This window comes from Pezoporus flaviventris, unplaced genomic scaffold (assembly GCF_033815535.1).
Source record: "Pezoporus flaviventris isolate CSIRO_AGI_PZ_B2104156 unplaced genomic scaffold, CSIRO_AGI_Pfla_v1 ptg000107l, whole genome shotgun sequence".
NCBI lineage: Eukaryota > Metazoa > Chordata > Aves > Psittaciformes > Psittacidae > Pezoporus > Pezoporus flaviventris.
Window position 1 is genome coordinate 323,857 of NW_026892655.1, and position 129,702 is coordinate 453,558.

At 55.3% G+C, this 129,702-nt stretch overlaps 27 protein-coding genes and 1 pseudogene across 30 annotated transcripts; 15 read left to right on the top strand and 13 right to left on the bottom strand.

Moving 5' to 3' along the window:
• The first annotated feature begins 11,713 nt into the window (after window positions 1-11,713).
• On the top strand, window positions 11,714-13,248 carry EIF1 (eukaryotic translation initiation factor 1). Its single transcript, XM_061477479.1, has 4 exons — window positions 11,714-11,875; window positions 12,111-12,274; window positions 12,362-12,463; window positions 13,027-13,248. Exons 1-4 carry the CDS (start codon window positions 11,845-11,847, stop codon window positions 13,069-13,071), a joined length of 342 nt encoding a protein of 113 aa, XP_061333463.1. The 5' UTR covers window positions 11,714-11,844; the 3' UTR covers window positions 13,072-13,248.
• Window positions 13,249-15,760: 2,512 nt separating this feature from the next.
• Window positions 15,761-17,899, top strand: LOC133281792 (gastrin/cholecystokinin-like peptide). Of its 3 annotated transcripts, none has more exons than XM_061477624.1 (3): window positions 15,761-16,138; window positions 16,821-17,058; window positions 17,177-17,899. In XM_061477624.1, the coding sequence occupies exons 2-3, from the start codon at window positions 16,860-16,862 to the stop codon at window positions 17,287-17,289; spliced, it is 312 nt and encodes a 103-aa protein (XP_061333608.1). In that variant the 5' UTR covers window positions 15,761-16,138; window positions 16,821-16,859; the 3' UTR covers window positions 17,290-17,899. The 3 variants fall into 3 exon arrangements, with proteins under 3 accessions (XP_061333608.1, XP_061333607.1, XP_061333606.1); XM_061477623.1 differs by having other exon boundaries at window positions 15,762-16,138; window positions 16,847-17,058; XM_061477622.1 differs by lacking the exon at window positions 15,761-16,138 and having other exon boundaries at window positions 16,481-17,058.
• An 867-nt stretch (window positions 17,900-18,766) lies between these two features.
• On the bottom strand, window positions 18,767-23,983 carry PDK2 (pyruvate dehydrogenase kinase 2). The gene is made up of 11 exons (XM_061477690.1): window positions 23,791-23,983; window positions 22,430-22,571; window positions 21,483-21,554; window positions 21,130-21,314; window positions 20,809-20,898; window positions 20,445-20,522; window positions 20,276-20,352; window positions 20,093-20,191; window positions 19,852-19,971; window positions 19,377-19,490; window positions 18,767-19,288 (listed from the first exon to the last, which is right to left on the bottom strand). Exons 1-11 carry the CDS (start codon window positions 23,906-23,908, stop codon window positions 19,148-19,150), a joined length of 1,236 nt encoding a protein of 411 aa, XP_061333674.1. The 5' UTR covers window positions 23,909-23,983; the 3' UTR covers window positions 18,767-19,147.
• Window positions 23,984-24,608: 625 nt separating this feature from the next.
• On the bottom strand, window positions 24,609-39,040 carry ITGA3 (integrin subunit alpha 3). 2 transcript variants are annotated; one of them, XM_061477688.1, is made up of 25 exons: window positions 38,809-39,040; window positions 33,437-33,558; window positions 33,269-33,351; window positions 32,646-32,895; window positions 32,273-32,356; window positions 31,799-32,006; window positions 30,802-30,995; window positions 30,485-30,573; window positions 30,209-30,345; window positions 29,983-30,069; window positions 29,838-29,905; window positions 29,545-29,681; window positions 28,981-29,127; window positions 28,788-28,885; window positions 28,448-28,613; window positions 28,295-28,363; window positions 28,120-28,199; window positions 27,779-27,856; window positions 27,555-27,657; window positions 27,313-27,483; window positions 27,111-27,224; window positions 26,875-26,988; window positions 26,561-26,659; window positions 26,338-26,463; window positions 24,609-25,471 (listed from the first exon to the last, which is right to left on the bottom strand). In XM_061477688.1, exons 1-25 carry the CDS (start codon window positions 39,000-39,002, stop codon window positions 25,313-25,315), a joined length of 3,177 nt encoding a protein of 1,058 aa, XP_061333672.1. In that variant the 5' UTR covers window positions 39,003-39,040; the 3' UTR covers window positions 24,609-25,312. The 2 variants fall into 2 exon arrangements, with proteins under 2 accessions (XP_061333672.1, XP_061333673.1); XM_061477689.1 differs by lacking the exon at window positions 24,609-25,471 and adding an exon at window positions 25,551-25,922.
• Window positions 39,041-41,606: 2,566 nt separating this feature from the next.
• Window positions 41,607-42,220, top strand: LOC133281690 (feather keratin Cos1-1/Cos1-3/Cos2-1-like). The gene has a single exon (XM_061477470.1). It carries the CDS (start codon window positions 41,784-41,786, stop codon window positions 42,087-42,089), a length of 306 nt encoding a protein of 101 aa, XP_061333454.1. The 5' UTR covers window positions 41,607-41,783; the 3' UTR covers window positions 42,090-42,220.
• A 2,574-nt stretch (window positions 42,221-44,794) lies between these two features.
• On the bottom strand, window positions 44,795-45,185 carry LOC133281731 (feather keratin Cos1-1/Cos1-3/Cos2-1-like). Its single transcript, XM_061477527.1, has one exon. It carries the CDS (start codon window positions 45,098-45,100, stop codon window positions 44,795-44,797), a length of 306 nt encoding a protein of 101 aa, XP_061333511.1. The 5' UTR covers window positions 45,101-45,185.
• A 2,469-nt stretch (window positions 45,186-47,654) lies between these two features.
• Window positions 47,655-48,829, bottom strand: LOC133281752 (feather keratin Cos1-2-like). Its single transcript, XM_061477550.1, has 2 exons — window positions 48,714-48,829; window positions 47,655-48,355 (listed from the first exon to the last, which is right to left on the bottom strand). The coding sequence occupies exon 2, from the start codon at window positions 48,332-48,334 to the stop codon at window positions 48,002-48,004; it is 333 nt and encodes a 110-aa protein (XP_061333534.1). The 5' UTR covers window positions 48,335-48,355; window positions 48,714-48,829; the 3' UTR covers window positions 47,655-48,001.
• Window positions 48,830-50,836: 2,007 nt separating this feature from the next.
• Window positions 50,837-51,226, top strand: LOC133281758 (feather keratin Cos1-2-like). The gene has a single exon (XM_061477559.1). It carries the CDS (start codon window positions 50,838-50,840, stop codon window positions 51,168-51,170), a length of 333 nt encoding a protein of 110 aa, XP_061333543.1. The 5' UTR covers window position 50,837; the 3' UTR covers window positions 51,171-51,226.
• Window positions 51,227-53,885: 2,659 nt separating this feature from the next.
• On the top strand, window positions 53,886-54,686 carry LOC133281708 (feather keratin Cos1-1/Cos1-3/Cos2-1-like). The gene has a single exon (XM_061477493.1). The coding sequence runs from the start codon at window positions 54,076-54,078 to the stop codon at window positions 54,379-54,381; it is 306 nt and encodes a 101-aa protein (XP_061333477.1). The 5' UTR covers window positions 53,886-54,075; the 3' UTR covers window positions 54,382-54,686.
• Window positions 54,687-56,615: 1,929 nt separating this feature from the next.
• On the bottom strand, window positions 56,616-57,787 carry LOC133281693 (feather keratin Cos1-1/Cos1-3/Cos2-1-like). Its single transcript, XM_061477473.1, has one exon. It carries the CDS (start codon window positions 57,216-57,218, stop codon window positions 56,913-56,915), a length of 306 nt encoding a protein of 101 aa, XP_061333457.1. The 5' UTR covers window positions 57,219-57,787; the 3' UTR covers window positions 56,616-56,912.
• A 1,775-nt stretch (window positions 57,788-59,562) lies between these two features.
• Window positions 59,563-60,409, bottom strand: LOC133281726 (feather keratin Cos1-2-like). The gene has a single exon (XM_061477514.1). It carries the CDS (start codon window positions 60,407-60,409, stop codon window positions 60,077-60,079), a length of 333 nt encoding a protein of 110 aa, XP_061333498.1. The 3' UTR covers window positions 59,563-60,076.
• Window positions 60,410-62,857: 2,448 nt separating this feature from the next.
• On the top strand, window positions 62,858-63,621 carry LOC133281764 (feather keratin Cos1-2-like). Its single transcript, XM_061477568.1, has one exon. The coding sequence runs from the start codon at window positions 62,942-62,944 to the stop codon at window positions 63,272-63,274; it is 333 nt and encodes a 110-aa protein (XP_061333552.1). The 5' UTR covers window positions 62,858-62,941; the 3' UTR covers window positions 63,275-63,621.
• A 2,379-nt stretch (window positions 63,622-66,000) lies between these two features.
• On the top strand, window positions 66,001-66,622 carry LOC133281732 (feather keratin Cos1-2-like). Its single transcript, XM_061477528.1, has one exon. The coding sequence runs from the start codon at window positions 66,189-66,191 to the stop codon at window positions 66,492-66,494; it is 306 nt and encodes a 101-aa protein (XP_061333512.1). The 5' UTR covers window positions 66,001-66,188; the 3' UTR covers window positions 66,495-66,622.
• A 2,507-nt stretch (window positions 66,623-69,129) lies between these two features.
• Window positions 69,130-69,628, bottom strand: LOC133281709 (feather keratin Cos1-1/Cos1-3/Cos2-1-like; annotated as a pseudogene).
• Window positions 69,629-71,123: 1,495 nt separating this feature from the next.
• On the top strand, window positions 71,124-71,787 carry LOC133281779 (feather keratin Cos1-1/Cos1-3/Cos2-1-like). Its single transcript, XM_061477598.1, has one exon. It carries the CDS (start codon window positions 71,190-71,192, stop codon window positions 71,484-71,486), a length of 297 nt encoding a protein of 98 aa, XP_061333582.1. The 5' UTR covers window positions 71,124-71,189; the 3' UTR covers window positions 71,487-71,787.
• A 2,484-nt stretch (window positions 71,788-74,271) lies between these two features.
• LOC133281788 (feather keratin Cos1-2-like) lies at window positions 74,272-75,034 on the bottom strand. Its single transcript, XM_061477618.1, has one exon. It carries the CDS (start codon window positions 74,876-74,878, stop codon window positions 74,573-74,575), a length of 306 nt encoding a protein of 101 aa, XP_061333602.1. The 5' UTR covers window positions 74,879-75,034; the 3' UTR covers window positions 74,272-74,572.
• A 1,176-nt stretch (window positions 75,035-76,210) lies between these two features.
• On the top strand, window positions 76,211-76,680 carry LOC133281789 (feather keratin Cos1-2). The gene has a single exon (XM_061477619.1). It carries the CDS (start codon window positions 76,375-76,377, stop codon window positions 76,678-76,680), a length of 306 nt encoding a protein of 101 aa, XP_061333603.1. The 5' UTR covers window positions 76,211-76,374.
• Window positions 76,681-80,986: 4,306 nt separating this feature from the next.
• Window positions 80,987-82,812, bottom strand: LOC133281795 (olfactory receptor 6F1-like). Its single transcript, XM_061477626.1, is given in 2 exon segments — window positions 80,987-81,858; window positions 81,861-82,812. Coding segments are annotated over 2 exon segments (1,059 nt in total). The 5' UTR covers window positions 82,327-82,812; the 3' UTR covers window positions 80,987-81,265.
• A 4,736-nt stretch (window positions 82,813-87,548) lies between these two features.
• On the bottom strand, window positions 87,549-88,618 carry LOC133281790 (olfactory receptor 10A4-like). Its single transcript, XM_061477620.1, has one exon. The coding sequence runs from the start codon at window positions 88,582-88,584 to the stop codon at window positions 87,616-87,618; it is 969 nt and encodes a 322-aa protein (XP_061333604.1). The 5' UTR covers window positions 88,585-88,618; the 3' UTR covers window positions 87,549-87,615.
• Window positions 88,619-96,056: 7,438 nt separating this feature from the next.
• LOC133281735 (olfactory receptor 6B1-like) lies at window positions 96,057-97,001 on the top strand. The gene has a single exon (XM_061477531.1). The coding sequence runs from the start codon at window positions 96,057-96,059 to the stop codon at window positions 96,999-97,001; it is 945 nt and encodes a 314-aa protein (XP_061333515.1).
• Window positions 97,002-99,214: 2,213 nt separating this feature from the next.
• Window positions 99,215-100,206, top strand: LOC133281736 (olfactory receptor 6A2-like). Its single transcript, XM_061477532.1, has one exon. The coding sequence runs from the start codon at window positions 99,250-99,252 to the stop codon at window positions 100,204-100,206; it is 957 nt and encodes a 318-aa protein (XP_061333516.1). The 5' UTR covers window positions 99,215-99,249.
• A 2,420-nt stretch (window positions 100,207-102,626) lies between these two features.
• Window positions 102,627-103,632, top strand: LOC133281737 (olfactory receptor 6Y1-like). The gene is given in 2 exon segments (XM_061477534.1): window positions 102,627-103,540; window positions 103,542-103,632. Coding segments are annotated over 2 exon segments (1,005 nt in total).
• Window positions 103,633-107,840: 4,208 nt separating this feature from the next.
• LOC133281851 (olfactory receptor 9S13-like) lies at window positions 107,841-108,873 on the top strand. The gene has a single exon (XM_061477697.1). It carries the CDS (start codon window positions 107,902-107,904, stop codon window positions 108,829-108,831), a length of 930 nt encoding a protein of 309 aa, XP_061333681.1. The 5' UTR covers window positions 107,841-107,901; the 3' UTR covers window positions 108,832-108,873.
• Window positions 108,874-110,688: 1,815 nt separating this feature from the next.
• On the top strand, window positions 110,689-114,605 carry SDR39U1 (short chain dehydrogenase/reductase family 39U member 1). Its single transcript, XM_061477464.1, has 6 exons — window positions 110,689-110,731; window positions 111,611-111,717; window positions 112,051-112,133; window positions 112,743-112,864; window positions 113,441-113,584; window positions 113,809-114,605. The coding sequence occupies exons 1-6, from the start codon at window positions 110,716-110,718 to the stop codon at window positions 114,222-114,224; spliced, it is 888 nt and encodes a 295-aa protein (XP_061333448.1). The 5' UTR covers window positions 110,689-110,715; the 3' UTR covers window positions 114,225-114,605.
• Window positions 114,606-117,197: 2,592 nt separating this feature from the next.
• LOC133281687 (olfactory receptor 4D1-like) lies at window positions 117,198-118,587 on the bottom strand. Its single transcript, XM_061477465.1, has one exon. It carries the CDS (start codon window positions 118,583-118,585, stop codon window positions 117,644-117,646), a length of 942 nt encoding a protein of 313 aa, XP_061333449.1. The 5' UTR covers window positions 118,586-118,587; the 3' UTR covers window positions 117,198-117,643.
• Window positions 118,588-122,407: 3,820 nt separating this feature from the next.
• On the bottom strand, window positions 122,408-123,048 carry LOC133281698 (feather keratin Cos1-1/Cos1-3/Cos2-1-like). The gene has a single exon (XM_061477480.1). The coding sequence runs from the start codon at window positions 123,011-123,013 to the stop codon at window positions 122,708-122,710; it is 306 nt and encodes a 101-aa protein (XP_061333464.1). The 5' UTR covers window positions 123,014-123,048; the 3' UTR covers window positions 122,408-122,707.
• A 3,027-nt stretch (window positions 123,049-126,075) lies between these two features.
• Window positions 126,076-126,573, bottom strand: LOC133281785 (feather keratin Cos1-2-like). Its single transcript, XM_061477615.1, has one exon. The coding sequence runs from the start codon at window positions 126,379-126,381 to the stop codon at window positions 126,076-126,078; it is 306 nt and encodes a 101-aa protein (XP_061333599.1). The 5' UTR covers window positions 126,382-126,573.
• A 1,150-nt stretch (window positions 126,574-127,723) lies between these two features.
• LOC133281786 (feather keratin Cos1-2-like) lies at window positions 127,724-128,316 on the top strand. The gene has a single exon (XM_061477616.1). It carries the CDS (start codon window positions 127,882-127,884, stop codon window positions 128,185-128,187), a length of 306 nt encoding a protein of 101 aa, XP_061333600.1. The 5' UTR covers window positions 127,724-127,881; the 3' UTR covers window positions 128,188-128,316.
• The last annotated feature ends 1,386 nt before the right edge of the window (window positions 128,317-129,702 follow it).

Genomic DNA, 129,702 nt, shown 5'->3' on the forward strand with positions numbered 1-129,702 from the left:
GCGGAGGGGTGCGGGAAGTGCGGGGGGGGGATGCGGTTTTCAGGGGGTACGGGGAGCTTCAGGGATGTGCGGGCGCAGTGGAGGATGCAGGGGAGTTCTGGGGAGCGTTGGGGTGTTCAGGTCTGTGTAGAGTGGGTGCTGGGGAGTGCAGGGAGGTGCTGAGCTGTGCAAGAGGGTGCTGGGCTGTACTGCATGGGCACCCATTCCCTGCCTTGCTCTGAGGTGCTGCTCCCCACATTGGACTCCTGCTGTGTGCGGGGCCAGAACCTCGCAGCGAGGCAGGGCACGGCCACCATCACACCGGGGCCAGACGCACCCTTCAGTGCTGGTCACAGCCAAGCCCTGGGGTCCTGCCCTCATGGTGCTCCCCAGCAGCCCCACACCATGCAGCCCCACACCATGCAGGCAGCGCTGCGCCCACTCCCGGCACAGGCAGAGCCACCAGATCACCGCGCTTGGCGCTGAGCCGGCACCTGCCTCCTGCCAGCAGAGCTGGGCCCTCGCCCTTCCTGGGTGGGGAGGGAAGGAGGCGAACGCGAAGGAGTGTGCAGGGGTGCGCACGCGAGGGTGCCCGCATGTCTGTAGGTAGTTCTGAGTTGTAGCCACAGATGGCACCACTCGCTGCTCCGGGCAGGGTCCCTTGGGCACCCTGGCTGTTACCGACCCCAACTGCTGCATGCCTGCAGCGTGAGCATGCAGAGACCCAGCTGTGGTGTGCGGGCGCAGCGCAGGGCTCCCTTCCCGAGTGAAGCCGCTCTGGGGATGCCCTCAGCATGCTCACCCTGAGCCCCCAGCCCCAGGCTGCTGTCAGGGGCATGAGGCAGCCTCTGTGTACTTGTTCTGGCTGTCGGCTGCACAGGCCTCCCCCGAGATGCACCAGACACTGTCAACCCCATGCAATGGCCCTTGTTTTTTCAACAGCCCCACAGACTGAGGCTCTTTGGCATCTGCTGGCTCACAGCTGCCAGAAATATGCCCACTGCCCCCCTGGCAACGTAACAGGATGGTGCCTGCAGAGCTGGTGAGGGTGAGGATGCTCAGGTCAAGGGCCAGGCTGCAGCCCAGCCTGTGTCCTTCATGGCCAGACCCATCCCACAGAGCCAGGGAGGCACCTTTGTCCTGGGTCTGCTGAGACTCCAGGGCCGGGACACTGCCTGCTCCGGCATGGAGAAGGCTCCGTGCCCCAGATAGGGCAGGGCAGTGTGGGGTCACCCTGTGGGACAGCCAAGCTGGAGGACACTGGGGGCCCCACACCTGCCTGAGCCCACTGCATGCTGTGAGTCAGTGGACAGGAAGGGATGTGTGCTGCAGGGACAGGAGGGATGTGTGCTGCAGGGACAGGAGGGGATGTGAGCTGCAGGGACAGGAGGGATGTGTGCTGCAGGGACAGGAGGGATGTGTGCTGCAGGGACAGGAGGGGATGTGAGCTGCAGGGACAGGAGGGGATGTGAGCTGCAGGGACAGGAGGGGATGTGTGCTGCAGGGACAGGGGGGATGTGTGCTGCAGGGACAGGAGGGGATGTGTGCTGCAGGGACAGGAGGGGATGTGAGCTGCAGGGACAGGAGGGGATGTGAGCTGCAGGGACAGGAGGGGATGTGTGCTGCAGGGACAGGGGGGATGTGTGCTGCAGGGACAGGAGGGGATGTGTGCTGCAGGGACAGGAGGGGATGTGTGCTGCAGGGACAGGAGGGATGTGTGCTGCAGGGACAGGAGGGGATGTGTGCTGCAGGGACAGGGGGGATGTGTGCTGCAGGGACAGGAGGGGATGTGTGCTGCAGGGACAGGGGGGATGTGTGCTGCAGGGACAGGAGGGGATGTGTGCTGCAGGGACAGGGGGGATGTGTGCTGCAGGGACAGGAGGGGATGTGTGCTGCAGGGACAGGAGGGGATGTGTGCTGCAGGGACAGGAGGGGATGTGTGCTGCAGGGACAGGAGGGGATGTGTGCTGCAGGGACAGGAGGGGATGTGTGCTGCAGGGACAGGGGGGATGTGTGCTGCAGGGACAGGAGGGGATGTGAGCTGCAGGGACAGGGGGGATGTGTGCTGCAGGGACAGGAGGGGATGTGAGCTACAGGGACAGGGGGGATGTGTGCTGCAGGGACAGGAGGGGATGTGAGCTGCAGGGACAGGAGGGGATGTGTGCTGCAGGGACAGGAGGGGATGTGTGCTGCAGGGACAGGAGGGGATGTGTGCTGCAGGGACAGGAGGGATGTGAGCTGCAGGGACAGGAGGGGATGTGTGTGCTGCAGGGACAGGAGGGGATGTGTGCGCTGCAGGAACGCGCCTGCGTCACCCCTGCACTCCCACGCCCGCAGCTTGGGCGGCCCAGCGCCAAGCTGAAACTTGTCTGTCAGCTAATTACAGGGAGAGGAGGACTCCAAAGGATTTACATTCCTCTTGGGACACACCTGGAAACAACTTTCACCATCAGCCAGGTCCTGAGAAATTATTTTCCGCCCGCGCTGCCAGCCCCAGCCCTGCGTGGGGACCCAGGGGGCTCAGGGCAAAGGGGCTCCTGCCTGCCCCATTTTGGGTGCTCCAGACAGCCCCATCCCCTCTCCTTGCTGCCCCGGGAGCTCTAAGGAGGTCTGGTTGGTGCCTTCGGTCCTGGCTGTGCTTCCCCTGGGGTCAGAGGCTGTGGGTTGTGGTGGCTGGAAGCTGGGGGGGTTGCAGCAGTGTCCTGAGAGATGGAGGCTCGTGGTGGCCAGCCAGCTCCTGCACCTTCGCCTTGGCTGGGGACAGCTCCCCAGTGACTGTCAGTACACAGGGCTTGGGTCTGGGGCTGTTGTGAGGGATGAGGGGTATCAGGGGACTCACTGGGCCAAAGTGAGTCTGCTCAGGGCAGTTCTGTCTGCACACAGTAGCAGGCAACCAGCGCTCCCCAAAGTAGACAGGGCTGGACCCGACGAGCCCCTCTGGTCACATCCCATCCTTCCTGGCTGCTAAATCAACAGGGAAGGAGCCAGATCCCTTCTGTCCCCTGTGCTCTCCCCTGTACCCAGTGAACATGGAGACACGCAGGCAGCCGGTTTCCCCAGCACAGCCCTTGCCTGAGCCGCCTGCTCCCACCACTGCCATGTTTCCTGTTCCAGTGCTCCAGCATCGAGCTCACCGTGGTGGGATCACTGGGAGGCCGGGACTGCTGTCCTGCTGCTGGCCTTGGCTGCTGTGGGTGGCAGCAACAGTAACGTGAGCGTCACTGCAGTGAGGCTCGTGCCGTGCGCGGGTCCACGGCCAATTGGCAAGACCAGGAACATGGTTCACACCAGTGAGGACAGCGTGGCACATGGTCACCGCAGCCAGAGCAGTGTGGCACAGGACACTGCCAACCAGAGCAGTGTGGCACATGGTCACACCAGCCAGAGCAGTGTGGCACAGGACACTGCCAACCAGAGCAGTGTGGCACATGGTCACACCAGCCAGAGCAGTGTGGCACATGACACTGCCAACCAGAGCAGTGTGGCACATGGTCACCGCAGCCAGAGCAGTGTGGCACATGACACTGCCAACCAGAGCAGTGTGGCACATTGGTCACACCAGCCAGACCAGTGTGGCACAGGACACTGCCAACCAGAGCAGTGTCGCACATGGTCACACCAGCCAGAGCAGTGTGGCACATGGTCACACAAGCCAGACCAGTGTGGCACGGGACACTGCCAACCAGAGCAGTGTGGCACATGGTCACACCAGCCAGACCAGTGTGGCACATGGCACTACCAACCAGGCAGCAAGCCCTTTGTGTCCTGCAGTGCAGGGCCTCGAGCTGGGGCTCCATGCACACCATGCGCGCTCTGTGAATCCCATGGCATGGGGCTGTCCCACGCTCGGCCTGTGGGTCCCTGCCTGCATCCCCTCCCCGCTGGGACCCCGATGACCAACCCTGCTGGGGTCTGGAGCATCGGCTTCGCCATGTCCTGAGCCTGGCAGTGGGGGAATGGCCCATTTCGGCCTCCCCTGCTCCGGGAGCTGCTGGGAGCGGGCGGCCCGAGCACGGTGCCAAGCGCGAGGTGTTTTGCAAGCAGGAGCAGGAGGTTTCCTCCCTTGGCTGCGGCGCACCCGGCCCGGGCGCGGCCGTGACTCTGGCGATGGGAACGCGCGGGCAGGACCCACCTCGCTAATCGCAGCGTGGCGCTGGGCGTGGGGACAAGCCGCGGCAGGACGCGGCTGCGTCAGCACCCAGCACCCAGCACCGGCTGACACAGCCACAGTGCACCCCATCGGCCCAGCCCCGAGGGGGCTCCTGCCCCTGGGCCCCGGTGTTGGGTTTGCTTCCAGCAAGGGCACGGGCTCAGAGAGAGACACCCCCCCCCCCGAGCAGGGGCTGCTGCGGTGGGTATTTATGTCTGCCCCTGTTCAAGGAGCAAAGGCAAAGGCTGAGATTGAGCTGTGTCGGAGCAGGAGGGCAATGGGCAGCACGGAGCGGGGCAGTGTCCCCACCTCTGATTTCAGCCCCATGGGGTTCACTCAAACCTGGCCTCAGCCTGGCAAGAACCACGCTGGGTGCTGCCTCCTCGGAGCCAGCACGAACCCGAGCATCCAGGCCCTGAGCTTCCCTGTGCCCCCAAAACCTGCTCCATCCACCAGCCCTTCCTGCCCCATGCCAGACCAGCCACCATGGCTCTGCCTCCTGGCCAACACAAGGCTAAGGCCATGGCACCAGCACAGCAACATCTGCGGTGCAGCCACTTGCAGAAAGGCCAGGGCTCCATCTTGACCTGGTTTTCCAGAGAAGCCTCATTCCATGGCGTGAGCACAGTGGCTGTTGGGAGGCCAAGGACACGGTGGCTCAGCAGCGCTCTTACAGCAGTGCTGCCTGCAGGTGCCTTGGTGGGGGAACTGGGGGGATTCAGGGTCCCCTGGGGAGGACTCATCCCTGGTGTCATCCCTGGGGTGCTGCTGCTGGGGGAGGCCTGACATCTCGTAACCAGAAGGGGATGAGGCTGAGATGTTTTCCAGCTGATTTCAGCTGGCTGCTGAAATAAGGGGCCAGAACAGCTCTGTGCTGCCTGGCACCATGGGGCGAGCGAAAGAGCTGCTCCTGCACCCTCAGGGTGCCCAGAGAGCCCCGGTCAGCACCAATGGGCACGGGAGGGCCAGGCAGAACATGGCAGGAAACTGGAGCTGTGTCTCCGGCAGCCACAGTGTCCAGAAGGACCTCAGGCACCCCCCACAAGAGCCCCTCCACCACTGCAACCTGTGGGCTGTGCCCGCAGAGCTCCCCCTTCCTGGTGGCCAGCCCGTCCCCAGGCGTGTCTGGGTTCTGGGTGCCAGGGCACCAGGACCCCAAGTCCTGCTCCTGGCTCCTGTCCCGCCCGGGTGCCCCAGCCAAGGGTTTTGCAAGAGGCAGCGCCGAGGGAGGAGGCAGCGCTGGGCGGGCGCCAGTGTTTGGCCCTGGGGGAGCTGATGTGCGCAGGCAGGGATGAGCACGCCCGGCCGTGGGGCAGGGACCTGCCCACACCCCGTCGGGTTTTGCCTTGTAAGTGAAACGCCAGCTCGGAGCGAGGCAGATGCTGACCCAGGTGTTTGGCCTGACCTGCCCCTACGCTCTGCTCAAGTCAGCAGAGTGGGGACTCTGGGCTCTGCCCTGTGCTCGCCATCGCTGCTGCTCTTACCCCAGAGATCTCCTGTGCCTCTACCCCTGGTCGGTGAGGGGTGGATTCAGCCCCGTGTCCTCTGTCACACAGGGCAGGGTCGGATGCCTGAGCAGGGCTGCTTGCAGGGTAGGGTGGGTTCCTCCCTTGGCTTGAGCAAGGGGTAACCCTCAGGGCTGAGATGTATGGGGCAGTGCCCTGCAGAGGGAAGGGGCTGCTGCTCTCATGGCCCTTGGAGCCTGCCAGATGGATGAGGAGAGCAGCACAGCAAAGCTCTTCCCCTCTTGTCCTTGCCATGCCATAACAGGGGACTCTGATCCCTATTGTGCCTGGCAGCATTGGCAACACAGGGCTATGCGTGCAAGCACCCAGGAGAGGGGGGTCTTGTGGCTTTTCCCAGTGCATTCAGGTGTCCCCATAGCCAGGCACCCAGCAGGGCAGAGAAGGGCCCAGACTGGGCTGCCTTGTGTCTCCGGGTGTCACCAGTGCTGGTGCTAGTGGTGAGCTCCCACATGGCTCAGCAGGGCCCTGCCTGGCCCACAAGGCTTCCAGCAAAGCCCCTTCCCAGGGTCTCTCCTGGCACAGAGCAGGTTGTTCCCTCCGGGGTGGGTGATGCTGCCCGGCTCAGCCGGGGGCTGCAGAGCAGGACGGCCACAGTGCCCCTGCCCCAGTGCACTAGGGCAGTGGGACGGAGCTGAGCAGGGCAGGAGCAGCGGGAGAGGAGTTACATCCCCTGTGGACCCCTCCTTGTGCTATGGACCCCTCCTCGTGCCAGCCAGCTCCAGGCAGTGGGAGCTGAGCCTGGCCCCTTCGCCCCTTCGCATGGGGGAAGGAAACGCAGGACGTGCCTGGCAAAAGCACGTTTGCTGGCGTGTGTGAACAGGAGGAGCTGGGGCGATCCCTGCCTCTGCCCGGTGCCGAGCCTCCGGGAGCACCGCGCTCCCATCCTGCATCCGGAGAGCCTGAACGCAGAACCCTGTCATGGCTTCCCCTGCACGGCTCCTCGAGCTGCCCTGGCTGCCTGCTCTGGGCCCTGCCACTGCAGGAAGGCCTTTGGACACGCTCCCAGGCACTGAACAGGGGGGGGAGCAGCCACAGGGCCCAGGGGTGTCTCTGGGGACAGCGTGGCCCATGCACAGGGGTCACCGTGTCTCTGCCCCCACCAGACACACACAGAGCTGCTGGAGCCTGCAGTGCCCAGAGTAGCCTGACCCCAAGCCTGGATCTGCCTTGGTACAAACGTCTGGCAGCCCCATGGGCAGAGCAAGGCCAGGTAGAGCTGAGCACGCTGCTGGTGTCCTGAGCTGGGCACAAGAGCTGGCTCCGGGGCTCCTCCCTGCCCTTCCCAGCCCCTGTGATCGCTGCTCCCGTGCCAGCTTTGCTCCATGCTGATGCCAGTTCCCCAGGTGAGGGCTGGGGCTGTCCGGGCCACGGTGACCCCAACAAGGTGGGTGTTTATTTGAGGTGAGCACTGACAATGTGTGTGTGCACGGAGACCTCAACCTCGGCCAAGGGCATCCCTGTGGGTGCAGGACAGCCCCATGGGAACAACACCGGCACTGGCGGGGTGGCAGAAGAAGGTACAGCCCCCCTTCTCTGCAGGACACCCATGGGATCCCCTACCCCTCTGACCCCCCCTCCCCAAGCCTGGGGGACAGAGCACTTGGGCTGCAGCCCCCAGCTCCCCAGCACCCACCCGGGCCACGGCACAAGGCGGCCACAGGCACGATCTCAGCCAGGGGAGGCTGCGTGAGCCGGGCCGGGAGCCGGGACCGTGCCTGTTCCCCAGCCCCAGGCTGGGCTGAGCCGCCGTGTTCAGAGCTCTCCTGGCACCTCGCGGAGAGGAGAGGAGTCACAGCCAGCCCTGGGAAAAGCAGAGGATGAGCAGGGGGAGGAAGGCTCCTGCCAGGGGAAGGGGGAGCTGAGCAGTGGCAGGGCTGGTGAAGAAGCACCGTAAGAAAGCAGTGAGTACAGCACACCGAGCGCCAGGAGTTAGGTGGGAACTGGGACGTGCTCGCAGATGGCCGTTGCAGGGGAAAGGGCTGCACTGGGACAATGCTGTAGCGTGAGGAGGATGCATCTGAAACCCTCCTTTGGATGTCTGTGTTACAGCACATCCAGTGCCTCCATCCCTGGAGCATCCGACATAGGCATCACGGAGAGCATCCTGCACCTCGGGTTGGGCAGAGGTTGGCTCAGTTCTTCCTTAAATACTTCCAGGTTTTGCAAACTTTGGGACGTGAGTTGCCAGGAGTGGCTGTATAAGGAAGGGGAGTCTGGTACTTGAGCAGCCAGCCTGGGATTCCCTGATCTGGCTTTGGGGCTCACCCTGGCCATGCCTCAGCTCCTTCCAGGAGCAGGTTAGTCACCAGGGCTGACGCCTCTCAGTGCTGCCTTCGCTGATTAATGGGATCAAATCCTGCACACCAGAACTCCAGCTCATCCTGAATCCGGGTCTCTGCAGTCACACGGAGGCTGCAGGAAGGACGTGTGAGGAGAAAAGCTGGTTTCTAGGAATGTCTCAGCCCGGAGGGCATGTGTGAGCTGCTGGGGAAGCAGTAAAGCAAAAGGCTGGGATGATTCCTGCCTCTCTGCTGCACTTCCCAGGTGTATCAGAGGGGCACCAAGACCCCACCTCAGAGCACAGGGTGAAATGGCCTTTGCGGGACCCTGCCACAGCCCAGGGCTGATCACCCACCCAAGGGCACCCATGAGCAGCTCAGCAGGGCTGAGCTGCACTGCCCGTTGTGACACATACAGGAATCCTGGGGTTGAGATGGAGCCCCAGTGCTGGGCAGCCCCTGCCCTCGCAGGGCTCTCTGCAGCCCCTGTGAACAACTCACCGCTGAGGGATAGGATGGTTTCTAGAAGCCACCTTGGCCCAAAGCATGACCACAGAGCCCTGGGGAGAGGAATGCCCTGCACAGACTGTTCTGGCCCCTCTTTGCTCCTCCTGCTGACCCTAAAGCCAGCCTGGCAGCTCACCAGACATCACCACGGCCCAACACAGGGGGTCTTCCTGTGCACGGAGCCAGTGTTCAGCCTAGAGGGGATGGAGATGGTCGTTTGCCAGGCACCGGGCACAGAAGAAGCTGCAGCAGCTCAGTGCCGCCTGCTGAGAGATGCAAAGATCAGCATTGCCACCTCGTGGGGAGCAGGGACAAGCGCATCCCTGGGAGGCGGCACCTCCTTGGGCAGGGAGGCAGGAGGGGGTCGGGACCGAGCACCCAAGGATGGACCGAAGTGAGGAGGGCGCGAGGGTCAAAGCCCCCGTGCCGAGCTGAAGCCACCCGGCATTAATCCTGCTCTGAAGGACGGAAAATGGATGTTAACATTTCCCTGCTAGCGATGGGCTTAGCTCTGGTGTTCAACACACGCTTGCCTCTTTTGGTTTCACCAAAGGCCATCGGGGACCAGGGGTGAGGCTACAACCCAGGATGTGCCCTATGGACAGAGTGAGGATGTAGCAACGCTGATAAATTGCCTGTGTGGGGCATCCTGGTTCAGTGTGAGACCAGTCTGCCCAGCAGCATCGTCGGGAGGTACCAGGGACTCTGGCACCGAATACCAAACCCAGCCCTTCTGCTGCAGTGAGGACTTTGAAGTGCCTCTAGCAGAAAGATGCAGTGTAAATCCCTGATTGCTTCCCTGCTGTCTGGATACACCAGGATGCACCTGCTAGAGATGGGTCCTTTTCTGGGAGAGAAGGAAAATGTGATCAGAGAAAGAGGAGAGGGAAGAGCCATCTGCCTGGTGGTGATGGAGCAAATGCACGTTTTAATGGAAACGCCAGCCAGTTCTGTCACAGACAGACAGACAAGAGTGACAGATGCTTGAGAGACACTGAAATACAGCAACACAAACATTCCTTCTGCCCAGTACAAGATAAACCATTGGCCTTTATCTTAAATACCCCCCCCAAGAAGGATGCGACATCTGAAGCATGTGAGGACTGCCGGGACTCGAGATGGCAGCACACCCAGATGCCAATAACCTATCAAAACCACACCGAGAGTCAGAGATGGCTCCAGAGCAGGGCAGGAAAACCTACAGAGAGTGAGCTGTGGCCACAGGAGACCCGAAAGGAGCCGATAACCGACCTACAACAGAGCTGTGTCTCCCTGGGGGGCAATATTCCTGCTCCATATGAAGCTCTAACAAGGAGTTTATGCTCCTACTGCATCATATATGGCTTTTGACCCCATTAATTGTGTAGGAGATTTACTGATCTTCCTATTGGGGCTCTCGGTGTATTTTTAGAACATCTTTGAGCTGGGCGTGATGATGCTCACCTGGCAGCAGCCCCTGCTCCTCATTGTGCTGAGCCAGTGCTAGGAGACACTCATCCCTTTGTGAGGGGTTTTTAACCTCGCAACAGTCACCAGGGAAATGATGAAGTGTCTTCCTTTAGCAGCTCATCCTGAACACCGAGCCCCAGGCTCCTGGCCCCCAAATTAGGACTCAGAAGGAGGGTTAAATGCTTTTAATGCCATTAAATGCCAAGGTCCGACTGTCAGGGTTGAAATGCAGTAAGTGCAAGGGAACTTGTTTCGCTTGTTTAAAAACGCTTCCTTTTCTGGCAGATTTGGGTGATAACTTTGAGCGTTTCCCTTTGGCATCAAGGAGCCCCCAGGCCCTCTCTCAAGAACATTGTGTTCTGCAGCACCCTCAGAGCTTCTCCCTGCCGAGCAGCCATGGAGAAGGAGCAGAGAAGCCCAATTTCTGTCTGCATATGGCTTCAAGCTTGGCTGCCAGCATGGTGACAGCAGAGTGACAAACACATCCACAGGGAAGCTCTCCAGGCTGAGCCTGACTCTTCTCAGGCAGGAGCATATAAAGAAGTGATCCCCAGGGTGCGGAGCCCAGGGCAGATAAGCCAGCCTGTGCTGGGCTCTGCAAGGCCAGACTGATTCGGAGCAAACTCCAGGAACAAACTCGCCAACAGAGTTTCAAGCTGACAAGCAGGTATTCCTTATCGCGGTGCCGGGAGCCACGGGAGATAGCTCCTCCTAATGTGTGCCCCCGTACTGCTATACAGGCCATCCTTATATATGAGGCTACCCATGAATTACATCATTTTCCAGAAAGTTTCCCACACGCATACAAAAAATGGGATGGCGGTCTTCAAGGGTCGTTTCCTTCTCCCAACAATCTTCATAACCAGCTTAACTGACATTACAGACGTAGCAATCGTCCTGTCTTTCTACTTATCAGTTAGTTTAACTGCTCCCATCCTGGACATCTGCTAGTCCCAGATACTCCCCAACCCCAGGCCCAGTTTTCCTATTCTGCTTTTCATACACTTTCTGTACTAAGGTCCTAAGGACCTGAAACTGTGTCACCCACCTTCAAGCACCACAGTTATTTTCCATTACAAAGCCATCAAACTTAACGTTTGACTACATTGTGCTTTTGTGCCTCCTTGTCTCAAGACCCAGGCTGTGAGCACCCACACCGGGTAAGAAGGAGTGGGCTCACTGAACCTCATAATGGTTTAGGTTGAAAAGGACCTTGAGCTCCTCCGGCTCCAAGCCGTGCCACGGGCAGGGACCCCTTCCACTGGAGCAGCTTGCTCCAAGCCCCTGTGTCCAGCCTGGCCTTGAGCCCTGCCAGGGCCATCAGTCTAAAGCCCTTCCCCTTGCGCTATCCCTACACATCCCTGTGGATGCGGCAGCGCCCCGGGGCCGGCTCGGGGGGGTCCCCGTGTGTGTGACCACGGTGAGGTGAACCCACCCACACCCGAGCTGCCTCCGCACGACCCAGGTCCCCACCGGGGATCCCGCACCGCGGATCCCGCTCCGTGTCCCACACGGGGGCTGCGCCCCGGCTCAGGGGTGTCCGGAGCGGGGGGCCCTGGTTGTGGCGCGGCCCCGGGGGCGCCCCAGGCGCGCTCCCGCCGCTGCCCGCGGTACTCCCGTCCGCTCTGCGCCTGCGCGCGGGCCCCTTCCCCTCCTCCCCGCGCGCGGGCCTCTGCTGCGCACGCGCAAGCGCCTCTCACGCCAGCCTGGGCGCGGCCACGTTCGGCAGTGCGGCGTGACGCTCCCGGCCAGCCGCCCAATCAGCGCCCTCGCTTCCCGTGCGTGCTGGCGTCAGACGGAGGCGGTATATAAGCGGGCCGCGCCAGTCCCGCCCCCCTGACAGCGTCTCGAGCCGCCGCCGTGAGAGCATCCTCCGCCGAGAGCCGCTCGCGTCGCCTCCTCCCCGCCGCCTCCGCCGCCGCCGCCCCGCGAAGGGAAGCGTACCGTATATCGTATGTCCGCTATCCAGAACCTCCAGCCCTTCGGTGAGCCTCTTGTGCGGCGGCCGGGCCGGGAGGGGAGGGGGAGCGGCCTGGGAGCCCCGCCCCGCGGCCCCGCCCGTGGCGCAGTTGCTATTCCTGGCGCCGGTTGCGTCAGGCGCGGGCGGGGCGGGGCGGGGAGGCGGAGCCGGCGGCGGAAGGGGCGGGGCCGGCGTGTGACGGGCGGGCGGGGCGGCCAATGGGAGCGCGGAGGGCGGGCTGTAACCGGCGCTCTCCGCAGACCCCTTTGCTGATGCAAGTAAGGGTGATGACCTGCTCCCTGCCGGCACTGAGGACTACATCCATATAAGGATCCAGCAGCGGAACGGCAGGAAGACCCTCACCACAGTCCAGGGCATCGCGGATGACTACGATAAAAAGAAACTGGTGAAAGCCTTCAAAAAGGTGGGTGCTGGGCTTGGGGCAGGCTGGGGGGGGTTGCAGCAGCGCTTTCTGTTTGCGTGGTCCTGAGGAGGCTTCTCTGTGTTGTAGAAATTTGCCTGCAATGGTACTGTAATTGAACACCCTGAGTATGGAGAAGTGATTCAGCTGCAAGGTGACCAGCGCAAGAACATATGCCAGTTCCTCGTGGAGGTAGGATGACACAGAATCGTCAAATCACAAAATAGTTTGGGTTTGAAGGAAGCTTAAACCTCATCCAGTCCCAGCCTCCTGCAGTAGGCAGGGACACCTTCCACTAGTAGAGCAGGTTGCTGCAGGCCCCTGTGTCCAACCTGGCCTTGAACACTGCCAGGTATGGGGCAGCCACAGCTTCTCTGGGCACCCTGTGCCAGCGCCTCAGCACCCTCACAGGGAAGAGCTTCTGCCTAAGAGCTCATCTCAGTCTCTCCTCAGGCAGGTTAAAGCCGTCCTCAGTTGGCTGCAAGTCCCAGCTAAATGCTTAACTAAATACAAGGTGCTGTGTTAATAACTAATAGCTCCTGTTCCCGTAGCACTAGATGAGCAGGCTGAGGGTGGATTCCCTTTCTCTTTACTTTCTTGCTGGAGGCACACACTCTCCAGCAAGGTTTCACAGTGTGGTCTGACCTTTCATGCAAACTTCAGTGGGGAAGCAGAGATTTGACAGTTCATGGTGCAGGGATGGGTGCAGTGGCCTCTGCTTTGGTGTGCTGAAAAGTGCATTTTCTTTCTTGCAGATTGGACTGGCTAAAGACGACCAGCTGAAAGTCCATGGGTTTTAAGTGCCTGTGGGTCACTGAAGCTTTATGCAAGAAGATTTCCTTACCATGAAATTCCCATCTGTCCCTTGTCATAAGTTTAAAACCAGCCGGTTTGTGTAATGTAACGATCTTGGGTCCACTGTTCAGTCTGGACTAGTGTATTTCAGTGATGTAATAAACTGACCACAGCCCATGCTATCTCGTCTTGCTGTCCCTCATTTCACAGAGGTAAATGGGGAGTTGGGCGTGCTCCATCCTGAAGCCAAATGTATCCAGATGTTTCAAGCTAAGCCAAGGGACTGGGCCTGTCAGTCTGGAGACTGCCCGAATCGCTCCTCTGTTTGGCTGCTCCTCCATTCCGATGGATGGGAATCCTTGCCATGCCTTCTGCGGTCCCACACAGAGCGAGGCGCCAAGCGTGAGCTGTGACATGGTGCGGGGAGATCGCGCCTTCCCTCTGGGCAGCGCTGGCTCCTGGTGGCAGAGGCATTTGGGGAAGCTTTAAGTCAGAACAAGAGGAGTCACAGAAGAGCGACTGGATGTCTGTGGTCCCAGCCAGGCAGGTGCTGGTACCCTGCAAGCACCAAGGTACCGGGGTAGTGCACCCAAAGGAGCTGTTGCTTGGGGTTAAACTTCTGACAAGGGATCAGATTTGGACTAATGTGATGAGTATCCCTGTAGGTAGAGCTGTAGAGCTTGTGTGTTACTAGCAACCACGGCCTAATGCCCTGTGAAGTAACAGAATCCTGGTTTCTCTTTTAATGTTTTATGTAATGTATTTAAAGCCTTATTTAAATAAAAATGGTTTTCAAAAGCAGTTGCTTGCTGGATTCCCTCACTCGCTGGAGCCAGGTGAGCAGCAATGCTGGCCGTGCTCTGGGAGCTCAGTGGACTTCCCTCTTGCTGCAGGAAGCAGTGCTGGGGTCCTGAGAGTGTTTCCTGTGGGAAGGGGAGCACCCTGGGTGCTGTGGCTCCTGTGTGGATTCATTCCCTCCCTGCAAGGGCACCTGGTCTGCTGCTTGTTGGGTTCCTGTGTGCTGGGCGCTTGTGCTTCCAGCACTGACAAACTACTGCCGTGAGGGCCACTTGCCCCTTGTATAGTGGCAGAAATGGGGACCTGCCTGGGAGCAGCTTTGTACCTCTGGTCAGCTTTCGAAGAACTGAGTTGTGTTTGCTCACTGCCTGCAGTGAGCCTGGTTTTCCAGCCCTGCTCCCTGTGCTGCAGTGGAGCACCAGGTTCACCTCATGCCATTTACTTCCCTAAGAGACTTTGCTCTTGGAAGCCGAACTGCCACAATTATGCAAAGCTCTGAATCCACTGAGGAAGGAGGTGACCTGGAGCCCTGCCTGCACCTCGCGCTGGGCTGTGTGTACGTGCCAGCAGCCTGATCTCTGGGCAGCTTCTGCTCCAGGAATTCCACTTCCCTGCCTGCACCTGCGTGCATCCAGCGGGGCTCTCCCAGCAGCTCTCCCAGGCTTCCAGATGCAAGAGGAAGGCATCAGCTCGGCCCAGTGTGGCCCAAGAGAGCCAGACCCGGCTGGGCAGCAGCAAGGGTGCTGCCACCACCCTGTTTCCCTGCGCCCGTCCTGTCAGGGTGCACCCAGGGCTGGGAGAAGGGAGCAGCACCCCAGGGTCAGGCTGCAAACCTGCGTCAAGGCGCTGCCGAGCCCACGGCACTGGAGGAAGCAGCCGCTGCGTCCCAGTGACCCTGATGGTTCATTTGGCCCAGATTGAGCCATTAAAAGCCAGAAATTGCAAACCAATTTGTTTGTTCCTTGTAAAAACCGCTCCTTGGAGCGAGGAATCGATCGAGCGGGGCTGGGGCGCTGCTGCCTTCCTGCCCATTCAAAGCCCATTTGTTTTGGGGTTGTTTGAGGAGCACCGATAGCGGCACGGCGAGCGCCGGCAGTGAAGAGCACCCGGTTCCTCGCTCCACGGGTGTTATTGAAGGAGGGAGACAAATGTTCTCCACAAATCGATGAGTTGAGGGTAAATGGGGGCCAGGGGAGCTGTCGATATTGAAAGACAGAGCTGGTGGCAGCAGATGGGCTGGATACGGGATGCAGGGTTGACGCGTTAGCGAGCCCTGGGGTGCACGGTGTGTCCCCACAGCAACAGGCCCAGCCGTCCCAGAGCACCCCAAAGCGTTTTGGGGTAACAGGAGAGATAGAGGCTGCAGAAAGGGGCCTCTTTGCAGCATGTGGCTGGGCACAGCAGTTCCCTGCAGCACATCTGGCCAGCTGCATCTACTCCTATAGATTGTAACTAGTTGTGTATCCATCTACATGCATAAATACCTGCATGTATGTGCATGTATGTATATATATAGCGCTCTGTGTATGTGTAAGTAGGACTCTAAGCATTTCTAAGTATATATATATAAATATACACATATGGGGTGTGCATGTTTAGCACTACCTATACTTTTCTGTACGCATACGTGCAATTCAAGCCAAGTACCCTGTAGCTTGCTCCACTGAGACTCTATTTCTGTATGTCCCTCTGTGGCTACATATGAAAATCCCTCTCTCTATACGTGTACACTATACTTACAGCTGTATATGTGCATGTATAGCTCTCTATGTGTATGGATGTGTGTGTGTCTGTATAGATGGCTATATCACTGCCAAGCTCTGCATTCACATGTATATATTTACATGTGTCTGCATGTTAGGCATGTGTGTTTGCATATACACGTCTACAGCTACAGCTGTACCTATATGTTTATATGTATCTGCACACATACATAGCTCTGGGTGTGTGTACATTGATCTGTTTCATACAGGTGTGTCTATGAAATACAAAGCTGGAGATAGAGGGGTAGGGATAAAGAGCTGGGCATTTACACACATACACATACAACCACTGCCAGCTGCCTCCTGTAGTCTCCATATGGAGACATATACACGCACACACATACATGTATGTGTATACACAGAGACAGCCTCCATGTGTGTCCAGCTGTCCGTGCATCCCAGCGCTCTGCGGGTGGGGTCGGAGCTGCCCCAGGGTGGGGCAGCGGTGGCGGTGCCTTTAAAAGCAGAGCTGAGCCCTGGGTTGAGGCACCGCTGAGCCCGGAGCCAGCAGGTGAGTCCTGGAGGGCTGGGAACAGGGATGGACGTGGGGACCAGAGGGAGGGATGGAGGGGATGTGGGGACCAGAGGGGAGGGATGGAGGGGATGTGGGGACCAGAGGGGAGGGATGGAGGGGATGTGGGGACCAGAGGGGAGGGATGGAGGGGATGTGGGGACCAGAGGGAGGGATGGAGGGGATGTGGGGACCAGAAGGGAGGGATGGAGAGGATGTGGGGACCAGAGGGGAGGGATAGAGGGGATGTGGGGACCAGAGGGGAGGGATGGAGGGGATGTGGGGACCAGAGGGGAGGGATGGAGGGGATGTGGGGACCAGAGGGGAGGGATGGAGGGAATGTGGAGACCGGCCAAGCTCCAGGGACGAGCACCTTCTCCCTGCCTGGCAGTGTTCAAGGAGCTCTGGGCAACACTCTTGGTCATACGGTTTAGTTTTAGGTAATCCTGTGAGGCACAAGGCATTGGGCTCAATCCTTATAGCTCCCTTCCAACTTGAGTCCATTCTAGGGGGGGACCAACTGGGAGATAGGGATGGAGAAGACTTGGGGACCAGCCAGGGGGGATGGAGGGGACTTGCTGGGATGGACAGAGGGGATTTGTGAACTGGCCATGTCCTGGGGATGAGCTTCCTGCATGGATCACCACAGACTGAGCATGTGTCCCCTGTCCCATGCCCTCAGCCCTTCTGCTCCCCTTCTCCGCTCAGTCTCTCCACAGCCATGAAGGTGAAGGTTTGCATCGGCCTCATCCTCACCATCACAGCCACTGCCTGCCTGTGCCGGCCTGCAGCAGAGGCCCCAGGTGCTGGGGGGGATCCCCCCCGGCCCCCAGGCAGCCTGGTCCGGCGGGACTGGCCGGAGGCGCTGTCCCAGGAGCAGAAGCACCTCATCTCCAGGTTCCTGCCCCACATCTTCACAGGTACCGGGAGGTGAGGGGGGGGCAGCTCCGGGGGGAGGCTCCGTAAGGCACAGCCCGGCACCGCCGTGCCAACCCCCGGCCCGGGGCAGCAATAACCCCGCTGCCCTTGCCTCGGCAGAGCTGCGTGACCACAAGGGCTACGAGGGGATGGAGGATCTGCACGACCTCTACTACCCCGACTGGATGGACTTTGGCCGCCGCAGTGCTGAGGACTCGACTGATGCCGTGTAGCGGCCGCGCCGTGCAGAGCACCGGCACGCTCGGTGCACGTCCCTTCCTGCAATAAAGCCTTGGCACTACGGGTGCTGCTGGTCACGTCTTTGCTGGGAGGAGCTGGCGGCGGGGGGGAGATGGACGGTGGGATTCAGCCCCAGCCCCAGCAGGACGCACAGGGCAGATCCAGCACAGCAGCAGACACAGCACACAGGAGCTGCTTCATGACTTCACGTTTATTTGACAGGGACAGGACTTAGGGTGAGGGATGCAGCTGCGGGAGCAGCAGCTACACCCCAAGAAACACCGACTGCAGGTGACCCCCGAGCCAGGGGTGCTGCTGATGCTACTCAGTGCACAGGAAAGAGTCTAAACCCAGCATCCCTTTGCGATGTCAGCCCAGCTGCTGGCCAGGGCCAGCCACGGGTGGGAGATCTCACCCTGGCCCCCAGGACCACCCCATCATCCCCTTCGCTGCAGCAGCCCCCAAGGGCCGAGCTGCTCCGGGGACAGGCTCAGCAGAAGCAGGAACAGTTTTTATTGCTAGAAACCGACTCCTGTGAAGGGTCTGTACCCCCAACAGCAGGGAACAGGGGCAGCGGAACCTCCCCGGAGCCCCACCACCACGCACAGGGACAGATGGAGTTTTAGGTGGCAAAGTGAGGGCAGATGGTGCTCAGCAAAACCCTTCTGTCCCGGCGCTACAGCTTTAAAAGCAGGGCTCGGATGTTCTCCCTTAAGGAGCTGCCCGTGGTGCCGCAGAGCGCGCTCTGCCCAGGCAGGACAGGGATGGAGGCTCAGGTGGCAGAGCAGAGGCGCGTTACGTGCGGGGCCGCTGTTCCGGAGGGCCCCGTAGGTGATGCCCGCACCCGGCCCCTCTTGCTCAGGGGATGGGGCCGCAGCGGAGCTCCCGTGGCTGCTCTGCCTCGGCCGGGGGCCGGCACCGCCCCCTCCCGCCCCGCCCCTCCTCGCTATTGGCTGCTCCTCCGCCCCCTCCCACCCCTTCGCGGGCGCCGACAGCCGCTGATTGGTCACTTGGGTCCGTGCCGAGCCCCCCTGCGGGTACAACGGCCCCGGGCCGCGGTACCGCTCGCAGCCGCGAGGGGGCGCGACGGTGGCAGCAGGCGCCGCTTGAGCCGCGGGGTCCCCGGTGGAAAGGGGGGGTCCGGGGGGTAGCGCCGGGGTAAGGGGGGGGCAAACACAGCAGCGAGGAACCAGGCTGCTGCTCCCGCAACCCCGGCACCAGCCCCGGGGGGGGGGGGGGGGTGTGCGACACCAGAGCCCCCTCCCCAGCCTGGGTGGGGAAACTGAGGCAGCGACAAAGGGGGTGTGCGGGGGGGGTCACCCCAAAACACCACACTGGGAGCTCAGTGAACATCCAATTTACTGACAGCGGGTGGGGGGGAGCCCACCCGGGGGTGCGGGGGTGCACACGTGGATGAGGGCAGCTCAGTAGTACAATACCAGGGCTGGGAGCTGGGGGGGGGGAGAAGTCAGGCCCAGTTCCCCCCCCCCCCCCCCCAGTCAGGGTTGGACGGGCAGGGAAGTAGTACTGGTCATACTGGGAAAGGACCAGTCCCCTGTTGGCCCTGGGGTGGGTGCCAAGGTGTGGGGGTGCGTGTGGGGCAGCAGGGGTTATAACCCCTCCATGCTGCTCCAGTACCATCCCCAGCTACGTACCTAGGAGTCACCAAGGCAGGAGGGGGGTGCTCGGACCCCTCCACCCCACATTTCAGAGTCTTCCCAGTGAGCCCCAACCACCGCAGGGGGAGGAAGCACTGGGATGCTACAACACCACCCCAGGGCTATGGGGGTCCCCGGCAGTTGGGTGAGGGGCTATCTACAGCCTGGGGGGGCAGCGAGCCTGCAGGGGGTCCTAGGGCACGCGGTAGGTGGAGGTGTTCTTGGGTTCGGTGCTGGGCACGGACCAGTCCCCTGCCTCCTGGCTGGGCTGGTAGTGCCGCCACGCCGACTTGTTATAGACCGGCAACCGCTCCACCGAGTCTGTGGACAGGGCCTGCAGGAGACACGGGGAGGGGGGGGATGAGGAGGGCCCCGTGCGCCCCCGGAGGACACGGACCCCCCGTCCCAGGGGAAAGACCCACCTTTAGGTAGATGACGGCGTCGGTGCCGAAGCCCTCCATGGAGAAGAGCTGCAGGTCCCCCTGGAAGTACTTGGCGTAGAGGCGGGAGATGGGCAAGCCATAGCCAAATCCAGCCTGGGGTGGAGGGAGGAGATGGGGTGGGGGGTCCCCAGAGCTAGGGAGGGCACCCCCAGGGGACACCAAGCCTCCCCCCCCCACCCTAATAGCAACACGAGCACCCTCAAGTGTCCATGTGGGACCTTCAATAGTCACCTCACCACTCTCAGGCGCAGCCAAAGGTCCCCATGCCACACCAAAGTATGTCCATGTCACCCCCAGGCACCCCAAAAGGCCCCCAAGCCACCTCCAAACATCTTCAAGCCACCCCCCAAGCATCCCCACACATGGCCAAGCCACCTCCAGAAGTCCCTGTGCCACCCCGCTCTGCAGACCTGCGCCCTGTGCCCCGTCCCTTTGGGGTCCCCATGGCACCTACCAGGGGGGTTCCCTCGGTGGGTGCCCCGGTGCCCAGCTGCGGGGTGGGAGCAGTGGAGTACATGTAGCTGAAGAGCCGCTCGATCTTCCGCAGCGGGACGCCCAAGCCCCGGTCACTCATCTGCAGGACAGGGTGGGGGGTGACAGCCCCGCTCCAGCCCCTCACCCATAGTGTCCCCAGACTGGGGTCAGGGACACCCCCCCCCCCCCCCCCGCGATGGAGCTGGTGGTCCCTGATGTACCTTGATGGAGAGGTCCTCCTGACCCAGGGCCACCATCACCTTGATGGCCGGCAGCCGCGGGCTGCTCTCGTGGCTCTCCACCGTGGCTCTCATGGCATTCTGCAGGCACAGAGCAGTTTATGGGACCCCTCCATAACCTCCCTGCTGCTCCCCCTCACCGCCACGCTATGGGGCCGGGGTTACCTTGAAGAGCTCAAAGAGCATGTGGTAGAGGTGCGAAGGGACGTAGACGATGCTGATGGGCTGCTGGGTGTTGCTGGCTGCGGGGAAGAGGAGAGCGCCGTCCTTCCCAACCCCAAATAAGCCACCCAAGAATCCCCTGCCACAGTGATGCTCCCCAGCCTGGCCTCACCGTTCACTTCCTCGATCTCCAGGTCGGGTGAGGACATGTAGTACTTGTCACACAGGAGCTTGGCCATGTTGTAAGCATCTGGGAGGCAGAGGCAGAAGGGTCAGCACCCCCAGCACGAAGGCTGGGGCCGCGTTTGGGGTCCCCTTCACTCCCCATCCCATTCCAGATCCAGGATGTTTTGGGGGTCTTCTGGAGTGACCCCAAAGCAGAGGGGACACCTTGGCTGAGGCCCACCCAAGCTCATGACACAAATGGCTCCCAAACAGGCAGAGCCCTGGGCAAGGGGAAGGCGAGGGGGACCTTCAACCCCCTCCCCTCAGTTCAGTCCCCCCATGCAGGGGAAGCCCCCCCAGTCCCCACAGACCTCTCACCACATTGACCACGTTGCAATGGGGGTCGATGCTCCCAATGTGCTTGGGGTGCGCGGGGTTGGTGCTACCATCGAAGAGCAATGCTGGGGGGGGACAGAGAGCAGTGGGTACCCCAGAGGGCACATTAGGGACAGGGGGATGCTCGGGGCAGATCCTGAGGGAGACATCAGGGAAAGGGAAATGCTCGGGACAGGATCCCCGGGGCTGGGAGGGAAGAGGGGGCATGCTCAGGGCTGGGGTGGGATGCCCAGGATTGATGGAGATGCTTGAGGCAGGGGACCCCCAGGGGCAGGTGGGGTCCCCACGGCGCTCACTGTGCTGGTTGATGAGCATGCGGATGGAGATGCGGCTCAGGTAGAAGCGGTCAAGGAAGTACTGGATGTTCTGGTTGGAGACGGGGTCGTCCCCATAGGCCTCCTTGTACTCGATGACCCCTTGCGCCATGGTGGGCACCACGTCGTTGTGCCGGTTCCGGATGGTGACCAGGGCATCTGTGAACCTGAGGAGGGCAAAGGGATGGAGCTGTAGGGCACCAGGTCCCCGCACAGCCCAGCTCCAGGAGCTGGTGGCTCCGGGATGCTCTGTGGGGTGTGGACAGTTTGGGGATGCTGCAGGGTGCCAGGTGACACCCCAAAATCAAGGACAAGGGGTATTACTCCCAACTTACTGCCCCAGGGTGGCCTGGTCCTCGGGGTCCCTGTCCAGGAACTCCATGATGTCCAGCAGGCTCTGGACGTACCTGGGGAAGGAGCCGGTTACCTCCCACCCTGATGCCCCCAAAGAGAGGGGACACCCTGGGGACCCCACGCCGGGGGGCACAGGGTGCTCTGGGGCACCTCCCATTCAGCCACAGGGGCTCAGGACCCCCTCAACCAGGAAACCCCCCCAAAACGCCGTTGCCCCATTAAACCACCCTGTGCTTGTTGGGGGTCCAAGCCTGCAGCCCTCACGTTCCCCCACCAGTGACCCTCAACCCCCCCCACCCCACTGGAGGGGCTGTGTCCCCAGGGGCCACCATTCCAGCACGGGGACATGAGAGTCACTGCAAGAGGGGAGCTGAGGACGCTGCACAAACAACTCGTCACGTGGCGGCACTGGGAGAAGGTTCATGGCGCTGGGGGGGGACACGGTGCTTAAAGGGACACGCGGAGCCCCCCCTGAGGACGTGCATCCCCTCGGCCCTTTTAGGGGGCAGGAGGTTGGGGCAGGACACGGAGGTGGCACCAGTGACCTGGAGCACCCCGCTGGCACCTTGTCAGCCAAGGATGCTGGGTGCTGCCCTGCCAGCCCTGCGTGCAGAGGAGAGCCGGTGGCAGCGGTGGGATGGGACACGCAGAGCTGGTGGGTGGTGGGACCCCCCCCGGCAACGGCGCTGGCAGGAGTTGGGGTGCCGATGGGGAGCCATAGAGGTGACAGCGCTGGGATCCACGGTGGGACCCCTCTGGGTGACAACAGCGGGACAGAAACGTCAGCGGTGGGACCCCCATGAGCTACAGCAGTGGCAGGAGGACCCATGGAGACGGTGGTGGTGGCACCTCCACAGCCGAGGCGGTGTGGGATGGGGGGGGTCCTGCTGGCGGTGGGACCCCACGGGCGGCAGCCCCCCCGTCTCACCAGCTCTGCACCAGCTGCACCGAGGGGGTGCGCAGGACGCGGTCCGGCAGCAGGTTGATCTCCTTCATGATGTTGGAGAGGCGGACGGGCAGCTCCTGCCGCAGGAAGGCGAAGGAGGTCTTCTCACAGGCATTGCTGGAGCCTGGAGGGGGCAAGGAGGGGAGGAAACCGGGCTGAGCCCTGGCTGGGGACCCCCATCCCCAGGGCTGGCTTTGCTCCTGCTGGGGAACACTGGAGGGGACTGGGGCAGAGCCAGCAGCAGGTCCTGCTCTTGGCTGGAGGGGGACACTGGAGGGGCTGGGGGGGGGCACAGCTCAGCTGGCTGGAGAAGACAGGCTGGGATACCAGTACAGCCCAGTATGTCCCAGACTGTGACTGGAACCCCCCCTGAGGGCAATGGGGAGGGGAGAAGGACCTGGGCCACCAACAGAGCTGGTCACAGACACCCGCTGTCACCGGGACACACCGAAGTGTCCAGCCAGGTTGCGGTGGCCAGCGAGGTGGGGGGGGGACAGGGGGCAAATCTGTCCCTGAGCCCCTGCAGGGGCATGTCCCCGGGGACAAGGGACATGGGGGGCTCGGTGTCGGTGAGATGGTGCAGACCCGGGGTGGGGGGGTGAGGACTCGCAGAGCGCAGACACCAGCCTCGGCCCAGGATGGTGCGGGGGGGGGGATGTGGGTAAATATAGCGCTGACATTAAACCCCGGTGGGAGGGGAATGGGGACAGGAGGGGCCCTCGATGGGTGACAGGGACGGTTGGGGTATTTCCCCCCTCCGCCGGGTATTTGGGGGGGCTGGCTTGAGGGGGGACCCCGTGTCACTGTGCTGGGGGGGGGAGCAGACGGGCTGCGGAGGGGGAAGCACCGGGTGGGGGTCCCACACAGGGGGTTATTTACCGGTGGGGATAGGAGACACCTCGGGGGGGGGGGGGGGGGGGTATTTATCGGGGGTGAGGGCAGTTACCCGGAGGATCACGGGCGGGGGGGGGCGTTGCTTGCCCGTGGGGGTAACACCCCACTGAGGGGGGGGGCAAAGGGGTGGTGATCCCAGCGCCGGTTATTTACCCATGAGCGCGGAGGGGAGGGGGAGGGAACAGGACGACACAAGGAGCGGAGGGGGGGAGCACCGGGGGGGGGAGCACCCGGTAAATAACAACCGGGAATCAGGGGGGTGCTCCCAGGCACCGACACCCCCAGCTCGGGTGTTTGTTTACCGGGAGGGGTGGTGCATCCCCAGGGGGTGGGGCGCGGAGATCCCACCCCCGACCGGGGATTCACGGCCCTTGGCCGGGTTCAGGAGCGGGTGCACCCCGGTACCGTGCCGGGGGGGGGGTGGGGTGGGGGGGTGCCCCGGTATTTACCGAAATCCAGGAACTGCTTCATGGAGAGCGGCGATGGCGAGAACTTGCTGAAGTGCTCGATGTAGGTGGGGACGCCGGAGAGCGCCGCGCGCCGCCCGAGGCACCGCAGCAGCCGCATCGCGCCCGGTGCGACCGCCGCCACCCGGCGGTACCGGTACCCCCGGCCCCGGCCCCGGCCCCGCCGCACCGCCAATCACCGCCCGCCCGCCGCCGGCCACGCCCCCAGCTTTGGCACCGCCCCCCCTGGCCGGGGTGACCACGCCTCCCTTGCCCATGACCACGCCCACCGCTGTAACCCCTTAAACCCCGCAGCGGAGCCGCCCCGGACCCGCCGCATCCCCCCCAGGCTGGGGGACAGAGGTGTCCAGGGAAGAGCTTCTGCCTAAGAGCTCATCTCATCTCCCCTCTGGCAGGTTAAAGCCATTCCCCTTGGCCTGTCCCTACATCCCTTGTCCCAAGCCCCTCTCCAGCTTTCCTGCAGCCCCTTCAGGCACTGGAGCTGCTCTCAGGTCTCCCCTTCAGGAGCCTTCTCTTCTCCAGGCTGCCCCAGCCCAGCTCTCTCAGCCTGGCTCCAGAGCAGAGCTGCTCCAGCCCTCGCAGCATCCCCATGGCCTCCTCTGGCCTCGCTCCGACAGCTCCACGTCCCTCCTGTGTGGCTGCCGCAGAGCTGGACACAGCCACACGCAGTTCTGCCCACCAGAGCAGAGGGGAAGAATCCCCTCCCTTGCCCTGCTCTGGGGACACAGACACCCCCCCTCCAAACAACCCTTTTCCCACCTCCATCACGCTGTTATCCATGACACAGAGGAGACAAGAGGTTACAAATCCCAGAGTGAGGCTTTATTGGGCCCTGGTGGGAAAAGGGGAAAGGGGAAGGGTCCAGGACCCCCCCCAGCTCCCAGTACCGACTGCACCAAAACCGACAAGACACAGAACAACTTAACCCCCGCGGCAGCATCCACGGGGCAGGACAGACCTGTGGGGGATAAGGCTGCAGGGTGGGGGGACACGGCCTTGTGCTCTGCACACCCCCTCTGCCAAGGCAGATGCAGGCTGGAGAGGGGGGGTAAACATGCAGAATCAGCCCCCTGCACTGCTCTGGAGGAGGGAAGGGAAGGAACGAGCTCCCACCATCCCCAACCGCACATGCAGCCTTAGCGGAGGCACCCAGCCAGGGGGAAGAGGGATGCACAGGGTGGGGGGCCGAGCGTGCCCCGGCGTGCGAGAACGTGTGCGGAGCACAGCGGGAGGAGTGTCTGCGCGGGGGGAAGGCACTCGGTGAGACCAGCAGCAGCCACGTCAGGGAACACAGGGGGCACGTTTGGGGCTCGTCCCCGTAAGCGTGCAAGGCACGAGTGTGCAAGAGCTGAGCTGCACACCGGCGAAGCAGACAGGAGCGTGCGGAAGCCTGCGCCGGGATGCAGCCGCGTCCGAGGCAGGAGGTGTGGGTTGGGGCAGGGAGAGATGCACTTGTGCAAAGTCAAACACCGGCCCTGGTGCTCCCCTCGCACGGGGCTGGGGGTCAGTAGTACTTCTCCGGCTCCTGCCACTTGGTCACCCAGTGTTTCTTGCGCCGGCGGGGCAGGAGGCCGCCGGGCTGGTAGCGCTGCTCCTGCCGGATCCTCACCGCGTGGTACTTGGGCATGATCCGGTAGTAGCGGGTCCGCTGGAAGAAGTCACACTGTGGGGACAGGGAGAAGAAAGGGGGGGGGGGACACACGGGGACAAATGGTCAGTGTGGAGCTGGAAGGGTCAGCGTGACACCGGAGCGTGAAGGAGAGAGCCCAGAGCTGGTGAAGAGCAGAGACAAAGGGAGCAGCAGTCCTGGAGGTGCTCGGAGAGACCCCACGGAGCCCCCTGCGCCCCACAGGGACCCCATGGGACCTGGCAGGAGAGAGGAGGCAATGAGGAAGAGGAGAAGAGGCTGAAGAGGAGGAGGATGCTGCTGTAGCCGGCCCCCATGGGGCATTACCAGGCGGGTGGCGCGGGCGCCCGGGGGGGGGCAGTGGGGCTGCCCCCCGTTAGTAGTCATCCGTCAGCCGCTCGGTTTCCGACGGCTGGATCCTCATCTCCGCCTTCTGCCCCTTGGCTTCGTACATGGCCCGCGTGTTGGCGCGCCGGAAGAAACCACACTGTGGGGAAGGAGGGGATGGGGGTCAGGGCGTGAGGGGAGAGGGGACGGGGGCTCCTGGCCAACCTGTAGGGTTGGGGGGGGCACCCACTGCACCCTCACCCCAATGTGATGCTCACTGCAGCATGGGTGGCCCTGCAGCCTCCCCCCCCCCCCAACCCTTCCTGGGCAGAGAGTGGGGTCCCCAGAGAGCTCCATAGGGCTGGAGACGCCCAGCAAGGAGGGCATCATCCAGCCCTGCTCTGGGTGGGTTTTTTGGCAGCTCCCAAAGCGTTTTGCACTGGGGGCTTCTCTGCTCCTCTTCCTCATGGCTCTGCAGCCCGGCACCTTCCACCCGCTGCTTGCCAGGTGGGGAGGATGGCACCAGCAGTGACGTGAGCCTGTCAGGCTGAGGCATGGCTCCCACACCCCCTCACCTTCCAGAGCAGGAGGATGATGAGCCCCAGCAGCAGCAGCCCGGCCGCCACTGCCACCAGCACCAGCCACAGCGCGATCTCAGCCGGCTGCTCCTCCATCAGCTCTGAGTCCACGTCCACCGAGAACTGGAAGGGCCAAGAAGAGCCTTGTTTTGGGGGAGGAGCTCCCGGTGGCCCCAGTCCCTCCCAGTGTGTCCCAGTAAGAGGTTCTGGCATTGCTCACCCGCACCGTATGGTTCCTCATGTTGATGGTGGGCACGTGGGTCCGCAGGAAGAGCGTCGCTGTGCCGTCCACCTTCACCCGGTCAAAGTCCCTGTACTCCTGGGGGACACGGATGAAGAGGGGGTGAAAATACGTAGATGATGGGGGTGAACCCCGATGATGGGGGGTGACATGCATGATGGACGGGTGACACAGACGATGGGAGAGCAAGGGCTGGGTGTTAGCATCTGAGCTGAGACCTGGCAAATGTGGTGCCCTGTTTGAGCACCATCCCCAAGGGAACAGCCCTGACTCCAGGGGGACCCCACACTGACCTCAATGAAGGTGCTGTTCCACACCCGGGCGCGGATGCTGAAGGTGGTAGGGTGCTGCGTGTGGAGCAGGGGGCACTCGAACCACACGCAGCGAGCTGTGCCCTTGGAGCAGCTCTGGGAGGTAAAGAGGAGGGTTGAGAGGGGTGACCAGGGTCCCCGATGCACCACACTGGTGCCAAGGATCAGTGTACACGGCGGTCCTGGCATGGGGCACATAGTGCTGGACCCCCACTCACCAGCAACACCTCTGACTTGGCTTTCTTGGCGGTGGCCAGGGTGATGGGGGGCTCCACTGCATCAAAGGCCTCCAGCTGCCGCCTCTGCCGGGATGGAGCCTGGTCCTGCAGGAGCTGTGGGGGGAGATGAGTGCCATCAGAATCTCAGCTCTGCGCATGCAGTGGGGCAGGGACACAACCCTGCACCGCAGCGAGCACTCACAGTGAGGTTGAGCGGGTTGATGACCCCCCCCGGGGGCTGGCAGCTCTCGTTGCTGTTGACGAGGATCTCAGTGGGGTACAGGAGCCATTTCCCATTGGGGATCTCATAGGGCCACTCGAAGCCCAGCAGGATGGTGCCCAGGGCACCCAGTGACTCGCCCTTGGTGCTCACCTGCGGAGCAGAGCTAAGGATGAGCCCAAGTCTGACAACCCCCCCCATGTGCTGGCCACCCCCCAACTCACCTGGAAGTCGAAGGCAAGGGGGCTGCCCACGTCCTGCTCCCCCCGCATGGCTGACTCGCCCAGCACCGACCCACTGAAGTGCGACTGCACGTGCGATGGGGATCTGGGGATGGAGCGTCTCTGGGCACCCGTCTGTGGGGCACCAGGGGCTGTGCCCGCCCCCCATATTCCGGTGGGTGATGGAGGGGATGCGGAGAGGGGGGACACGGCCTTGCTGCACTCACATGGTCAGTGAGGACTGGATGCTGTAGTCCACGAGCAGCCTGGCCAGCACAGGCTGCAGGTCCTCCTGGGTGCTCTGCCTGCCAAGGCACTGAGGTCAGCATCTCCCACCACCAAACAGCCCCCAGGCAGCATGGGGCAGCTCCCACCCTCCCAGCAGGAGCAGTGAGTGCCCGTCCTGCCCACCCCAGGAGCCCAGCCTGCCCTCCCATCCTTCCCAACCAGCAACACCGCTGGGGATGATCCCAGTCCACCACCACTGTGCTTGCACCAAGCAAGAGGAGCCAGCATCGCTCCAGGGACCCTCTTCCCAGTCCATTCCCACCCACCCAGGGTCACTCACGTAGACAGATCCAGCCAGACCAAGATCTCCCATGTGTCCAGCATGATCCCAATGGCCTCAAAGGTGATGATCAGCTCTGCCTGCAGCACAGAAGGACCGTGGAGCAGCTCAGCTGGGCCCCACCAGCCTGTAAGACCCCAAGAAGAGCCGGGGGTCGTTGAGGGGGGGCACTCACCCTCTGGTTCCTCTTGAAAGGGTTGCCCAGCTCGCACAACACCGTCTCTGCAAAGGTACAGGCTCCGCTCTGGGGAAGGGAAGAGGGTGAGGAACATCCCAGCAAAGCCCACCCTGGTCCTGCGCCTTCTCCAGCAGGGAGGGGGCCGCGTACCGGGCGCACGGAGGAGGGCAGCAGGCTGGAGGGCACCGTGACGTTGAGCAGCGCCTCGTGGGCGTCCTCGCCGTTGGCGGGGTTGGTGGGCACGTTGGTGATGTTGATGCTCAGGTGGAGCTTCCGCACGTCCCGGCTGTACTGCAGCACCTGGGTCCCATTCAGCCTGCGCAGAGACCGGCCCTGCTCAGCACACGGGTGGCCCATCCCAGTGGGATGGAGACACCTCTGTCCCGTTCCTTTGGCATGGCCCGGGGAGGGCTGAGGGGTAGCCTGTGCTCACGGGGACGGCACAGAGGGTGGTGGAGGTTGATGGGGTCCCAGAAAGAGCTGCTCTCACCTGGGCAGGGGCTGGTTCTGGTCAGTGACGAAGCTGCTCTGGAGCTGGAGGTTGCTGTAGCACTTGTTGTCAGAGCCACACTCCTTCTGGAACTCGATCTGGAGGGACGGGGATGTCCCCATGAGCCTCCATCCAGCCCCAGGCTGGGCTCACCGAGGCTCCCAGCCCAGCACCTCCAGTCCTCCCCCAGCACCTTGGTCTCATTCTCGTGGGACTGGTCCTGGTTGAGGACGGGGAAGGTGTCGAGGGAGAGGGGACCCAGCTGGAAGGTCCTGGGCTTCTCCACCAGAGAGTAGTTCATGGAGAGCATGATGGGGTGCAGCTTGTCTCGGATGTTGTCCTGCAGGGTGGCAGCAGTCACAGCAAAGCCCCAGCTCCCTGGCCACGTCTGGGGCACCAGCTCCTACTCACACCCCACTCCTGATACCAAACAAACTCATCATAGGAGGGATGATTTCTACCTCTTTTCCTGGCCCTGATGTTCCCAGGACCCTCCACACCCCACCGAGGCCAGGTTGGACAGAGCTTAGAGCAACCTGGGCAGTGGAAGGTGTCCCTGCCTGTGGCAGGCGGCTGGAACAGGCTGAGCTTTAGGGCCCCTTCCAACCCAAACCAGTCTGGGATTCCATGATCCCTCTCCCCATCTCCTGGAAGCCGGTTCCCCAGCTCCAGTGCCACGTGTAGAGCAACCTGCCATGCACACACACACACACACACACACACACACACAAGTGTGCACACACATGTGCATGCTCACCAGCAGCAGGAGCTCCTTGGATTCACAGCGGGTCTCGGGCATGGTGAAGAGGCCGTGGTAGGTGGCAGAGTGGGTCCCCAAAAACCTGACCCTGGGTGGGTGCCGGTCCTTGTCAGCCTCCAGGGTGTACTCCAGGGCTGTGGGGAGAGCAGGGTGCTGCGGGTGCTGCACGCACGTACGCCTCCAACACACACAACCCCATGTGCACGTGTGCTCATGTGTGCACGCTCCCTTGCACCAGTGCTGACCATCCCTCCATGCACAGCACTCAGGCCTGCACCCCGGGCACTCACTGATCTTCTCCTTGTAGTGGGGATCCCCAGCACTCTGGTTGTAGGAGAAGCAGACGGTTACCGTGATGCTGGTGGGGGCAGAGAGGGGCTGTGAGTGAAGCCGGGCCCCCAGCAGGACCCCACCGTGGTGAGGGATGGGGCTCACCAGGACTCCGGTGTGCACTGGGCAGGGTCCACCTTGCTGGGGGTCACCGTGAAGGTCTTGTTGAGGATGTTGATCACGGGCCGAGCTCTGGGCAGAGATGGGGTTCAGCTGAGCCCCCCCCTGCCCTGGCACATTGCTTCATGCCCACCTTGCTGCCCCAGAACCACCCCTGCGGGTGCTGGGGCAGGCAGGGGGCTGCAGGACACCCATGTCCCTGCTCCCTTACCTGAGCAGCACGATCCTCTCGGCCAAGCTGCCCACCAGCAGGTCAGGGTAGGAGTTCCCATCCACGTCCAGCCCCCCGCTCAGCGAGTACCCAAAGGTCTGCATGCTGGCGGGCCCCAGGTCTGACCCACTGATCACCTGCATTTGGGGCAGCGGGGTCACCCATTGCTCACCAACCCCATGGAGCCGGGGATCTACTCATTGCATCCCACCCCACAGCATGGGATCCTCGGATGGGATCCAGAGCCCCGGTGATGGGCTCCCCACGGGCTGTTACCTGCCGAGGTTTCTCCAGCAGCCCTTCTGCACTGCTGTGGTAAATGTAAACCTTGCCAGGCCCCTCGAATGGGGCCCCCACAGCGATATCTGTGGGGAGAAGAGCAGGGTCAGCCCCACACACCTCCTCACCTCCTCTCCAATCCCACCGCCCCAACCTCAACCCAGCCCCTCTCGTCCTTGAACACATCAAGATGCCCCTCATCTCCCTCTCTTCACCCCAAACCTCTCCAGAGGCACCACATCCCCTCCAGCAGGATCCCCTCTTACATGAAGACCCCCACCAGGCTCCTCCCCACCGCCCCCCAAACCCCTCACCCTGGAAGCCGTCCTGGTTGATGTCCCCGATGCTGGCCACGGCGAAGCCGAAACCGGAGTAGCTGGGGCCGGTGAGGACCAGGTTGGGGTGGGGCTGGAACCCCCCCACCTCGTTCATGTAGACGTACACGGCTCCCCCCACCTCCTGCTTCCGCTGGAAGTAGTAGGGAGCTCCCACCACCAGGTCCTGCCACCTGCGGGACCGAGGGGCCGGTCAGGGCTGGGGCTGCAGCACAACCCCACCAAGACACCAGAGAAGGTGGAGACCCCTCAGAGCCAGAAGAGGATTCCTCCCCTCATAACCCCCCATCACCACCACCAGAGCTGTGCATGTTTAGGTTGGCACGGAACACAAAGCTCCTCCAGCTCCAACCCCTGCCACAGGCAGGGACCCCTTCCACTGGAGCAGCTTGCTCCAAGCCCCTGTGTCCAACCTGGCCTTGAGCACTGCCAGGGATGGGGCAGCCGCAGCTTCTCTGGGCACTCTGTGCCAGCGCCTCAGCACCCTCACAGGGAAGAGCTTCTGCCTAAGAGCTCATCTCAGTCTCCCCTTGGGCAGGTTCAAGCCATTCCCCTTGGCCTGTCCCTACATCCCTTGTCCCAAGCCCCTCTCCAGGTTTCCTGCAGCCCCTTTAGGCACTGGAGCTGCTCTCAGGTCTCCCCTTCAGGAGCCTTCTCTTCCCCAGGCTGCCCCAGCCCAGCTCTCTCAGCCTGGCTCCAGAGCAGAGCTGCTCCAGCCCTCGCAGCATCCCCATGGCCTCCTCTGGCCTCGCTCCAACAGCTCCATGTCCCTCTTGTGCTGCTGCCCCAGAGCTGGATCTGGACCGCAGGGGGGTTCTCCCCAGAGCGCAGTGAGGGGCAGAATCCCCTTCCTTAACCTCCTCTAACCCACCCTAAGACCCACACAGACCCCACTGTGAGCTGCAGGCTGCCCCAGGCAAGATCCCCCCCCCCCCCCATCCCAAGGAGCTGGCGGGTCCTGGCCCCCTGTCCTCACCCGTCATTGTTGAGGTCTGCCAGGGCCACGGCGCTGCCGAAGTAGGAGCCGACCTGGTGCCCGGGGAGGAGGAGGCTCCTCTGCAGCGTCTGCTGGGGACTGCGGCTCAGCAGGTACACAGCGCCCATGTGCTTGTACCGGGGAGCGCCCGTCACCACCGTCACCGCGTCCTGCTGCAGCACCGCGCTGCCCACCTCTGCCGTGTACCCTGCCACCAAACCCTGCCCGTGAGATGGGGACCCCCCGACAGGCCCAGACCCCATGTCCCCCACCACAACACCCTCCACCCCCTTGACCACTGCAGCGTCCCCACTGCACCCCTGCTCCCATCCCCAGGGGGTCTCCAAGCCTCCCTGCACTCCACAGCCCTTGAACACCCACCCCTAATACTCCCCCTAAATCCACATCCCCTAAACCTCCCCCTCACCCCAAATCCCCCCGAGGGGGAAGCCCCCCTAACCTACTGCCCCCCACCTATGTAGGTGTTGCCGTTCTTCTTGTTGGGGTAGGAGAAGTCATGCAGGTCCCACATCTCCCGCTGCAGCATGTAGTCAGTACCTGCAACAGTGGAGGGGGGGTTAACCCCACAGCGGAGAGCTGCCCTTCACCCTAGCTCAGCATCTGCACCCCTTTCATGCCTGCAGCGCGTGTGAACGCACACGTGCCCACATACATGTGCACAGGGTTTGCGTGGGCGCATAGATAAGCACACTGCAAGGTGCACACAACATGCTTAGCACACCATGCACATGTGGGCACATGAACACACATGAACACGCGGAGCATGCCCTTGCATGCAGAGGGGATATAACCACGGTGGGAACAGGCTGCCCACCCCCTGTCGCACCTTGCCAGTTGTATGCACCGGGCGCTCCAAAATAGATGATGTTGGCGGTGAAGCCGGCGCTGGTGCCCATCTGGCACATGCCGGTCTCGTCGGTGTCCGTGTTGGAGTTGCACATCTCGTTGTGGTAGGTCTGCCACTCGTCGCTGATGTTGAGGCGCAGGTCATTGCCCCGCACGTAGCACTTGCCCACCATGCGCCGCTGGTCCTCGCTGCCCGACCACAGCACTTTGGTGTAGCGGTGAGCGCAGGCCTGCGGGGACAGCCAGCACCTCCTGCAGCACCCCAAAACCAAGGGGCTATGTCCCCCACCACCCCTTGTGTTGCCTCTGCCCAGCCCCTGCGCCATGGCCTTATCCTGCCACGATAGCCCATAGGGTACATCACCATCCTGTGCAGTGGCACCAGTGCACGTGACTGGGATTAGGGTCCAATCACCCCGTCACCCCACAGCCCTGACCCACGGGGACAGGGAGGTGGCAGTGGAGCCCTCACCTGCCATTACCATGCTGGACACACATGCAAGGCCCATGTGAAAGCAGCGGTAGCTCCCTGGGGATGTGCAAGGTGCCAGCTCGCACCAGCACACGCGCGTGTGTGAAGAACCAGGGCGCCCGTGCACTCACCAGCACCCTCCCTGCCGGCTGCCGCTGGCTGGCCACTGTCACCCCCAGCCACATGTCATCGATGATGGCCTTGTCCGGCTCATCTGGGCAAGGAAGAGGCAACGTAAGAGGGTCACCCACCATGCAGAGCCCCCAAGTGCCAGGGGATGTTTTGGGGCGCCCACATACTCTTCAGCTCAATGTCAAGGCGCTGGCAGTCACCGGTGGACGCGGTAAGGGGACAGGCGTAGACAGCGCCCGTCCGTGTGCCGTTCACTGGCTCCATGTCTCGGGGGGCCCCCACCAGCAGCCTGGGGGGGCAGAGAGAAGGGATTGGGTGGGTGATGGAGGAGCCACCCCGATGCCTCATACTGGGGGTGCCCCATGGAGAGGGCGATGGGGTATGAAGATGGCCTGGAGGTGCTCGAAGGGGATGAGAGCTGCTTCCCCAGAGCATGTCACACCTCAACACCCCCAAAGAACAGGGGGCAGACCCCCAGCCCCACCTCCAGACCAGGAAAGGGGGTTCCCATTGGATGGGCATGCACGGGGCTGGCAGCAACCAGCCTGTCACCCCCAGCGACAGTGAAAGGTCACACAGGACGAGGTGGGCGACAGACTGATGGACCCACTCATCGCCTTGTGATTGCTGAGCCCCCCATCCCAGCGCATGGTGTGGGGTGCAAGAACAGGGGTTCAGGCTGGTGCCTGCAAACCTAGTACCGGAGCCGCTCGGCACGACACGGCCGCGCCAGCGCCGGGGCCCCCGCGCCTGTGTAAACAGCCATGGCCCTTCCCAGCCAACCTTTGAGCAGCTGCTGCGTGTCCGGCAGACAAGCTCCTGCTGCCGCGCCAGGGAATGCTGTGGGAATGCCGCGGGGGTCCCAGCTTGGGGACCGGCTCCGGGCAGCGCAGCACATGCATCCCGCTTCCCAGGACGGGTCTGGGCTTGTCTCGACGCATCCAGGCAGCAGAGGGGGTCCCGGGGAGGGGGGACGACAGCGCCCTTCCGGGGGTGACTAAGGGCCCTGGAGTGGCACAGGCATCCCAGCTGAGTCATGGAAGGGCCACGCAGGGGTGGTACATCACCCTCCATGGAGGGATGCCCGGGCTGGAAACCAACACCCTCAGCCCAGCTCCGTATGAACTCCTCACTGGGGGCTTCAAGGTGATGCTGAAGGGACCCCCCCCCACACCCCAAGGGAAAAAGCTGGGGACCGCTGGTAGCACTAGGGCAGAAGATCCACAGCCCTGCCATGGGGCTGGGGGACCCGGCGTGCCCGGGGGGCTCCGGAAAGGCCAGCCTTTCCGCAGGGAATTCCTTTGGGATGGCGAGGACAATGGCGTGGAGGAGGCACAGCTGCGTGATGCCAGCAGAGGAAGCGTGTCCCTCCGCAGGCAGGGACAAGGCACCCAGGGAGCTGCCGCAGCCTCCCCGCAGGGCAGCAGGGTGATGAGCCGGCCGGTCCTCACCTCGCACACCGGCAAGGACAGGAGCGATCCCGGCTGTCACCGGGAGGCAGGGCCGGGCGATGGGAGCGCGGGCGCGTCCGGGCAGCGTCGAAGCGGCTGAGTCAAAGCCCAGGCGCAGGAGGAATGTGGGGCCCCAGGCAGCCCCCGCCCCGGCACGCCGGGACGCCACGGTGACAGGCACCGCAGGCAGCATCGCTCCGGCACCATTACACACTGCAGGTGGGATGCAGCCGCAGAAGAGCCCCCCCCAAGGGGTGCAATGGGGGATGTGAGGGGTGTCTGCTCCCCCTGGGAATGCTGGGCTGGGGATGCCAGCAGGATTCATATCCCACTGGGTGTGAAGGCAGGGGCATGGAGGGTCATGAGTCCTCCTCTTTTCAGCCTGGCACAAAGGAACTGCTCCCGTGATTCCTGATCCCCCTCCCAGACACCTGAGGGATGGGGGGGACGACACACAAAGGTCACTCTTGTCCCCATTTATCCAGGGGGAAGTGACTCAGGGCTGGAGGGAGAAGCTTAGGGGGGGTGGTGGTGGCGTTGTCCTGCCCCCTTCTGCCCCACCATCACCGTGCCTCCTGGGGACAGGAACACACACTCAGCCCTTTGCCAGGGGCTCCCCCGGTGGTCCTGGCTCGGCCGGACCATTCTCAGGCACCACCCCTCCCCATGGCTGTGCCCCACTGATCCTGGGGGGTGGGAGCAGACCCGGGCCAAGCGGCTCCAGCATCTTGCTGCCTCCAGCCAAGACTTCCCGGCACGGCAGCCCACCCGCAGGCTCTGCTCCCAGAGGGGCAGGATGCTGGGGGCTTCCAAACCTCACAAGAGCAGGGCTGGGACACGCACAGGCGTCCCCCACTCCGTGCATGCCCCAAGCTGCCATGTGGAGATGCAGGAAAACCAGAAGCCGGGATGCTGGGGCTGCCATCGCAGGGAGGCCTGGACCAGCTTGTGCCACACGGATGCGAGGTGGGGGGTAAAATGAGGAGACGGGGCTCAGCCCAGGGATTGGGCTCAGAGTGCAGAGCAAAGGCAGCGATGGACAAACAGCAGCACGAAGGGGAGGCCGGGAAGGGAGGGAGGCAGGAATGCAAGGCCATGCCCCGTCCTAATCTGCCCTGGTAAAGCAGGGAACATGGGATGATGGTGGTGTGGGTGCTGATTGAGCTGGGGGAGCTGCGGGATGGTTTGGCAGTGATGCTCCAGAGCTCAGCTCTTCGACTGGGCCTCAAGCACCCCCGAAGACAGGCAGCCAGAGGGTGTCCCTGACATAACCCTCCTCCAAAGCTCCAGGCCAGCCCCAACCAACCCCCCCAGTGCCACTACATTTGCCCTGGAATGATTTTTTCCCCCGGGAGCCCTAAGCAGGGAAATCTGCTGATGCCCCTGCCGGAAAGGAGGCGGGAGAGGGGGAGACTGCTCCTGGAGGCAGTGAGGGATGGTGGGAGGGAGGGATGGAGGGATGGAGGGATGGATGGATGACCCCCTGGGCGCCAGCCCCGCTGCAGCATATCCGTCCCCCCTACGCCTGCCAAGGAGCCCAGCCAAGCTGGGGGGAGCGCAGCCAAGCCAGCCCCGGCATCGGCAGCAAACCAGGCAAGGGGGAGGGAAAGCCGGGAACTCAGCTGCTCTCCTCCTCCCCGCCAGCCAGATGGGACCAGAAAGACCCCAAGCATTGGGCAGAGCCCCTGCTCCCCTGAACACAGGAGGGAAACTGAGGCACGCAGCAAACCGCCCACATGGGTGCCACCACATCTGTGCCTGCCTCCCTGGCACAGATGCACCGTGCCTCAGTTTCCTCATGGTGTTATAGGACCCCCGTGGGTCAGATCCCCAGGGCAGTATGGGGTTCTGCCGGCACAACCACAAGCCAAACCAAGAAGCAGCTAGATCCGGCACAAGCAGCCAAAGGAGTTTCTTAATCTCGGGGCAGCAGATAACGCCACTGGTCCCACCTTGCCTTCCCCTGGCCTGGGGAGGAGCGAGCAAACAGACCTTTGCATGGGCACAGCCCTGGGACATGGAAAACACCAGGGGGGTGGGGGGGAACCTTGTCACAGGACACAGCCTGGCCCCCTGCCAGCACCCAGCCAGGAACCGGCTCTCCTCAGGAGCTCAGGAATGTGCTCTGAGCATCCCTCCATTCCACACTGCCATCCCAACACCTCTGGCAGCCACCTTGCAGCAACAAGACATCGAGCCTCCCCCCAAAAAACATGGGGCAACTCCCTGCCTGCATCCCCCATCTGGGATGGGGGGCAGGAAGCGTCACTTTCCTGTCCCCACCCTGGCTGTGGCCACGCTGCACCTGCGATAGCCGAGGGATGGGCAGGGGAAGACGCTGACCAGCACTAAGGGAAGAAGCTCCTCAGCTTGCAGGACAGCAGCTGGATGGCCATGGAATGGTTTGGGTTGGAATGCTTAATGTCCCTATAGAAGGGACCTTAAAGCTCATCCAGTTCCAACCCCTGCCACGGGCAGAGACACCTTCCACTAGCACAGGTTGCTCCAAGCCCCGTGCAACCCTGGCCATCAGGACACTGATGCCGGTATCTCCCTCCTGCCACTTCCACAACAGGCAGGTGCCTCCCCGGACGTGCCGCAGCGCGAGCCAGGGTTAGGCAGGAGCTGCCTGCACTTGCCCTGGCCCCTCCTGCCCACGCCACACAGGCAGAGCTGCCTGCACAGTCCCCCAGGGCTGCTGCCCACATGCAGGGCCCCATGGGGAAGCAGCAATGGGCCTGGCACCCCGCAGGCCCTCCATGTCCTCCATGGGGACAAGCAGCGGGGGCTCCCAGAGGAAGGGGATGTGAATCCCCCAGGGGTTTCACACTCCAAAGCCTTCTCCCAGAGCCTCCACGTCCCGCCAGCATCACGCTCAGACACGCTTGGGCCACGTGGCCCATGCCGGCGGATCGCAAACGCCTGCCAAAGCCCCCCCATATCCATTCCAATACAGCGACAGCCATTGCCAACGTCTTGAGAAGACAGACACCAGCCAGGACCACGACATCTTGTGTCCCCCCGCCAGCTGCTCTGATGGCACCAGAGCCAGGGAACCCAGCCATGGATGGCAGCCAGCATGTCCTGGTGGAAGCGTGGGCTCCCCAGGTCACTGGGCCCACTGCTGCTCCACGGGGAATGGCTGCACTCCCTCCTGGATGGAAGCAACAACAAGACATCCCACGGCAGGGCGAGCGGCTGAAATGCATCTCTGGAATGCGGAGCATCAGATGCCTCCGTCCGGCAGCTGCTGCCAGTCCCTCTGCCAGGAACACGGCGGGAAAAACGAAAGGGAAAAAAGGCGGGGGTGAAGGGAAAAAGGGAGCCCTCCGGGAGCTCCACGTCGGGCGGGTGAGCCAGCAAAACCCTGTGCCCTCGAGCGAGAAGAGCCCAACCCAGCCCCGCCGCCTTCTTCACTTTGGCACGAACACGCAACTCGCACCTTCAGCCATGAGGGACGGGAGCCGGGAATGCTGCCCCGGGGGGTTCGGTTGAGAAGGGCGGGGACAGGAGGGGACACGGCAAGGGCTGGCGGTGGGATCGCACTGGGGATGTGCCTGCTGAAAGCGCTTTTGTGGGGCAGCAGGAGTTACAGTTCAACAACTTCCCCAGGGCCAGCAGCGACCTGAGTTTCGGGGGAGGACGCGACCGCTCCGGGTGGCATCAGATCGGGGGATGCTGAACCGGGACCTCGCCGCCGGGTACCGGATGGTTCCCACGTCCCGGGGCTGCTGCGGGGCTCCTGCCCCGGGTCAGCGCGGGGTTGCGGTGGGGGCTCCGGTATCCCAGCGGTTGAGGGTGGAGGGAAACCCCAGGGGACCCCGTCCTATGCAGGATGCAAACCAAAGTCCGGGCAGGCGATAAACGCCCAAGGAACGATTTAACAGCACCTCCGCACCCCAGCGGGGGTGCCCCCCAGCCCCGGGAACCCCCTCTGTCCGCGCTCGAAGCCCCTCCCGCTCCTCCTCCCCGCTTCCCCCCACCCCGGGACCTTCGCTCTACCCCACGGACCCTTTCCCCGCACACCTCCCGCATCGCTCCCCCCTAACCCGGTGACTCCGCTCCCGCACCCCGCGCCCCGCACTCACAGGCTCCGCTCGGGCCGCTCCGTCTGCCGGTGCAGCGCTACCGAGAAGCCGAAGAAGCCGCCGGGGGTCGCGCCCTCCTTGAGCACCGGGAAGGCGCGGTCCACGTTGAAAGCGGCGGCGGCGCCCAGCAGCGCGCCCAGCACCGGCAGCAGCCGCGGCCCCGGTGCCGGCAGCGCCCGGCGGCCCCGCGCCATGTCCCGCACCCGGCTCCCGCAGCCACCACCGACCGCGCCCCCCCGGGGCCGGTGCGCTGCGGGGCGGGGCCGGGCGGGGCGCGCTCCCTTCCGGGCGCTCCCCTTAAAGAGCCCGCGCACCCCCCCGGCACCGGCGGGTACCTGCGGGAAGGGGGGGGGGGCTGCAGCGCGCGTGCGCGAGAGCGGGGAGGAGGGGGGGCGTGGCCACACCTGCGCGTGCACGGCGGGAGGGGAGGATGGAGGAGCATGCGCGCTGGCACGCGACACGCCCCCCTCACCCCCCCCCAATTGTGTCCGACCCATGGGGCTGCCCCCGGGGTAGGGACCCCCCACCCCGACTCCCGGATGAAGCCTTTGTGATGGGTCCTCCGGGGGTGGGACCCCCCCCTTTGATGGGTCCTCCGGGGGTGGGAACCCCCACGGGATGGGACCCCCAAGTTAGGAGCCGCTATTGGGTGGGAATCCCGGGATGCGACCCCTGAGGACTGGACCCCCATGGGATGGGACCTCCCAGAATTGCCCCCCCACACCCCGGGTTAGAATCCTGCAGGGGATGAGACCTTCCCGGGAGCGGACGCTGGTTCCCCACCCGGTGAAGGTCACCGGGAGCCATCGCACCCGTCCCACCCGTGCCAGGAAACCCTGGGTGGGGTGGGGGGGCACAGGATGTCCTGTGTCCCCCGCCCCGACGTCACCGCTCCCGGCACAGCTCCTGCGGCTCACGGTGCCACTGGGAAGAGCGACAGCACAGGGGACAGCCCAAGGGCAGCTCTGCTGTCAGCCGGCACACGGTGCCGTCCCCTGTGCCACGTTCCTTTTCCTCTCTTCCTTGTCCCCTCTTCCCCATCCTTTGTCCTCTTTCCCCGTCCTTTGTCCACCATCCCCTGTCCTCTGCCCCCATCCTTTGTCACCTGGTTCCCAGCAGAAGAACCAGGCAGCTTTCAAGGGTATTCAAAATCTTTATAATTCTCAGATAGTACTGTGACTATCCTGGAGGTGAAGGGGGATCCTGGAAGGGAAGAAGGGAGGAAGGAAGGACGGAAGGTGTTTGTGCCACCGGTTGGCTCGCTCTGCGGAGAAAAGGCCAAAGGTGTAATTGTGAATAGCTCCCACGAGATGGCTCCCGAGGGACAAAGGTGACCGGGAGCACACGCCACCTCAATCTCATGACCGCATCGATCCTATCATAACCAGGCACTACCAAGTACAACAAAATGATATCACGTTCTGGTCACATCCGTCATTATCTCCACCCTTTGTTACCCACACGGGGCGACAAAAGGTGGTGTTGTGGTTTAAACATGGCTCTTTCACCGGCCTTGAGCCCTGCGAGGGATGGGGCAGCCACAAGTTCTCTTGGCAACCACTGTCTCACCACCCTCTCAAGGAAGAACTTCTTCCTTATACTCAATCCCCCACCTTCAGTTTAAATCCGTTACCACTCATCCTATCCAGGTTGTTCAGCCTAGAGAAGGGGAGACTCCAAGGACAACTTACTGCAGCCTTTCAATTCTTAAAAGGAGCCTGTAAGAAAGATGGGGAGAGACACTTTATTAGGGCCTGTTGCAATGGGACGACGGGTAACGGGTTTAAAATAAAGAGGGGAGGGTCAGGTTCGACATCAGGAAAATTTTTTTTACAATGAGATTCCTAAAATAGTGGCACAGGGTGCTCAGAGAAGCTGTGGCTGCCCCATCCCTGGCAGTGTTCAAGGCCAGGTTGGAAAGGGCTTGGAGCAAGCTGCTCTACTGGAAGGTGTTCCTGCCCTTGGCAGGGGTTGGAACTCAATGACCTTAAGGTCCTTTCCGACCCAAACTGTTTTATGATGCTATGAATCTCTGCCCAGACAGAGGACCAGCAGAGGCTGCACAGAGCGGGGATGAAGCACGTGAGCCCAGCACAGGTGTCCTGAGAGCACTGTTGGTGTTGCAGTAGTGTCCAGCCCTGCCAGCAGAAGCCCATCTGCACACAGCAATGGCCTTCCCTCAGAGAGCTGAGGGGAGCAAGAGGAAAGGCTGTGCCATGTCCTCTCCTGTGGCAGTCCTTGGGCATGCGGAAGAGAAGCACGAGAGCGGTGCCCATTTCCCACAGTGTGGCCACAAGCAAGCCCACAGGAATGAGCCAGGAGCACATCCCCTGCCTGCACGGGATGCACCAGCCCTTGATGGGAGGCTTCTGCTGCGCTCACGTGGTTCTGCCCCGGAAACCCTTGGGCTTCTCATCCCGGCACTGACAGAAGCCTTCCTATGGCAAAGCACATGAGCCGGGAAATGAAAAGGCAGCAGTGCCGGAAACCGGGACACGGCCCCTGCCATTACCTGGGAGGGTTTGCATTTGCCATGGGCTTGCCAGGAAATTCCTGCTGCCACAGAGGTGCCTGTGGGCCTGAGGCACTGCAGGACGACTATAAAAGGCAGCCCAGGTCTGTGCTCCTCATCCACTTCTCTGGCCTCCTTCTCCTGGCAATCAGGTGAGTGCGAAGCCTCTTGTGCTGCTGCTTCCAGAGCAGGTCGTTCCTCCCCGGGGCTCTCAGCTGATGGGGGCTGTGCTAGCGCAGGCCTGGGAGCTGCTTCTCGGGGGGCAGAGGGAAGGGGAGAGAAGGGCTTGTGCAGAGAGAGGCTGGGACTGAGCTGAGGCGGCTGCTGGGCTTGGAGGTGGTCAGCGTGTGCTGGGCCAGGAGGTGCCTTGGCTTGCCCAGGCTTGGGTGCAGAGCTGCTGCTGCCATGTCCCATCCTCTGCTTGCCCCTGCCCTGTGTCCAGGTGAAGCTCCAGCATCCAGACATGTCCTGCTGCAACCCGTGCGTGCCCTGCCAGCCCTGCGGCCCGACCCCGCTGGCCAACAGCTGCAATGAGTGCTGTGTCAGGCAGTGCCAGAGCTCCACCGTCGTCATTGAGCCTTCCCCTGTGGTGGTGACCCTGCCCGGCCCCATCCTCAGCTCCTTCCCTCAGAACACCGTTGTGGGCTCCTCCACCTCCGCCGCCGTTGGCAGCATCCTCAGCTCCGAGGGAGTGCCCATCAACTCCGGGGGCTTCGACCTCTCCTGCATCACCAACCGCTACTGCGGCACCAGGTGCAGACCCTGCTAAAGCTGCTGGCTGCGTCCTCAGGCAGGAACATCCGCGACCTCACACCATGGATCTGCAGAGGAGATAGAGCTTCGCGGCGCTGTTTCCTTCTCCCACTGTCCTCTCCATTCCTTTCCTGTCTCCACCTCCCGCACCAGCCCCGTGGGGACCTCTTGGCCTCCCTCCCTCCCTCCCTCCCAGTGAGGGACAGGCAGACGGACACCCTGCAGGAGCTGCACCGCCTCTTGGTGGCTGCCCCTGGTGCTCCCTGGGAGCCACCTCCTTTCTTCTTTACCCTCATTAAAGTTGTGCTGCATCCAAGCCTGGGCCTCCGAGTCCTCCTTCCTTCTGTGGGAAATTCTCAAGTCTGCTTCCCCTTGGAGGTCATAAATACATCCGTGGCTACTCCGCCAACAGTGGCCATCAGCGAGAGCATGGCTCCGAAGGGTGGCAGGAGTGGGCATGAGGAGACAAGACTGCTCAGGAACAGCACACATCTTCTTCTCTGCTCTTCTCCCTGACTTCTTCTCCCCTACATCGCCCAGCACACCACCCTTACATGCCCAGGACACATGGGCACAGGCAGATGAGATCCTGCCTCATACAGGCCTTCAGTACCTGAGAGGGGCCAGCTCTTTCCAGGTATGCAGGGCTGAGGTAACCCATCACTAAGGAAAATGACAGTGGTAACATCAGAGTCCCCCAGGTTAGGTGACACACATGGGGAGCTGATAAAAATCCCCATAAATCATGAATAAATTTTGCTCCGCTTACTCGTACACATTTCTATGGGTCTGAAACGTTGCACCCAGGAATACTGAAGGATGTGCCAGTGCAGCTTGCCAAGCCAGTCTCCACCATTACTCACCAGTCCTGGTTCCTGAAGGGCAGGTGCTGTTTGACCAACCTGATCTCTTTCTATGACAAAGTGACCAACCTGGTTGATGACGGAAGGGCTGAGGACGCTGTCCAGTGTTGTTTCATGTTTTCACCGAGGATCTGGATGAGGGGATGGAGGGCACCCTCAATGACTTTGTGGACAACATCAAGTTGGGTGGGAGTGTTGATCTTCCGAAGGGTAGGAATCTCAGGAGAGGGATCTGGACAAGCTGGATCCATGGGCTGTGCCCAATAGAATGAGTTTCAACAAGGCAAAGTGCTGTATCCTGCATTTGGGCCACAACAACCCCCTGCAACTCTCCTGACCCAGAAAGTGTGCTGGGAAAGCTGATTCTGGAAAATGACCTTGGGGTACTGATGGATCTGAATATGGCCAATATAGTGCCGAGGCAGCCAAGAGGGCAAATGGAATCCTGTTGTGGATCAGACATAGTGTGGCCAGGAGGGCCAGGGCAGTGCGGCCTCACCTCGAACTCCTTGTTCACTTCGGGCCCTCTCACTACAAGAGACACATTGAGGTGCCGGAGCGGGGCCAGAGAAGGGCAGTGGAGCTGGTGAAGGGCCTGGAGCACGGTGTGATGGGGAACAGCTAAAGGACATAGGGAACTTTAGTCTGGACCTTAACTCTCTCACCAGCTACCTGACAGGAGGTTGTAGTGAGGTGGGGTCGGGCTCTTCTGCCCGGTAAGAAGTCATAGGACAAAAGGAAATGCCTCAAGCTACACCAGGGGAGGTTTAGAGTGGAGATTAGGGCCAATTTCTACATCAAGAGTGTGATCAGGAATTGGAACAGGCTGCCCAGGGAAGGGGTGCAATTTGAACAGCCCCAGGAGCCTTAAACAACGTGCACATGAGTTCCTTAGTGACAATGATTACTGGTGGATCTGGCTGTGCTGGGGAAGGGTTGCACTCAAAGGTCCGTTCCAACCTCACTGATTCTATGATTTTATGAGAGGGGCCAGGATTTAGAGCATTAGCCAGGGCTGGAGACCAAGGCCTACAAAGGAAATTTTCAAGTATCATTGAAAAGCACATCTACGTTTGCATTCTTAAGGAAGCCACATTCATTTCATCAGGGAAGATGAGCACCTGAAATAGGATGAGATCCTGCTTAGGGTGCTGGGTTCACAGGTAGTGGGGATGCAGTTGGACAGCCTGGGCTGGCTGCTGCCAGTCCTAAGTGTTGAGATAACTCACCCGTTCATGCCTGAAGAGAGCTGGCCCCTGCCAGGTGCTGAGGGACTGCATGAGGCAGGATCTCATCTGCCTGCGCCCGTGTGTGCTGGGCATGTAAGTGTGGTGTGCTGGGTGATGTAGGGGAGAAGAAGTCAGGGAGAAGAGCAGAGAAGATGTGTGCTGTTCCTGAGCAGTCTTGTCTCCTCATGCCCACTCCTGCCGCCCTTTGGAGCCATGCTCTCACTGATGGCCATTGTTGGCGGAGTAGCCACGGATGTATTTACGACCTCCAAGAGGAAGCAGACTTGAGGATTTCCCACAGAAGGAAGGAGGACTCGGAGGCCCAGGCTTGGATGCAGCACAACTTTAATGAGGGTAAAGAAGAAAAGGAGGTGGCTCCCAGGGAGCACCAGGAGCAGCCACCAAGAGGCGGTGCAGCTCCTGCAGGGTGTCCGTCTGCCTGTCCCTCACTGGGAGGGAGAGAGGGAGGGAGGCCAAGAGGTCCCCACGGGACTGGTGAGGGAGGTGGAGACAGGAAAGGAATGGAGAGGACAGTGGGAGAAGGAAACAGCGCCGCGAAGCTCTATCTCCTGTGCAGATCCATGGTGTGAGGTCGTGGAGGTCCTTGCCCGAGGATGCTGGCAGCAGCTTTAGCAGGGTCTGCACCTGGTGCCGCAGTAGCGGTTGGTGATGCAGGAGAGGTCGAAGCCCCCGGAGTTGATGGGCACTCCCTCGGAGCTGAGGATGCTGCCAACGGCGGCGGAGGTGGAGGAGCCCACAACGGTGTTCTGAGGGGAGGAGCTGAGTATGGGGCCGGGCAGGGTCACCACCACGGGGGAAGGCTCGATGACGACGGTGGAGCTCTGGCACTGCCTGACACAGCACTCATTGCAGCTGTTGGCCAGCGGGGTCGGGCCGCAGGGCTGGCAGGGCACGCACGGGTTGCAGCAGGACATGTCTGGATGCTGGAGCTTCACCTGGACACAGGGCAGGGGCAAGCAGAGGATGGGACATGGCAGCAGCAGCTCTGCACCCAAGCCTGGGCAAGCCAAGGCACCTCCTGGCCCAGCACACGCTGACCACCTCCAAGCCCAGCAGCCGCCTCAGCTCAGTCCCAGCCTCTCTCTGCACAAGCCCTCCTCTCCCCTTCCCTCTGCCCCGAGAAGCAGCTCCCAGGCCTGCGCTAGCACAGCCCCCATCAGCTGAGAGCCCCGGGGAGGAACGACCTGCTCTGGAAGCAGCAGCACAAGAGGCTTCGCACTCACCTGATTGCCAGGAGAAGGAGGCCAGAGAAGTGGATGAGGAGCACAGACCTGGGCTGCCTTTTATAGTCGTCCTGCAGTGCCTCAGGCCCACAGGCACCTCTGTGGCAGCAGGAATTTCCTGGCAAGCCCATGGCAAATGCAAACCCTCCCAGGTAATGGCAGGGGCCGTGTCCCGGTTTCCGGCACTGCTGCCTTTTCATTTCCCGGCTCATGTGCTTTGCCATAGGAAGGCTTCTGTCAGTGCCGGGATGAGAAGCCCAAGGGTTTCCGGGGCAGAACCACGTGAGCACAGAAGAAGCCTCCCATCAAGGGCTGGTGCATCCCGTGCAGGCAGGGGATGTGCTCCTGGCTCATTCCTGTGCGCTTGCTTGTGGCCACACTGTGGGAAATGGGCACCGCTCTCGTGCTTCTCTTCCGCATGCCCAAGGACTGCCACAGGAGAGGACATGGCACAGCCTTTCCTCTTGCTCCCCTCAGCTCTCTGAGGGAAGGCCATTGCTGTGTGCAGATGGGCTTCTGCTGGCAGGGCTGGACCCTACTGCAACACCAACAGTGCTCTCAGGACACCTGTGCTGGGCTCTTGTGCCTCATCCGTGCTCTGTGCAGGCTCTGTGGGTCCTCAGGGAACACCAGGAGCATGTCTGGGGCCTGGTCCTTCCCTGCCCTACCTGAGCCCTGTTGTGCCAGTGCTGTCCCAGCATCTCCTCAGCAGAGTCCCCACGTGCTGATGTTTCTGGCATTGTGTGAGCGTACAGATATGGGCATGGTTCCATGAGCACGCGTGTCTCGGTCCCTCCTCGTGTGACCCTCATCATGAGGGTACAGGCACACCATCGCTTGTGCTTGTGATACAGGTGAACCACCAAAAGCCTTTTCATGAGCAGATCCAGCAATGTCCCACTTTACATGTTCAGAACCCGTTGTGCGCTGAAAACAAGGCCCCAGGGCACATCCCGCTGTGCTGCTGAATGGTGAAGCCGTGAATGAAGGAGGGAATGGGGTCTGTGAAAAAGAGGGGGGATGGGGTGAAGGTATTTGGGGATGAGGTGAACCTATGTTCAGAGGCTTTGGAATTTCCTCCCCGTCCTACTCTTTTCCATTGGCGATAGGTTCAATGAATGTCCATCACGTCAGGTCTGTTTCAGCCCTGATCGCAATTGGTACTTATGTCTCTGTGTTTATCTCAACCCGTGACCTTTTTCTCCTGACTTTCTCCTCCTGTCCTCTTGGGCAAGGAGAGGGAGAAAGCAGCAGAGTGGCTCTGGGAGACAGCCAAGGTCCTTTTGGTTCTGCGCCCATTATGGCAACTGCCTGTGCTGTGAGTGTGTGTCTTGTATATGTTTTCTTCCTGATTTCTCTCGGTGCTTCCGGGAGCAGGCTCTTTCTTTCTCTGTTGCTCCCCTCGGAGGATGAAGGGCAATGATGTCACTTGGTCGTTGTGCTTGCCTGCCTGGGAACGTGCGACTTGCGGCAGGTTCCCAGCCATGGGCAGAGCACAGCCCCGCAACGCTCTTGGCACATCCTCACATGAACAGCAATACCCCAAACGCCACATCACCATGGCAGGACTTGTCAGGCACTCATCAGTGTCCTCTTGCAGGTGTATGTGAATAACCCTTTTGCCACGGGGTGGCTGTGTGCTGGCAGTTGGGGATGTGCAGTCTCGAGTGACATCCGCCCTGCACATCTGTGCACTGAACCCCTGGGGCTGCGTGGGGCACTCTATGGGGGTGATAGAGGAACAGGCAACATGGCCTTGCTGTCCTTGACCTTGGACACACGGCATGTCTCTTCCTGCTGAAGATGGGTGGGAAGGCGAGGAGGAGAAGGAGGCTCTGGGCTCTAGCCAAGGTGATCTCTCTTACCATCCCCTCCTTGCATCCCCGCTGCCCCTTCCCTCTGAGCCTTCTCCCCTGGCACAGCTCCATTGCACAGGAGCTGCCTCGGGTGCCGGTTGGGCTGCTGACATCCCAGGGCCTCCTGCAGCACTGGCATCTTTCCAAGTGGAAGAGAGCTCAGGTTGGCATCACACTCTGTAGGGCATGCTGGGAGCCCAGAGTGTGTATTCCTGCCATCCCAGTGCACTTGGAATGAGAAAGAATCCAGTGGTTCACACACTTGCCAGCATATCTCTTTGCTCCCTGGACAGCATTCGAGAGCATCCAGAGAGGAAAGGACTACACAGAGCCAGAGACTGGGATGCATCAGAGTTTAATGAGTCCAAAGAGGGAAACGATGTCTCGAGAGGAGGCCACAGGTTAAGGGTTCCTATGAGCAGCCAAGGATCAGTGCCACACAAAAACCATTAGTGGGCAAGTTCCCCATCAGCTGTCTTCACTGGCCCTCAAGGCTGCAGGGGGCAGAAAGCAAGAAAGGCAAAGGAGGGAAAGCAGAGAGTGGAGGAAGGGAATGAGAGGCAGCGGCCGTGTTTGCAGAGAGCCCGGGCTGGCCCCTTGCCCAGGGCTGCCTCCCTTTGAGGAGGAGCGGGGCACGCTCAGCCCCTCTCCGAGGCACGGCCGCAGTCTCCGTCGTTCAGTCTGGCGTCATCTGCTGGGTTCGCGGGGCTCCTTGGCTGGGCTGTCAGCGGTGGCTTTAGCAGGGTCTGCACCTGGAGCCGCAGTAGCGGTTGGTGATGCAGGAGAGGTCGAAGCCCCCGGAGTTGATGGGCACTCCCTCACAGCTGAGGATGCTGCCAACGGCGGCGGAGGTGGAGGAGCCCACAACGGTGTTCTGAGGGGAGGAGCTGAGGATGGGGCCGGGCAGGGTCACCACCACCGGGGAGGGCTGGATGACGACGGTGGAGCTCTGGCACTGCCTGACACAGCACTCATTGCAGCTGTTGGCCAGCGGGGTCGGGCCGCAGGGCTGGCAGGGCCGGCAGGGCTGGCAGGGCTCGCACGTCTGGCACTTCTCAGGGCAGGACATGGCTCGGGGCTGCAGCTTCACCTGGCAGAGAGGGCAGGGAGGGAGCAGAGCACAGGGACCCGTGAGGAGCAGCCTGCAGAGACACCCAAGGGAGCACAAGGCACCTCCCGTGGGGAGCTGGAGCCTGCGCACGGGGAACAAGGGACCCTTTGCCTCAGCCCTGCCACACCTTCACTGAGCATCTTAGCACCAGTGTGCAGCCAAAGAGCCACCCCGGCCCATCCCCAGGCTCTCGGCATGACAGACCCTCTCTGCTCTGCCCTCTCCCACCGCCACCACCTCGGAGCACTAACACAGCACCAGGTATCAGCGGAAATGTCCCTGCAGGCTGCACCCTGTCCCATGGGAGGAGTGGGTGAGAATGGGGGCTCCAGCTCACCTGGTTCCCAAGGAGAGGCTGGTGGCAGAAGAGCTGGAGAGAGTGACCCGTTGGGCTGGCTTTTATACTGCCCCCGCAGTGCCTCAGGCACAAAGGCAGGCACTGCACAGGCAACGATTATCCTGCACGTTCCCGATGAACGGAAACATCGCAGGTAATGACACGGCACGTGCTGCTGATTCCCTCTATGCTGCCCTTGCGCTTCCAGGTTTACGTCATGTCTGTTCCCTCACTATTGCTTCTTCTGAGCGCTGGGATGAGAGGTGCCATGATTTCCGGGACAAGCGTGCATCAGTGTGGGCAGAAGACACAAAGCAAGTGCCAGAGGGGTCCATTGCAGGCCGGTGATGTCAGCCTGGGGTCACTGGGCTGGGTTTTGTATGATTCCGCTGAGAGGAAGCGCCCCAGCTGCTCCCGGCCCTCCCGTCCTTGATTCTTCCCCAGAGGCTCCTCTGAGTCAGTGCCTTGTCCTCTCTTTCCTTCCATCCCGTTACCTGAGGGGACACAGACAGGGTCACAGCACTCGGGTCTCCCTCAGGAGAACCCCAAACCCAAGCCAATTCTTTTCATGCTGCCTCCAGGCTGCCTCCAGAGGCTGAGCTGCTTCCCAGGACTCACGTGAAAACTTCGGCAGCCCAGGGATGTGCTGTGCCCGTGGGGATGGGGGAGCTTTTTGCCATGACTGTGGAGCCCTTTGCCATGACTGGCCCATGTCCAGAGCCAGGAGCTATACGAAAAGGAACGAGAACCTAGGGAGGCTGGGAGGAGGAAGGAGGTGAACATCAGGGCTGCAGCCAATGGCACCAGAAAAGAGCTTCTGAGAGGATGATCTGTGCACTGCTGCCACCTACCCAGCTACCCTCCACCTGCAAATGATGGGGTGCTGGCCAGAAAGTGGGTCTCTGAGCAGTGGGTGCTTTCCTGGAGCTCTGGAAGGCAGCAGGCTCCTGGCATCTCTGGCAAAGCCCAGTGTGACCATATCGGCTGCGATACTTTCAGTTCTCTTCCTAGCAGCTGATGCAGTGCTGTCCTTTGGCTTTAGCCTGAGAACACTGGGGATTCACTGATGGTTTAGCTGTTGCTCAGTAGCTCTTATACTGATCAAGGACTTTTCAGTATTTGTGCTCTGTCAGTGAGGAGAAGCACAGGAAGCCAGGAGGGAACAGACAGGACTTGACCCAAACTAGCCAAAGCGATATTCCTTACCATGTCATGTTGGGACAGCAGCTGTGGGGAGTTAGCCGGAAGGGACTGATCACTGCTTGGGCCGAGCTGGTGTCAGTCAGTGGGGGCTGAGCAATTGCATTGAGCATCACTGGTGTTTTGGCACCTGAGGCGCTTCCTCTCAGTGGAATCATACAAAACCCAGCCCAGTGACCCCAGGCTGACATCACCGGCCTGCAATGGACCCCTCTGGCACTTGCTTTGTGTCTTCTGCCCACACTGATGCACGCTTGTCCCAGAAATCATGGCACCTCTCATCCCAGCGCTCAGAAGAAGCAATAGTGAGGGAACAGACATGACGTAAACCTGGAAGCGCAAGGGCAGCATAGAGGGAATCAGCAGCACGTGCCGTGTCATTACCTGCGATGTTTCCGTTCATCGGGAACGTGCAGGACAATCGTTGCCTGTGCAGTGCCTGCCTTTGTGCCTGAGGCACTGCGGGGGCAGTATAAAAGCCAGCCCAACGGGTCACTCTCTCCAGCTCTTCTGCCTCCAACCTCTCCTTGGGAACCAGGTGAGCTGGAGCCCCCATTCTCACCCACTCCTCCCATGGGACAGGGTGCAGCCTGCAGGGACATCTCCGCTGATACCTGCTCCTTGGTGCTGTGTTAGTGCTCCGAGGTGGTGGCGGTGGGAGAGGGCAGAGCAGAGAGGGTCTGTCATGCCGAGAGCCTGGGGATGGGCCGGGGTGGCTCTTTGGCTGCACACTGGTGCTAAGATGCTCAGTGAAGGTGTGGCAGGGCTGAGGCAAAGGGTCCCTTGTTCCCCGTGCGCAGGCTCCAGCTCCCCACGGGAGGTGCCTTGTGCTCCCTTGGGTGTCTCTGCAGGCTGCTCCTCACGGGTCCCTGTGCTCTGCTCCCTCCCTGCCCTCTCTGCCAGGTGAAGCTGCAGCCCCGAGCCATGTCCTGCCCGGAGAAGTGCCAGACGTGCGAGCCCTGCCAGCCCTGCCGGCCCTGCCAGCCCTGCGGCCCGACCCCGCTGGCCAACAGCTGCAATGAGTGCTGTGTCAGGCAGTGCCAGAGCTCCACCGTCGTCATCGAGCCCTCCCCGGTGGTGGTGACCCTGCCCGGCCCCATCCTCAGCTCCTTCCCTCAGAACACCGTTGTGGGCTCCTCCACCTCCGCCGCCGTTGGCAGCATCCTCAGCTCCGAGGGAGTGCCCATCAACTCCGGGGGCTTCGACCTCTCCTGCATCACCAACCGCTACTGCGGCTCCAGGTGCAGACCCTGCTAAAGCCGCCGCTGACAGCCCAGCCAAGGAGCCCCGCGAACCCAGCAGATGACGCCAGACTGAACGACGGAGACTGCGGCCGTGCCTCGGAGAGGGGCTGAGCGTGCCCCGCTCCTCCTCAAAGGGAGGCAGCCCTGGGCAAGGGGCCAGCCCGGGCTCTCTGCAAACACGGCCGCTGCCTCTCATTCCCTTCCTCCACTCTCTGCTTTCCCTCCTTTGCCTTTCTTGCTTTCTGCCCCCTGCAGCCTTGAGGGCCAGTGAAGACAGCTGATGGGGAACTTGCCCACTAATGGTTTTTGTGTGGCACTGATCCTTGGCTGCTCATAGGAACCCTTAACCTGTGGCCTCCTCTCGAGACATCGTTTCCCTCTTTGGACTCATTAAACTCTGATGCATCCCAGTCTCTGGCTCTATGTAGTCCTTTCCTCTCTGGATGCTCTCGAATGCTGTCCAGGGAGCAAAGAGATATGCTGGCAAGTGTGTGAACCACTGGATTCTTTCTCATTCCAAGTGCACTGGGAGTGTGGAAATATACTCCTTGGGCTCCCAGCATGCCCTACAGAGTGTGATGCCAACCTGAGCTCTCTTCCACTTGGAAAGATGCCAGTGCTGCAGGAGGCCCTGGGATGTCAGCAGCCCAACCGGCACCCGAGGCAGCTCCTGTGTGCATGGAGCTGTGCCAGGGGAGAAGGCTCAGAGGGAAGGGGGCAGCGGGGATGCAAGGAGGGGATGGTAAGAGAGATCACCTTGGCTAGAGCCCAGAGCCTCCTTCTCCTCCTCGCCTTCCCACCCATCTTCAGCAGGAAGAGACACGCCGTGTGTCCGAGGACAAGGACAGCAAGGCCATGTTGCCTGTTCCTCTATCACCCCCATAGAGTGCCCCACGCAGCCCCAGGGGTTCAGTGCACAGATGTGCAGGGCGGATGTCACTCGAGACTGCACATCCCCAACCGCCAGCACACAGCCACCCCGTGGCAAAAGGGTTATTCACATACGCCTGCAAGAGGACACTGATGAGTGCCTGACAAGTCCTGCCATGGTGATGTGGCGTTTGGGGTATTGCTGTTCATGTGAGGCTGTGCCAAGAGCGTTGCGGGGCTGTGCTCTGCCCATGGCTGGGAACCTGCCGCAAGTCGCACGTTCCCAGGCAGGCAAGCACAACGACCAAGTGACATCATTGCCCTTCATCCTCTGAGGGGAGCAACAGAGGGAGAAAGAGCCTGCTCCCGGAAGCACCGAGAGAAAGCAGGAAGAAAACATATACAAGACACACACTCACAGCACAGGCAGTTGCCATAATGGGCGCAGAACCAAAAGGACCTTGGCTGTCTCCCAGAGCCACTCTGCTGCTTTCTCCCTCTCCTTGCCCAAGAGGACAGGAGGAGAAAGTCAGGAGAAAAAGGTCACGGGTTGAGATAAACACAGAGACATAAGTACCAATTGCGATCAGGGCTGAAACAGACCTGACGTGATGGACATTCATTGAACCTATCGCCAATGGAAAAGAGTAGGACGGGGAGGAAATTCCAAAGCCTCTGAACATAGGTTCACCTCATCCCCAAATACCTTCACCCCATCCCCCCTCTTTTTCACAGACCCCATTCCCTCCTTCATTCACTGCTTCACCATTCAGCAGCACAGCGGGATGTGCCCTGGGGCCTTGTTTTCAGCGCACAACGGGTTCTGAACATGTAAAGTGGGACATTGCTGGATCTGCTCATGAAAAGGCTTTTGGTGGTTCACCTGTATCACAAGCACAAGCGATGGTGTGCCTGTACCCTCATGATGAGGGTCACACGAGGAGGGACCGAGACACGCGTGCTCATGGAACCCTGCCCATATCTGTACGCTCACACAATGCCAGAAACATCAGCACGTGGGGACTCTGCTGAGGAGATGCTGGGACAGCACTGGCACAACAGGGCTCAGGTAGGGCAGGGAAGGACCAGGCCCCAGACATGCTCCTGGTGTTCCCTGAGGACCCACAGAACCTGCACAGAGCAGGGATGAGGCACAAGAGCCCAGCACAGGTGTCCTGAGAGCACTCTTGGTGTTGCAGTAGGGTCCAGCCCTGCCAGCAGAAGCCCATCTGCACACAGCAATGGCCTTCCCTCAGAGAGCTGAGGGGAGCAAGAGGAAAGGCTGTGCCATGTCCTCTCCTGTGGCAGTCCTTGGGCATGCGGAAGAGAAGCACGAGAGCGGTGCCCATTTCCCACAGCGTGGCCACAAGCAAGCCCACAGGAATGAGCCAGGAGCACATCCCCTGCCTGCACGGGATGCACCAGCCCTTGATGGGAGGCTTCTGCTGCGCTCACGTGGTTCTGCCCCGGAAACCCTTGGGCTTCTCACCCCGGCACTGACAGAAGCCTTCCTATGGCAAAGCACATGAGCCGGGAAATGAAAAGGCAGCAGTGCCGGAAACCGGGACACGGCCCCTGCCATTACCTGGGAGGGTTTGAATTTGCCATGGGCTTGCCAGGAAATTCCTGCTGCCACAGAGGTGCCTGTGGGCCTGAGGCACTGCAGGACGACTATAAAAGGCAGCCCAGGTCTGTGCTCCTCATCCACTTCTCTGGCCTCCTTCTCCTGGCAATCAGGTGAGTTCAAAGCCTCTTCTGCTGCTGCTTCCAGAGCAGGTCGTTCCTCCCCGGGGCTCTCAGCTGATGGGGGCTGTGCTAGCGCAGGCCTGGGAGCTGCTTCTCGGGGGGCAGAGGGAAGGGGAGAGAAGGGCTTGTGCAGAGAGAGGCTGGGACTGAGCTGAGGCGGCTGCTGGGCTTGGAGGTGGTCAGCGTGTGCTGGGCCAGGAGGTGCCTTGGCTTGCCCAGGCTTGGGTGCAGAGCTGCTGCTGCCGTGTCCCATCCTCTGCTTGCCCCTGCCCTGTGTCCAGGTGAAGCTCCAGCATCCAGACATGTCCTGCTGCAACCCGTGCGTGCCCTGCCAGCCCTGCGGCCCGACCCCGCTGGCCAACAGCTGCAATGAGTGCTGTGTCAGGCAGTGCCAGAGCTCCACCGTCGTCATTGAGCCTTCCCCCGTGGTGGTGACCCTGCCCGGCCCCATCCTCAGCTCCTCCCCTCAGAACACCGTTGTGGGCTCCTCCACCTCCGCCGCCGTTGGCAGCATCCTCAGCTGTGAGGGAGTGCCCATCAACTCCGGGGGCTTCGACCTCTCCTGCATCACCAACCGCTACTGCGGCACCAGGTGCAGACCCTGCTAAAGCTGCTGGCTGCGTCCTCAGGCAGGAACATCCACGACCTCACACCATGGATCTGCACAGGAGATAGAGCTTCGCGGCGCTGTTTCCTTCTCCCACTGTCCTCTCCATTCCTTTCCTGTCTCCACCTCCCGCACCAGTCCCGTGGGGACCTCTTGGCCTCCCTCCCTCCCTCTCTCCCTCCCAGTGAGGGACAGGCAGACGGACACCCTGCAGGAGCTGCACCGCCTCTTGGTGGCTGCCCCTGGTGCTCCCTGGGAGCCACCTCCTTTTCTTCTTTACCCTCATTAAAGTTGTGCTGCATCCAAGCCTGGGCCTCTGAGTCCTCCTTCCTTCTGTGGGAAATTCTCAAGTCTGCTTCCCCTTGGAGGTCATAAATACATCCGTGGCTACTCCGCCAACAATGGCCATCAGTGAGAGCATGGCTCCGAAGGGTGGCAGGAGTGGGCATGAGACAATACTGCTCAGGAATAGCACACATCTTCTCTGCTCTTCTCCCTGAGTTCTTCTCCCCTACATCACCCAGCACACCACCCTTACATGCCCAGGGCACATGGGCACAGGCAGATGAGATCCTGCCTCATACAGGCCTTCAGTACCTGGGAGGGGCCGGCTCTTTCCAGGTATGCAGGGCTGAGGTAACCCATCACTTGGGACTGGCATCAGCCAACCCAGGCTGTCCAACTGCGTCCCCACTTCCTGTGAACTCAGCCCCCCCAGCAGGATCTCATTGTATTTCAGGAAAAGACCTTTAAGATCATCAAGTGCAACCCTTCCCCAGCACAGCCAGATCCACCAGTAATCATTGTCACTAAGGCCCTCATGTGCGCATTGTTTAAGGCTCCCGGGGCTGTTCAAATTGCACCCCTTCCCTGGGCAGCCTGTTCCAATTCCTGATCACACTCTTGATGTAGAAATTGGCCCTAATCTCCACTCTAAACCTCCCCTGGCGTAGCTTGAGGCATTTCCTTTTGTCCTATGACTTCTTACCGGGCAGAAGAGCCCGACCCCACCTCACTACAACCTCCTGTCAGGTAGCTGGAGAGAGAGAGAAGATCCAGACTAAAGTTCCCTATGTCCTTTAGCTGTTCCCCATCACACCGTGCTCCAGGCCCTTCACCAGCTCCACTGCCCTTCTCTGGCCCCGCTCCGGCACCTCAATGTGTCTCTTGTAGTGAGAGGGCCCGAAGTGAACAAGGCGTTCGAGGTGAGGCCGCACTGCCCTGGCCCTCCTGGCCACACTATGTCTGATCCACAACAGGATTCCATTTGCCCTCTTGGCTGCCTCGGCACTATATTGGCCATATTCAGATCCATCAGTACCCCAAGGTCATTTTCCAGAATCAGCTTTCCCAGCACACTTTCTGGGTCAGGAGAGTTGCAGGGGGTTGTTGTGGCCCAAATGCAGGATACAGCACTTTGCCTTGTTGAAACTCATTCTATTGGGCACAGCCCATGGATCCAGCTTGTCCAGATCCCTCTCCTGAGATTCCTACCCTTCGGAAGATCAACACTCCCACCCAACTTGATGTTGTCCACAAAGTCATTGAGGGTGCCCTCCATCCCCTCATCCAGATCCTCGGTGAAAACATGAAACAACACTGGACAGCGTCCTCAGCCCTTCCGTCATCAATCAGGTTGGTCACTTTGTCATAGAAAGAGATCAGGTTGGTCAAACAGCACCTGCCCTTCAGGAACCAGGACTGGTGAGTAATGGTGGAGACTGGCTTGGCAAGCTGCACTGGCACATCCTTCAGTATTCCTGGGTGCAACCTTTCGGACCCATAGAAATGTGTACGAGTAAGCGGAGCAAAATTTATTCATGATTTATGGGGATTTTTATCAGCTCCCCATGTGTGTCACCTGACTTGGGGGACTCTGATGTTACCACTGTCATTTTCCTTCCTGGGTTACCTCAGCCCTGCATGCAAGTATAGAGCTGGGCCCTGCCTGGTGCTGTAGGACTCTATGAGGTAGGATCTCATCTGTTTGTGTCCACGTCTGCTGGGCATGTAGGGGTAGTGTCCTGGGTGATGTAGGGGAGAAGAAGGCAGAGAGGAGGCTGTGGGCTGTCCCTGGACACTATGGTTTCCTCACGGCAATTCCTGCCACCCTTTGGAACTAGCTCTCACTGATGGCCACGGCCAGTGGAGTAGCCAAGGATGTCTTTGTCACCTCCAAGGGGAAGCAGACTTGAGGATTTCCCACAGAAGGAAGGAGGACTCGGAGGCCCAGGCTTGGATGCAGCACAACTTTAATGAGGGTAAAGAAGAAAAGGAGGTGGCTCCCAGGGAGCACCAGGGGCAGCCACCAAGAGGCAGTGCAGCTCCTGCAGGGTGTCCGTCTGCCTGTCCCTCACTGGGAGGGAGGGAGGGAGGCCAAGAGGTCCCCACGGGGCTGGTGCGGGAGGTGGAGACAGGAAAGGAATGGAGAGGAGAGTGGGAGAAGGAAACAGCGCCGCGAAGCTCTATCTCCTCTGCAGATCCATGGTGTGAGGTCGTGGATGTTCCTGCCTGAGGACGCAGCCAGCAGCTTTAGCAGGGTCTGCACCTGGTGCCGCAGTAGCGATTGGTGATGCAGGAGAGGTCGAAGCCCCCGGAGTTGATGGGCACTCCCTCACAGCTGAGGATGCTGCCAACGGCAGCAGAGGTGGAGGAGCCCACAACGGTGTTCTGAGGGAAGGAGCTGAGGATGGGGCCGGGCAGGGTCACCACCACGGGGGAAGGCTCAATGACGACGGTGGAGCTCTGGCACTGCCTGACACAGCACTCATTGCAGCTGTTGGCCAGCGGGGTCGGGCCGCAGGGCTGGCAGGGCACGCACGGGTTGCAGCAGGACATGTCTGGATGCTGGAGCTTCACCTGGACACAGGGCAGGGGCAAGCAGAGGATGGGACACGGCAGCAGCAGCTCTGCACCCAAGCCTGGGCAAGCCAAGGCACTTCCTGGCCCAGCACACGCTGACCACCTCCAAGCCCAGCAGCCGCCTCAGCTCAGTCCCAGCCTCTCTCTGCACAAGCCCTTCTCTCCCCTTCCCTCTGCCCCGAGAAGCAGCTCCCAGCCCTGCGCTAGCACAGCCCCCATCAGCTGAGAGCCCCGGGGAGGAACGACCTGCTCTGGAAGCAGCAGCACAAGAGGCTTCGCACTCACCTGATTGCCAGGAGAAGGAGGCCAGAGAAGTGGATGAGGAGCACAGACCTGGGCTGCCTTTTATAGTCGTCCTGCAGTGCCTCAGGCCCACAGGCACCTCTGTGGCAGCAGGAATTTCCTGACAAGCCCATGGCAAATGCAAACCCTCCCAGGTAATGGCAGGGGCCGTGTCCCGGTTTCCGGCACTGCTGCCTTTTCATTTCCCGGCTCATGTGCTTTGCCATAGGAAGGCTTCTGTCAGTGCCGGGGTGAGAAGCCCAAGGGTTTCCGGGGCAGAACCACGTGAGCGCAGCAGAAGCCTCCCATCAAGGGCTGGTGCATCCCGTGCAGGCAGGGGATGTGCTCCTGGCTCATTCCTGTGGGCTTGCTTGTGGCCACACTGTGGGAAATGGGCACCGCTCTCGTGCTTCTCTTCCGCATGCCCAAGGACTGCCACAGGAGAGGACATGGCACAGCCTTTCCTCTTGCTCCCCTCAGCTCTCTGAGGGAAGGCCATTGCTGTGTGCAGATGGGCTTCTGCTGGCAGGGCTGGACCCTACTGCAACACCAAGAGTGCTCTCAGGACACCTGTGCTGGGCTCTTGTGCCTCATCCCTGCTCTGTGCAGGTTCTGTGGGTCCTCAGGGAACACCAGGAGCATGTCTGGGGCCTGGCCCTTCCCTGCCCTACCTGAGCCCTGTTGTGCCAGTGCGGTCTCAGCATCTCCTCAGCAGAGTCCCCACGTGCTGATGTTTCTGGCATTGTGTGAGCGTACAGATATGGGCAGGGTTCCATGAAGATATGCCTGAGCACACGTGTGTCAGTCTGTCCTTGTGTGACCCTCATGATGTGCAGAAACTGTTGTATACTGACCACAAATCCCCTGTCCACATCCTGCTGTGCTGCTTAATGGTGGAGCTTTAACTAAGGAGGGAAGTTGAGTCTGTGAAAAAGAGGTGGGATGGGGTGAAGGTGTTTCAAGGGTGGTTTTGTCCCTTATCCGAACAGATTCCAGAGCAGAAACTGCCGGTCCCTTGATCATATCAGACCTCATTCACATGCTTATCTTATCCATATCAGGCATTCCCCATTTGCCCTCTTTCGCAACACATTTCCTGCCAGGTTTTCTGAGACCCATCGAGAAAATCTCATTTGTCTTTGTTGCCCTTATTTACTGAGTTGTAAGTACCAAATGCTGTTCCTCATGATTTGCAGGCTATAGGAGAGGACAGAGATAGGCAGATTGGCACAGTATGGTTCTCTTCTGGCATGGTGGCAGGAGGCCATTCTGTGCAAGGCTGAGCTGGGGGAAGATGGCCCTCAGTTCTCCCCAGGCAGCCCTATATTGTCCTTATACACCCAGAGGTATGCAGGCGAATATAATATTCCTGTCAGGGGCTGGGCTGAGTGGCCATAGGGAGAACAAGACGGTGGTGAGAGCTTCTAGCAGGGAACTCTTCTTCCTCAGCACCCTAGCATAGGACTGCACTTGCCATAAAGGGAGAATGGCCTGAGCTCTTTACACAACACCATGGCAGGACTTGTCAGGCACTCATCAGTGTCCTCTTGCAGGCCCATGTGAATAACCCTTTTGCCACGGGGTGGCTCTGTGCTGGCAGTTGGGGATGTGCAGTCTCAAGAGACATCCGCCCTGCACATCTGTGCACTGAACCCCTGGGGCTGCGTGGGGCACTCTATGGGGGTGATAGAGGAACAGGCAACATGGCCTTGCTGTCCTTGTCCTCGGACACACGGCGTGTCTCTTCCTGCTGAAGATGGGTGGGAAGGGGAAGAGGAGAAGGAGGCTCTGGGCTCTAGCCAAGGTGATCTCTCTTACCATCCCCTCCTTGCATCCCTGCTGCCCCTTCCCTCTGAGCCTTCTCCCCTGGCACAGCTCCATTGCACAGGAGCTGCCTCGGGTGCCGGTTGGGCTGCTGACATCCCAGGGCCTCCTGCAGCACTGGCATCTTCCCAACTGGAAGAGAGCTCAGGTTGGCATCACACTCTGTAGGGCATGCTGGGAGCCCAGAGTGTGTATTCCTGCCATCCCAGTGCACTTGGAATGAGAAAGGGTCCCGTGGTTCACACACTTATTCCCTCCCAGAATATGTCCTTGCTCCCTGGACAGCATTCGAGAGCATCCAGAGAGGAAAGGACCACACAGAGCCAGAGACTGGGATGCATCAGAGTTTAATGAGTCCAAAGAGGGAAATGATGTCTCGAGAGGAGGCCACAGGTTAAGGGTTCCTATGAGCAGCCAAGGATCAGTGCCACACAAAAACCATTAGTGGGCAAGTTCCCCATCAGCTGTCTTCACTGGCCCTCAAGGCTGCAGGGAGCAGAAAGCAAGGAAGGCAAAGGAGGGAAAGCAGAGAGTGGAGGAAGGGAATGAGAGGCAGCGGCCGTGTTTGCAGAGAGCCCGGGCTGGCCCCTTGCCCAGGGCTGCCTCCCTTTGAGGAGGAGCGGGGCACGCTCAGCCCCTCTCCGAGGCACGGCCGCAGTCTCCGTCGTTCAGTCTGGCGTCATCTGCTGGGTTCGCGGGGCTCCTTGGCTGGGCTGTCAGCGGTGGCTTTAGCAGGGTCTGCACCTGGAGCCGCAGTAGCGGTTGGTGATGCAGGAGAGGTCGAAGCCCCCGGAGTTGATGGGCACTCCCTCGGAGCTGAGGATGCTGCCAACGGCGGCGGAGGTGGAGGAGCCCACAACGGTGTTCTGAGGGAAGGAGCTGAGGATGGGGCCGGGCAGGGTCACCACCACCGGGGAGGGCTCGATGACGACGGTGGAGCTCTGGCACTGCCTGACACAGCACTCATTGCAGCTGTTGGCCAGCGGGGTCGGGCCGCAGGGCTGGCAGGGCCGGCAGGGCTGGCAGGGCTCGCACGTCTGGCACTTCTCCGGGCAGGACATGGCTCGGGGCTGCAGCTTCACCTGGCAGAGAGGGCAGGGAGGGAGCAGAGCACAGGGACCCGTGAGGAGCAGCCTGCAGAGACACCCAAGGGAGCACAAGGCACCTCCCGTGGGGAGCTGGAGCCTGCGCACGGGGAACAAGGGACCCTTTGCCTCAGCCCTGCCACACCTTCACTGAGCATCTTAGCACCAGTGTGCAGCCAAAGAGCCACCCCGGCCCATCCCCAGGCTCTCGGCATGACAGACCCTCTCTGCTCTGCCCTCTCCCACCGCCACCACCTCGGAGCACTAACACAGCACCAAGGAGCAGGTATCAGCGGAAATGTCCCTGCAGGCTGCACCCTGTCCCATGGGAGGAGTGGGTGAGAATGGGGGCTCCAGCTCACCTGGTTCCCAAGGAGAGGTTGGAGGCAGAAGAGCTGGAGAGAGTGACCCGTTGGGCTGGCTTTTATACTGCCCCCGCAGTGCCTCAGGCACAAAGGCAGGCACTGCACAGGCAACGATTGTCCTGCACGTTCCCGATGAACGGAAACATCGCAGGTAATGACACGGCACGTGCTGCTGATTCCCTCTATGCTGCCCTTGCGCTTCCAGGTTTACGTCATGTCTGTTCCCTCACTATTGCTTCTTCTGAGCGCTGGGATGAGAGGTGCCATGATTTCTGGGACAAGCGTGCATCAGTGTGGGCAGAAGACACAAAGCAAGTGCCAGAGGGGTCCATTGCAGGCCGGTGATGTCAGCCTGGGGTCACTGGGCTGGGTTTTGTATGATTCCGCTGAGAGGAAGCGCCCCAGCTGCTCCCGGCCCTCCCGTCCTTGATTCTTCCCCAGAGGCTCCTCTGAGTCAGTGCCTTGTCCTCTCTTTCCTTCCATCCCGTTACCTGAGGGGACACAGACAGGGTCACAGCACTCGGGTCTCCCTCAGGAGAACCCCAAACCCAAGCCAATTCTTTTCATGCTGCCTCCAGGCTGCCTCCAGAGGCTGAGCTGCTTCCCAGGACTCACGTGAAAACTTTGGCAGCCCAGGGATGTGCTGTGCCTGTGGGGATGGGGGAGCTTTTTGCCATGACTGGGGAGCCTTTTGCCATGACTGGGGAGCCCTTTGCCGTGACTGGCCCATGTCCAGAGCCAGGAGCTATACGAAAAGGAACGAGAACCTAGGGAGGCTGGGAGGAGGAAGGAGGTGAACATCAGGGCTGCAGCCAATGGCACCAGAAAAGAGCTTCTGAGAGGATGATCTGTGCACTGCTGCCACCTACCCAGCTACCCTCCACCTGCAAATGATGGGGTGCTGGCCAGAAAGTGGGTCTCTGAGCAGTGGGTGCTTTCCTGGAGCTCTGGAAGGCAGCAGGCTCCTGGCATCTCTGGCAAAGCCCAGTGTGACCATATCGGCTGCGATACTTTCAGTTCTCTTCCTAGCAGCTGATGCAGTGCTGTCCTTTGGCTTTAGCCTGAGAACACTGGGGATTCACTGATGGTTTAGCTGTTGCTCAGTAGCTCTTATACTGATCAAGGACTTTTCAGTATTTGTGCTCTGTCAGTGAGGAGAAGCACAGGAAGCCAGGAGGGAACAGACAGGACTTGACCCAAACTAGCCAAAGCGATATTCCTTACCATGTCATGTTGGGACAGCAGCTGTGGGGAGTTAGCCGGAAGGGACTGATCACTGCTTGGGCTGAGCTGATTGTCAGTGAGTGGGGGCTGAGCAATTGCATTGAGCATCACTGGTGTTTTGGCACCTGAGGCGCTTCCTCTCAGTGGAATCATACAAAACCCAGCCCAGTGACCCCAGGCTGACATCACCGGCCTGCAATGGACCCCTCTGGCACTTGCTTTGTGTCTTCTGCCCACACTGATGCACGCTTGTCCCAGAAATCATGGCACCTCTCATCCCAGCGCTCAGAAGAAGCAATAGTGAGGGAACAGACATGACGTAAACCTGGAAGCGCAAGGGCAGCATAGAGGGAATCAGCAGCACGTGCCGTGTCATTACCTGCGATGTTTCCGTTCATCGGGAACGTGCAGGACAATCGTTGCCTGTGCAGTGCCTGCCTTTGTGCCTGAGGCACTGCGGGGGCAGTATAAAAGCCAGCCCAATGGGTCACTCTCTCCAGCTCTTCTGCCTCCAACCTCTCCTTGGGAACCAGGTGAGCTGGAGCCCCCATTCTCACCCACTCCTCCCATGGGACAGGGTGCAGCCTGCAGGGACTTCTCCGCTGATACCTGCTCCTTGGTGCTGTGTTAGTGCTCCGAGGTGGTGGCGGTGGGAGAGGGCAAAGCAGAGAGGGTCTGTCATGCCGAGAGCCTGGGGATGGGCCGGGGTGGCTCTTTGGCTGCACACTGGTGCTAAGATGCTCAGTGAAGGTGTGGCAGGGCTGAGGCAAAGGGTCCCTTGTTCCCCGTGCGCAGGCTCCAGCTCCCCACGGGAGGTGCCTTGTGCTCCCTTGGGTGTCTCTGCAGGCTGCTCCTCACGGGTCCCTGTGCTCTGCTCCCTCCCTGCCCTCTCTGCCAGGTGAAGCTGCAGCCCCGAGCCATGTCCTGCCCTGAGAAGTGCCAGACGTGCGAGCCCTGCCAGCCCTGCCGGCCCTGCCAGCCCTGCGGCCCGACCCCGCTGGCCAACAGCTGCAATGAGTGCTGTGTCAGGCAGTGCCAGAGCTCCACCGTCGTCATCCAGCCCTCCCCGGTGGTGGTGACCCTGCCCGGCCCCATCCTCAGCTCCTCCCCTCAGAACACCGTTGTGGGCTCCTCCACCTCCGCCGCCGTTGGCAGCATCCTCAGCTGTGAGGGAGTGCCCATCAACTCCGGGGGCTTCGACCTCTCCTGCATCACCAACCGCTACTGCGGCTCCAGGTGCAGACCCTGCTAAAGCCACCGCTGACAGCCCAGCCAAGGAGCCCCGCGAACCCAGCAGATGACGCCAGACTGAACGACGGAGACTGCGGCCGTGCCTCGGAGAGGGGCTGAGCGTGCCCCGCTCCTCCTCAAAGGGAGGCAGCCCTGGGCAAGGGGCCAGCCCGGGCTCTCTGCAAACACGGCCGCTGCCTCTCATTCCCTTCCTCCACTCTCTGCTTTCCCTCCTTTGCCTTTCTTGCTTTCTGCCCCCTGCAGCCTTGAGGGCCAGTGAAGACAGCTGATGGGGAACTTGCCCACTAATGGTTTTTGTGTGGCACTGATCCTTGGCTGCTCATAGGAACCCTTAACCTGTGGCCTCCTCTCGAGACATCGTTTCCCTCTTTGGACTCATTAAACTCTGATGCATCCCAGTCTCTGGCTCTATGTAGTCCGTTCCTCTCTGGATGCTCTCGAATGCTGTCCAGGGAGCAAAGAGATATGCTGGCAAGTGTGTGAACCACTGGATTCTTTCTCATTCCAAGTGCACTGGGAGTGTGGAAATATACTCCTTGGGCTCCCAGCATGCCCTACAGAGTGTGATGCCAACCTGAGCTCTCTTCCACTTGGAAAGATGCCAGTGCTGCAGGAGGCCCTGGGATGTCAGCAGCCCAACCGGCACCCGAGGCAGCTCCTGTGCAATGGAGCTGTGCCAGGGGAGAAGGCTCAGAGGGAAGGGGGCAGCGGGGATGCAAGGAGGGGATGGTAAGAGAGATCACCTTGGCTAGAGCCCAGAGCCTCCTTCTCCTCCTTGCCTTCCCACCCATCTTCAGCAGGAAGAGACACGCCGTGTGTCCGAGGACAAGGACAGCAAGGCCATGTTGCCTCTTCCTCTATCACCCCCATAGAGTGCCCCACGCAGCCCCAGGGGTTCAGTGCGCAGATGTGCAGGGCGGATGTCACTCGAGACTGCACATCCCCAACTGCCAGCACACAGCCACCCCGTGGCAAAAGGGTTATTCACATACGCCTGCAAGAGGACACTGATGAGTGCCTGACAAGTCCTGCCATGGTGATGTGGCGTTTGGGGTATTGCTGTTCATGTGAGGATGTGCCAAGAGCGTTGCGGGGCTGTGCTCTGCCCATGGCTGGGAACCTGCCGCAAGTCGCACGTTCCCAGGCAGGCAAGCACAACGACCAAGTGACATCATTGCCCTTCATCCTCCGAGGGGAGCAACAGAGAAAGAAAGAGCCTGCTCCCGGAAGCACCGAGAGAAATCAGGAAGAAAACATATACAAGACACACACTCACAGCACAGGCAGTTGCCATAATGGGCGCAGAACCAAAAGGACCTTGGCTGTCTCCCAGAGCCACTCTGCTGCTTTCTCCCTCTCCTTGCCCAAGAGGACAGGAGGAGAAAGTCAGGAGAAAAAGGTCACGGGTTGAGATAAACACAGAGACATAAGTACCAATTGCGATCAGGGCTGAAACAGACCTGACGTGATGGACATTCATTGAACCTATCGCCAATAGAAAAGAGTAGGACGGGGAGGAAATTCCAAAGCCTCTGAACATAGGTTCACCTCATCCCCAAATACCTTCACCCCATCCCCCCTCTTTTTCACAGACCCCATTCCCTCCTTCATTCACGGCTTCACCATTCAGCAGCACAGCGGGATGTGCCCTGGGGCCTTGTTTTCAGCGCACAACGGGTTCTGAACATATAAAGTGGGGCATTGCTGGATCTGCTCATGAAAAGGCTTTTGGTGGTTCACCTGTATCACAAGCACAAGCGATGGTGTGCCTGTACCCTCATGATGAGGGTCACGCGAGGAGGGACCGAGACACGCGTGCTCATGGAACCCTGCCCATATCTGTACGCTCACACAATGCCAGAAACATCAGCACGTGGGGACTCTGCTGAGGAGATGCTGGGACAGCATTGGCACAACAGGGCTCAGGTAGGGCAGGGAAGGACCAGGCCCCAGACATGCTCCTGGTGTTCCCTGAGGACCCACAGAACCTGCACAGAGCAGGGATGAGGCACAAGAGCCCAGCACAGGTGTCCTGAGAGCACAAGAGCACTGCTGGTATTGCAGTAGTGTCCAGCCCTGCCAGCAGAAGCCCATCTGCACACAGCAATGGCCTTCCCTCAGAGAGCTGAGGGGAGCAAGAGGAAAGGCTGTGCCATGTCCTCTCCTGTGGCAGTCCTTGGGCATGCGGAAGAGAAGCACGAGAGCGGTGCCCATTTCCCACAGCGTGGCCACAAGCAAGCCCAGAGGAATGAGCCAGGAGCACATCCCCTGCCTGCACGGGATGCACCAGCCCTTGATGGGAGGCTTCTGCTGCGCTCACGTGGTTCTGCCCCGGAAACCCTTGGGCTTTCATCCCGGCACTGACAGAAGCCTTCCTATGGCAAAGCACATGAGCCGGGAAATGAAAAGGCAGCAGTGCCGGAAACCGGGACACGGCCCCTGCCATTACCTGGGAGGGTTTGCATTTGCCATGGGCTTGTCAGGAAATTCCTGCTGCCACAGAGGTGCCTGTGGGCCTGAGGCACTGCAGGACGACTATAAAAGGCAGCCCAGGTCTGTGCTCCTCATCCACTTCTCTGGCCTCCTTCTCCTGGCAATCAGGTGAGTGCGAAGCCTCTTGTGCTGCTGCTTCCAGAGCAGGTCGTTCCTCCCCGGGGCTCTCAGCTGATGGGGGCTGTGCTAGCGCAGGGATGGGAGCTGCTTCTCGGAGGGGGGCAGAGGGAAGGGGAGAGAAGGGCTTGTGCAGAGAGAGGCTGGGACTGAGCTGAGGCGGCTGCTGGGCTTGGAGGTGGTCAGCGTGTGCTGGGCCAGGAGGTGCCTTGGCTTGCCCAGGCTTGGGTGCAGAGCTGCTGCTGCCGTGTCCCATCCTCTGCTTGCCCCTGCCCTGTGTCCAGGTGAAGCTCCAGCATCCAGACATGTCCTGCTGCAACCCGTGCATGCCCTGCCAGCCCTGCGGCCCGACCCCGCTGGCCAACAGCTGCAATGAGTGCTGTGTCAGGCAGTGCCAGAGCTCCACCATCGCCATCCAGCCCTCCGCCGTGGTGGTGACCCTGCCCGGCCCCATCCTCAGCTCCTTCCCTCAGAACACCGTTGTGGGCTCCTCCACCTCTGCTGCCGTTGGCAGCATCCTCAGCTGTGAGGGAGTGCCCATCAACTCCGGGGGCTTCGACCTCTCCTGCATCACCAACCGCTACTGCGGCTCCAGGTGCAGACCCTGCTAAAGCTGCTGGCTGCGTCCTCAGGCAGGAACATCCGCGACCTCACACCATGGATCTGCACAGGAGATAGAGCTTCGCGGCGCTGTTTCCTTCTCCCACTGTCCACCTCCATTCCTTTCCTGTCTCCACCTCCCGCACCAGCCCCGTGGGGACCTCTTGGCCTCCCTCCCTCCCTCCCTCTCAGTGAGGGACAGTCAGACGGACACCCTGCAGGAGCTGCACCGCCTCTTGGGGTCTGCCCCTGGTGCTCCCTGGGAGCCACCTCCTTTTCTTCTTTACCCTCATTAAAGTTGTGCTGCATCCAAGCCTGGGCCTCCGAGTCCTTATTCCTTCTGCAGGAATTCTTCTGTTTCCTGTATTATTTCTCCTCTGAGTGACACAATGGCTTCACTGTTCTTATATATCCATTTAGACATAAACCATTGGCTAAATCTTTGACTACGTGTGCATCCACTGGAACTACACTAACCTCTGAGAAGTGGTTTAGGAAGCAGGGGTGTCATTTCTTGATGTCGTAAACGTATTTCTTGTTTTCACTTAAGATTGAAGCGCACCAGTTCATTTGCAACAGCCAGACAAAAGGCCAGGGAAATGGCTTTCCTGGTGACGAGGGCAGTCTTCCTTATTTATGACTCAACAGTGGTGGAACGGGGTGTTGCTGTCACTACACATCAGTTCCTTTGTGCCATTGTTTCCTCTTCATACTTTTCCTCTTCTGCATCATGAGCCTTTAGTTTAGGCCGCAGTCTTTCAAGGCCTGCTCCAGTGTACGCCTTATTCATGTGCTGAAGTCCTTTCTGGGTAGGCTGCTCCAATGTGGATTTTCCAGTGGACACAGCTCTGCCAGGAGCCTGCTTCAGCACGATCTCTGCGCAAGCCATTGTTCCTGTAGGGAATATCAGCATGGTCTGGCATGGAATCGTCCATGGGCTGCAGTGTGGATTTCTGCTCCACCACGGTCTTTCCTTTGGGCTGCACGGGAATCTCTCCCCCATCACCTGGAGCACCTTCTCCACCTCTTCCTGCCCTGGCCTTGCTGTTTACAGGACTGGTTCTCAAGTGGGTTTTCCCTCACTTCCTGGGCAGTGTTCTGCCCTTTCTTAAACACCTTTCCACAGAGACACCACCAGAGTGATGGGCTCAGCATTAGGCAGCACCGAGCCCATTTTGGAGCTGGCTGGATCTGACTCTATCAGACATGGGTGAAGCCCCTGGATTGTTCTCACAGAAACCACCCCGGCACCCTTCCTCCTCCTGCTACCAAAGCCTTGCCACACAAGCCCAGGGGAGTGGGTCCAACAGAGCATGAGGCACAATTACAGAAATAGAAGTTTCAAAGGAAAATGTCCATGGTAGATCCTTTAGGAAGTGGAAGTGCTGGAGGTAATTATGGTGATCTCCTTAACGTTATCATCATCAGATCTCAACTGCTGTATCCCACATTCACCCTGGGCCTCTTTGACACTCCTCCAGGCACTTTCCCAAAGGATTCTGCCCATCAGGTCACCAAGAGGATAAAAATCTGCTCTTTACAGGGTTGCATTTTCGCCTTCTGCTTTCACAGCCACTGCAGACTCTGGACAGGAGAGCTATCCCAGCCTTTCTCCAGAATCCCAAAAGCTCATAGGGCTGCAAGTGGACACAGACCTTAAAGTCAACCTGTGTGTGTTCTGGCTCAGGCTCTTGCCTTCCAAATACCTGGGGTCAAGCTGGAAAGACATGTCAGTGAGTGTGCTGGTTTTGCCTGGGATAGGGTTAAGCATCTTCATAGTAGCTCTCAGGGGCTACGATGTGGATTTGTGCTGAAAAGAGTGTGGATAACCCAGGGATGTTTTCACTGTAGCTGAGCAGTTCTTATACAGCAGCAAAGCCTTTTCTACTCCATAGACTGCACTACACCCATTTTTGAAAAGGAGGAAAGGAAGATCCAGGGAATTGAAGCGCCTGACAAATTCTGGTGCCTTCTACAAGGGGGGATTTGACACTGTCCTGCACAACATCCTTGTCTCTAAATTGGAGAGGCATGGATACGATGGAAGGACCACATAGCTGGTAAAAAATAGGCTGAATGTTTGCACTCAAATCGTCTCCTCTGGGGACAGGCTGAGATAGCTGGGATGGTTCAGCCTGGAGAAGAGAAGGCTGCAGGAGACCTGGAAGCAGCATCCAGTGCCTAAAGAGGGACAACAGGAAAGCTGGAGAGGGGCTTTTGACAAAAAAACATGTACTAATAGGACAACAGTAACTGATTTAAACAGGAGGAGGGTAGATTTAGATGAAATTGTACGCAGAAGCTCTTCCCTGTGAGGGTGCTCCCTGGCAGTGCTCAAGGCCAGGTTGGACACAGGGTCTTGGAGCAAGCTGCGATCATGGAACCTGTCCATACTGGTGGTAGGGGAATTGGAATGAAATGAGGTTTAACGTCTCTTCCAAACCAAAATGTTCTATGGTTCTATAACTTCATGAAACAAGAAATTAATTTAATAAGTTTACAAGTGACAAAATCCACCGCAGTGACGCTGATCCCTGCCACCTCCGACTTTTCCCCTGAACAGAGTGGAAGGGTGGCAGCAGAAGGAATAAGGACTTGGAGGCCCAGGCTTGGATGCAGCACAACTTTAATGAGGGTAAAGAAGAAAAGGAGGTGGCTCCCAGGGAGCACCAGGGGCAGCCACCAAGAGGCAGTGCAGCTCCTGCCGGGTGTCCGTCTGCCTGTCCCTCACTGGGAGGGAGGGAGGGAGGCCAAGAGGTCCCCACGGGGCTGGTGCGGGAGGTGGAGACAGGAAAGGAATAGAGAGGACAGTGGGAGAAGGAAACAGCGCCGCGAAGCTCTATCTCCTGTGCAGATCCATGGTGTGAGGTCGTGGATGTTCCTGCCTGAGGACGCAGCCAGCAGCTTTAGCAGGGTCTGCACCGGGTGCCGCAGTAGCGGTTGGTGATGCAGGAGAGGTCGAAGCCCCCGGAGTTGATGGGCACTCCCTCACAGCTGAGGATGCTGCCAACGGCGGCGGAGGTGGAGGAGCCCACAACGGTGTTCTGAGGGAAGGAGCTGAGGATGGGGCCGGGCAGGGTCACCACCACAGGGGAAGGCTCGATGACGACGGTGGAGCTCTGGCACTGCCTGACACAGCACTCATTGCAGCTGTTGGCCAGCGGGGTCGGGCCGCAGGGCTGGCAGGGCACGCACGGACTGCAGCAGGACATGTCTGGATGCTGGAGCTTCACCTGGACACAGGGCAGGGGCAAGCAGAGGATGGGACACGGCAGCAGCAGCTCTGCACCCAAGCCTGGGCAAGCCAAGGCACCTCCTGGCCCAGCACATGCTGACCACCTCCAAGCCCAGCAGCCGCCTCAGCTCAGTCCCAGCCTCTCTCTGCACAAGCCCTTCTCTCCCCTTCCCTCTGACCCCCTCCGAGAAGCAGCTCCCAGGCCTGCGCTAGCACAGCCCCCATCAGCTGAGAGCCCCGGGGAGGAACAACCTGCTCTGGAAGCAGCAGCACAAGAGGCTTCGCACTCACCTGATTGCCAGGAGAAGGAGGCCAGAGAAGTGGATGAGGAGCACAGACCTGGGCTGCCTTTTATAGTCGTCCTGCAGTGCCTCAGGCCCACAGGCACCTCTGTGGCAGCAGGAATTTCCTGGCAAGCCCATGGCAAATGCAAACCCTCCCAGGTAATGGCAGGGGCCGTGTCCCGGTTTCCGGCACTGTTGCCTTTTCATTTCCCGGCTCATGTGCTTTGCCATAGGAAGGCTTCTGTCAGTGCCGGGATGAAAGCCCAAGGGTTTCCGGGGCAGAATCACGTGAGCGCAGCAGAAGCCTCCCATCAAGGGCTGGTGCATCCCGTGCAGGCAGGGGATGTGCTCCTGGCTCATTCCTGTGGGCTTGCTTGTGGCCACACTGTGGGAAATGGGCACCGCTCTCGTGCTTCTCTTCCGCATGCCCAAGGACTGCCACAGGAGAGGACATGGCACAGCCTTTCCTCTTGCTCCCCTCAGCTCTCTGAGGGAAGGCCATTGCTGTGTGCAGATGGGCTTCTGCTGGCAGGGCTGGACCCTACTGCAACACCAACAGTGCTCTCAGGACACCTGTGCTGGGCCTACAGTTGTGGGCTCCTCCTCTGCAAACCCTTGGGCTTCTCATCCCGGCACCTACAGAAGCCTTCCTATGGCAAAGCACATGAGCCGGGAAATGAAAAGGCAGCAGTGCCGGAAACCGGGACACGGCCCCTGCCATTACCTGGGAGGGTTTGCATTTGCCATGGGCTTGCCAGGAAATTCCTGCTGCCACAGAGGTGCCTGTGGGCCTGAGGCACTGCAGGACGACTATAAAAGGCAGCCCAGGTCTGTGCTCCTCATCCACTTCTCTGGCCTCCTTCTCCTGGCAATCAGGTGAGTGCGAAGCCTCTTGTGCTGCTGCTTCCAGAGCAGGTCGTTCCTCCCCGGGGCTCTCAGCTGATGGGGGCTGTGCTAGCGCAGGGATGGGAGCTGCTTCTCGGGGGGCAGAGGGAAGGGGTGAGAAGGGCTTGTGCAGAGAGAGGCTGGGACTGAGCTGAGGCGGCTGCTGGGCTTGGAGGTGGTCAGCGTGTGCTGGGCTGGGAGGTGCCTTGGCTTGCCCAGGCTTGGGTGCAGAGCTGCTGCTGCCGTGTCCCATCCTCTGCTTGCCCCTGCCCTGTGTCCAGGTGAAGCTCCAGCATCCAGACATGTCCTGCTGCAACCCGTGCGTGCCCTGCCAGCCCTGCAGCCCGACCCCGCTGGCCAACAGCTGCAATGAGTGCTGTGTCAGGCAGTGCCAGAGCTCCACCGTCGTCATCGAGCCTTCCCCCGTGGTGGTGACCCTGCCCGGCCCCATCCTCAGCTCCTTCCCTCAGAACACCGTTGTGGGCTCCTCCACCTCCGCCGCCGTTGGCAGCATCCTCAGCTGTGAGGGAGTGCCCATCAACTCCGGGGGCTTCGACCTCTCCTGCATCACCAACCGCTACTGCTGCAGACCCTGCTAAAGCTGCTGCCAGCATCCTCGGGCAAGGACCTCCACGACCTCACACCATGGATCTGCACAGGAGATAGAGCTTCACGGCGCTGTTTCCTTCTCCCACTGTCCTCTCCATTCCTTTCCTGTCTCCACCTCCCGCACCAGCCCCGTGGGGACCTCTTGGCCTCCCTCCCTCCCTCCCTCTCAGTGAGGGACAGGCAGTCGGACACCCTGCAGGAGCTGCACCGCCTCTTGGTGGCTGCCCCTGGTGCTCCCTGGGAGCCACCTCCTTTTCTTCTTTACCCTCATTAAAGTTGTGCTGCATCCAAGCCTGGGTCTCCGAGTCCTTATTCCTTCTGTGGGAAATCCTCAAGTCTGCTTCCCCTTGGAGGTAGTAAAAACATCGGTGGCTACTCCACCGACAATGGCCATCAGTGAGAGCATGGCTCCGAAGGGTGGCAGGAGTGGGCATGAGGAGACAAGACTGCTCAGAAGAGCACACGGCTTCTTCTCTGATCTTCTCTCTGCCATCCTCTCTCCTACCTCAGCTAGTACGCTATCTCTGCATGCCTAGCACACATGGGCACAGGCAGATGAGATCCTACCTCATGCAGTCCTTCTGCACCTGGCAGAGCCCAGCTCTCTCTAGGCATGCAGGGCTGAGGTAACCCAGCACTTAGGAAAATGACAGTGGTAACACCAGAGTTCCCCAGGTTAGGTGACAGACATGGGGAGCTGATAAAAATCCCCACAATCCAGGAATAAGTGGTGCTCCACTTAGACATACACCTGTCTATGGGTCTGGAAGGTTCCAAGCAAGAGGGCTGAAGGATCTGGCAGAGGAGCGTGCCAAGCCACTCTCCATCACTGATCAGCAGTCCTGGTGTAGTGGGCAGATCCCCAGATGTTGGAGGTTGGCCACTGTGATGTTTCTTTAGAAAAAGGCAGGAAGGATTTTCCCAAAGCTCCAGGCCTGTCAGCCTGAGCTCGGTGCTGGGGAAGGTCATGGAGCAGATGATCCTTGGTGAGACCATAAGGCACTTACTGGAAAATGTAGGTATCAGACCCATTTCACACGGGTTCCTGAAGGGCATGTACTGTTTGACCAGCCTGAACTCTTTCTATGACAGGGTGACCCACCTAGGTGATGAGGGAAAGGCTGTGGACATTGTCTATTTGACTTTCCTGAAGCTTTTGACACTGTCCCATATCGTTCTGCTGGAGAAAGTGGTTCCTCATGGCCTGGAAGTGTGGATTCCTTGCTGGATTGAAAATGGCTCGAAGGCGGATTCCAAATAGTGGTCATAAATGGCGTCACATCTAGTTGGCGACTGATTACTAGTGGTGATCCTCAGAGTTTGGTCTTGGGGCCAGTGTTGTTTACAATCTTCGGTGGTGATCTGGGTGAGGGGATGGAGGGCACCCTCAGTGACTTTGTGGACAACACCAAGTTGGGTGGGAGTGTTGATCTTCCGAAGGCTAGGAATCTCTGGAGGGGGATCTGGACAAGCTGGATCCGTGGGCTGTGGCCAATGGAAGAGGTTCAACAAGGCAAAGTGCTGTAGCCTGAGTTTGGGCCACAACAACCCCCTGCAAAGCTCCAGGCCTGGGGAAGAGTGGCTGGAAACTGCCCATGAAAAGGACCTGGGGGTGCTGGTTGGTGGATGTGAACACGGCCCATGTAATGCCCAGGCAGCCAAGAAGGCCAAGGGAATCCTAGTCTGGAACAGACATAGTGTGGCTAGCAGGACCAGGGCATTTGAGGCTGCACCTAAAATCCCGTGATCATTTCTGTCCCTCTCACTACAAAAGACACATTGAGGTGCTGGAGTGGGGCCAGAGAAGGGCAGTGAAGCTGGTGAAGGGCCTGGAGCACAGTGTGATGGGGAACAGCTAAAGCACATAGGGAACTTTAGTCTGGACCTTATCTCTCTCTCCAGCTACCTGACAGGAGGTTGTAGTCAGGTGGGGTTGGGCTCTTCTGCCCGGTAAGAAGTTATAGGACAAAAGGAAATGCCTCAAGCTACACCAGGGGAGGTTTAGAGTGGAGATTAGGACCAATTTCTACATCAAGAGTGCGATCAGGAATTGGAACAGGCTGCCCAGGGAAGGGGTGCAATTTGAACAGCCCCGGGAGCCTTAAACAACGTGCACATGAGGGCCTTAGTGACAATGATTACTGGTGGATCTGGCAGTGCTGGGGAAGGGTTGCACTTGATGATCTCAAAGGTCTGTTCCAACCTCACTGATTCTATGATTTTATGAGAGGGGCCAGGATTTAGAGCATTAGCCAGGGCTGGAGACCAAGGCCTACAAAGGAAATTTTCAAGTATCATTGAAAAGCACATCTACGTTTGCATTCTTAAGGAAGCCACATTCATTTCATCAGGGAAGATGAGCACCTGAAATAGGATGAGATCCTGCTGGGGGTGCTGGGTTCACAGGTAGTGGGGACCCTGTTGGACAGCCTGGGCTGGCTGCTGCCAGTCCTAAGTGTTGGGATAACTCACCAGTTCATGCCTGAAGAGAGCTGGCCCCTGCCAGGTGCTGAGGGACTGCATGAGGCAGGATCTCATCTGCCTGTGCCCGTGTGTGCTGGGCATGTAAGGGTGGTGTGCTGGGTGATGTAGGGGACAGGAAGGCAGAGGCAGTGGGCTGTCCTCAGGCAGCATTGTCTCACCATGCCAACTACTGCCACCCTTTAGAGACATCCCCTCACTTATGTAGTTTAGCCAGAAATGTCTTTGTCACCTCCAAGGGGAAGCAGACTTGAGGATTGCCCACAGAAGGAATAAGGACTCGGAGGCCCAGGCTTGGATGCAGCACAACTTTAATGAGGGTAAAGAAGAAAAGGAGGTGGCTCCCAGGGAGCACCAGGGGCAGCCACCAAGAGGCGGTGCAGCTCCTGCAGGGTGTCCGTCTGCCTGTCCCTCACTGAGAGGGAGGGAGGGAGGGAGGCCAAGAGGTCCCCATGGGGCTGGTGTGGGAGGTGGAGACAGGAAAGGAATGGAGAGGACAGTGGGAGAAGGAAACAGCGCCGCGAAGCTCTATCTCCTGTGCAGATCCATGGTGTGAGGTCGTGGATGTTCCTGCCTGAGGACGCAGCCAGCAGCTTTAGCAGGGTCTGCACCTGGTGCCGCAGTAGCGGTTGGTGATGCAGGAGAGGTCGAAGCCCCCGGAGTTGATGGGCACTCCCTCACAGCTGAGGATGCTGCCAACGGCGGCGGAGGTGGAGGAGCCCACAACGGTGTTCTGAGGGAAGGAGCTGAGGATGGGGCCGGGCAGGGTCACCACCACGGCGGAGGGCTGGATGGCGATGGTGGAGCTCTGGCACTGCCTGACACAGCACTCATTGCAGCTGTTGGCCAGTGGGGTCGGGCCGCAGGGCTGGCAGGGCACGCACGGGTTGCAGCAGGACATGTCTGGATGCTGGAGCTTCACCTGGACACAGGGCAGGGGCAAGCAGAGGATGGGACACGGCAGCAGCAGCTCTGCACCCAAGCCTGGGCAAGCCAAGGCACCTCCTGGCCCAGCACACGCTGACCACCTCCAAGCCCAGCAGCCGCCTCAGCTCAGTCCCAGCCTCTCTCTGCACCAGCCCTTCTCTCCCCTTCCCTCTGCCCCCCGAGAAGCAGCTCCCAGCCCTGCGCTAGCACAGCCCCCATCAGCTGAGAGCCCCGGGGAGGAACGACCTGCTCTGGAAGCAGCAGCACAAGAGGCTTCGCACTCACCTGATTGCCAGGAGAAGGAGGCCAGAGAAGTGGATGAGGAGCACAGACCTGGGCTGCCTTTTATAGTCGTCCTGCAGTGCCTCAGGCCCACAGGCACCTCTGTGGCAGCAGGAATTTCCTGGCAAGCCCATGGCAAATGCAAACCCTCCCAGGTAATGGCAGGGGCCGTGTCCCGGTTTCCGGCACTGCTGCCTTTTCATTTCCCGGCTCATGTGCTTTGCCATAGGAAGGCTTCTGTCAGTGCCGGGATGAGAAGCCCAAGGGTTTCCGGGGCAGAACCACGTGAGCACAGAAGAAGCCTCCCATCAAGGGCTGGTGCATCCCGTGCAGGCAGGGGATGTGCTCCTGGCTCATTCCTGTGGGCTTGCTTGTGGCCACACTGTGGGAAATGGGCACCGCTCTCGTGCTTCTCTTCCGCATGCCCAAGGACTGCCACAGGAGAGGACATGGCACAGCCTTTCCTCTTGCTCCCCTCAGCTCTCTGAGGGAAGGCCATTGCTGTGTGCAGATGGGCTTCTGCTGGCAGGGCTGGACCCTACTGCAACACCAACAGTGCTCTCAGGACACCTGTGCTGGGCCTACAGTTGTGGGCTCCTCCTCTGCAAACCCTTGGGCTTCTCATCCCGGCACCTACAGAAGCCTTCCTATGGCAAAGCACATGAGCCGGGAAATGAAAAGGCAGCAGTGCCGGAAACCGGGACACGGCCCCTGCCATTACCTGGGAGGGTTTGCATTTGCCATGGGCTTGTCAGGAAATTCCTGCTGCCACAGAGGTGCCTGTGGGCCTGAGGCACTGCAGGACGACTATAAAAGGCAGCCCAGGTCTGTGCTCCTCATCCACTTCTCTGGCCTCCTTCTCCTGGCAATCAGGTGAGTGCGAAGCCTCTTGTGCTGCTGCTTCCAGAGCAGGTCGTTCCTCCCCGGGGCTCTCAGCTGATGGGGGCTGTGCTAGCGCAGGCCTGGGAGCTGCTTCTCGGTGGGGGGGCAGAGGGAAGGGGAGAGAAGGGCTGGTGCAGAGAGAGGCTGGGACTGAGCTGAGGCGGCTGCTGGGCTTGGAGGTGGTCAGCGTGTGCTGGGCCAGGAGGTGCCTTGGCTTGCCCAGGCTTGGGTGCAGAGCTGCTGCTGCCGTGTCCCATCCTCTGCTTGCCCCTGCCCTGTGTCCAGGTGAAGCTCCAGCATCCAGACATGTCCTGCTGCAACCCGTGCGTGCCCTGCCAGCCCTGCGGCCCGACCCCGCTGGCCAACAGCTGCAATGAGTGCTGTGTCAGGCAGTGCCAGAGCTCCACCATCGCCATCCAGCCCTCCGCCGTGGTGGTGACCCTGCCCGGCCCCATCCTCAGCTCCTTCCCTCAGAACACCGTTGTGGGCTCCTCCACCTCCGCCGCCGTTGGCAGCATCCTCAGCTGTGAGGGAGTGCCCATCAACTCCGGGGGCTTCGACCTCTCCTGCATCACCAACCGCTACTGCGGCTCCAGGTGCAGACCCTGCTAAAGCTGCTGGCTCCTTTTTCAGTCTGGAACCTCTGAAGTTGTAAGAAAATTGTGCTGATCAAGAGATAGTGTACTGGGGCATTGTTTGCTCCTTCCACTGTCCTCTCTATTCCTTTCCTGTCTCCACCTCCCGCACCAGCCCCGTGGGGAGCTCTTGGCCTCCCTCCCTCTCTCCCTCCCAGTGAGGGACAGGCAGACGGACACCCTGCAGTAGCTGCACCGCATCTTGGTGGCTGCCCCTGGCGCTCCCTGGGAGCCACCTCCTTTTCTTCTTTACCCTCATTAAAGTTGTGCTGCATCCAAGCCTGGGCCTCCGAGTCCTTATTCCTTCTGTGGGAAATCTTATAGTCTGCTTCCCCTTGGAGGTGGTAAAAACATCCCTGACTACTCCACCGGCAATGGTCATCAGGGAGACCTGGCTTCAGAGGGTGTCTTGAGTGGGCATGAGGAGACAATACTGCCGGAGGACAACCAACAGCCTCATCTGTGCCTTCCTCTCCCCTACATCACCCAGCACACTGCCCCTACATGCCCAGCACACACGGGCACAGGCAGATGAGATCCTACCTCATACATTCCTTCAGGACCTGGCAGGGCCCAGCTCTCTCCACTCTTGCAGTGGTGAGGTAACCCAACACTTAGGACTGGTATCAGCCAACTCAGGCTGTGCTATGGAGTCCCCACTACCTGTGAACCCAGCACCCCCAGCAGGATCTCATTGTATTTCAGGTGTTCATCTTCTTTGATCAAATGAATGTGGCTTCTATATGAATGCAAACATAGATGTGCTTTTCAATGGTACTTGAAAATTTCCTTTGTAGGCCGTGGTCTTCAGTCTCAGGTAATGCTCCCTGTTGTTCTTCACTGTGAGCATGGGATTTACATGGAAATAACCCTCTCCCCCCCCATTTCCCCGTTACAGTTCTCTGGAGCGAGATTGAAGCAGTCAAGAGGCCTGAGTCTGTGCACCCGTAACCTTATCCTTGCTAAGCTCCACATTCCCTCATGTGCACTGCGTCAGAGCTATTTGATCCCCCTCAGAAACAGTTTCGCTGTCCCCGTTTTGTGTGCTGAATGCCCTCACCTCCCACACACTTGGCTCCAGCCTTGGGGCATTCAGCAACAACTCCTTCTAATAGCACGTCCCTCTGACTCCTGCCCATGGCTGCTGGTCATGGCACCTTGACTGGGTCGTGGAGAAAAGAGGAAGGTGGAGTAGAAGCCATTGGCTCTCCCAAAGACTGTTGCCTCCATTACGACTTCTGTTATTATGCAGAGCAAATAATCCTAATTGTTCTATGACATGATTCTATGATCACCCACTGCCCCTGCCACCCCAGCACAGCTCTGAGAATAACAAGAGGAATAACCTCCCTCAAGAAGTCATGGGTTTGCTGATGCCTCAAGGCCTCCTGCCGTGCGTGCATTTGTGGACACAGCAAGGGAAGGCCAGATAGTCACTGGCAGTAGAGCAACCAAGGATGTCCCTCATCTCCAAGGGACAGTATTAAAAAGCTCCAGCTCCTGCTGGGCGTCCCAACCTCCCAGTCCTTTGTGAATGGAGAAGTCTCCTTGTGCCCTCAACCCCTTCCACTCCTTAGCAACACCCTTCCCCTTTGGCAGCCTGGAGAGGCTTCACAAAGAGAAGGACCACAAGGAGGCCCGGCTTGCCAGTGAAGCAGAACTTTAATGAGTTAAAAGAGGGAAACAAAGACCGAGTGCAGGGATCTCTGGGGAAAGCCAAGAGTCTGCGGTTCTTGGCTACGGAGAAGGGAGAGAAAGGAAAGCTCATTCAGCTGTGTTGAAAACAACATCCAGAAGATCGATCCTCTATCCAGCACCATGCCCTGAGTTCCTGCAGGTGTCTCCCGGGGCTCTCCCAGCACGTTTATCAGAGGAGGTACCTCCTGCCACCATAGCGTCGGGAAATGCCAGAGAGGTCACAGCACCCGGAGTTGATGGGCACTCCACCGCAGCTGAGGATGCTGCCAATGGCAGCGGAGGTGGAGGAGCCCACAACGGTGTTCTGAGGGAAGGAGCTGAGGATGGGGCCGGGCAGGGTCACCACCACAGCAGGAGGCTCGATGACAACAGTGGAGCTCTGGCACTGCCTGACACAGCGCTCATTGCAGCTGTTGGCCAGCGGGGTCGGGCCGCAGGGCTGGCAGGGCACGCACGGGTTGCAGCAGGACATGTCTGGATGCTGGAGCTTCACCTGGACACAGGGCAGGGGCAAGCAGAGGATGAGCACAAGAGTGGATGAGGAGCAGCCTGGCTTTCCTGTGGCAAAGAGCCAAGGCCGCTAAGGAGCGGGCAGCTGGAAGCTGCGCCAGGTGCCACAGGGTCTCCATTGCCGATATAGAGCAGCCTGGGACAGGGAGGGTCTCTTGGAATTTGTAAACCAAAAGCCCCTTCAGCCACTTCCCAGCCTTTCTCTAGGCAGACATTCTCCCCACTTCTCTCACCTATGCACAACGCTGCAAGCCCCAGCACAGGATAAGGCTAACATCAGCTGAGAGTTTCACTGAGGATAGACCGCGCTTCTAAGAGGAGGACAAGGGGCTTCAGACTCACCTGGTTCTCAAGGAGAAGGAGGCCAGAGAAGTGGATGAGAGAGCAGGGACCTGGCCTGCCTTTTATATCTGCCCATCACTGCCGCAGGACCAGAGGTGCCTTTGCAGAGGTAACAATTATCTGACAAGCTCATCTTGATGCAAACCATTGCAGCTAATGATATGGGCTGTGCTTTGGTTTCCAACACTGCTGCCTTTTCATTTCCAGGTTTGGGCCATGCCTGTTTCCCAATGAAGGCTTCTTCTGAGCACAGGCATGAAAGGCTTGGGATTTCTCAGTCAGGAATGGTTCTGGGGACCTATTCTCAGGCAATCTCACCCAGCACTGCACGTGGAAGCTCAGATGGAGGGTGCTGGCTTTCCATCTGGATCCCACCCTATGAAATGGAGTCTGTTGGTCATCTGTTTCACCTGAGAAAGCCTAGGGTACTTTGTTGTTGTGCTGCTGCTGTTTCAGGGTCGCCTGCCTCTCCCAGGTGACATGGGTCTGCTCTGGCAACCCTGTTGGAGTCTTTGCATGCCCCTATTTATCTCAGAGAGCTCTAGACAGCATTGATGGGGAATGGATGGTAACCTGCAATCTACTGTGTATAGTGTTCTTCGGACATTTCAGATCCTGCTTTTGGTTGCTCTGCAGGGATGCAGAGGGCTTCAGCACCATGGACACAATTCTGCCCCTAACATAAAGAATGACAAGCAGTGATGGCTGAGGACAGACCCAGGCACACACTTGTTCTCCAGCCTCAGTGGGCTGTCCAAAGGTGAGCATCAGCCTGTCCTTGGGCACTGGTGCCTGGGCCTGGCTGCAGGTCTATAATCCAAGTGCCCAAGCTCAGTTGAACAAAGGGGGTTGTTGACTCGCCTCCGGAAGCACCACTGCTTCTGGAAGGGAGAAGTAGATGCTCAGCCCAGACTCAATCATCTCATTTGGAGGGCTCTACAGGTGAAATCAATCCCACACTGTTCATATACGTTTATCTGCCATGCTGAGGCCTCCTCCTTGGGAAGTGGTTGCATGGACTGCCTTCCCTGTCAGTGTGCAGAAAGAAGAGCTTGGAGAACATGATTCATCTGTTCTGAAATGAAAATCATAGGAAGGTGGAAAGCAAGTGCCCTTTGGAAGTGCTAATGCCCTCTCAATGAATGCAAAGACAGACTTGTTACCCAGCCAGCCTCCCACAGCTCTGCAATTTGAGGACTTTGCCAATCGCATTAAAGTGTTTCCACAACAGAGCCCAAAATGAGCGGAACAATGGACTATTAAAATCATACGTGGGGTTTTAGATGTGGAAATGTCCTGACACATCTAGCATGAAGCACAGCAATTTGAATGTTTTAATAAAAACTAATAAGGTACATACAGGGGCTGAGGAGAGGAAAGAAGAGCAGTGTGAGTTTTGCTGCCAGTCCTATGCCAGGAATAATGGCCATAGGTTATACCAGAAAGTGTAGATTTTATCTTGAACCAGAACCAAGTTTCTCAGCACAGCTACTAGGGGTAAGGCTCACCTCTGTGGTTTTGCCATCTCATAGGCAGGGGAAGGGATTCTGCTGACCAAGTGGAAAGATGTGTGATGAACCTTACCTCGGCTCCTCAACTTACCCCCGTTCTTCAGACAGAGAAAAGAATAGGGCATAGCTGCAGCCAGAAAACATCACACTAAATGGGGAAATGAGCCAGCTGCTGGCACTTCTTTAGGGATTCAGATGAATCTCTGACAAAATGGAGCACTGAGTAAATTGTAATACAAGCCTGTAGGAGGAGGACCCCTCCTCCAATGTTCTGGCAGAGAACTATTTCTTGATGGGGTTTGTGACCTTCCCCAAGTGCTGGTCCTTAGAGCACTGTGAGAGGAGCATTAGAATTATAGAATCAAGGAGAATCGTAGAGTCAAGACTCAGCCCAGACTAAGAGGACTTTAAGGTGAGTGAGATGAGCTCACTGTGGCTTCTAACTGCCTGTGATGCCCAGGCACACTGTAAGCTCACACTGAGGTCTTCTGAAAACCTGCTTCACTTCTTCTGGAAAGCCCTCCCCAGAGCTTGCTTCACGTCTTTGTTTCTGAATGTGTAAATGAAGGGGTTCAACAAAGGAGTTACAATTGTGTTAAGGGTATTCACGATTTTTTTCACATCCATGTTGTTCTGGGCTGATGGCTTGACGTATAGGTAGATGATAGAGCCATACCAGATCGTGACGACACTGAGATGGGCAGAGCAAGTGGAAAAGGCCTTTTTCCTGCCGTGGGCTGACTGGATCCTGAGGATGAAATAGATAATGTATATGTAGGAGACCAGGATGACCACACAGGAGGCCACCACAACCATTATGGAGACAAGGAAAGTCGCCAGCTCCACGGGCCACCTGTCACTACAGGAGAGGGCAAGGCAGGCATCTATATCACAGAAGAAATGGTTGATGACGTCTGGCCCACAGAATGTCTGCCTGGATGTCAGAAAGGCCAGAAGTGAGATGGCCAGGAAGCCTCCCAGCCAGGAGCTGAGTGCCAGCCGAGCAGAGATGACACTGTTCATGAGGGAGCTGTATCTCAGAGGGTAGCATATGGCTAAGTAGCGGTCATAGGCCATGACAGACAAGAGAAAACAGTGGAGCCTAGGGAGAGAAGAAAGAACAACTGGAAGATGCAGACACTGAAGGAGATGGTCTGGCTAGTCCCCAGCATGACTCCAATGGCTTTGGGAACAACACCCGTAGTGTACCAGATCTCCAGAAAGGAGAGATTGCAGAGGAAGAAGTACATTGGGGTATGGAGATTCCTGTTCATCCACACGAGGGCTATGATGGACGCGTTGCCTGTTACTGTCAGGGAGTACATCAGTGCGAACACGATCGCAAAGGAGAGCCGGGAACGCCACGTGCCTGGGAAGCCGAGAAGGATAAATTCTTCCACGATTGTCCCATTCGCTGTGTGCCCCCAGGTGTTGAGGTCCATCTGCAAAACAGGATGTTTGTGTGTGAGTTTGCATGCCCCCGCTGGTCCTGCAGATGCTACCGGTAGTGAAACAAATCCAGCCCCAAAAAGGAGTTTGTGCAGACCATGGGAAAACAGCATCTATCCTAACTGAAAATTGCCAGGAAAATCCTTCCCTGCAGAAACATGTTTGGACAATTAGATCTGACCCTGAAACTCAGGCCTATAGCGCCAAATGAACAGTCATTAGTGAAGGAGTTGTAGTCCTGTACGTTTGCTTTCCTCCAAGCCTCACCATAGGAAGCTTCTGCATATACCTCCATTACCCCCACTGACATCTGCTTCTCAGCATAGCTTAGCCCTTACTAGGGGTAAGGCTCACCTCTCTAGTTTTGCCATCTCAGACAGAGGAAGGACTTCTGCTGACCAAGTGCAAAGATGTATGATTGAAGCACACTTATCTCACCTCCTCAGCTTACCCCTGGCTCTTCTTTGGACAGAGAAGAGGCACTTGGGAAAGAGACATGGCTTATCTCGCCTCATATACACGGCTCAAGGCCCTCTAGAAGTTCCAGATTGTCTTTAAGGACTAGTGCAGGAGTCCAGCAAGCAGCTTGGACAAGTAAACTGGACATCTCAACTTCCCAGAATCATAGAATGGTTTGAGTATGAAGGGACTATAAAGGTCATCTAGTTTCCCAGTGGTTGAAGGCAAAATTCTCTGAGGTGATTCCCTCCCAGGGCAGCTCTGCTGAGAAGCCAGGTGAACCAGGGGGCTTCACCTGTGTCCTGAGGAATTTACATACCAGAAGCCTCATGTGGCCAAAGAGCAGAGAAATCCCTTTTAATGTGGCTCTCCTTAAGCATGCAAGGGATTGGAAGTCTATACATACAGCATACGTATGTCGTATGTCTTGGGCAGGCTTCACTCACCACTCACCATGGAAATGATCCAAACGACCTCTCTTCATGCACCATCTTCTAAATGAAGCCACGATCCCCTCTGGCTGAGGGAGAACATTAGAAAGAGGTTGATTTATTGGAGGAGCTCTGGATGCTGTGATGTCAGGAGAAGCTCCCATCTCACGGACTCACTTCAAGCTGTACACAGCTGCCTGACATTGTTTCCTCACTGTCCACCCTAATAGGTATCGAGAGCTCGGGCTCCTGATTTTCTTCCCCCCTGCACACAAAGCCACCACTGTACATCCACAAAGGGGGGGGATTTGTGCATGCAGACACACACACGCAGGGTGAAGTCTCTGCAGTTTAGCTCCATATAGTGAGGGCATACATCAGTCACAGCATCATTAGCATAAAGCCATCCCCACACCCACCTCATTAACACACTGAAGTTCAGTCTGGCCACACCGAGGAAACTTTTTGCTGTCTTCCCTCTGTGTGCCCCAGGGAGTGTGGTCTCCAGGGGATCTTATCTGCTTGTTGCAGATGGATAATGATATCTCTTCACATAGGCCAATTAAAGAGCAGCAAAGCAATTCTCTGAATTGGCTGCCAGGCTGGATGTTAGCCTCCTTACTGCAGCTGTGGTATGTGAACCTGGCCAGGAACTCAGTGCTTGCTCTGCTGACATGCAGATGTCTGAAATAGCCATGTCCCAGAGACTGGAATTGCAAAGTGTCTGGTACTGAATTGTAATGTGGTCTTGAGACCTTTAGCGTGGGAAATAACTAAAAGCAACTACTCTACTCTCGTGTGACCCCACTTGCAGCACTGTGTACGGTTCTGGGGTCCTCACTGTAAGAAGGACATGGAGCTGTTGGAGCAGGTCCAGGGGAGGCCATGAGGATGGTAAGGGGCTGGAGCAGCTCCCTTGTGGAGCCAGGCTGAGAAAGTTAGAACTGTTCAGCCTGGAGAAGAGAAGCTGTGTGGAGACCTCAGAGCAGCTTCCAGCATCTGAAGGGGGCCTACAAGGATGCTGGAGAGGGACCTTCATTAGGGACTGAAGTGATAGACAAAGAGTGATGGGTTCAAACTGAAATGGGGGAAGGTCAGGTTAGATCTAAGGAAGAAATTCTTCCCTGTAAGGGTGTTGAGGCTCTGGCACAGGGTGCCCAGAGAAGCTGTGGCTGCCCCATCCCTGGCAGTGTTCAAGGCCAGGTTGGACAGAGCTTTGGGTGACATGGTTTAGTGTGAGGTGTCCCTGCCCATGGCAGGGGGGTTGGAACTGCATGACCTTATCCTTTCCAACCCTATTCTATGATTTTATGATTCTAACTATTAGTACAGAGAGAATAAGGTGAGGTGTGTGTGTGCAAAGCTATGTCATTACAGAACGTGTAGCTTCAGTTCAGCCTTGCCTGCCTTGACCATGTGGAGCTTAAAGATCCTCAAAGGACTGACCAAGAGAACAGGATGACTACTGCCCTGTGTTTTAGAAGAGCATATCTTCAAGTTTTCAGGGACCTAGCTACTTGGCAGGATGCATTGTAAAATGCCCTGGTGCTAAGAGGGTCCCAGGAGGGCTGGTTAACCTTCAAGGACAGACTCCTCAGAGCACAAGGATCATGGAATCATAGAATGGTTTGAGTTGAAGGGACCTTAAAGCTCATCCAGCTCCAACCCCTGTCATGGGCAGGTACACCTTCCACTAGAGCAGCTTGCTCCAAGCCCCTGTGTCCAACCTGGCCTTGAACACTGCCAGGGATGGGGCAGCCACAGCCTCTCTGCGCTGTGGGTTTCTCCAAGCCAAACACTCTTCCACATTCAATGTCCCATAAGAAGGAGCTTGAAGCCCAGCAGTGGGTAGAGTTGGTACCATCTGAGATGGCCATTGAGGCAAGACCTCATCCTGGAGGGGAGAAAGATCTTCCCTCACCTTGTCATCTATGTGGAAGGAGACAAGAGAAGTGAAGGAGGGAAGGAGCAAGGAGTTCTACTGGCTCTTTTACTGGTCCTGCACTTGCCCAGGTCCACAGACACTCTTTGTGGAGGTAGTAATCTTCTGACACGCTAATTTACAAAGCAAGATGCCCCAGCTAATGGTGCAGACTGTGTTTTGATTTCCTACAGTGCTACCTTTTAATTTTCTCCTTCCTAGTATGCCATTCCCTCATGGAGGGCTGGGAACATGAGCCCAAAGATTTCCAGGGCAGAAACACATTAGAACAGGCAGAAGATGCAGACCAAGAGCCACAGGGATCCTGTGCAGGCACATGATGCAAGGCTGTGGCATTCTGGTGGGGTTGTTTGTGTCTTTCTTTGCAGGGAGTGGCTCAGCTGCTTCCAGCCCTGAAGTCCTCAGCCCCACACCCCGAGGCTCTTGTCCATGAGGATGTCACATAGAATCATGGATTCATAGAATCAACCCAGTTGGAAAAGACCTCTATGATCCTTCAGTCCAACCGTTTCCCACCACTGCCAAGGCCATGGCACTGAGGGCCTCATCTACACCGTGTGTGAATGCTTCCAGACGATGACTCCAGCACTGCCCTGGCAGCCTGTTCCAATGCCTGAGCACCCTTTGGGGAAGGAATTGTTCCTAATCTCTGGTCTAAACCACCCCTGGTGCAGCTTCTTCTCTGCCTCACTTACAGGGTTTGGATATTTTCTCCTAATGCTGCTCTGTTTGGCCTCCTGCTGTACCTGAGAAGTCTCTGGGATCCTCAAGATACACTATGGGGCTTTACTGTAATCTAAGGTGCTCCAGCCCTTCCCTGCCTGGGTGAACCCCAGTGCCTCCTCTCTTAATCCCACAACTACTTATGTGGAAGCACATGTGTTTGTCTGTGTGGACATCTGTGTGTGTGGACCTCTGTGAATTCATGTGTGTGCAAAGCTGTGCCAGCCAGCATCTTACTGAGGAGGTGTTGAACTGGAAAAGGACTAACACCTTGGTCTAAGCAGGCATTGAAGTCAGGGGACTGCCATCCTGATGTCACACTGCTGTGCCCAGGAAAGCCAAAGAGCTCATGAGTCCTTTGGTCTCTAGTTCCAAAGACCTTCATGTCCAACACTGAAATCCGAGTGTGAATGACCAGCAACTGGCCCTGGCAAAAAGGCATGTCTGCTTCAAGGTCACACATCCCAAAGCCTGCTCAGTTCCCTGATGGGGTCAAGGAAAGATGCTCTTTCCCCCAGGGGTTGGTAGTGGCAGAAGGAAGGACATTGTGAGATGTGGAAATGTCTGTCTTGGGAGCTTCTTCCCTGATGAATTCCTCCTCTAGGCAACTTCTGGTTTCTTCCAGTCAATAACTTTCTTCCTTCTATTGCAGTCTGGCTTTCCACGTCCATGGACACATTTGAAGCCTTCTGGTGGGAAATGGGGGTTAGAACAGCTGGTTCTCTAGCTGCCTCATACCCATGAGTTCATTTCTCCTCATACACCCTTCCCCTCGGGCATTGGTTTTAGTTGGACTCTTGCTCTCGTTTTGATCTCATCCATTGACACCACAAGTGGACGGAAAGAATTGCACAGCCATGTACACAGAGACATGTGAGAAAACATGCTTATAGCCACACACACACACAGAGTGCAACCATGTGACACACAGATGTGTGTGGTCACAAGTATGCAGAAAAAAAGGGGGAAAAAATGAAGTCTTAGCCTTCATTTTTAAAATGACAGCTCTCAAGCCAGCTCCCGGCGGCTATTCCTTAACACTCAAGTAGTTTCTTTCATACTACAATCAAACCTTTATTTGTGCAAAAAGGGACATTGGTTTTTTGCTCTCAATTCAGAAGCCTAAAATACAGGTATTTTTACATAAACCTATCTACATAAACTTCACACACAAGCAAAACACAGCAATGGAGATGTCTAAGTGATAATTTCTCTCTTACTACAGCAGAAATCTGTTTTAGAACACATAAACTGTGGTTTTACTTTATCTCTCTCACTTCATTCAATACCAGTGGAGAACAAGGTGATCAGCCAAGCCACAATTCTTTATGTTCAAGATATTTGACCTGAATCATTACCCCTTCAGGCCTTCAAATAAACTTTCTTCACAGAGTAGAGCTGAAGAGCTCAACTGGAAAACACCTTCAGCAGAACTCTCCCGACGATCAGTGCCTGGGATACTTGTTGAATGCCTCTCCTTAGATTCATTGTCCTCTTCTCTGATCATTTCTTTTTTAGATAAGCTCTGCAGAAATGTTTTCACAACATTCAGAGAATATTGTGAGTTTCCTCTTACCCCAAGTAAACGCTTCCGCAGAGTACAGATCTACTTCTGTATCAACGGACAGGACATAGAGGACACAATAGTATGCAACTAATTTGATCTGTATGCCAAGCATACCTTAAAATGACATGGAAAATGATGTGAAAATTACCTCTTTTAGAAGAAAAAAAAATATTAAATAGGTAGATATGAATTTTTGGGTAAGTGATGGTGGCAAATCATGTTCTCCTTCCACTAATGCACACAATATCACAGCTTTAATTTACTATCATTTCCAAACATGTCACATACTTATCTTTTTGGCTATCAGTCTTTTCAAGGCTTGTTTCACCTCTTTGTTCCTCAAGCTGTAAATCAAAGGGTTCATCACGGGAGACATCAGTGTGTAAGAGAGAGACAACAGTTTGTTACTGCTGCTTGAATAAAAAGCTTTGGGTCTCAGGTAGGTCACAATTCCAGATCCGTAAAACAGAGTCACCACAACCAGGTGAGAGAAGCAAGTAGAGAATGTTTTTCTCTTGCCCTTAGCTGTTGGCATCTTGAAGATGGTGTGGAGAATCTGGACATATGACGCAACTATAAATAAGAAGGGGACCATGATGAAGACGACAGCTACTATGTAGATGGTGATTTCATTCTTGTAGGTGGCCCCACAAGCCAACTTCAGAAGAGGTGGCAGGTCACAGAAGAAGTGATTGATCCTCTTGGGCCCACAGTATGGAAGGGTAAAGATCAAAGTTGTCTGCCACAAGGCCACCAAGACTCCAACAAGCCAAGACACAGCTGAAAGCAGGAAGCTTGTGCTCCAGCTCATCATGGTCATGTAGTGCAGGGGATGGCATATGGCCAAATAGCGATCATAGGCCATGGCAGCCAGCAGACAACATTCTGTGATCCCGAAGAGGGAGAAGGCATACATCTGTGTGGCACAGCCCAGAAAGGATATGCCTTTCCTTTTTATGAGTAAGTTCACTAGCATCTTGGGGATTATGGATGTAGTGTAGCCAATCTCCAGGAAGGACAAGTTCTTGAGAAAAAAATACATGGGGGAGTGAAGGGCAGCATCTACCATAGTGATTGTAATGATGAGGATGTTTCCCACCAAAGTACTGATGTACATGAACAATACCAGACAAAAGAGAAAGCCCTGGATCTCTGGGATGCTGGAGAAAGGTAAAAATTGAAAATAGGTCACCACTGTGTGGTTTCTGCTGGTGATGTCCCTCAGGCTCTTTTTAACTGCAGAAGTCATTACGTCCCCACTTTCTAGTTAATCTAGAGAAATACAAAATAGTAAATTAAATCTTTACATATATATTGCTTTGTAATAGCGCAGGATCCCAGAAGAGGAAGTGATATTTTACTGCTGTCTTTAGGTATTTTCAGTGCTAAAGGGGTTCTTTAGAGAAGGAAGGGAAGGTGGTTCCCTTCAACATAGCTTTTGATAAGTAAGAATTATACTTCACAATGGAAAGGAAAATATACCTTCTTTATGATAGCACAAGATTTTACTCTTCCTGCCTTTTAGGATGAGGATTTTACTCTACTGCCCCAGTCTCTGATGTGGACTTTTCTCCCATTATCTAGCTGAGATCTGCTACTGTAACACCCACTGCCAAGCAAAGAAGGCTGGTCCTTAAAACCCAGAGATGATTAATTAGTTGATAGAGTGGACTTTTGGCCATGAGTCCCTTTTGCTATCATTCTCTGGATGGGGCTCATTCTAGGAAACAATCGCCTCCTGGACACAGATAATCCTGTATCCACTCTACAGTCCCACGCAAGAGTACTAAAACGTGGATCATTTTCCAGGAAATTACCTTTGTCCCAGCACTCTTCAGGAGGAGCAGTCCTTTCCAAGGATAAGAATAGCCTTGGAATTTATCTTCTATTCCAATAATCCATCAACTTCCTAGACAGATGAATCTCCCTTAAAGAGAAACTCTGTGTAAGTGACAGAAGAACAATAACATAGGGAAGAAGAATACTGAGCTAAAATAAAGGAGCTCACCTGCTAGCAGGAGAAGGCTGTGGTTAATATTTTGGGAAAAGCCACACCACCAACCTGGAGTATTTCAATGTGTTTATCTTCCCAGTGGAAAATTGTCTGCTGGGGATTGATCTCTCCCAATTGTAGGAGTCAGTTATTTTTTCTCTTTGTTTAGGTACAAAATACTCTCTCTGGTTCCCCTGTCGGCTCCTGCTTTCTGCTGTTCATAGAAGATGACTGCAATGCAGAGGTCACTCTATAGTCAATGACTAAAGAGAAGAGTGGGAAAAGACAGTCCTAAGGTCAGGTGAAAGAAATTCAGACTGACTAAGACGTCTCAACTGGCAGTGTGGCTATCAGTCAGCAAGTCCACTTTTAACCAAATATAATCCCCAAATTTCTGGAATAAATTTCTCTGCTCTCTGGCTGCACTTTGGCCAAAATCCCCCGACCTCTACAGGTGGAATTTTTCTGTATTGATTCAGATAACCAACATCTCCCCAGAAAAATCTCACCTGGTTGGTGGCACTCCGGGTGATCTGCTCCATAACCTTCCTCGGCATCAAGGTCAGACTGACAGGCCTGTAGCTCCTTGGATCCTCCTTTCAGCACTTCTGGTAGGTAGTTGTCACTGATTGGTTGATTGAGAGGAGGTCTGGTGAAAAAAAGGAAGTTCCAGGGAGATGAAAAGTGGGTCAAGAAATAGCAGAAACAGTGAATGAGCTATAAAATCGGGTGAAGCCCAAAGGAGGTGAGCATATTTCACAGGTAGGAGTGCTAACACCTATGCACAGTTATGAAGCTTCTGTGGTTCAAAGTCCGCTTGGACGCCAGAAGGAACACCCTTGTATAACCCACTGAAGTTTCCATCATGCCAACAAACAAAAAGCTCTTGGGGGAAAGATGGGGAAAGGAAGTATGTGCTTGAGAACTAATATTGAGTTGTTTGGGAAAGGGATTATCATTCAATAGCAATCATGCATGATTCAAAACCTTTTAGAAGTAACAACCAGTATCTCTATAGTAGTCATCTACAAAAGTGTGTATTTTACAATCTAAAATTATGTGTTGATTAGGATTTTGATAACATGATTTATTAGTTTCTTTGCAGTATCTTACTTAAACAGTTGTGTTGTAACTTCTCAAATACATTATGTCTTGAGTGTGTAGTCTTCAAGGAGAGAGTGAAATGAAGTATTGCAGGCTTAGTCTACACATTTCAATCATAGAATAATAGAATACCAGGTTGGAAGGGACCTCAAGGGTCATCTGCATCATGCTTTCTAGGCAAAGCATGACCTAGACTAGATGTCCCAGCACTCTGACCAGCCAAGTCTTACAGGTGTCCAGTGCTGGGGAATCCACCACTTCCCTGGGGAGATTATTCCAATGACTGATTGCTCTCACTGTGAAAAACCTTCCTCTTGTGCCCATACTGGAACATGGTGAGAAGGTCTCCTCTGAGCCTTCTTTTCTAAGGACTAAACAAGCCCAGCTCTCTCAGCATTTCCTCACACACTGCCCAGTCCTTTGACCACCTCTGTGGCTCTTCTGTGGCCCCTTTCCAGCCTGTCCACATCTGTTTCATACAGCAGGGACCAAAACTGAACACAGTATTCCATGGGTGGCCTTTCAAGAGCCAAGAAGAGTGGGATAATGACATCTTTATCTCTGATGATGATGCACTTGTTGAGGTAACCGAGCATGCTGTTGGCTTCCTTTGCTGCAGCAGCACACTCATCACTCATATTGCACTTGCTGTTCACCAGGACCCCCTGGTCCCTTTCCACAGAGCTGCTCCCCAGCCGGATAGATCCCTGACAGTGCTGCACTCTTGGGTTGTGTTTCTCCTTTCTCACACACAGAAGTGCACCTAAAGTTCTCACTTTTGACCCATACTGCAGTGAGTGAAAGGAAAATTGTTTTTTTTGATTGTGAGAAAGTATATGGAGATCATGGGCCCAAAATGGTCCTCTCTACCTGGAGCACAGATGGTATGAATAGCCTGTCTGCTCTGAAACAAGACAGTCATTCTTGTGCTAACAGATTATTTAGATATTAAACTGGAACAGATCAGAAACTAACTGTAATATGTTGGTGTTCATACAGGGGACTGAGTCTCAGGCAGACCTATACCAAGAAATACTGACAGGTATTATTAAACGATATTAAAAATATCTTGGTGTTAAAAATATCTTGAATTTGCCTCTTTCTTTCAGTTTCTCCAGTTCTTCCCCTCTGCCTTTGCTCACATCCCTTGCTTCTTGTTCTCTCTTCCCAAGACAATAAAGTTTCTTTCCAAGATGCTCAGTGAATTCATCCCAAGGCATTAGAGTTCCACCAACTTTTAACTAGGCCTCTGTGTTCAGCCGAGTCCCTCCCAGGGGTGGCAACTGGAGACAACTGGGGAGAGCAATCACTAACTAGGAAAGTTTTTAGTCTCCGGAGTGAGTCTAATCCCAGAAGTCCTTGTTAGATCCAGTCAATTGTTCTTAAGTTTTTACTGAAGGCAAATATTCCATTGTCTGAAGGCAGGATCCTATCAATACAAATGTGGATAAGAATGGGAATGCAGGTCTGCCTGATGTGACACCCTTGCAAAATCAGAGTGGGAGATAGTTCGGGTGTTCCAGAACTGTCTGAACCTCTTCCTGGGGCTGTCAGGACATTGCATTGGGTTCACTGGGCCAACGTGCACTTGCAAAGAGCAGGTTCACTTTCTTAACCCTGACCAGGAAAAGCATGACATTATCTAATATCTCCCAGGAGCAAGGACCAAAAGCAGCACAGATTGCTTCTCTGCTAGAGACAGAGATCACAGGTAGTATTCCTGGATCATGTACGTTATGCACTCCCACTGAACGAGGCTCAATGGTTCAAAATCACATGCTCCAGTGTCAACCAAACAACATCCCCACCAGCATGACCTGGGCAGGATGTCCTCCTGTATCTCGTAGTGTAAAAGAGCAAGTGCCCTGGAAACCCTCAGACTAAACCTCCTCTTCTCCACCATTACTAGTACATAACGAGGTATATTAAAAATTACTCCTTTTCTGTCACTGTGTTGATTCCCTTTTTGACACCAGAATCTACAAGTAAATGTTAGGTGCCTCAGAGTGAGAGGGGAATGGTGCCATGCCATTCTGAGCTACAGACTCCATCCCAAAGCACTGCACTGCCAAACTGTACCCACCACATGGCATCACAGAACCCGGCCTTTTTTCAGTCTAGGCTCCATTAAATACGCCAAAAGAGAAAGCAATTAGTGGCCTTACATGACATTTACTGGTAAACCCTGTGTTCCAAGTAAAGAAGAGCTCAGAGTCTTGGACTTAGTCATGCTGGTCTGACTCACACCTCTATCCCCAGTAACTCAGCTCATTATTCAAGCCCTAAAACTTTTTCTCAAGTGTCCTATTCATTGCACTGTTTGTCACAGCACATTTTGTACATATTATTGTTATGTCCTGGATTATCCGTTCTATCCTTTATCAATGCTATCCATTGTCTTAGGCGTGTTATCCACCCTCCTGTCTGATGTTATCTCACTGCTGTCTCCATCTCCTTGTGACAACACACTCCCTCAGTCAGTCTGTTACATGAAATACAGTTCTGAGCTTTCTGACATGTGTTACCCAGCTTTGGTGTCCCTTGCTCCAGCTGTTGTCTGAATTAATGTAGGAAATCACAGCCTTTCCTTAGCTTGCTCCAAAACAGTTTCAGCCTGCACATTCCACATTACAACACTCTATAAAACATCTAAAACATCAGTATCTAACCCATTGCCCAATCAAGCACTTTTGTGCCACCCACTACTCTGGTATGGTCATTACTTGCTAAGATACTATTGGTCCTGATCATGAAGTACGAACTATGATCGTGAACTATGTGACCAGGTAGCCAGCTGTCTGAACTGGTCTTTCCCTCTTCACCAGACCCCTGGTAAGCTACATTCATGCCAAGCCTGTCCCTCAGTGACATTCTGTCACCAGTAGTTTGCAGATGCCCAACAGCAGTGCAGCATCTTCTTTGCTCGACTACATCCACAGTGACTCTTAGCTGCTTAAGTTCTCTTTGCTGGGTATCTAGTGAGGCAGGGCTGGGGGAAGATGACTTCAGGCTGCTGCTCTCTGATGTTCCTGCTGGTTCACAGGCAAGAAGCAGCTTGCAGTGAATGGTGTTGGGCAGTAGATGGAAGCAGTAGCCTGAATATGTGCTGCAGGCACCATCTCCAGAGACAAAAGCCCCAAATGCTAAAGATGCTACTGCAGAAGGCAGAGCTGGGGAAGGGGGACTGGGGGCGACAGGGGCAGTTCATCAGGCTTGAATTACTGAGCCACAAGCACTGCTGGAGTTATTTCTGAAGGTGGCTTGGCGGATGTCTGGCAAATTCACTGGCAGTGGAGAATAGCGTGGCTACAACATTGACTTGACTCCTTCCTTAGCTTTAATTCAGCTTTGCATCACAGCTAACCTGGTCCAGCCTCATATTTTACCTACTACCCCAATCTTTGTGGGTACCTGCCTATTCTGGTACATTCATTTTGGCTTTGACTCATTGGCTAGCCTGATCTGTATATATTTTCTCAGAAGCCTGAATATCCCATACCTTGGTCACATCAAACTTGACCCACAACCTAGTATCTCTATTTAGAATCCATACCTTCCACCTTAAGCTACTGCTATAAACTAGTCTTGAGGTCATAACACACTGCTCCCTTCTGATTCTTGTCACTGACTTCCTTGTCTGCTCCACCTCATCAGCCTAACGCTTAACCTGTGTGGTGCCCACGTGAAATAACAGCAGCAGGTAATAAATAGTCAGTGGGCCGCACTGGGCTTGGTAGTCTCCCTGTGACATCCGTGATGTGAGCCCCTGGTAGGCAGCACACCTCTCAAGGGGGCACATCAAGCTGGCAAATGGGGGCCTCTGTACGGCTCAGAAGAGCGTTTCCATGAATGGAACCACAGGCACTGCTGAAGTGATGGGAAGGTAAGGGGAGGAGTTTTTGATGGGCAGTCACCTTCTTCCAAGGAGGAGTGAATCCACCGGCATTTCAGCATCTACAGCAGGCACATGAACTACACTGAGCAACACATCCAGGCTTCGGAGCTGCTTGTTGACATGCACTTACAGAAGGAAGAGAGAAACAGACGTGGCTATGGAATAATCCATCTGACCTATTTTAGCCCTTTTTCTCTCAATGAAAACAGTAATACCTGGAGATGCCTGTATATTTATATTCCCAAGAAAGGAGACAAGCTGAGTATATTTTATATTAGACTAAACTGACGGCTATCAAAACTTCAGCAGATGAATTCCAGCTTCCCAGAATAGTCCTCTGATGGTAAGACAGCTCAGGTATTTACTCGAGCTCAAGTCACAGGAAAACATAAGCATTTGTTTGACTTACGAGAATCACTGTCACTTGCTTTGGTTGCTTCTTTAGAGATTGGTCAGATGTGTAAGATGAACTATTTGAAACGCCCAGATCTCGCTGGGTTTATAGGTAGAACTAATGCTGGCCAGGACAGGAAGCACTGAATACATGTACTAAAGAGACACAATGGTTAACACTGTATTTTGCACTAAGAAAAAATGGCAGAATATTGCTCTGATTTGACCTGTGTAATTTATTACAGTTAAAGTTAACAGTAATATGGTTACAGAGTTATATGTGTTTGCACATTATAAATCTTCAGTCATGGTTTATATTACTGCTTCTGGAGCCATAAAAGGCTTTAAACGAACAATATCTGGACAGATTTTTCAATGTCAATGAATTGCTTTAGGAAGATGATGTCCTTCCACCACTGAAAACCCAGTTTATAGTACGCTTTCCTCAGCTAATCCTGGGAAGGGAGGAAGAGGTGGTTTGTTTCTTGCCTTTTAACATGGAATTAAATATTGCACTAGAGGAACTTCAACACAAGATGAAAAAGCATTTCTCAGGTTAGATTAGATTGGATGGGAAGCGTTAAAGGGGAGAAACGTGCATTCTCCGGTTCGAGAGGGGTTTTTTTCTTTTCACTTTTGACCTGTAGAAGTTGAGAATTATCTGTGAAAATCAGCTCATCCAATTGTTTAAAAAGGTGAATAGATGGAGAAATGGAAATACAGGGAAGAGGAGGGGAAGAAACGGAGAGAAATACATCCCTCCAAAAATGTAATTCACCTCTCCTGAGAGCTTAATTGAGGGTAACATCGATTGCTCTCTGGAAACCCTTGTTTCATTCAGTGAACGTCTTGAGACTTTCTATGCCAGGAAAACGTAATGGGGACAAAGCTGTACTCCACAGGCAGCACAGGAATGACTTGGTTGTGCAGAACTAAGCCGAATTGACTAAGTCATGCAGACACATCCTGGATATTCAGGATCCCCTGCAAGTTAAATAGAACTGGGAAACCTGCTCTTACATGGCCATCCAGTACCCATAGGTTTCAGTTATAGTCCAGGCTACTAATTATGAATCAGATATCAAAATATGATATTGAAGTTGTTCCTGTATCTTCCATACGGTATATGATGTGAATGGAATAACGTTCTTCCTTTTATCCCTCTCATGTTTTTCCTTTATTATCATCATTCTTCCTTCCTTCTTTTCCACTTGCCATTATTCCCTTTGTTCACTGCAGCTCTTCTCATTATTTCTTTCATTTAAAAAATATTCCATATATTTTCTCTTTTATTTTCTTTACTTTTTCTCTGAAGCTTGAGGCTGTGCCCTTTGCCATGAAGCAGAAAAACAGCACAGAATTCCAGGAATTCATCCTCCTGGGATTTCCAGCTATGATGGAACTTCAGATGTTGCTCTTTGTGGTATTCCTGGTGGCCTACATGCTGACCATCTTGGAAAATTTACTCATCATTATCTTGATAAAGATAAACCACCAGCTTCACAAGCCCATGTATTTCTTTCTCTGCAACCTCTCCTTCCTGGAGGTTTGGTTCACCTCAGTCACTGTCCCCAAACTGCTAGCCAATTTCCTTGTTGAAAGCAAGAATATATCTTTTGGAGGCTGCATGACCCAGCTTTACTTCTTCAGCTCCTTTATTTGCACCGAGTGTGTCCTCCTTGCTGTCATGGCTTATGATCGTTATGTGGCCATCTGTAATCCTCTGATGTATCCAGTCATCATGAACCACCGGCTCTGCATCCAGCTAGCCGCATGCTCCTGGCTCATTGGTTTCTCGGCCTCCATGCTGAAAGTTGTTTTCATCTCTCAGCTGTCTTTCTGTGGCTCCAATGTCATCAACCATTTCTTCTGTGACATCAGCCCCTTGCTGAACATGTCGTGTGCTGACATGACAACAGCTGAAATAGTAGATTTCATCCTGGCCTTGCTTATCTTGCTGATTCCCCTCTCCATCATGATTATCTCCTATGTATGCATCATCAGCACCATCCTGAATATCCCCACTACCCAGGGCAGGGAGAAAGCCTTCTCCACCTGTGTTTCTCACCTCACTGTAGTCATTATCTTCTTTTCAGCCACTCTGTTCATGTATGCCCGGCCCAAGAGAATCCACCCTTTTGACTTAAACAAGCTGGTGTCAGTTGCATACACTATTGTGACTCCCATGCTCAATCCCTTCATTTACTGTCTAAGGAACCAGGAGGTTAAGGAGGCTTTGAAGAAGATCTTCAGACTGTCCTCCAGTAAGATAGTTCCTTAGAGACAGAGTGTAAGCGTGTTAGAAGGAAAGGTTTTCAGATTTAGGTTGCATTCAGAACTCTATTATGCTGTGTGCGATAGCTGACAGCTAAGGTGAGATGCATGTGCCTAACATGCCTCATGTTTTAAGAGCCTTGGCTATTCTGCTCCATTTATGAATGTGATGCTAAAAGGAAGATTCTCTTCTGCAGTTCCTCTATCGTATCTGCCTATTCAAAAGGAGAGGTCTCAGGCACTCCACAGGATTTCGTGTTCTGCAGGAAGCCTCTACTTAGGACTGAATCAATCCTCATGGAAGAGAGCAGAAGAAAGTGTTCACAGTGGGACGAGAGAAGCCCAGCTTTTCAAGGAAGGTTGAAAGAAACACTAAATAAATTGATGACTTCATATACTGGGCACTGTAAATGTAATAACTTTTTTCTCCCCATTTTTAGCATATATTCCTTAAATTCTGTTCTGATAAATTCTGCTGCAGTCACTGTGTATTAGCTGGAATATGAATGAACAACCAACCTCTACTATGTATATGTACCGTACTGTGTATATGTACTTTAAATTATATATGAATTGACATTTATTTTCAATAAATAATAATGTAGTCAAATATTAACGATGTAGATTCTTTCTCAGTTTCAAATATTATACAATATATTGAATATATGTATACAGAAAGCATTAAACCCCTAATATTCTGATCACATCTGCTGAGATAAGATAAAAAATCCCCAACAGCAATAACAACAAATGATGTGAGACATCAGAATATCCTTAGATGGAGGAAAAGCTCCTCACAGAGTTGTCAAGTCATTCATCTGGGCTGTCTCTGGAGTGCTTGTGTGAAAAAAACCACTCGCTTCTGAACTGATACAGGAGTATTTAAGGATGCCTCTACATTATTAATAACTTTACCACCACTTCATTCCAGAGTGGTGATTCCCAGTTGTGATCCCAAGTCATTGCACGCATGTTCATTCAGGGTTGAGTTGTTTGGGGTTTTTTAAGCTAAATGACATATACTATTGCCAGGCAAGGGAGAGAAGAAATAATTTGTTTCTTTGATTGGTCCCATTGGAAGAATAAACCAAATGCCCAGGTGAAGTCTTCAGGAAAATGAAGGAATAATAAACAGATGTCCCGGCACTCTGAACTTCAAGCGATCCGTTCAGCATCGGTGCAAGGACTCAGGCTGTAAGTGAGATTGAAGTATTTGTTAACGTAGTATTTCTTATGATAAGTATTAATAACTCTTTCTTTAAGTCTGCTGAGTAGTATATCGGCTAACGAAGCTGGTGAGAAGGAACTATGGCAGGAGAGGACACTTCCCTGTCAGCGTGTTTCAATGAAATCTTTTCATTGAGAAGCCACACAGCAAATCTCATTTCTCATAGAATATCTATGAATTTTAATGTTAAGAAAGTGAAGCAGTGTCTTTCAACTGAAGATACTTTGAATCAGTCTTCCCTTCCCTTTCTCTTCCCTTCCTCTTCCCTTCCCATTCTATTCCCTTTCTGTGTCCTTCCCCTTCTACTCTTACCCTAATTCTTCCCTTCCCTACCTCTAACCCTTCTCTTCCCTTTATCTTCCCTTCCCTTTCTCTTCCCTTCCCTTTCTACTCTTACCCTAATTCTTCCCTTCTCTGCCTCTAACCTTTCTCTTCCCTTTCAAACTCTTCGGCAATATGAGACAATGTGGGGAGTTTTCAAATGGGATTTTGGATGAAGTCTGCAATTTCTGGACACGTGGTCTATGGAACAGAAAAGCTCTATCTAAGTTCATTGTTTTAATGATGTTAAAGTTACAGCTTGAATTCTGATCTTTAATAAAGTTTTAACTTTACAAAAGAAAAAGCCATTGATGGGGATTATGTAAATACTGCTGCTGGTATTGAGACTATTTTATTACTTTAAGAAGGATCTTTGGTGACTGGTGTTCACAAATGCAGAAATCATTGTACAAGCTAAAAATCACTATCTAGAACAGATATTGCCCTCGTGAAGATCAAGGAGAAGTTGGGCATTACGTCACTGAGGGAATCCAGCCTTGCTGTTATTTTGTTCTAAATACCTTTGCCTTGGAACACTTTAATGATTATTCAACGAGTATTTACAGCACTAGAAATACTAATATTAATTTGACTGCAGTGTGAAAGTAATGTAAAACAGCTGGGGAGGGGAGAGAAAGAGGGAGGTGTTTAATGTATTATAATCACAAATAGTAAGTCACTAACGTCATTGTCTTTACAGAGGTAGATGGGAGACACGGCGGTGAGCAATCACAGCATGGTCAAAGAATTCATTCTCCTGGGGTTTCCGATTTCTCCTCATCTGCAGATTCTCTTCTTTCCAATATTCCTCATTGCGTATCTCTTAGTTTTAGCAGAAAATACGCTCATCATCCTGACTGTCTGGACAAACTATAACCTTCACACCCCTATGTATTTCTTTCTGAGTAATTTCTCTTTTCTGGAGATATGGTATGTGACAGTCACGCTCCCCAAGACAATACTGAGCTTTGTGTCAGTGACAAAGGGAATCTCCTTCATGGGATGCATGACACAGCTCTACTTCTTCCTCAGCCTGGGCAACACTGAGTGTCTCCTCCTGGCTGTCATGGCATACGATCGCTACGTTGCCATTTGCAAGCCTTTCCATTACTCTACTATCATGAGACACACTGTCTGTGTCTACCTTACTACCGGATCTTGGTTGATTGGTTTCTTAATTCCTGGATGTAAAGTATTTTTTATCTCTCGGCTGACATACTGTGGACCCAACATAATCAACCATTTCTTCTGTGATGTTTCTCCTCTCTTGAACTTAGCCTGCACGGATTTGGAAAGAGCTGCTCTCATGGATTTTGTGGCTGCCTTATTTATTCTCCTGATGCCTCTCCCTGTAGTGATCCTATCTTACACCTGTATTATCTTCACTGTCTTTCACATTTCGTCTGTACGAGATCGCCAAAAAGCCCTCTCCACCTGTGCGTCTCACCTTATAGTGGTCACTGTCTTCTATGCAACAAGCATTTTCATCTATGTAAGGCCCAAAACACTTCCAGCTAATGACACCAACAAAATCATGTCTGCTTTCTATGCTGTTGTTGTTCCTCTCTTTAATCCCATCATTTACTGCTTGAGGAACAAGGAAATGAAGGATTCTCTCCAAAAGATCTTGCTAAGAAAAAGACTTTCCTTGCAAAAACATTAGCAGGCTTAATGATGAAAAGATGGTGTGGCTCAGAAAACCAAACAGAAATAATTGGATCTTATGACTAAACCACTTAATGAAAAACCCTGGCTTGTGCTTCAGAAGCCGTGTCCCGGTTTCCGGCACTGCTGCCTTTTCATTTCCCGGCTCATGTGCTTTGCCATAGGAAGGCTTCTGTCAGTGCCGGGGTGAGAAGCCCAAGGGTTTCCGGGGCAGAACCACGTGAGCGCAGCAGAAGCCTCCCATCAAGGGCTGGTGCATCCCGTGCAGGCAGGGGATGTGCTCCTGGCTCATTCCTCTGGGCTTGCTTGTGGCCACACTGTGGGAAATGGGCACCGCTCTCGTGCTTCTCTTCCGCATGCCCAAGGACTGCCACAGGAGAGGACATGGCACAGCCTTTCCTCTTGCTCCCCTCAGCTCTCTGAGGGAAGGCCATTGCTGTGTGCAGATGGGCTTCTGCTGGCAGGGCTGGACCCTACTGCAACACCAAGAGTGCTCTCAGGACACCTGTGCTGGGCTCTTGTGCCTCATCCCCGCCCTGTGCAGCCTCTGTGGGTCCTCAGGGAACACCAGGAGCATGTCTGGGGCCTGGCCCTTCCCTGCCCTACCTGACCCCTGTTGCGCCAATGCGGTCCTAGCATCTCTCCGGCAGAGGAGATGTGCAGAACCTGTTGCGCACTGACCACAAGTCCCCAATCCACATCCCACTGTGCTGCTTAATGGTGGAGCAGTGAATGAAGGAGGGAAGTGGAGTCTGTGAAAAAGAGGTGGGATGGGGTGAAGTTGTTTTAATTTTGTCTCACACAATAAAAACCAAACTAAAACCAACCCCAAACCCAAACCAACCCCATTGTGTCCCTGCTTGATGAAACCTATGACAATTCCAGAGACTGCAGACCAGAACCTGTAATTTGCAGATCAATTAATTTGAACTGCATCTGTGCAGGGCTCTGGCTTCAGCTCTTTTGCCTATGTATAAGGCTTTAGAACCATTTGAGACAACAGAACCATAAACCTTCATGTATAGAGATTCAGCCTTTCTCTGGATCTGGTCTCGCTGAAAGCTGCATTTCCCTCTGCATAAGAAGGCTTCTCCAGACGCACCCCCCTACGTGACAGCTTGTGGGGTTTGCCACACGTTAGACTTTCTGTCACAACTGGGAAGTTCTCCTGTCCTCCTTCTAACTCCCCTTCTGGTTGGTACAGGCTGATACAAGATCACCTCTTAATCTTCTCACCAGACAAAACAAGACCAGCACCACTCTTAGTATCCATACCCTAAACCCCTGTTGGCCTCTGCTGGACTCTCTCCCTTTTCTCTCAGCCCAGCCCAAGTTATGGTGAATGACTGCCACATCCTCTGCTCCAGGGCTTTGGGACTGGGACTTTTTGGTGGTTGGTTTTGCCCTCTGCCTCAGACACCAGTTAACATGAGCTGGGTTCAGTGTCTCAGGCAAAACCTTAGGCATATGCAGAGTTTCTCTGTATGGAATCACAGAGGAAACAATAACATCCTCCCTCTTTCTGTGATTGCTTCCACTGGGATTTGCTAGATCAAACCTATTGAGACACTGAATATAAATAACGTGGCTGATTTATCTGTATAAATCATGCAACTGACACAGCAGCCTACGCTTCATCTGCTCCCTATTGATCATATTCTCCAGGATCAACTAAGGCAGTGGATTCCATTCTGAATTGCCACTACAGAAGGTTGAGACCAGTTTTGTTTTTATAAGCACAGGCTAAGGCGTTCTTAAATTGGAAGGAATAATCTGAGTTAGCTACAAACCAACCAGACCCAGAGCTATACGGAGTTTATACTTATGCTGTATGTGGGATGCTGTGTGTATGTTTGTCTCTCCGTAAGCTTTATGTAGCTGTAAGGCTCTTCAGAGCTAGCCATAGATACCTCTAAGGGGGTTCTTCAGATGTGTTTGCTTTCTTTTTATATGAAATTGTATGTATCCTTGTGGAATGTCCGAGTTCCCTCCCAGTTCATGGGATATACATGGTATAACTTTAGAAATGTATAGGCATAGAAACAAAACCAATGTCAATGTCAATGTCTATCTGAAAGCTCATAACCTAACTTCTCTTCATCCTGGATGGACAATATGATAGAGTGACTCATGTGACTTCTTTTAGCCTGGTGTCTTAGCTGAGATAGGGCTGGGAGCTCCTATTGATTTCCATGAAGTGTGAAGTACAAAGCATGCTGACAGCTTTACTATGAACAATGCTGAATTGAGTACATGAATTTCACATAATTCATTTCCAGAAACTCGGCAAGAAAGTGTCTGAATCTTTACAGCGCCTTAAGTGTGGTGTAACATACTGATACGAGTGTAAGCCTGTCTGGTTAGCTTTCATTGATTTAATTTATTGCAGGTCGATAAGGCTCATCTTTCCCCTACAGAATGGGTGGGAGGAATGAAACCAGTGTCAGGTATTTCATTCTCCTGGGTTTTCCCACCACTCATGAACTGCAGCTACTCCTCTTCTCTGCTTTACTTCTGGCTTATTTATTAACTGTGCTGGAAAACTTCCTTATCATTCTCATCATCCGAACTAACCCCAGTCTGCAAAAACCCATGTATTTCTTCCTAGGAAACCTGTCTTTCTTAGAGATCTGGTATGTTTCTGTCATTGAACCAAAGATGCTCGTGGATTTCCTCTCCCAAGACAAACATATCTCCTTCCAGGGCTGCATGACACAGTTGTATTTCTTTGTGACTTTTGTTTGTACTGAGTATATTCTGTTAGCTGTTATGGCCTATGACCGCTTCTTGGCTATATGCAAACCTTTCCAATACTCACTCATCATGACTCATCAGCTCTGCATTCAGCTGGCAGCTGGCTGTTGGATGTGTGGTTTCGTCACTTCTTCCATCAAGCTGAGCTTTATTGCCCAGCTCTCGTTCTATGATGCAGAGACAATCAATCACTATTTCTGTGACATTTCACCCCTACTGAATATCTCCTACAGCGACTCCTCTTTGCCTGAGCTGGTTGACTTCGTCTTGGCTCTGCTGGTCATCATGGTGCCTCTGTGTACTGTGGTCACCTCCTATATTTGCATCATGTTCACCGTGCTGAAGATCCCTTCTTCTCATGGGAGGCAAAAGGCCTTTTCCACCTGCAGCTCCCACTTGACTGTAGTGATACTGTTCTACTCCACCACTCTTTTCACATACGCCCACCCTAAGGTCATGTACACCTATAGTGCTAACAAGTTGGTATCAATCCTGTACACAGTAGTTGTGCCACTTCTGAATCCCCTCATATACTGCCTTAGAAATAAAGAAGTCAGGTTTGTCTTGAGGAAGACCTTCCCTTGCACAAGACACATCTAAGAAATCAACCAAAGACTTTGGGAGAAGGTGCTTTGCTCACAGAGATCAACTGGCAGTGCTGATGAACTAAAGTCACGAGGCCCGTGATGAAGTGAACCTCTCCTATTCATGCAACCAGGGACCATATTTATTGAACTAGACCTTGATAAATCTGAGTCTGCCCTTCGTATATACTACAGTTTGTTGGTTTCCTTCTTTGTTTTTCCTCTAGGATTCTACGCTGCCTACTTTCCTTAAAAGCCTTCAGAGGAATGACTGTTCCAGTTTTAAAGAGAAGGTTTGGCAGTGACAGAAACTGAACCCCAGATTTTGTTTGCCCTTGATATATTGCTAGGTCCAGAAAACTTTGGGTGGGATCGTAAAAAACATGCAAAATGCAGATATCCACATCTGATTCATTTACTTTGAGATTCTGGTATTGTCCCTGGAAAGCAGCAGGCAGTGGAAAAGGATGAGTAAACTTTCTTAGTTACCTGATTTAGGATAAAATGAAACATCCTCAGAAGGAGACAACTCTTCTAATATAGCAATAGAGGGAATATAGCATGAGTAGCTCATGCTGTGGCGTAATGTCCCTTGGACTCAGTCCCTGGTTTGCACCAGAGCCCTGGTACCCAGGGCACACCAAAGAATTCACTCCAAGAACAAATGCAGACACAGCTGACAGCACAGATCACTTCACTGTTTCCTTCAGTCTGCATGAGCCCTGGATCCAGCAGTATGTCAGCAGGAGTCATGCCGTTAAAGTCTGACCCACAGACTGCAGTCCAAGTCTTCCCATTGAGTGTGAAGGAGTCTAGAGACACAGCTGATGCATCTGTGTTAAATACTGATCATCTGTGAGAAAATCTGATAAAAGGTGCCTCTATGCCATGCTCTGGGTATCACAGTGATTCAAAATGTTTCCTATTCTGTACTAAACATTAAATATCTGTCAGTTGAATGCATATGACCATGTTAAACCTGGGTTTGAGTCTGTAACTGAGCCCTTCATTTCTGATATGGACTAGCCCATCAGCACACTCTGCTCTGTACTAGCATACTGCCTCTTCAGACTCTGCAGGCAGTAAAACATCTGGCTTTCCAGAGAGGAAACCTTCAGACACCTGGGGAAGAACTTGTTCTGTGCATCCTGTTGCCATGGATACAACTCATTCAAACAAGACTTTTTGAGGGCTTGATCACAGTTTCAAGGAGAGGTGTCAAGAACAGCTTGAAGTGGTCCACACTAGGAAGCCATCACCAGAAATGTGAAGTGCTGGCTGTGTTCCAGATATTAGTAGAAAATGTGCTATGACAATGGGTAATTTATGCAATATGAACCTACAATACACTGCGAACAGTTCCATGGAAAAGGAGACAAAGAAAAATAAACCCAGTAGTTCTTTAGTTTTGCATTTGAGAGCAACAGCCACAGAAAGAGTTAGACACATCAGCATGGATCCCCCCATCAAAATTAGACATCTAAGTCTAATGTCCAGTGAGACATCTAAGCACCTACCCTAGGCACTTTCACTATTCATGGACGCATATTACCATCCCCAGGAGATATTTTTTCTATACAGCTTGAATGTTTGCCTTTAACATACAGATGTTATGAATCATTCTCCAACAGCACCTATTTCTCCCATGAATTTTAAAGATAGCATAGATCAGACTGGTACGTTACTTGTGGTTTAACTGCAGCAAGCAGCTAAGCCCTAAACACCCCCTTGCTCACTCCCCACTCAGTGGCATGGGTGAGAGAATCAGGACATAAGTGATAAACCTTGTAGGTTGGGATAAAGACAGTTTAATAGGTAAAGCAAAGGCTGTGTGCACAAGCAAAGCAAAATAAGGAATCCATTCGGTACTTCCCATCAGCAGGCAGCTGTTCAGCTGTCTCCAGGAAAGGAGGGCTTACTTGGGGAGACAAATGTTGTCATTCCAAGTGTTCCCCCACCTCTTCCTTCTTCTTTCCTCTAGGTTTTTTTTGCTGAGCATCAAGTCATTTGGTATGGAATATCCCTTTGGTCAATCAGGATCAGCTGCCCCAGTTGCGTCCCCTCCCAGCTTCTTGCCCACCCCCAGCTTACTGGTGGGGTAGGGTGAGAAGCAGAAACGGCCTTGACATTGTACAAGCTCTAGTCAGCAGTAGCTAAACCCTTAGCTAAACATTCCTGTGTCATCAACAGTGTTTTCAGCACAAAGCTGAAATACAGCCCCATGCAAGCTACTGTGAAGAAATTTAACTCTATCTCAGCCAAAATCAGTAAAGTGTCAAGCCCACTGCATCCTTATTACAATATACTGAAGTACACCAATGAAAACATGAACTGTTTCTTTCCTTATTTCAGTTTTTCATCTGTAAAGTGAAAACCATAGCATTTCAGTACTCCTTAGTGAGCCTTCCATTGGAATATTACATTTTGCAAGGTGTGTAGCTCCTCTAATGCAGTGATTTGTCTACACACATTGTTCGGTTTTAAAGCATTGATCTGAAGGTGATTGCTTTGAAACGATGTTCAGAAAATCCTTCAAATACACTGTGAAGAGGATTCCCACCCAGTTGTTACGATTTTTTATAGCCACTAATAATGATGCAGTGAGATAACCTGAAACAAATAATCAATTATCTATTCAACATGGGTACAAAGTGTTCTTAGGGAAGTAGAGAACACAGACAAGTATTAGACAAACACAAACCTTCTGAGAGTGCACGTACTCTCTTGTATCTAAAGGTTTATTTCTGGAAGCTTTCTTAATGAAGATTTCTAAATTCAAGCCTTTAGAGTATTGTAAATAAATCACCTCCCAGAAGTAACGTACATAAGACTAGGAGTGCAATCTTTGCTCTTGAGAACCTTACCATCCCCCTTCATCTTACCCTCTGCCTCTGGGAGCTGATGAGAGTGTAAGCAAAAGTCAGATAGTCTGGCTGGAGAAGGCATTGATCTACATGAGTCACAAGATTTGAGCATCTTTTCTACCAAGAAGAGAAGCAACTATTTCATGTAGATTCATTTAAAACCACCCTCCAAAACAAAGACCACTTCACATAGTCTACTGTAACTGTGATGCTTCTGGGCTGAAAGAAGAACGCCCTCGCACACTTCCTGCTTGATCGACAGAGAGACAGACAATCCAGAGATGTCTTCAGATCTCAGGTGAACCAAAAATCTTACTGATGTGCCCCTTTCACTGGCTATGACAGCATCTCCGGCAGCTTCAGTCTTAGTCGTGGTTTCTGTCAGCTGGTTTAAAAAAGCCTTTTACTTAAAGCTGTAGTAATGTGTTAAAAATCAATTCACTGGTTTAAAAAGATTAGGTACATGAGGGGGATTATAAAGTATCTCCTGGAAATCAGAACAAAGCAAACAAAATACCAGCGACTGGGTGGGGATTCATGCCACTCAGCTTTATACATCTGTGTACATCTTCGTAAATACATAGTTAGCTACGATGAGCTGGACTTCCCTTTAGGTCAATGGAGAGAAACAGAAAATCCTGGAGCATGATTTATAACTTCTATGGTAAATATTCTCAAGTGGAAGTGTTTATTGCTAGCCACTGAATTTAAAGGTAATCTAAATTATTAGTTATAATGTAGGCCTCAACCCGGTGTGTGTATTCAAGTGTAGGTGAGGTGACACCTGACTTGGGAAAACAAAATGACTAAATATAATTGAAAAGGATTTGCTTGAAATATTCTGTCAATTAAGATTGTTTTGAACACCCTGTGTGGGTATAATAGAGAAAATGTATTTAAGAAAGTTCAACATTTGAACTTCTTTTAAAACCTCAGTTTCTCACCTGAAGAAGTGTTGCCCTTTTTATAACAACAGGCTTTATTTTTACAAGTATCCACCTTTTTCTTCATGCATTTCTTGGCTCATATAATTTTAAAATTGTTTTGCACCAACTGAAGAAGCATTTTCATTTGTTCTTGTGTTGAGGGGAGAGCGTCTTTCTCGGGTTACCTACAGTCTTAGGGTGTGATTTTTCTGCCTAGCTACATCTGAAATAGTTGTTTACACTAACTTGAGAAAGAAATGTCTGTTTCTTGGTTGCTTGTAATGCAGACCTTTAAAATAGGTTGGATGAGCTGCACGCAGAGTGTTTCTTTCCACTGAAGAGACTGTAACAGGGTTATTGGTTCATCTGTAAATGAATATATCAGAAAAATCTTTCAGATGTGATACAGCAATCCATTTTCCATTGTTTTCCATCTTTATTTTTCATATTTGTCGTGTTTCATGTATCTTATCATTAATCTTATCCTTCTAATTCCTTCTCCAGGCAAAGTATCTGAAACTCACTGCAGCCTAATTTCTTATTTGAACATTATCTGAAAGAAAACATGGAAAATCACACCAAGGCAACTGAGTTCATTTTGACTGGGTTCAAGTCTTACCCAGGATCACAACTCCTCCTCTCCATTCTCTTCTCAGCAATGTATGTTGTCACTGTGGTAGGAAATGCCTGCATGGTCCTCATCATTAGAATGGACTCCAAGCTGCACACTCCCATGTACTTTTTCCTAAAGAACCTGTCCATCTTGGACATCTGCTATTCTTCTGTCATCACTCCCAAAGCAGCAGTGACATTCTCACTGGGCAGAAGAATAATTTCCTACAGTGGCTGCGCATCTCAAATGTTCTTCTTCTCTCTCTTCGGTACAACAGAAGCCTTCTTCCTTGCTGTGATGGCTTATGATCGCTTCAGTGCCATCTGTAATCCACTGCTGTACCAAATCATCATGAATAAAAGACTTTGCATTTTCATGGTGATGGGCTCTTATCTATCAGGCTGCATCAACTGCACAATCCAGACAGGCTTTACATTCAATCTGTCCTTCTGTGGGCCCAAAGAAATAAACCACTTCTTCTGTGATGTTCCTGCAGTGATGCATGTCTCCTGCTCAGACACTCTTGTCAATGAAATGGTAATGCTGGCTGTATGTGGATCAATTACTGTGGGCACTGCCTTGGTGGTTTTTATCTCCTATGGCTATATAATCATCACAATTATCCGAATGCCTTCAGCTGAGAGCAGGCGCAAGGCCTTCTCCACTTGCTCTTCTCACATGCTGTCTGTCACCTTGTTCTTTGGGGCTGTTTTCTTCATGTATGCTCAGCCTGGGGCCACATCTTCACCTGACAAAAGCAACACCATCTCTATACTCTATACTATTGTTGTTCCTATGCTAAACCCTTTCATCTACACCCTCCGAAACCAGGAGGTAAAAGAGTCTCTGAAAAGACTGTTAAAAAGGAAAGGTTTTCTTTAGTATCTTTACTAAAGATAATGATGACCATAGTGTCCAATTCACTACAGACAGAGAGATGTTTAGAATGTAAAACAAGCGACATCAGGGCTTGCTTTAAACAGTCTTTCGTGATTATAGATGATTGGTGTAACAGATGAACGCAGGAGGTATAAAAGAAATCTAGGATAATCAGATCAGATGAAGGTCAGGATTCATTTGATCAGATGTAGATATTTACAATCCATCTTAACCATAACATAGAATCCTTTTATAACTATTCAAAAGGCACAAGCATTTTAAAGCCGTAATTAATCCGTAATTAAACTCCAACTCTGGTAGTGCCTTATTCCATGCGTTGGAACACAGCTAGTTCGGGTGGAGATATTCTCACTGTAAACATACAAAGATAAATTAAAGTGAACTGAATGATTTCTTTGCCTGAGACTCCTCAGGTTTAAACCATTTTTTTTTCCTCAATTTTGCTTTTAATCACTTCTCTTAGAAATGAGTGGAACCACTGAAATCCAAGTTCCAACCATCAAGCATTGATGGGCAATTGAAATCTTGTGGCTGAAGTGCTCTCCTCTGGGTCCATGCGTTTGTGTGCATTGCATGAGTGTTTTCAGTAGGATGGAAGCTATTTCTCTGTGATAAATAAGCTGGCAGCATCACAATCTGACATAGTCTGAAGATAATATGGGTAAACTCAGCTTAACGGCTGTTTGCAGTGGTAAAAATGTGCATTTCAAAAATACCAACTTAAACTTCTGCATCATGTGTCTGAAGCCCGATTTCTGGAGTATGATGTGAGCACCATCTTACCAGAGGCCCACTCAGTTCTCATTATATTACAATGTAAGTTAAATGCCAGGGGTGACGAGAAATCCTTTCAGAGAAAGTAATTCTTTAAAATAATTGTTAACTACTTGAAAGAAATAATACCACTATAAAATAAATCAATCACTATCCATAGTTACCTCTTTCTCTCTTATCTATACCATAAACTCAAATGCAGATGCCTATATTCCCATGCATACAAAGCCATCCTAAACTGGTGGAGAAAATACCAGAGGAATATCCCTCTGTGTTGACCATAAGCATTTCACTGACCATGTACCATAGGTGTTTCTAGGAGTTTTTTCTGTTGTAACTTCAGTGCCTACTGGTCTTCCAAACGATCTAAACTAGTATGTAAAGACACTGGGGGGGAATGCAGCTTCACTGTAAGATATCTATGTTCAGGTACAGTGGAGGTCTCTACACCTGAAGGTTAGTATTTTCCAGCAAGCTATTTTTCACCCTGCTATAGGCAAGTCTCAGCCAGGGGTAACTACCACTACATTTGCTAGCTAAAAACCAGTGCTACACACTTGACCTAGGCACCAGAAATGCCTCTGATGTTGCTGAGCTTAATAATACAGAGAGAACTTGCACACACAAATCATAAATGATACTTCAGTGAAAAGTATGAGATGTGTACTTTCAGCTATCTCATTTTTCTCTGATTCTCAGCCAAACACTACGCGGTTGGTCTAAACCGAACAATGTTTACTATTACCCGGTCCGTTACAAACCATAGCGCTGTGAAGGGGAAGAGGAGGCCCCGCCACAGGCTGGTACCACCCCCTGCTCTTCAAAGGACTCGAGATAAGGAGCGGACAACACAGGCAGCTTCGTGGCAAGCAAAGGCTTCCCAGCTGCCTGCAGGTGGGCAGCGTTTCCCTCCCACCCCTTCCGCCCCATCTCGGAAGAGACCCCTAAAGCCCCGCGGCACAGCGACACCCTAGACTCGGGCACGGCCCTGCGCGCCGGCGCTGCAGGGGTTAACGCTGTAGGGCGCGCTGGCCCTTTAAGTGCCGGGGGGGGGGCGCATGCGCGGTTAGCGCGCACGCACTTCGGGCAGCCATGCGGGTACTGGTGGGTGAGTGCGGGAGGGGCTGGGCCGGGCGGGGGGCGCTGCGGGCGCTGGGGGCAGGGGTTGGAGCACCCCGGGGTGAGGACACGGTGCGTGGTGCCCGGGCACGGGGAGTGGGTTGGGGTTAGGGTTAGGGTTAGGGTCAGCAGCGCCCTGCAGCACTGGGAGTGGGTTGGGGTTAGGGTTAGCAGAGCCCTACAGCACGGGGAGTGGGTTGGGGTTAGGGTTAGGGTTAGCAGCGCCCTACCGCACTGGGAGTGGGTTGGGGTTAGGGTTAGGGTTAGCAGCGCCCTACAGCACGGGGAGTGGGTTGGGGTTAGGGTTAGGGTTAGCAGCGCCCTACAGCACGGGGAGTGGGTTGGGGTTAGGGTTAGGGTCAGCAGCGCCCTACAGCACGGGGAGTGGGTTGGGGTTAGGGTCAGCAGCGCCCTACAGCACGGGGAGTGGGTTGGGGTTAGGGTTAGGGTTAGCAGCGCCCTACAGCACTGGGAGTGGGTTGGGGTTAGGGTTAGCAGCGCCCTACAGCACAGGGATTGGGTTGGGGGTAGGGTTAGTGTTAGGTTTAGGGTTAGCGGCGCCCTACAGCACGGGGAGTGGGTTAGGGTGTGGGTTTGGGTTAGGGTTAGCAGCGCCCTACAGCACGGGGAGTGGGTTAGGGTTAGTGTTAGCAGCGCCCTACAGCACGGGGAGTGGGTTAGGGTTAGGGTTAGCAGCGCCCTACAGCACGGGGAGTGGATTAGGGTTAGGGTTAGGGTGTGGGTTAGGGTTAGCAGCGCCCTACAGCACGGGGAGTGGGTTAGGGTGTGGGTTTGGGTTAGCAGCGAGCAGGGTGCTCTGGGTGCGGGCTTTGGGGTGCAGGTCTGGGACGCCCTGTCTGTCTCCTAGGTGGGGGGACCGGCTTCGTGGGCACAGCCCTGACCCAGCTGCTGCGGAGCCGCGGCCATGAAGTGACCCACGTCTCTCGGCAGGCGGGCAAGGATCGGATCAGCTGGGTATGGGAGCGGAGGGCTCAAAGGAGGGAGGATGTGGCGGGGCTGAGGAGCCAGCCCGCTTGGCCTGGCCTGCTGCGGCGTACGGGGGCTCTGCGGTGGGGAGTCTCGGTCCTGTGGGTGTTCTCTTCGCCTCCTGGGTGCTCCATGGCTTCTAGGCACTGGGATGGGTTCTCTGGAGCTCCAGGGAGCAAAACCATCTCCATTCATGCTTGCGCTCCAGGCAGTGTCATGAGGGAACCGGCTGGAGTTCTTGGGAGTCTGCACTGCTTGGTTGTTGGGAAGCCTTGAGCAGAGGGGAGGCTGCTGTGTGATGTCCCTGTTATCCCTGCCTAGGAGCAGCTGTCCCAGTCTGGATTGCCCCAGTGCGACGCTGTGGTGAACTTGGCTGGTGAAAATGTCCTCAACCCTTTCCGCAGGTACCTTGGTGTCCCATGGTGCTGTTCCAAAGTGAAGGCAAGACAGGCCAGTGCTGACAGAGATGTGGAAGGAATCTGGGGAGGAAACTGTCCAGGAAGCACTGGGGTTATTACCTTAACAATTGACATTTGGGTTCTCAAGTATCCAAAAGATTTCTGTGGGCCTGTTGAGTCCTGGGAGACCTTTGGAAGACTTGTTGGAGGCTTGGCAAAGTAGCTCTGTGTATCCAAAATTACACCAGATGCCTACATTTAGATAATGTAAAGTTAGAACCAGAGGTTTACTTCTGTGAGGGTGGGTTTGGAAATGCCTTCACCAGGCACTTGGGAAGAATTCACATCACCCAACTTTGGTGTCCAGCTTGTCTGCTGCCTTTATCCTAAGGCAGTCCAAAACCTAGGGCCTTCTGTTGGAAGTGAGGGGCCACCATCCCCCAAAGTCCCCATGTCCTTAGGTAATAAGATCCCGTGTCCTCCCCCTGCTTTGGAGCGTGGGGGAGTTCTTATGACCTCTTCCATGCTTGTCAATGGGGGTCCGGTGGGAGCCCCTTGGTGCTGTTTCCTGGGATGCCTCGTGGGGATTGTAATCAGTGGCTCTCCCTTTCCCAGATGGGGCGATGCCTTCTGCAGGGAGATCATCAGAAGCCGCGTTGAGACCACCAAGACCTTGGCCAAAGCCATTGCTGATGCTGAGCAGCCACCCCATGCTTGGGTCGTCGTCACCGGCGTAGGTATTGGTTGGGCCCGGCTGAGGCATGGCTCGTGCTGACCTGAAGAGGCAAACCTCCAGACAGAAACACACTTCTGAGGGCATCAGTCTTGCCTTGAAATGCTGGCTTCATTGCCAACACATGTCGTTGTGTTTCAGAAACCCTTGGTCAGCTTTTTCCTACTCCGGGATAGGAATTTGTGTCCCTATGCTTCCTTTCGCTGTTACCTAAGCAGGGCCTCAGCTGAATCCCCCTGTATATCTCTTTGCATTTCTGCTTGCTACAGTCTTTAAAACTGCCACAGTGATGCCCAGTTTTTAGATGCACCTTTTCTATTCAGACTGATCAGTGTGTTGCTGCTGTATTTGGTTCTTAGGCCTACCAGCGCAACCTGAGTATTGGTGCATCCCTCTGAACTTGCAGACCGCATTTGTTACTTCAAAAACTGTCTCTGCCATCAGAGGGACCCTGTGCTGTTCACATGGGATGTCTGTGATGGAGTGATCAAGTTCTGGGCTCTTGGACGCAGGGAGGAAGTTGGGGAAGGGGGTGGTGGCTGATTGAGTCCTGACCCCCTTACTGCTCTTACACCCACAGGCTATTACCGCCCTAGCCCCACAGCAGAATATACTGAGGACAGTCCTGGGGGGGACTTTGACTTCTTTTCACGCCTGGTGAGCTCCTGGGAGGCTGCAGCTCTCATCCCTGGGAGCCCAGCTCGTGGTGTTGTGGTGAGATCTGGTGAGATGGAGCATCATGCCTGTTCAGGGTGGCTCTGCTTTGGTGCTGGGGCAGGAGAGGGAAGAGGAGGGAGAAGGTCTTGTGCCTCACCTCACTGGGGTGCTGTTCCAGTCCAGCCCTCTTAAGGACTGTATCTTTTGCAGGTTGGGAGGTGAAGGGAGCTTTTGTCCTTTGGGAGGCTCGGGGGGGGGGGAAGTTGTGGTCTCACTCTGTTCTCTTCACAGGAGTAGTGCTGGGCCAAGGTGGTGGTGCAATCTCTCAAATGATCTGGCCCTTCCGCCTTGGACTAGGAGGCCCAGTGGGCTCTGGGCTCCAGCCCTTCCCCTGGATCCACATTCGGGACCTGGCTGGGATTGTGTGTCATGCCCTGGAGACTGAGGGTCTCCGAGGTGTCTTCAACGGTGTGTCTCCATCCTCCCCTGCCACCTCCAATGGCACCTTTGCTCGGGAGCTTGCTGCTGCCCTGGGGCGCCCAGCGCTGCTGCCCATGCCTGCTTGGGCTGTGCGGGCTGTCTTTGGTGCAGAGCGGGCTGTGATGCTGCTGGAAGGCCAGAAAGTGGTGCCAAAACACACCCTGGAGAGTGGCTACAGCTTCATCTTCCCAGATCTACCAGGAGCACTGAAGGACATCGTGTCTTGAGGACTCCTTGGTTGGGCTGGGTTGGGCCCTGTTTCTGTGAGCAGCCTGGCTCATGTGCCTTCCCCTGGGTGAAAGAGGCAAGCCCTGCCCCTTGTTGACACTTCCCTACTACTGTACAAAGAAGATGAGCAATCTGTTCCCTTTCTGTCTCCCTTTGTGCATCCCCAGTTTAGGAGTCATCCCTCTTACTGTCATCTGCAGTCTCCACAGGACCTGCTTTTGGGCAGGGGAATGAGCCCCTCTGAGGGTTGTGAGTGCTGAATCTGATCTGCCATCTTCCCTTTTCCCCTCATGCTGATCCCTCAGTGGCTGGCACTTAGTCCTTGCAGCACAAATACATGGGATAGAGTGAGGTTACGCAGCATTATGAAAAGGTTTTGTAAGAAGACAGGACACACTGTGGTGATAAAACGCTGAGTTCAGCCAGGCCAGTACTGACTGGCCCTGGTTTACACCCAACCCACCTCTTTTATCCCCCTTTTCTGTCTACCTCCTCTTTGTTGCTCCCAGTTTCTCCTCCCCTGCACATTTCCTCAACAGGTAATGTGGTCCCACTAACTCCATCCAACATCCTGGGCACTCAGGTTTGCATCCTTACCAGTTGCTAACTCCTGGTTGTCTATAGCTTCTGGAGAGCTCATCAGCAGAGCAATCAGGTGATCAGGCCCAGGCAGCATGGGTTTATGAAAGGCAGTTTCTGCTCACGAAGCCTGATCTCCTGTGGCAAAACAACCTGCTCAGTGGAGGAGGGAAAGGCTGTGGATGTTGTCTACCTTGTCTTCAGTCCATGACCCAGCTGTGTAGCCCCATCTCTCCTAAATGGAGAGAATTGGTGTCTCAGCCACCAGAGATTAGGATGTCTCCAGCTACTGTCCACCTCTGGTCCCTCCAGTAACCAATGCTTCCAGTTATCATGCACACAGCTGGTATAGAGCTCTCTTCACTTACTCAGCTGCCTGGATAGTTGCTTACACATTGATACAGCCTTGCTTGCTCAGTGTGCTCGCACCACAGACACGGGCCTTGTGTCTCCAGTTACTGCACTCAGGCCCCCACACACATGCACACAGAATACAGTGTTCACCCAGGAAGAGAGTTAGCATTGAAGTTTAATAAGACAGAAGAGACTGCACTGAGCAAAGGGCAGGGTCAGACAGCTGCACCAACCAGCAGGTAGTTCTTCCCATGAATATCCTATAATAAATATTGTACAATCCTGAGATGCTTTTCACCTTCATTCCATAATGTGTGTGGGCTGTTATGCCCATAGGCAGTAACTGTCTCAGATGACCCAGAAAGCTACTGCCACTGATTGACCAGAATGGGTATCACCCTGACAGTGTGGGGCTGATTGCTCTGCTGCTACTGCCCTAGGAAGAGCTGATTTAGGGTGTCTTGTTTCTCTGGTCAAGTTAGTGTAGTTTCTCTACCTGTTACTGGGCCTCTGTGTTCACCTCTGTGTGTGGAGACCAGCTTTTTATTGTATAACCAACAAGATGCACTTAGCAAAGGAGCAGAGAAGAGCCTGAACCCAGCAGGGCTGTTAAACATTTTGTATAATCACTTCTCTGAAGGATTTACTGATAAGGCCATCCTGTAGCAATGACAACTTACATTTCAGAGGACAGCTGAATACAAGATCCAGGACAGTAGCTCTGTAGATAGGAAAGGTATTATTTCTATTTCCTAATTCTGAGAAGGGGAGAAGTGACTACCATGAGTGCTCTGTCTGGTTACTGAGCTTGGGAACTGCTCAGGCTTCTCTGGGATGTAGAGAAAGGTGTAAAGAAAAGCTGGGAGTTTTGTGCATATACACTTTGACAGGGGCACCTACACCATGACATGAGGATGACATGAGGGACAGTTTGGTGACAGATCACCAGCTGGAAAAGGGGCTATTCACCAACCCCCTCTGGGTGGTCAGCCGGACCCAACCCAACTCCCACACAACTTGCCTAGACTGTAAGGTATTGGTTTCTCTAGGAGGAGGCTGTGGGAAACTCTTGAACCCAGGTAGACAATGTCCGTTCCCAGCCTGCATCAACTGAACAGGTTACTCTGTTGTAGAAGGTGATGAGGTTTGTCAAGCACGATTTGCTCCTGGGGAATCTGTGCTGGGGTTTTCCAGTCACGTGCTTGGTTTGACTTGTGATAGCCTCCAGGAGGGTTTGCTCCATTATCTTTGCTCCACCATCATCCAGGATGATTCGCTCCATCATCATGTGATGTAAGACTGATGGCCCTATAATTTTCTGGATCCTCCTTGAGCCTGTCTTGGGGTGATGGGGGTGATATTAGCCACCTTCTAGTGTTTCATAATGTCCCTTGATCTCCACGACTTCTCCAAGATGATGGAGTGTGCCCTCTGTTGTTGCTGGTAGTGTCTGATGGGACAGCCCTACAGCAGTTATGAAAAAGGTTTGTTCTAATGCATTCATTATTTTGGATGTCTCTTTCTTCTTGGAACACAGTCTGAAGCACCTTTAAAAAAGACATGAATTTAAAAGCTTCAAGCATTTGAAATGTAATGTCAAAGTGATTCAGTGTTATTCTATTAGAGTAATTTAAGTATTGTATTGAGTAATATATATAGTCTATATAGAGTATTGTATTAGAATAATTAAGCTTTTTTGTATTGAGAGGTTTCTTCCAGTCTTGTCTTTACAAGGAATAAAATGAGAAAATCAATTCTCTGGCTCTTCTCACAGAGTTCAAAGTAGATCAGCTCCCAGAAGCAAAGTCATTAGAAGCTTAAGTGAAGTTTCCTTAACTCTGGTTCTCCTGTGTTTTAATTATGAAGTTCCAGTAACCCACAGGCAAGTTAAGTTCCCTGGAGGGGGTGAAACAAACACTACATTGAAGATGTAAAAAACCACTTAGCCATTAAGCAGCTGTTGTAAAGTTTCTGAAGTGAGGCAGTGAATTTACCCTGCGATGGCTCCCGCTGCCTGTCCCTTGAGCAAGCAATGCAAAGATCAGCATAACCATATTGATAGGGAAGGTTTCTTTTGCTTGATCTCAATATGGAAACTGTGGTTTTAATGTTGCAGGATTAGGCCCAAGTTGGTTGTATTGGGATACAGTTATGACTGAATGACATAGATAAGGAATTCCTGGTTTCAAAAGAGACAAGTCACTCAGCATTAGAGATGGTAACAGGAATGATGATGGTAAAAAGCCAGCAGGATCCCTCTACTCCTGGAAACAACGTGATTTAGTGTTAACGTGGTGTAACTTGCTCTGGACTCTACAGACTGTATAGATGGGAACTGCACATAACGTAAAGGGATCCAAGTTTCCTCCGACACTTCTCCAGAAAGAATTTCTCTTCTGCAATTGTCTTTGCTGGAAGTTCAGATATTTCAATAATGATAAGTTACACGAGTTACAAAGCAAAAAGATGACCATTTTGCAGGGAGTTAAGCTATTCCCGTTCCTTCTGAGAACAGAACCCTCGAAATAAGTCTCCTGATGGCCTTTTTCATTTCAGTATTTCTCAGGGTGTAGACCATGGGATTCAGCACTGGAACAACCACAGTGAAGAAGATGGAGACCACTTTGTCCAGTGCAAATGTCTTGAAGGGCCGAGCATAGATGAATATCCCTGGAATGAATGTTATACCTATTGCCATTATCTGCGCTATGCAGGTAGAAAAAGCTTTGTGCTTTCCTTTGGTGACCTGCCTCCTTATCTTGACTAAAATGACAGTGTATGAAGTAAGCAGCAAGACAAAAATTATTATGAGGAGTAGGCCACCATTTGAGACCATCAGCAGCTCTATCAGGTAGGTGTCAATGCAGGCCACTTTCAGTACTTGTGGGACATCACAGTGGAAATTGTCCAGAGTGTTAGGACCACAATAAGGTAAAGGGAGAAGCAGAGTAATCTGTGTTGCAGAGTGAATGAATCCTCCTGCCCATGACCCTGCCACTAGACCTAAACACACTGCACGGTTCATTACAGTCAGGTACTGCAAGGGCTTAACAATAGCCACATAGCGATCAGCTGCCATCACTGCAAGAAGAAAGATATGAGCACCACCAATGAAATGGAACAAAAACATGTGAAGCATGCACTCCTTGAGTGGAACAGATCTGGGCTGGGAGAGGAGACTTGACAACAGAATGGGAGTAGTGACTGATGATTCAGCAATATCTGTGAATGCTAAGTTGGCCAGGAAGAAGTACATCGGTGTGCGCAGGTGGTAGTCAGTGATAACAGTGGTGAGGATGGTGATGTTTTCCAAGCAGGTCATCAGATAGACAAGGCAGAAGACTGTGAAGAGGAATTGCTGAATCTTAAGACTGTTGTTAAAACCCAGGAGAACGAATTCTGTTACAGGACTGGTTACGTTCTGCATCTCCAGTTACCATCTGAGAGTGCCTGTGAGGAATTTAGAAGGGAGAGTGAAGTTAGCTTTCAACACCAAGAGGGGTCATCTTTGCACTCCTCTGGATCAGAAATCCCCATCCTAGAACCCTCCTTATATCCCCACACTAAACAGTGCAAATTCTGTTTAGCCCAGGTAGTATCAGTGTTGGGAACTGCTTTCTTTCATCTTCACCTTGGCTTCCCTGAATCTGTACTCTTAAAATCTGGTGTAACTTTACAGTTAGTTGCTCTCCTCATAAACAGACTTTTGTTTCCCCAGCAGTGCAGGCTTTGGCCCCTCCTCAATGCAACAGTTCTTATCCCTAATATTACTTCATTCCATTCAGGCATCAAGAGCCCCTTATTCCACCCAGGACTGCTTTGCCTGCAGTCTCAGAGTTGCCTGGTTCCTCTTCTCCACAGAGGACTCCAAAGAGGAAATAATAAAGGAATAAAAACCCCAACCAAACCCCAAATCCAAACAAACCCCATTTCTGCATCTTCTCTAAGCATCAAAGCAGATGTGAGGAGCAAAGTTACTGTGAAACCTGTACGAACTTTCCTGGGTCTGAACAAAAATGGTTTTGCTAATGCCACTAATGGATTCCTGCTCTGGCAAACAGTGTTTACTGGGCTACTCCTCTGTAAGTCAAAGGGAAACAGGATATACTGCACATTTCTTTGCAGGCATGTCTTACCAGTTGACAGATTCTTTTATGCTATGGACAATAAGCCTTGCTTGCTGCTGCTTGCTTTTGTAGGGGATGAAGTATACAGAGTCAGTTGGTTTGACACACTTTGCTGAATGGCTGGCACGGACAAAGCCTGAATTTGGGACATTGCCTCTTCGTGTGTATGTCCCCTTGCATGGAGAGTCAGTGCTCACTTCAGAGACGAACCACAGGATAAACCGATCAGGGATTGCCAGAGAATTTGGGCTTGTGCTGTGGTTCTGTCAGTAAAGAATTTAGAGTAGTCTATTCCTCCTTATCCTGTTAGATTTTCATTTAAAGCAATACACAGGGTATTGCTGTGACTATCAATACCCTGGAAACAGATGTCGGGAGCAGGAAGAGATGCCTGCTCTGCAATGGAAGGCAAGCCAGGGACTGAGAGTGACAGCAAGGCAGCCAGAAGCAGCCCAGCTCACCAGCAAAGCTCGCCCCATAGTGCACACAAAGAAAGAGCAAAGCAGAATCATTGATAGTAACCAGTTAGCCCAGCGATTGCCAGAGGGAAAAGGATGCCAGGGAACAAGACAATGACACCACTAAGCTCAATGTGAGAAGCAGAGCAAAAGAAGGATAAGTTGCGTGAGACACTCAGGCACATTCAAACACACTTCAGTGATACTTGCCAAAATTACCCTTCCAGTTGAGCTCAGGGGAAGGTGGCTCTCTCCAGCAAGGCTCAGGGCTGGGTTCTTGGGTGGCAGGTTGGCACCCAACAGCTTCTCCTGCCCCACATCTGCACACTGTAGCTGCTTTACCTTCTCAATTTCCTACAGCAGCTACCAGTGCTGCTGCTGATCAGAAAGTCCACAGTGGCATCATTCCAGCACTTTCAGATGTTCTATTGTCACTTGCTGATCCAAGATCATCCACGTTTTATTCGCACTGGGCTGGCACAGCATACCCCCAGCATAGCAAGGGCAAGAAACAAGAAGAGGACGTAAGTTTAAAAGTTTAAGTCCTGAACCAGTTGGCAAATAGCGTCCCCAGATGAGGCTTCCTGCAGGGATTATGTCATAAGGGAATGAATTAAAAAGTTCCTGCGTTTTTTATTCCATAGGTGGTAATCCCACAAGCACAAGAGGCTCAGTAAATGTCCTTCTGTCCTCCATGACCCTGAATACTCCATGTGACTCCCTGCAGTACTGAGTCCCATGACAGGACCATATCAGTAGTCAACAGGTAAAACCTGGTTGCCATCTCCTCCTTTCCCTCTGCCTCTCCCTCTCTCTCTTCTCATAGAGGAGGTGCTTCAGCCCCCTGATCAGTTCTGTGGCCCTCCTTGGACCAGCTCAAGCGGGTCCATGTGTTCCTTATCCTGGTGGCCCCAGACCTGAATGGAGTACTCCAGCTGGGGTCTCACAAGAGCAGAGTAAAAGGGCAGAATCCCTTCCCTTGACCTTCTGGTCCTTCTCCTTTTGATACAGCCCAGCACATGGCAGTTTCTGGGTTGAAAGCACACACTGCCAGCTCATGTTGAGTTTTTCATCAGCCAACACCTCCAAGTCCTGCTCAGGGCTGCTCTCAATCCATTCATCACCCAGCCTTTGCCCATGGTTGGGATTGCCCCAAGCCAGGCAGAGCACCCTGCTCTTGACCTTGCTGACCTCCGTGAAGTTCACCCCGGCCCACCTCTCCAGCCTGTCAGGGGCCTTCTGGATGGCATCCCTTCCCTCTAGAGCATCAGCCAGCACTCAGCCTGTCATCATCCGCAGACCTGGTGAGAGTGCCCTCAGTCCTGCTCTCCATGTCCCCAACAAAGATGTCAAATAATATTGGCCCCAGTCTGGACCCCTCATCACTGGTCCCCCCTTGGACATTGAGTCATTAACCACCCAGCCTATGCCTTATCCTCCTGGTCCACAGCTCCCCATTTTAGAGACAAGTATGTTGTGTGGGTCAGTACCAGATGCTTTGCAGAAGTCCAGGTAGATGATGTCCCTTTCCCTTAACCATCAATGTTGTAACCCCATCATAGAAGGCCACCAAATTTGTCAGGCATGATTTTCCCTTAGGGAAGGCATGTCACCAGTCACCTCCTTATTTTCCATGTGCCTTTGCATATTTTCCAGGGGGATGTGCTGCATGACGTTGCTGGACATCAAGGTGAGACTGACTGGTCTGTCGTTCCCCACAGTTGTTCCTGTAATATGAGTTACAAGTTTGGCTCTAAGCAATAATGATCACAAAAATGAACTCATGATTTAGAGCCAAAAGAACCATCAGTGATTCTGTGACTAAATTATCATCTTGATTTTAATTCAGTTGAAATGGTGAACCTTCCTCCTCCTGCTCCTCCTCCTCCTTCTCAAGGAGGAAGGAAGGAAGGAGACTCGGTGAAATTCCTCGTACAGGTATTTCCTGATAAATGTTCAAAGTATATTTTTAGTACAGAGAGGAAAAAAGGAAAGGTAAACTCATCTACAGTGTTGTACATAGGAAAAACACATATCCAACAATAGTGCTGACCAAATGAAATGTACTATGTATCTTCAAGGATTAGCATCATTTCTACCATAAGTTCTCATTTGCTGTAAATGCAAAGGATTCAAAGGAGATAAAATAAGACGAGAACAGTCTTCGTTTAGAGGGATTTGTGTTTCGAAACTTGTGCATATTATCTCTTTTTGGCACAGTTTTATAGTTTCATTAATTAATTCCTGGCTAGTGTGGGAAACACGGTGCAAAGAGGGAATCTGACAGTGCCGGTTCCTCTCAACAGACCTGTTCATTTTGGTTGTAAAACCTTGCTTTCACTTTGGAAATATCAGAAGGCCTATATAGAGAAAACCTCATTATTGATAAAAACGTGGAAATTGAAGAGTCACAGCTCCTCTAGCCATAAAATGTATGCCAATGCAATACTTGTGTGGCCAGCCAGCAACTGGGCTTAAACCATTTAATATTTGCTCTCTAGAAGTCACATAAACCATGTGAGGTATTCGCTCCACTTCCAAACAATGAAGTAGTGCCCAGGGTTGTTCTGGTGAATGATTCATCTACCAATGCTGATTTCTAAAGACTTCAAATGAAACGTGTTCTCAAAGGTGCAGAAGGAATAAGGACTCGGAGGCCCAGGCTTGGATGCAGCACAACTTTAATGAGGGTAAAGAAGAAAAGGAGGTGGCTCCCAGGGAGCACCAGGGGCAGCCACCAAGAGGCGGTGCAGCTCCTGCAGGGTGTCCGTCTGCCTGTCCCTCACTGGGAGGGAGGAGGGAGGGAGGCCAAGAGGTCCCCACGGGGCTGGTGCGGGAGGTGGAGACAGGAAAGGAATGGAGAGGACAGTGGGAGAAGGAAACAGCGCCGCGAAGCTCTATCTCCTGTGCAGATCCATGGTGTGAGGTCGTGGATGTTCCTGCCTGAGGACGCAGCCAGCAGCTTTAGCAGGGTCTGCACCTGGTGCCGCAGTAGCGATTGGTGATGCAGGAGAGGTCGAAGCCCCCGGAGTTGATGGGCACTCCCTCACAGCTGAGGATGCTGCCAACGGCGGCGGAGGTGGAGGAGCCCACAACGGTGTTCTGAGGGAAGGAGCTGAGGATGGGGCCGGGCAGGGTCACCACCACGGGGGAAGGCTCAATGACGACGGTGGAGCTCTGGCACTGCCTGACACAGCACTCATTGCAGCTGTTGGCCAGCGGGGTCGGGCCGCAGGGCTGGCAGGGCACGCACGGGTTGCAGCAGGACATGTCTGGATGCTGGAGCTTCACCTGGACACAGGGCAGGGGCAAGCAGAGGATGGGACATGGCAGCAGCAGCTCTGCACCCAAGCCTGGGCAAGCCAAGGCACCTCCCGGCCCAGCACACGCTGACCACCTCCAAGCCCAGCAGCCGCCTCAGCTCAGTCCCAGCCTCTCTCTGCACAAGCCCTTCTCTCCCCTTCCCTCTGCCCCCCTCCGAGAAGCAGCTCCCAGCCCTGCGCTAGCACAGCCCCCATCAGCTGAGAGCCCCGGGGAGGAACGACCTGCTCTGGAAGCAGCAGCACAAGAGGCTTCGCACTCACCTGATTGCCAGGAGAAGGAGGCCAGAGAAGTGGATGAGGAGCACAGACCTGGGCTGCCTTTTATAGTCGTCCTGCAGTGCCTCAGGCCCACAGGCACCTCTGTGGCAGCAGGAATTTCCTGGCAAGCCCATGGCAAATGCAAACCCTCCCAGGTAATGGCAGGGGCCGTGTCCCGGTTTCCGGCACTGCTGCCTTTTCATTTCCCGGCTCATGTGCTTTGCCATAGGAAGGCTTCTGTCAGTGCCGGGATGAGAAGCCCAAGGGTTTCCGGGGCAGAACCACGTGAGCGCAGCAGAAGCCTCCCATCAAGGGCTGGTGCATCCCGTGCAGGCAGGGGATGTGCTCCTGGCTCATTCCTGTGGGCTTGCTTGTGGCCACGCTGTGGGAAATGGGCACCGCTCTCGTGCTTCTCTTCCGCATGCCCAAGGACTGCCACAGGAGAGGACATGGCACAGCCTTTCCTCTTGCTCCCCTCAGCTCTCTCTGAGGAAAAGCCATTGTTGTGTGCATTTAACCTAAGATACAACTGGCTTGCTTGATATTAGCAGAAGAACCAGGCAGCTTTCAAGGCTATTCAAAGGATATTCAAAATCTTTACAATTCTCAGATAGTACTGTGACTATCCTGGAGGAGAAGGAGGATCCTGGAAGGGAAGAAGGGAGGAAGGAAGGACGGAAGGTGTTTGCGCCGCCGGTTGGCTCTTTCTGCAAAGGACAAGGATGTAATTGTGAATAGCTCCCAGCAGATGGCTCCCGAGGGACAAAGGTGCCCGGGAGCGCACGCAGATGAGCTCCGTGACCACCGCTCGATCGTGTCATAACCAGGCACTACCACGGACAACAAAAGGAGAACACGTTCTGGTCAGATCCGTCGATATCTCCACCCTTCTTGCCCCATGCTGCCCACCAAAAGGGACTTTTGTAGTTTAAAACCAGTCAGCAACCAAGTACAGCACAGCCGCTGGCTCAAACGCTCCCTTCAGCCCCTGGCGGGATGGGGAGGAGAATGGGAAGCAAGTAAAACCCACGGGTTGAGATTAAGAACCCGCCTGGTCTGGCGTGGGATCGTCCATGGGCTGCAGTGTGGATTTCTGCTCCACCACGGTCTTTCCTTTGGGCTGCACAGGAATCTCTCCCCCACCACCTGGAGCACCTTCTCCACCTCTTCCTGCCCTGGCCTTGCTGTTTACAGGACTGGTTCTCAAGTGGGTTTTCCCTCACTTCCTGGGCAGTGTTCTGCCCTTTCTTAAACACCTTTCCACAGAGGCACCACCAGAGTGATGGGCTCAGCATTAGGCAGCACCGAGCCCATTTTGGAGCTGGCTGGATCTGATTCTTTCAGACATGGGTGAAGCCCCTGGATTGTTCTCACAGAAACCACCCCGGCACCCTTCCTCCTCCTGCTACCAAAGCCTTGCCACACAAGCCCAGGGGAGTGGGTCCAACAGAGCATGAGAAATTACAGAAATAGAAGTTTCAAAGGAAAATGTCCATGGTAGATCCTTTAGGAAGTGGAAGTGCTGGAGGTAATTATGGTGATCTCCTTAACATTATCATCATCAGATCTCAACTGCTGTATTCCACATTCACCCTGGGCTCCACTGACCCTCCTTCACACTTTTTCCCAAAGGATTCTGCCCATCAGGTCACCAAGAGGACAAAAATCTGCTCTTATGAGTGCAGGGTTGCAATTTTGCCTTCTGCTTTCACTGCCACTGCAGACTCTAAACAAGAGAGCTATCCCAGCCTTTCTCTAGAACCCCAAAAGCTCATAGGTCTTGAAACTGTCCTGCACGACACCCTTGTCTCTAAAATGGAGAGGCATAGATGTGATGGATGGACCACTTGGTAGGTAAGCAGTTGGCTAGATGCTTGCACTTGAAGAGTCTCTTATGTAGACAGGGTGAGAGAGCTGGACTTGTTCGGCCTGGAGAAGAGAAGGCTCCGGAAGACCTTAGAGTATCGCCCAGTGTCTAAGGGGGGCTAAAGGAAAGCTGGAGAGGGACTTTTGATGAAGGGCATGTAATAATAGTACAACAGTAATGGATTTCAACTGAAGGAAGGTAGATTCAGATGAAATATTACCAAGAAACTCTTCCCTGTGAGGGTGCTGAGGCGCTGGCACAGGGTGCCCAGAGAAGCTGTGGCTGCGCCATCCCTGACAGTGCTCAAGGCCAGGCTGGACACAGGGGCTTGGAGCAAGGTGCTCTAGTGGAAGTTGTCCATGCTTGTGGTAGGGGAATTTGAATGAGATAAGGTTTAGTGTCTCTTGGAAACCAAAATGTTCAACGGTTCTATAATTTCATGAAACATGAAATTAATTTACCATGTTTCCACGTGACAAAATCCACTGCAGTGACGCTGATCCCTCCCACCTCCAACTTTTCCCCTGAACAGAGTGGAACGGTTCCTCGAAGAAGAAATAAGGACTTGGAGGCCCAGGCTTGGATGCAGCACAACTTTAATGAGGGTAAAGAAGAAAAGGAGGTGGCTCCCAGGGAGCACCAGGGGCAGCCACCAAGAGGCGGTGCAGCTCCTGCAGGGTGTCCGTCTGCCTGTCCCTCACTGAGAGGGAGGGAGGGAGGGAGGGAGGCCAAGAGATCCCCACGGGGCTGGTGTGGGAGGTGGAGACAGGAAAGGAATGGAGAGGACAGTGGGAGAAGGAAACAGCGCCGCGAAGCTCTATCTCCTGTGCAGATCCATGGTGGGAGGTCGCGGATGTTCCTGCCTGAGGACGCAGCCAGCAGCTTTAGCAGGGTCTGCACCTGGTGCCGCAGTAGCGGTTGGTGATGCAGGAGAGGTCAAAGCCCCCGGAGTTGATGGGCACTCCCTCACAGCTGAGGATGCTGCCAACGGCGGCGGAGGTGGAGGAGCCCACAACGGTGTTCTGAGGGAAGGAGCTGAGGATGGGGCCGGGCAGGGTCACCACCACGGCGGAGGGCTGGATGGCGATGGTGGAGCTCTGGCACTGCCTGACACAGCACTCATTGCAGCTGTTGGCCAGCGGGGTCGGGCCGCAGGGCTGGCAGGGCACGCACGGGTTGCAGCAGGACATGTCTGGATGCTGGAGCTTCACCTGGACACAGGGCAGGGGCAAGCAGAGGATGGGACACGGCAGCAGCAGCTCTGCACCCAAGCCTGGGCAAGCCAAGGCACCTCCTGGCCCAGCACACGCTGACCACCTCCAAGCCCAGCAGCCGCCTCAGCTCAGTCCCAGCCTCTCTCTGCACAAGCCCTTCTCTCCCCTTCCCTCTGCCCCCCCACCGAGAAGCAGCTCCCAGGCCTGCGCTAGCACAGCCCCCATCAGCTGAGAGCCCCGGGGAGGAACGACCTGCTCTGGAAGCAGCAGCACAAGAGGCTTCGCACTCACCTGATTGCCAGGAGAAGGAGGCCAGAGAAGTGGATGAGGAGCACAGACCTGGGCTGCCTTTTATAGTCGTCCTGCAGTGCCTCAGGCCCACAGGCACCTCTGTGGCAGCAGGAATTTCCTGGCAAGCCCATGGCAAATGCAAACCCTCCCAGGTAATGGCAGGGGCCGTGTCCCGGTTTCCGGCACTGCTGCCTTTTCATTTCCCGGCTCATGTGCTTTGCCATAGGAAGGCTTCTGTCAGTGCCGGGATGAGAAGCCCAAGGGTTTCCGGGGCAGAACCACGTGAGCGCAGCAGAAGCCTCCCATCAAGGGCTGGTGCATCCCGTGCAGGCAGGGGATGTGCTCCTGGCTCATTCCTGTGGGATTGCTTGTGGCCACGCTGTGGGAAATGGGCACCGCTCTCGTGCTTCTCTTCCGCATGCCCAAGGACTGCCACAGGAGAGGACATGGCACAGCCTTTCCTCTTGCTCCCCTCAGCTCTCTGAGGGAAGGCCATTGCTGTGTGCAGATGGGCTTCTGCTGGCAGGGCTGGACCCTACTGCAACACCAACAGTGCTCTCAGGACACCTGTGCTGGGCCTACACTTGTGGGCTCCTCCTCTGCAAACCCTTGGGCTTCTCATCCCGGCACTGACAGAAGCCTTCCTATGGCAAAGCACATGAGCCGGGAAATGAAAAGGCAGCAGTGCCGGAAACCGGGACACGGCCCCTGCCATTACCTGGGAGGGTTTGCATTTGCCATGGGCTTGCCAGGAAATTCCTGCTGCCACAAAGGTGCCTGTGGGCCTGAGGCACTGCAGGACGACTATAAAAGGCAGCCCAGGTCTGTGCTCCTCATCCACTTCTCTGGCCTCCTTCTCCTGGCAATCAGGTGAGTGCAAAGCCTCTTGTGCTGCTGCTTCCAGAGCAGGTCGTTCCTCCCCGGGGCTCTCAGCTGATGGGGGCTGTGCTAGCGCAGGGCTGGGAGCTGCTTCTCGGTGGGGGGGCAGAGGGAAGGGGAGAGAAGGGCTTGTGCAGAGAGAGGCTGGGACTGAGCTGAGGCGGCTGCTGGGCTTGGAGGTGGTCAGCGTGTGCTGGGCCGGGAGGTGCCTTGGCTTGCCCAGGCTTGGGTGCAGAGCTGCTGCTGCCGTGTCCCATCCTCTGCTTGCCCCTGCCCTGTGTCCAGGTGAAGCTCCAGCATCCAGACATGTCCTGCTGCAACCCGTGCGTGCCCTGCCAGCCCTGCGGCCCGACCCCGCTGGCCAACAGCTGCAATGAGTGCTGTGTCAGGCAGTGCCAGAGCTCCACCGTCGTCATTGAGCCTTCCCCCGTGGTGGTGACCCTGCCCGGCCCCATCCTCAGCTCCTTCCCTCAGAACACCGTTGTGGGCTCCTCCACCTCCGCCGCCGTTGGCAGCATCCTCAGCTGTGAGGGAGTGCCCATCAACTCCGGGGGCTTCGACCTCTCCTGCATCACCAACCGCTACTGCGGCTCCAGGTGCAGACCCTGCTAAAGCTGCTGGCTGCGTCCTCAGGCAGGAACATCCACGACCTCACACCATGGATCTGCACAGGAGATAGAGCTTCGCGGCGCTGTTTCCTTCTCCCACTGTCCTCTCCATTCCTTTCCTGTCTCCATCTCCCACACCAGCCCCGTGGGGACCTCTTGGCCTCCCTCCCTCCCTCCCTCCCTCCCAGTGAGGGACAGGCAGACGGACACCCTGCAGGAGCTGCACCGCCTCTTGGTGGCTGCCCCTGGTGCTCCCTGGGAGCCACCTCCTTTTCTTCTTTACCCTCATTAAAGTTGTGCTGCATCCAAGCCTGGGCCTCCGAGTCCTCCTTCCTTCTGTGGGAGATCCTCAAGTCTGCTTCCCCTTGGAGGTAGTAAAAACATCCCTGGCTTCTCCACCGACAATGGCCATCAGTGAGAGCATGGCTCCAAAGGGTGGCAGGAGCGGGCATGAGGAGTCAAGACTGCTCAGAAGAGCACACGGCTTCTTCTCTGATCTTCTCTCTGCCATCCTCTCTCCTACCTCAGCTAGTACGCTGTCCCTGCATGCCCAGCACACGTGGTTACAAGCAGATGAGATCCTACCTCATGCAGTCCTTCAGCACCTGTCAGAGCCCACCTCTCTCCAGGCATGCAGGGCTGAGGTAACCCAGCACTTAGGAAAATGACAGTGGTAACACCAGAGTCCCCCAGGTTAGGTGACAGACATGGGGAGCTGATAAAAATCCCCACAATCCAGGAATAAGTGGTGCTCCACTTAGACATACACCTGTCTATGGGTCTGGAAGGTTCCAAGCAAGATGGCTGAAGGATCTGGCAGAGGAGCGTGCCAAGCCACTCTCCATCACTGATCAGCAGTCCTGGTGTAGTGGGCAGATCCCCAGATGTTGGAGGTTGGCCACTGTGATGTTTCTTTAGAAAAAGGCAGGGAGGATTTTCCCAAAGCTCCAGGCCTGTCAGCCTGAGCTCGGTGCTGGGGAAGGTCATGGAGCAGATGATCCTTGGTGAGACCATAAGGCACGTACTGGAAAATTTCGGTATCAGACCCATTTCACACGGGTTCCTGAAGGGCATGTACTGTTTGACCAGCCTGAACTCTTTCTATGACAGGGTGAACCACCTAGGTGATGAGGGAAAGGCTGTGGACATTGTCTATTTGACTTTCCTGAAGCTTTTGACACTGTCCCATATCGTTCTGCTGGAGAAAGTGGTTCCTCATGGCCTGGAAGTGTGGATTCCTTGCTGGATTGAAAATGGCTCGAAGGCGGATTCCAAATAGTGGTCATAAATGGCGTCACATCTAGTTGGCGACTGATTACTAGTGGTGGTCCTCAGAGTTTGGTCCTGGGGCCAGTGTTTACAATCTTCGTTGGTGATCTGGGTGAGGGGATGGAGGGCACCCTCAGTGACTTTGTGGACAACACCACGTTGGGTGGGAGTGTTGATCTTCCGAAGGATAGGAATCTCTGGAGAGGGATCTGGACAAGCTGGATCCGTGGGCTGTGGCCAATGGAAGAGG

What these genes read in the sequence shown, in the direction of transcription:
- LOC133281690 (XM_061477470.1), top strand. Translation starts at nt 41,784, where the DNA reads ATGTCCTGCTGCAACCCGTGCGTGCCCTGCCAGCCCTGCGGCCCGACC.
- PDK2 (XM_061477690.1), bottom strand. Translation starts at nt 23,908, where the DNA reads ATGCGGCTGCTGCGGTGCCTCGGGCGGCGCGCGGCGCTCTCCGGCGTC. An exon ending in TGCTCTTTGAGCTCTTCAAG is followed by an intron (nt 20,192 to 20,275) that starts GTAACCCCGGCC and finishes CTGTGCCTGCAG; the next exon opens with AATGCCATGAGAGCCACGGT. An exon ending in ACGCCGTCATCTACCTAAAG is followed by an intron (nt 19,289 to 19,376) that starts GTGGGTCTTTCC and finishes TGTCTCCTGCAG; the next exon opens with GCCCTGTCCACAGACTCGGT.
- LOC133281731 (XM_061477527.1), bottom strand. Translation starts at nt 45,100, where the DNA reads ATGTCCTGCTGCAACCCGTGCGTGCCCTGCCAGCCCTGCGGCCCGACC.
- EIF1 (XM_061477479.1), top strand. Translation starts at nt 11,845, where the DNA reads ATGTCCGCTATCCAGAACCTCCAGCCCTTCG. An exon ending in TGGTGAAAGCCTTCAAAAAG is followed by an intron (nt 12,275 to 12,361) that starts GTGGGTGCTGGG and finishes TCTGTGTTGTAG; the next exon opens with AAATTTGCCTGCAATGGTAC. An exon ending in TATGCCAGTTCCTCGTGGAG is followed by an intron (nt 12,464 to 13,026) that starts GTAGGATGACAC and finishes TCTTTCTTGCAG; the next exon opens with ATTGGACTGGCTAAAGACGA.
- LOC133281792 (XM_061477622.1), top strand. Translation starts at nt 16,761, where the DNA reads ATGAGCTTCCTGCATGGATCACCACAGACTGAGCATGTGTCCCCTGTC. An exon ending in CCTGCCCCACATCTTCACAG is followed by an intron (nt 17,059 to 17,176) that starts GTACCGGGAGGT and finishes TTGCCTCGGCAG; the next exon opens with AGCTGCGTGACCACAAGGGC.
- LOC133281693 (XM_061477473.1), bottom strand. Translation starts at nt 57,218, where the DNA reads ATGTCCTGCTGCAACCCGTGCGTGCCCTGCCAGCCCTGCGGCCCGACC.
- LOC133281789 (XM_061477619.1), top strand. Translation starts at nt 76,375, where the DNA reads ATGTCCTGCTGCAACCCGTGCGTGCCCTGCCAGCCCTGCGGCCCGACC.
- ITGA3 (XM_061477688.1), bottom strand. Translation starts at nt 39,002, where the DNA reads ATGGCGCGGGGCCGCCGGGCGCTGCCGGCACCGGGGCCGCGGCTGCTG. An exon ending in AGCCGGCAGGGAGGGTGCTG is followed by an intron (nt 32,896 to 33,268) that starts GTGAGTGCACGG and finishes CTGTCCCCGCAG; the next exon opens with GCCTGCGCTCACCGCTACAC. An exon ending in GAACGGCAACACCTACATAG is followed by an intron (nt 32,007 to 32,272) that starts GTGGGGGGCAGT and finishes GTTTGGTGGCAG; the next exon opens with GGTACACGGCAGAGGTGGGC.
- LOC133281785 (XM_061477615.1), bottom strand. Translation starts at nt 126,381, where the DNA reads ATGTCCTGCTGCAACCCGTGCGTGCCCTGCCAGCCCTGCGGCCCGACC.
- LOC133281735 (XM_061477531.1), top strand. Translation starts at nt 96,057, where the DNA reads ATGAAGCAGAAAAACAGCACAGAATTCCAGGAATTCATCCTCCTGGGA.
- LOC133281732 (XM_061477528.1), top strand. Translation starts at nt 66,189, where the DNA reads ATGTCCTGCTGCAACCCGTGCATGCCCTGCCAGCCCTGCGGCCCGACC.
- LOC133281764 (XM_061477568.1), top strand. Translation starts at nt 62,942, where the DNA reads ATGTCCTGCCCTGAGAAGTGCCAGACGTGCGAGCCCTGCCAGCCCTGC.
- LOC133281698 (XM_061477480.1), bottom strand. Translation starts at nt 123,013, where the DNA reads ATGTCCTGCTGCAACCCGTGCGTGCCCTGCCAGCCCTGCGGCCCGACC.
- LOC133281790 (XM_061477620.1), bottom strand. Translation starts at nt 88,584, where the DNA reads ATGACTTCTGCAGTTAAAAAGAGCCTGAGGGACATCACCAGCAGAAAC.
- LOC133281788 (XM_061477618.1), bottom strand. Translation starts at nt 74,878, where the DNA reads ATGTCCTGCTGCAACCCGTGCGTGCCCTGCCAGCCCTGCGGCCCGACC.
- LOC133281786 (XM_061477616.1), top strand. Translation starts at nt 127,882, where the DNA reads ATGTCCTGCTGCAACCCGTGCGTGCCCTGCCAGCCCTGCGGCCCGACC.
- LOC133281851 (XM_061477697.1), top strand. Translation starts at nt 107,902, where the DNA reads ATGGAAAATCACACCAAGGCAACTGAGTTCATTTTGACTGGGTTCAAG.
- SDR39U1 (XM_061477464.1), top strand. An exon ending in GCAAGGATCGGATCAGCTGG is followed by an intron (nt 111,718 to 112,050) that starts GTATGGGAGCGG and finishes ATCCCTGCCTAG; the next exon opens with GAGCAGCTGTCCCAGTCTGG. An exon ending in GTCCTCAACCCTTTCCGCAG is followed by an intron (nt 112,134 to 112,742) that starts GTACCTTGGTGT and finishes TCCCTTTCCCAG; the next exon opens with ATGGGGCGATGCCTTCTGCA.
- LOC133281779 (XM_061477598.1), top strand. Translation starts at nt 71,190, where the DNA reads ATGTCCTGCTGCAACCCGTGCGTGCCCTGCCAGCCCTGCAGCCCGACC.
- LOC133281708 (XM_061477493.1), top strand. Translation starts at nt 54,076, where the DNA reads ATGTCCTGCTGCAACCCGTGCGTGCCCTGCCAGCCCTGCGGCCCGACC.
- LOC133281752 (XM_061477550.1), bottom strand. Translation starts at nt 48,334, where the DNA reads ATGTCCTGCCCTGAGAAGTGCCAGACGTGCGAGCCCTGCCAGCCCTGC.
- LOC133281736 (XM_061477532.1), top strand. Translation starts at nt 99,250, where the DNA reads ATGGGAGACACGGCGGTGAGCAATCACAGCATGGTCAAAGAATTCATT.
- LOC133281687 (XM_061477465.1), bottom strand. Translation starts at nt 118,585, where the DNA reads ATGCAGAACGTAACCAGTCCTGTAACAGAATTCGTTCTCCTGGGTTTT.
- LOC133281726 (XM_061477514.1), bottom strand. Translation starts at nt 60,409, where the DNA reads ATGTCCTGCCCGGAGAAGTGCCAGACGTGCGAGCCCTGCCAGCCCTGC.
- LOC133281758 (XM_061477559.1), top strand. Translation starts at nt 50,838, where the DNA reads ATGTCCTGCCCGGAGAAGTGCCAGACGTGCGAGCCCTGCCAGCCCTGC.